The sequence below is a fragment of the Homo sapiens genome, chromosome 18 (genome assembly GCF_000001405.40).
Source record: "Homo sapiens chromosome 18, GRCh38.p14 Primary Assembly".
Lineage (NCBI taxonomy): Eukaryota > Metazoa > Chordata > Mammalia > Primates > Hominidae > Homo > Homo sapiens.
Window position 1 is genome coordinate 31610084 of NC_000018.10, and position 121896 is coordinate 31731979.

General features: G+C 39.8%; 1 protein-coding gene and 4 pseudogenes across 10 annotated transcripts, besides 10 other annotated features; 2 read left to right on the top strand and 3 right to left on the bottom strand.

Moving 5' to 3' along the window:
- Nucleotides 1-12162: 12162 nt before the first annotated feature.
- B4GALT6 (beta-1,4-galactosyltransferase 6) lies at nt 12163-114558 on the bottom strand. 10 transcript variants are annotated; one of them, XM_006722579.5, is made up of 10 exons: nt 74229-74498; nt 66428-66534; nt 56173-56289; nt 47893-48006; nt 35272-35396; nt 28561-28677; nt 20876-21063; nt 16916-17038; nt 16200-16301; nt 12163-15678 (listed from the first exon to the last, which is right to left on the bottom strand). In XM_006722579.5, the coding sequence occupies exons 3-10, from the start codon at nt 56270-56272 to the stop codon at nt 15531-15533; spliced, it is 1017 nt and encodes a 338-aa protein (XP_006722642.1). In that variant the 5' UTR covers nt 56273-56289; nt 66428-66534; nt 74229-74498; the 3' UTR covers nt 12163-15530. The 10 variants fall into 10 exon arrangements, with proteins under 10 accessions (XP_006722642.1, XP_005258444.1, NP_001365038.1 ...); XM_005258387.5 differs by lacking the exons at nt 66428-66534; nt 74229-74498 and adding an exon at nt 114411-114558; NM_001378109.1 differs by lacking the exons at nt 66428-66534; nt 74229-74498 and adding an exon at nt 75647-75960.
- Nucleotides 23404-23643: an enhancer, noted in NCBI's record as "active region_13200". NCBI's record gives its function as "activates an Ori minimal core promoter by ATAC-STARR-seq in GM12878 lymphoblastoid cells {active_cell/tissue: GM12878}" and the evidence as "EXISTENCE:reporter gene assay evidence [ECO:0000049][PMID:35858748]".
- Nucleotides 42167-42266: an enhancer, noted in NCBI's record as "active region_13201". NCBI's record gives its function as "activates an Ori minimal core promoter by ATAC-STARR-seq in GM12878 lymphoblastoid cells {active_cell/tissue: GM12878}" and the evidence as "EXISTENCE:reporter gene assay evidence [ECO:0000049][PMID:35858748]".
- Nucleotides 42277-42346: an enhancer, noted in NCBI's record as "active region_13202". NCBI's record gives its function as "activates an Ori minimal core promoter by ATAC-STARR-seq in GM12878 lymphoblastoid cells {active_cell/tissue: GM12878}" and the evidence as "EXISTENCE:reporter gene assay evidence [ECO:0000049][PMID:35858748]".
- Nucleotides 48661-48790: an enhancer, noted in NCBI's record as "active region_13203". NCBI's record gives its function as "activates an Ori minimal core promoter by ATAC-STARR-seq in GM12878 lymphoblastoid cells {active_cell/tissue: GM12878}" and the evidence as "EXISTENCE:reporter gene assay evidence [ECO:0000049][PMID:35858748]".
- Nucleotides 49291-49450: an enhancer, noted in NCBI's record as "active region_13204". NCBI's record gives its function as "activates an Ori minimal core promoter by ATAC-STARR-seq in GM12878 lymphoblastoid cells {active_cell/tissue: GM12878}" and the evidence as "EXISTENCE:reporter gene assay evidence [ECO:0000049][PMID:35858748]".
- LOC124904361 (uncharacterized) lies at nt 59206-59295 on the bottom strand (annotated as a pseudogene).
- Nucleotides 71189-71398: an enhancer, noted in NCBI's record as "active region_13205". NCBI's record gives its function as "activates an Ori minimal core promoter by ATAC-STARR-seq in GM12878 lymphoblastoid cells {active_cell/tissue: GM12878}" and the evidence as "EXISTENCE:reporter gene assay evidence [ECO:0000049][PMID:35858748]".
- Nucleotides 74595-75634: a silencer, noted in NCBI's record as "silent region_9385". NCBI's record gives its function as "represses an Ori minimal core promoter by ATAC-STARR-seq in GM12878 lymphoblastoid cells {active_cell/tissue: GM12878}" and the evidence as "EXISTENCE:reporter gene assay evidence [ECO:0000049][PMID:35858748]".
- On the top strand, nt 108812-109067 carry RN7SKP44 (RN7SK pseudogene 44; annotated as a pseudogene).
- Nucleotides 113840-115039: an enhancer, noted in NCBI's record as "BRD4-independent group 4 enhancer chr18:29303886-29305085 (GRCh37/hg19 assembly coordinates)". NCBI's record gives its function as "activates an origin of replication core promoter dependent on BRD2, P300/CBP, MED14 and CDK7 cofactors, and independent of BRD4, by STARR-seq in HCT116 cells {active_cell/tissue: HCT116}" and the evidence as "EXISTENCE:reporter gene assay evidence [ECO:0000049][PMID:35650434]".
- On the top strand, nt 114144-115603 carry LRRC37A7P (leucine rich repeat containing 37 member A7, pseudogene; annotated as a pseudogene).
- Nucleotides 114269-114368: an enhancer, noted in NCBI's record as "active region_13206". NCBI's record gives its function as "activates an Ori minimal core promoter by ATAC-STARR-seq in GM12878 lymphoblastoid cells {active_cell/tissue: GM12878}" and the evidence as "EXISTENCE:reporter gene assay evidence [ECO:0000049][PMID:35858748]".
- Nucleotides 114335-114834: an enhancer, noted in NCBI's record as "H3K4me1 hESC enhancer chr18:29304381-29304880 (GRCh37/hg19 assembly coordinates)". NCBI's record gives its function as "activates a minimal SCP1, AML or CMV promoter by ChIP-STARR-seq in primed H9 embryonic stem cells {active_cell/tissue: H9 hESC(primed)}" and the evidence as "EXISTENCE:reporter gene assay evidence [ECO:0000049][PMID:30033119]".
- Nucleotides 115977-116347, bottom strand: LOC390846 (golgi SNAP receptor complex member 2 pseudogene; annotated as a pseudogene).

The window sequence follows — 121896 nt, forward strand, 5'->3', positions numbered from 1 at the left end:
GATTTCTGTTTTTGTCTTATGCTGTCATGGTCTCAGAGCGACCTTGTTTGGTGTTGATGTTCTGTGAGATTACGTCCAAGGGATCAACACAGCTCAGCTAGGAGAGAGCCAGATTAGCTTGTAATAACATTGAGGCCACTTCTCAGATACCAGGATGTTTAAATATTTCCTTCTTTTCCTTGATGTCTATAGGGGTATTTAGAATAGAAAATCAGCAGATGAGTGATGATAGCTTTGTTGTGGGCTGTGAGAGAATTAGAGGAGTCTAGGAAGCCTCAGGCTTCCGTCCTGGCTAACCGTGTGAATGGATGAGAGAGTAACTGAGCTCAGGGATATGGGCAGAAGAACAGATTTGCAGTCACAGATAATGAGTCCAATTTTAGCCACACTGAGCCTGGGGTAATCAGGCCAGTTTCCAATCTCATAGCTTCGAAGCTGGCACTGTATGCACACACACAACCTGAAAACAAAAACCACTAATATTGAGATATCTTCTGAAAACAAAAATCACAAAGCCTAATCACAAATCACAAATACCTCCTGAAACATTTTGATAGCACCTGTCAAACAAGAAAATTTAGAGTATTTATGCCTCCAACCGCATTTTGAGCTACAGCAGAGGCAGCACTTCCTAAGACTGTTTATTTCCCACCCAAACACTTAGTTTTACAGCCAATTCCTTCCTCTGACTTCACACTTCATAGAACACACCCCTCCCTGAGCCCCATTACATCTTCTTACTGCCTTTCAAAATGGAAATAAGCTTAGAATCAATTCCATTTTCCTGGCTCCCCATTCTCTCTGGGTTAGAACTGCCCCAGTTAATTTAAAGCCAAGGCAGATGGTAATTCATCTTTGGCAATCAATGCAAGTGCCGAAGGAGAGGCGGGTCACACGCAGGCTTTCTTAAATCAACACTTGTGTGGAGCTTCCCTCCAGGCTCAGCAGTCACCTACCTGCTGTTGCTGCCATTACTTTCACTCCCCAGGAGGGGGAGGGTGGTGGAACTGGGTATAATGCCTGGTGTGGAAGCGCAGTAACAGGCTTCAGGAGAGAATGCTGAGACTGACCTCAGAGCCTGGGCTGCTGCCTGAAGGACTTGTGCTGAGCTCAATGAACACTACTCTTGGCTTCATTAGGAAAGTGTATTTGGAAAAGATATAGGAATATATTTCTAAGTCTCTGGAGGACAGTGCCTAGCACACAGTCCGTGCTCAATAAATATTTGAGCAGGATGGAGCAGCATTCTTGGAAGGAAGGAATGAGAGGTTTGACTCTAGGTAGGCAAATAGCTCTCATCTAAACCCTTCCTGAGCCCATGGGCTTTATGAGGGTGTTGTTTTTCCTCTTGCTCAGATGTGAGAAATGGCATCACGACCCACCAGTATATGAGAAATTGACCATTTTGTTGGGAAACACTAGAAAACTACCAGCTCTTGTGGGTAACCTTGTTCAAATATCGACTGGCAGTTTCTGCATCTGTGGATTGATTTCAACAACTTAGTTATTCGGAATATTTAAAAATAGAACCAGTCTATTTAAAGTGTCCTTCTGACTAGGGCCAGAATCAAAACAACAAGGGTTGCCTCTTTCAAAACAACAACCAAAACCTGCTAAGAAGGTGTTGATTGAGGGAGTTGAAAGACAGACACCCTCTGCTCTTCTAGGCCTCTTCACAGAGCAGCAGCGAGGGATGGGAGAACTGCCTGGATCCAGGCATTGCTAGGGTAGTTGGGGCCTGCACAGGGAATGGGGGTCCTACATGGGGATTTGGGACCCTCACAGAGAGTCAGCGCCTTGCCTGGGATTCGTCTGTAAAAAGGTAAACACAAAAAAAGGGAAATTCACAAATGCTCCATAATGGACATTATAGCTACAACACCAGCATCCATCCCATTCATTCTTCTCCCACAGAGTAGGAATGAAAATGATCTCAGCCATAGCTCCATGAGGAGGGGAGTGGGAGTGAGGAACTCATTGGTCTAAATCAGTGAAGTCTCATCATCTTTGCCATGCACTTGGTTTAGGGACGGCAGGGATCTAAAATGGCCCAATCACAGGGAAACCCAGGGCTTCTCTTTTATGAATAGATAAAAACGTGGTAAGTCCCCGGGCAAAGGCAGCCCTGGCAGGTGCTGGCAGCCATCCTAGGACTGCGAGGGGAGCCATCCTCGGGAGAGGGGGCAGTTCCAGGAAGGGAGAAAGTCAGTCTTGATGACACTGCTGAGTGGCTGAAGCACTATTTCTGGAATGTTCACCACATTAACTAAAGAGTTTCCTTTTTAAAGTGAGTTTGATTCAATTATTTCGTTATTTATGACCAAGACTGTCTTAACTGATACAGCTATAAAAATATTCATCATCTTCTCTGCGGTAAGATAAAAGGAAATACAAAGAAATCAGTAATGGATCCAAAATAGGCTTTCTCCTCACACATAATGTTAAATTGAAAGAGTCAATCCTATGATATATTGAGAATAAAATTGTCAGAATTTTTTCAACGGTAATTATTTTATTATACTCTTCTTGAAAATAATTTAATGTTAAAGAAATTAAAATTATAGTAACCCATGGTTTTGCCAAAGTAGAATTTTTTTTATTAATAGATTATAAAAAATGTTTAAAGTTGCAATCATAACTGTGAGATTATTTTTTATGCTTTAATGATTTTATCATAACCAATTTCCCATGTTTCTCGTACTCTTTACAATCATTTTCATTTTTTGAAAAAATTACCATCTTGTTTATATACTATAATTAGACCACCCCCGTAATGTGATACATACTTAGTTTCAACTTAGTTTTTTGTATTTGTAATTAGTGCTGCAATTAACAGATTTACGAAGCATAAAGCTCTTTCCTTCTGTTGAATTTGAATTATTAAGTGAATGACCTAACATTTCTAGGAGTATATAACTCCTACACTAAGCAAGGCCTTGGGTATCAAACTACTTGGGAAGAATTCTTGGCTCCATTCTCGCAAATAGTACTATCTTGTTATTGTCTTGTACAGATTACATAAGCTTTCTTTCCTTGTTTGTTTTTTCTTTTTCCATTTGTAAAATGGGAATAATCATAGCACCTACTCCAGAGAGTTACTTTAGAAACCAGTTGTCATAATACATGTCAAGGGACTTAAAACAATGTATGGTACATAATAAGCTCTCAAGAGCTCTATTACTGTTTGGAGTAATATTAGCATATGAACACATTAATATAATAAGTTCTATGGCATTACGGCCTTACCAGTGCTGCTTATTGATAATATTTTGTCATTTTAACAGACATACCATTATATCTCATAATTATCTTAACTTTCATTTAATTATTGAAGGTGGTCATTTCTCCATGTCTTTTATTTTTTGTGTGTATTGTCTATGTCCTTTAATGGACGATTTTATAAAGTATGTCTAATAGTCCAAAGGGACTGGGACTTGTTAATTTGTATAGGTATGTGTATTAGTTTCCTATTGTTACCGTAACAAGTTACCACAAATTCAGTAGCTTAAAGCAACACAAAATGGTCATCTTACACCTCTGGAGGTGTAATTTTAGACTTCTGACCAGAAGTCTAAAATTAAAGTGTTGGCAGGGCTGTGTTCATTCTGGATGCTTTAGGGAGAATCAATATCCCTGCCTTTTCCAGCTTCTAGAGGCAACTTACATTCCTTGGTTTATGACCCCTTCTTATAGGAACCCTTGTAATTATATTGGGTCACCTAAAAAATCCAAGATTATCTCCCCAGTTCATGATCCTTAATTTAATCACATATACAAAATCCCTTTAATCATGTAAGGTAACGTATTCACAGGTTCTGAGAATTCGAATGTGGACAGCTCTGAGGGGCAATTATTCAGCCTACAATGGCATAGATGTATTGATTCATTCAACCTACATTAATTGAGCACCTACTCTGTTCCAGGTGCTGGAGCTATAAAGGTATATGGAGACACACAGCCTGTTGGCAAGGAACACTCTCAGCAATGGAAAGAAGGAATGGAAGGAAGGAAGGAAGGAAAAAAAGAGAGAAAGGGAAGGAAGGGAGGGAGGGAGGGAGGGAGGGAAGGGAGAGAAAGGAGTGAAGGGAGGAAGGGAGCGATGGGAGGGAAGGGAAGGAAGGGAGGAAGGGATTAAAGAAAGAAAAAGAAAGAGAAAGGTGGGGGAGGGAGGGAAAAAGGAAAGAAGGGAGAGAGAGGAAAGAGAAAGGAAGGAGGAAGAGTGGAAGACAGAGAGGAAAGGAGGGAGGGAGGAGGAAAGCATTGCCATGGAAATACTTAAAATGCTATGGTAGCATAATAGAAAAATGTGTTCTAATTCCTGCGGGCCTGGAGGCTTCACAGAGGAGGGGACAATTGTGTTAGTTCTTAAAAACTAAGTAGGAGGCACCAGGCAAATAACTAGGAAAAAGCCATTCCTGGAGCGAAGAAACTGCAGAGGGACTAAGATTTGAAACAAAACGGCAATATTCAGAGAAAGGTGAGCCAATTCGGTTTAGTTAGAGGCTCGGGTATTTCCTAGCGAATGGCAGAAGACTGAAGGGCTGTGCTAAGAAATTAAAGAGCTTGTGTGTCATGGGGAAGCTGGTGAAGGTTAAGAAGGGTGATGATCAGATCTGATCGATGCTTTCTCAAGTGCAGTCTTGTGGCTGGGGGAGACTGAATGAGTGGAGCCGAAGGGCTGTTACAATCGCCCAGTGAAGGGGTGGTAAATTTCCCTTATATTTCTTCTGGTTTTTACTAATATCTAATAAAAAGTAAGGGAAATAAACTAGACGACTTTAAAGTTCCCTTCTTGATCTGTGATTTCATGATTTCTACTCAGTTTGTTCCCCCAGTGAGATTAGTAATTAAGATACTTTAGCTTCTGGGCCTGGAGGGAAAAAGTTACATTTACTCCCAGGAAATGACTTTTAAAAGAAGTTTTTAGATAAGTAGCTACTAAAAATCATTATTAAAAAATTACTCCATCATTTCCCCCAATGAGTCCTAATATGCATTTGGATAGCTTTTATTTCCTTATAAAAATATACTATAAAATTAATGCCATATTCTTTTCACTTAGAAGCAATGAAGCCCTTCAGGCTGCGGACAGAAAGGTCAATGCGTGTGTGTGTTGAAAACTTTAATGCCCCTCAGCCCCCTACATGGCTTCAAAGTGCTCCACTGTGTGGGTAAACAGAGTTTATTCAACCAGTCCTCGCTGGATAAACATTCAGGTGCTTCCAATCTTTTGCTAAACAATGCGTCCATCAACTTGAACATTTGTTGTTTCATATCTATAGAGATGTTTCTTTAGGGTACATGCCTGAAAGAAGATTTCTGGGACAAAAGGTAAATGCTTTAGTAATTTTGTTGGATGTTGCCAACTTTCCCTCCACAGAGGTGGTGACGATACCAGGCAATGTATGACCAGCAATGTATGACAATACCAGACTCTCCACAGCCTCATCAACAGTGTTCATGAAACATTTGGATTTTTGCCAATCTGACAGGTCAGAATTGATACTTGCAAGTAATTCAAATCTGCATCTCTCTTACTGTAAGTGGAGTTGGTCATCTTTCATACAGGACCATTAACCTCTTTTTAAAATAAATTTTTAATTGAGATGATTGTGGATTCACATGCAGTTGTAAGAAATAATAGAGAGAGATCCTGGACACCCTTTACCTAGTCCCCCTCCTCATGGCAACATCTTGCCAAATTATAGTAAGATGTCACAACCACACTATCGACATTGATACAGTCAAGATACAGAATAGATCCTGACCTTTCTTTTTATGACATTTTTATGTGAGTTGAATAAGATGGGGAAATTCCATCTACTCTTCCCAGTAATGACAAAAAAAAAAAAAAAAAAAACCTACACCCTGTACAAAACGCATAAGTAACCTACCAGAAGACTCTGAAAGGTGCAGTGAAGAAGCACACTGACTAGGAACATATGAACTGGAGGAACCCAGCTGTGAGCAACTTGAGTTTCTTCCGGCCTCCTTCACATCCCAGCCTGGGTGCCAGAGACATCTATCACTTAATAGAACAGCCACACCCCAGAAATGCCAATAAGGCAGATTTTTAAAAATCCCCCAAGAAAAACATGCTGTAAGTATAAGGACTTAAAACATGTTCTAAGAACTTAAAAAAGAGCAGCCCCTTTTTAAAATATATACATATTTTAAGTTATAGAATACATGTGCAGAACGTGCAGGTTTGTTACATAGGTATAACTGTGCCATGGTGGTTTGCTGCACCTATCAACCTGTCATCTAGGTTTTAAGCCCTGCATGCATTAGGTATTTGTTCTAATGCTCTCCCTTCCTCTCATCCCCCAACCCCACCCCCCAACAGGCCCAAGTGTGTGTTGTTCCCCTCCCTGTGTCCATGTGTTCTCATTGTTCAACTTCCACTGCAGTGTTTAGTTTTCTGTTCCTCTGTTAGTTTGCTGAGAATGGTTTCCAGCTTCATCCTTGTCCCTGCAAAGGACATGAACTCACTCTGTTTTATGGCTGCGTAGTATTCCATGGTATATATGTGCCACATATTCTTTATCCAATCTATCACTGATGGGCACCTGGGTTGCTTCCAAGTCTTTGCTATTGTGAATAGTGAAGAGCATCCCTTTTATCCATACCTGTCTGCTCTCCAGAGGGGCACCAGCAAAGAAGCTATGCCCCTCGTCTGCCCCAACCAGCACTGCTGTGGACAATCTGTTTCCCATCCTCACTCACACCCTCTCTGCGGTAACCAGACGAGGCCCCTCCCTTACACAGCCTAAGGTAGAACTCTGGAAGCTTTCCTTCTTTTATGGGACTTGTCCAAGACTTTTGCCCAATTTTCCATCAGGTTTACAAGTAGGCTGTAAAATTTTAGAGGAAAAGGGGGTTGGCCCTTTTGAGAAGCCCATGGCAAGCAGCTCCCTTTCTTGGTTATGGGCTGCTTGGAAAAAATTGTATCTAATTTACCCCCATTCCCCCAGCACTAAGCACAATGCTGAGACATGGTGTGTTAATAAATGACAAAAAATTATTGGTGTTAGAGAGAATAAAGACAAGGCTACCCGAGTTGCTAAACAGGCTAAAAGACTGCATAATTACCCTATGCAAAATGACATTCATACCAAGGGCAAGGGAAAAAGAGTATAATAAAAGGGGAATCTAGTTACCATAGTGACCCTGTTCTGCTGAAACAAAAACACTCAACAGGATTTAACGAAGAATTAATAACCATCATGATTGTTCCTGATTCTGACAAAGACGGTGGTGGAAGAGAAGGGAGAAGGAAAAGCAGGCAACAGAGGGGTGGAAAGCGGGGGAGAACTGTGTCAAGAACATCTAATAATCCTTGGAAATTAACTAGATACATTGCTAAAACTACCTCAGATGAAAATTACGCTCCAGAGATAAATTAACACTTTCTCTTTCATAAGCCAAATTAGGTGTTTTCACAGTCTGCTCTGATGTGCTTTCCATGTCATCTAAAATCACACAACCCTGTGAGGAAAGGGACCCTGATTCCTATTTGCTACATTTCTTCTTATGACTATTACTGACAAATTTCAATTGTACACTTTTGCCAGTTTTACTAATTGTTCACATACATGATCACACATAGGGTAATCACTGACTTCATTTTCTAGTTGAATTAAAGAATGCAGTATCATTCTTTAATCTTTCATCAAAATATTAGGGTCATATAACACTGTATATTTTGTGGGAAGGGCGACTTCACTTTTCACGGTTTTTTAAAAAAACAATAAAAATGATCTTGGCAATGAATTGCTATTTTTTCTCTTACATACTAACCTGTATTAACTGACTTAGAAGATACCTTTTAATTTAAAAAAAATATTGAGTATAAAAGAGCCGGGCTCTCTATTCAGATACATTCATAGGTGTGTCACACATTTTGACAATGGACCTTAATAGTCCTAATGAAGGCACTGATCCTACCTAACACAATCAAGTATGAGGTATATGTTTTCTGTTTTCTTTTTTTTTTTTTTTTTTTTTTTGAGACAGAGTCTCGCTCTGTCGCCCAGGCTGGAGTGCAGTGGCGCGATCTTGGCTCAATGCAAGCTCCACCTCCCAGGTTCCCGCCATTCTCCTGCCTCAGCCTCCCAAGTAGCTGGGACTACAGGCGCCTGCCACCACGCCCGGCTAATTTTTTGTATTTTTAGTAGAGACAGGGTTTCACCGTGTTACCTAGGATGGTCTCGATCTCCTGATGAGGTATATGTTTTAATAGAACAGTAATTTAGAATGCCGTTTAGTTCTTCCCTAATTAGATGGCAAAGTGTTCCCCTGACAGACTCACTCATTCATTGAGCACTATGCCAGATGCTAGAAGTACAAAAAAAAATAAGACACTGCTACTCTCAGATAGTTAGCAGTCTTTGGGAGGAAAGAAAATTTGTTAATCAAACACATGCAACAGTATAAGCCATGCTTTTAATAGAGTTTAGGTACTGTAGGCAGAGGTGAAAGGAGTGAGGGGCAAACTGGTTGGCCAGAGAAGGCTTCCAGAGGAGCTTATTGAGTCAAAGAGGTATGTAGGCCAAGGTCGGTGGCTTACACATGTAATCCTAGCACTTTGGGAGGCCGAGGCAGGCAATCACTTGAGCTGAGGAGTTTGAGACCAGCCTGGGCAACATAGTGAAACTCTTTCTCTACAAAAAAAAAAAAAAAAAAAATTAACTGGGTGCGGTGGCATGTGCCTGTAATCCCAGCTACTTAGGAGGCTGAAGCAGGAGAATCGCTTGAACCCAGGAGGAGGAGGTTGCAGTGAGCCAAGATGGTAGCACTGCACTCCAGCCTGGGCAAGAGAGCCAGATCCACCAGATTCTCTGGTGGATAAGATAGGAAAGATTGTGTACAAAGGCAACGGTTAAGAGGCCAATCGGAGCAGCTCATAGGTAGCTAAGGAATGGAAAGAATGGAACAGGAGTGAGAGATGAGATATCCGTCTTGGAGAGGCAAGGAGAATTCAGATCATGAAGAGCCTGGTATGAGAAGCAGAAACACTTGGACCTTATCTGTAGGCGGTGGGAAGCCCCAGGAAGATTTTCAGCAAGGTGGCATTTCAAAAGAGACAATTTCTGTGGCAACATGGAAAATGGAGTCAAAGAAGAAGATATATCCTTGCAGTGAGAAAAGATGGAGTGAGGTAGGTGGATCACTTGAGTCCAGGAGATTGAGTCCAGCTTGGGCAATATGGTGAGACCCTATCTCAAAAAAAAAAAGGTGGGGGGAAGGTTTGGGCAGTTGTTGAAGAAACAAAAGACCCTGGCAGATTGAAGACAGAATTAAAAGGTAATGTTGACTGTGGGGAGGAGAAAAAGGGAGGATGACTCAGATTCATGCCTTGACTTGCTAAGGGGATGGGAATACAGGAAAAGACTAGGTTTTGAAGAGGGATTTGATACATTTACCTAAGGACCTGGTGAATTAAAGTTTCTGTGAACAAACAGGTGGGGATGACCAATAAATTGATAATGAGTCAGATGCTAATAATAATTCCAAGCTGGAGATAAGGGCTTGGGAATTTCCTGTATATATCTAGTGGGTCCATGGATTTAAAGCTCTAGAAGTGTAAGAGATTACCTGCTGCATTTGACTGATTAAAATTTAACAATATCAAAAATTGAGTTCCTTGCACTTACTACTGACATCTCAAATGCTTGAGAGCCACATGTGGCTAGTGACTACTACATCGGACAGCATGGACGTAAAACATCTTCATCATCACAAAACGTTCTGTTGGACACTATTAAAAGTGAGTATTGATAGAAAGGGCGAGTGGAAGGCAGAGGAAGGACCTTCCAAGGAAACTGCAGATATGTGTGAAAAGCCAAACCCAAAAGCCAAGGTTGGAGAGAGAGAGAGCAGGGACTCCGGCACATCGGGGATATTTGACTTCCTCCGGTATGATACTGGGAGAAGCTGAGTTACTAAATGCCGTCCATGAACTACATATTGTAATGTGTGCTTCCCATGCCATCTAAAACCACACAACCCAGTGAGGAAAGGGACCCTGATTCCTATTTGCTACATTTCTTCTTATGACTGACAAATTTTTTTTTTTTTTTGAGATGGAGTCTCGCTCTGTCGCCCAGGCTGGAGTGCAGTGGCGCGATCTCCGCTCACTGCATGCTCCGCCTCCCGGGTTCACGCCATTCTCCTGCCTCAGCCTCCCGAGTAGCTGGGACCACAGGCGCCCGCCACCACGCCCGGGTAATATTTCGTATTTTTAGTAGAGACAGGGTTTCACCGTGTTAGCCAGGATGGTCTCCCATCTCCTGAACTCATGATCCGCCCGCCTCGGCCTCCCAAAGTGCTGGGATTACAGGCGTCAGCCACTGTGCCCAGGCGACAAATTTCAATTGCATACTTTGCGCCTGGCCGACGAATTTCAATTGTACACTTTTGCCAGTTTTACTAATTGTTCACATACATGATCACATGTAGGGTAATCACTGACTTCATTTTCTATTTGAATTAAAGAATGCAGTATCATTCTTTAAATATAAGCCAAGAATGTGCATGAAAGAAAAGCTTGTTAATCTAAAGCTGAAAAACTGACTTAATATGAGCCAAGTTTTTGTTCCCTGTGTCAGGTACTGACACAGTGGCACTCAGTGCTCTACTACAGTTGGCTTATTTTTAATCATTTCAATTATCCTCGGGTAGAACATCATCCTTGACTGAGAGAACAGGAAACTGAGGACAACAGACGTTTGAAAATGTGTTAATGTTTCACAGATAATGGCAGAGGACCCCTGGATTCAAACTCAGATCAGTCTAAGTTATAAGTAAAAATTCTACACTATTTGCTTATAACCCCCACCTTCCACAGAGCCCACCTTATACAAAATCCTTAAGCAAATTTTTAAGGTCTATTGCAGAAGAACAATTATCTCAACATCTCCTTCTGAAGTACATGTTTACAGCTGAGAAATACGTGCTGGAGAAAAGCTGCTCCTGCAAAGATGCTCAATTAGTTAAACAGACAATCAACGTTTGCAAAGGACAGAAATGAGCCCCTCATTTGATAGCATGTGATTCTTCAGGTATTTCTGCTACATCAGTTTTACACAGAGAGGATGTAAACTCCTTGAGGGTAGGTAATGTCTGATACCTCTCAAGATCCTCCAGAGCACATACTTAAACTGATAAAATTGGGAAGACTGTATTAGCAAGGGCATGCAACCAAAATCTGTTAGCGGAATGTGTTGAGAAAGATGCAAGTTTTATTTTTCACACCGTTTTTTTTTCCTTTTCATTGCATAGTTGAGCGGCAAATCACTTTTCTGAAGTCGCTTAAATCAAGAGCAATACAGTACATGCTCCTTAAGAACAGACTTCTCTAAATAAAATTTTGGTCCAGAACATACCCAACCACCTTAAATCTTTGTCTAAAGATAGCACAAAAAGTGTGTGTGTGTACAGTGTGTGTGTGTATATAGAATATCAGGTATATATGATCATATATACACACACATACACACACACACACATATATATATGATCATTAAATGGAGTTACTATGTTTTCACCAGAGGGCACATTAGTACCATAGTGGGGCAGACTAAGCTGACTAAATTTCACGGCTTTAAATGATTATGATTTTAATGATTGGTTTTAGTTATGACATGCAGTGACAATATCCCTATAGATCATATTATACATAGAGTAATTACAACTCATTTCACAACTAGTAAGTTGATAAAACTCATGATCTTACAATCTAGTCTCAAATACAAATCTAGTCCCTAGGTATTTTTGAAATTTGGCTCTTTGCCTTAAAAATCATCGATACCTGAAAAACAAGTAGTAAATTGAGCATAACACACCAGCTTAGTTTATTGAAGTTGTGCAGGAAAAAGAAAATTTATGCTAAAATGAATTCTTAAATATTTATCTTGATATAATAGATTACTAATTGTTGTACTAATGAAAAATACTTAAATACTACTTTTTGAGATAAAAGGAATAAGGTGATCTCCACCTGTATTTAAGCTGTGGTTACCTTATGCTTATATTGCAACCCTATTGTCAACCAAGATATTCATCAATAATTCATTTAAAATTTAGGATAACAAACAAACAAAAATCCCAGGTAACCCAAAAAAGTTCCTGAGAGGAAAATAATTACATCTTCACACAAAGTCTTTAGAACATTATATTTCATAAAAGACAATGATAAAAAAGTACAAACATTTCCATGAGAAGCAAAAAAAGAAGTGGGATACAAGAAATTACTAGCATTTATTTCAGTGCATTTATGTAGAAGCCTTTCATCTAAATAAATAAAATAATCTTAAGTACACTTCCTCTTTCTGATAAACAATACTATAACCATTTTAGTTCTCTCAACCGGCATACTTGCAAATACAAGACAATAAATCTACAACAGTATGTATTTGAAAAACACATAAAGAAATATATCAAAGACAAGCAAAGGCCAAATAAAATGACAAAATCTGCTTTCACTTGTAGGAAGCCTCCAGAAAGAGAATATTGTATTGGACATTTTTCCATTTTGTTTTAAAATATCAGTATCTTGGCTGGCAAAAGGGTATATAAGGAAATTTTTAATACATAACTGTATCTACTTAATATTATAAAGTTTTCTTACTGAATAACTTTTCACAAAAACAAAAACTTAAATGTAGATTTAAAAAATACTCATAAAACCCTAGTTTTAGCAAAGAATTAACTATCTCCACTGTGAATTATATATAGTTCCAGCAAATGTGTACTCTTCTCCTTTTCTTCTCTACAGACAGGCCCATTAGTCATTACTTCTTTCTGTAGTTGAAAAGCACCATGTAATTTTCCCAGTTAGTGCCATAGGGACCTCCTATTAGCCCTAGGTCCACATATACGGGTTTCTTGACTTTGAGACTAGGAAATACAACAGATAAGTTATCAGAAGATGTCTTCATAATTTCAGAAAGATCTCAATTTGCTTGACTTCATTTGTTTAGAAATGAAGTAATAATACTCCTTCCATAGACATACCTAGCATTGCACTGGATATGGAATAGGCAATCAATACATGCTCATTAATAAATCCTCCAAACATCCTATAATTTGCATTTGCAATGTATTTGTTAATCTTTATGTAATAATTAATACAATGAAGATAAACGGGCACAGCTCTGTCACTCTCACAGAAACATATTAAGTTCACTGTTTATAGGCAAAAATAATTTTAGGTCTACACTAAAAAAGCAAAACAAACAAACAAAAAGCAAACGAGGTGGTTTTCACAGGATGACAAACTATATTTCAAAACTGAAAAAAAGCAAAATGTTTATATCTCACTCCTGAAACAAAAATTAACATCAGACTTAAGAAAATAAGGCAGATACTAGTAGTACTAAGTTTTCTTGAAACTGTAAAATATATATAAAAATGAAAAGATACCGAATGTGGACAGCTCCACATTGATCAACAAATGTTAACATTCTCAATCTCTTTCATTGACTTTAAAAACTATGTAATAGAAACAGAAAATGAACTAATACACAAATGAAGTACAAATATCATAATTTTCAGAAGGTTTGATTTTTCGAGTACCATAAAAAAACTGAAATATAAATATTTTGGAAATAGTTCTAAGAAATAAATATGAAAATATTTTGTTTGGTATCATAACACAGAAGCTATCCATTTTCTCAAAGTGTAAGGATTCAATTATTTTATGATTTAGTTTGTGGTCATTTGTGTTATCAATATTGCCATAAAAATGACACTTCAAAATAAAACTTACAATCTGAGATAAATAACCATAGTTCTGTTTTAGGTAAACAATCCTTGAGGCAAATATTATCCAAACGTTTCTCATATATAGATTTCTATTGCTCATCATTGTTGTTGAACATTCACTTTATAGATATTTAATTTTTTGTTTAAAATTTGTGAAAATATCAAGATATTTTAAACAATCTTTATAATTGCTAATTTTCAAAAAAGAATACTGTTCGGCTTTACTGTGGAAAAATTCATCCAAAATTAAGATATGTACTTGATATCAGGTAGTAAGACCTTTTTTCAGAGAACAGTCATATGAAGATAACTGGACAAAGCCCTGACACTCATGCAAACATGTAAGATATTACATATAGAAGACATTATGGCATCAGTGCACCAAATAACTCATCACGTATTTTAAGACAATGCTATTAAATTATGCTTTTAGATACTACATATAGAAGACATTATAATATCAGCGCACTGAATACTGATCATGTATTTTAAGATAATTCTATTAAATTATACTTTTAGAAAGAAAATTTTAGTAATTAACACCAGAGATATAATCTCTTAAAAGTGAAAAAAACAAAATATAGTTTGAATGAAACTAACATTCAAGGGTCCCCTCCAAAAGTGAAATTCTATGTCTGAAAACTAAACTTAAAATTTGTTTTTATCTACTAAGTATTTATCTTTATAAAAATAGAATATTTAATTCTTATCTAATAGTATAATTCATTTGTATATTATAAGTACTATTGGGTTTTCTTCCATAGATCATTCTTTTAAAAAAACTGACTTGATTTCTTTTTAAATGAAGATACTTTTTTTTGGCTCTTCTGAACTGGAAATAATAAAAGTGCTGTTCACCGTGAATTTAAAAAAAATACACAGTATAAACACACAACCTTGGAAACATTTTTTGAGGCACAAAATCCCTGACACACCAGAGGTACATGGAAAGACATTTAACATAAAGAGATCCTTTATATCATGTCACATCACAACTTTTAAGATTTTTCTTGGTAATACTCATGCAATATGCATAAACAATATGGTTGTGATTTCTAGCAAAATCAGATGAGATTGCAAGCAAGGAAAAACATAGGTAATCCCGGTAGGAAGAAAAGCTATTTAAGTCCTTCCTTCTTTTCCTTTAAAGCCTAAGAAAGCTGTGACTTCTTCCACACAAAAGGCTGAGGTCTAAAGCTCAAAACTAGTATAACAGTTTACTGTATTAGTTGGCTGTCAATTATTGACAGTTCCTTCATTTCACACAAGGGTTAACCTTTGTTTAGTGATGTAAATTTAGTGAGTTTTTTTCATGCAAATAAAAAATGTCTATAAAAGTCCAATAAAGGTATAACCGATTACATGCAAAACTGCAACACATCTAATTTTTAAACAATTTGCACACATTAATTTATATCACATATATACAAAATATGTTTAAACGGAAATAAAAGCATTCTCTTGAATTAAATTATAGATTTTAGTATAAAAATTTTCTCTTCGGAGGGAGCTCTCTTAACTTCCGATCTTAAGTAGTGGCTTCCCGTTTCTGCGGTGCTCGCCACAGGGGTGTGTCTCAGAGCAGGGAGGACGGGTGAGAGAAGGGTGACTGTATATAGTCCCACTCTGTAAACACTGTGGACTGCTGGCTCTTCTCAGAGAAAAGGGCACTGTGACACAGCCAATCACTGACCTCCACTAAGAGCGCGCTCCAAGTTTATGATCCAGCATTGTGGTCTACCTTGCCACGACAGCCACTTCTTTTAATAGTCTTCGATTGGAGCTAACTCTGGCATGAGGTTTACAGATATGTTTGTATACAACCTATCAACCAGTATTTTTGGCCTATATATTAAATTGTTCAGTCCATCGATGTACTGACGCTCCTTGGAATACCTTAGTAATTTATACCTATAGTTTTAGAGGAAAAAACAAAAAAGCAACAAAACATGTTCAAAAAGGAAAACTGATAAGGACTGTGTTCAAGGTCATCTTATAATTAAAGCACTTAATGCCCTTTACAATTTCTGGTTCTTGTGCATAATTTAAGAATCTCTAAACCATTATTCTAAATTAGCAATTTTACTACTCAAGAAATGCCACCTGAAAAAATTATTTTGCACTTTTACAATTAGACATCTTTAATAAATAAAACATTATGCTTTATGTTACGTAAATACTTTTACATAAATAGTTAACCGGGCTCTTTAACGTAAATATGTGTATTTATTAATGTATATATACGTATATCTCTTAAAAACAAGCATCAAAAATGCTTCCTTTTGTAAAGATTCCCTTCAGCAAAAAATACTTCCCTTCCATTATGAAAATTCCCTTCAGCAGCTTTTTTGGGGTTCAATGCATTTTTATTTACCTTTCATTTATTCAACAGCTTTGGAAACCTTGGTATCTGAAGATGACATTCAACTTACCGTCCTAAAAACTGGACTTCACCTCTATGGTGATGAGGAATTGACTTGTATTTTCCTAAGTCTCCCTCTGGTCTGGTTACATTATATCCAGCATAGTGAACTCTACAATGCCATATATGGAAATGAAAATATAGAGAAATAAAATATGAAAATGGGTTATGTGAGTTCAATTTTAAAACACAAAAGAATGCTCTAATCCAGGGTTCCCCAACCCCTGGGCCACAAACCAGTATAGGTCCATGGCCTGTTAAAAACTGGGCCGCACAGCAGGAGGTGAGCGATCATTACTGCTTGAGCTCCACCTCCTGTCGGATCAGCGAATGGCATTAGATTTTCAGAGGAACACAAACCCTATTGTAAACTGCACATGTGAGGGATCTAGGTTGTATGCTCCTTATGAGAATCTAATGCCTGATGATCTGAGGTGGAATGGTTTCCTCCCGAAACCATCCTCCTGGGTCCTTGGAAAAATTATCTTCCAGGAGACTGGTCCCTGGTGCCAAAAAAGTTGGGGACCGCTGCTCTAATTATATGCTGCCAATAATTTCAGAAAGCAGACTTAATGAAAAAAAAAGAGAAATATAAAACAGGGTTTAGAAACCTCAAACATATCCCATCCCAAAGAATGTTCTTGGAATGGATAAGTACTACAATTTACCTAATATAAATAAGATTTATAAAAATTCTATTAGTGAACAATTTGTACCTCAACATACCTGTTCCAAAGGTCATCATCTTCTCCTCCCCATCCCCAGAAGGCATTAGGAAAACCATTGATCTTTCTAAATTGTTCCACTGTCAGCCCACTTACACCACCAAAAAATTCTTTATATGGAAGACTAGAAAAGAAAGACACAGTATTCTAAAAATAAAATCATAATAATTTCCCATGTGAAATGAAGGTTTCAGCCTTTTATGTGCTTTGCAAAATATGCCCTTATATTCTATATAGACAATTATGTTAGAAAATGTAAAGTACACCAAGACATAAAACATTTTTATATTCTAGTGAAACAAGTACATGTACATGTGTTATGTTAAATGTAAAGCACTTATGGAAACCTAAATTTAATATTTAGTATACAAATAAGACTCAAAATAAAATCTGTAAGGCTCAAAACCCAGTGCCCCCAAATTGTATATTTTCACAGCAAAAGTAAACATGATTAAATATATTTATAATGGTCAATGCATGTCAGATGTTCCTAAACTAGTAACACTGAAAAAATTAACTGAATTATAAACGCATTATTTATTATATAGAGCAGGATAAATATCAATTACAAAAGACAATTCTAGCATTTAATTGTCTAGCTACCTACTTTTATAATGATCTTATCTGTTGGAATTATACTCTCAAAATATTCATGGATATTTACAAATATATTCATTTTCAATGCATTGATATTTACAGAAATAACTATTTTTGTTTGGATTTTATTTTCCTTACCCTTTCCTAACTCATACTCCAAGGAATGTGTCAAACGATGCAATGTTTTTAAACTTTTCTAAACTATATTTTTACTTAGCTAAACTGTGTGTTTAGGTATAGATTGGCTTTCTGACATTTAGGCAGCATCCCTAGACCTGCAATCCTGAATATATTCCCATGGACTGAAACACGCCCCTGGGGAGCAGATGCCAGAGCAGAGAAAACGTGACCATGCACAGCACCCAAAAATCAAGCTGAGGGAAACCTGGCTGCAACCACAGCAAAGCTGTCTCAGAGGAGGGAACTTTTTGTTAGACACTCGCCTCACATTCTGAGAAGGACGTGCTGTTTGCCAGCTGGGGTCTTGTGTGGCACACAGACCAGGGAAGACTGGTTCTTTCATGGAAGCCTAGGGTTGTAGGAGAAAGCAGTCTTGCCCTCATCCTAGGTCAAAGGTACTCCAAGATGGTAACAGCAACACTGATCCTAAAGACAACCATACTCTCCTGAGACCTCTCAAGGCTCACACTTGGGAGCTTAGTGTTCTGGTATTACAGTAAGACTAGCTGGGGGTTCCACAGGGCCAATAAGCATTCTTGGCACCGTGTACTTCCCACATCAGATGGATTATTCTTGCCCAGGCTAGTAGTTTAGGAAAAACCTGAGATCGTCAGATAGGGAAACATGAATAAATGTGTCTGTGTGCTTATTGACATGTATAAATCAGCAAGCCTATCAATTCCATTTATTGCTCTAAGTGGAAATAATCAATTGTGCTATATGAATAATGGAAAGTTATTAGGTAAAATGAAGGTATAACAGATAAACTAAAGAAGAGAAAACAAAACCCAACAAGTCAAACTCTTGCAGTGTTTATCTTACACTGTAAAAGTGGGAGAGACACTACACCTGAGAGTCTGAGTTCTCTGGTCAGCAGTAGTGTGGCCATCACTGTGGGGCAGGGACGCTTCACCAGGCTTCATCCCACAGCTGAAGTCTATGCACTGCCCAGACCAGGCCTTGATCTACTGCCATTCTCCTAGAGCTACATTCTAATTTCTCTACAAACGTCCAAGATGCCTAACCAATCCAGGGACTAGTCTAGATGGATATGAATACAGCTGACGCTTGAACAACACAGGTTTGAGCTGCACAAGTCCACTGATATACAATTTCTTTTTCAATAAAAGTTACATAGAATGTGCCTCTCCTGCCTCCTTTTCCATCTTCAATTCTTTCACCTTGCCACCCTTGAGACCCCAAGACCAATCCCTCCTCTTCCTTAGCCTACTCCACGTGAGGACGATGAGGATGAAGACCTTCAGGATGATCCACTTCCACTTAATGGACAGTAAATATATTTTCCCTCCCTTATGATTTTCTTAATAACATCTTTTCTCTAGCTTACTTTATGGTAAGAATATGGTATACAATACATATAACATACAAAATATGTGTTACTCAATTGTTTATATTATTGGTAAGGCTTTTGGCTAACAGTAGGCTATTAGTAGTTAAGCTTTTGGGGAGTCAAAAGTTATACTAGATTTTCAACTGCATTCCGGTGGCTGGGGGAGGTGGTCACCACTGTAACCCCTGCATTACTCAAGGGTCAACTGTATTTTATTAGAAATTGATATTTTCAAGTTAACAACAAATTATTTAGACAACAAATTCATTTAGAATTTAACAATAAATTAATTTAGAATTCTTAGTTTATATGCCCTTTATGATTTTTTTTTTTTTTTTTTTTTTTTTTTTTTTTTTTTGTGAAAATCGGTTACCCTGGATCTAATGTGATTCTAGCAAACTGACTGAAATCAAGTTTCCAGAAGTGGTAAGAACCAGATTGTTGCCGGGCACGGTGGCTCATGCCTGTAATCCCAGCACTTTGGGAGGCCGAGGCGGGTGGATCACAAGGTCAGGAGATCAAGACTATCTTGGCTAACACAGTGAAACCCCGTCTCTACTAAAAATACAAAAAAATTAGCCAGGCGTGGTGGCAGGCGCCTGTAGTCCCAGCTACTCGGGAAGCTGAGGCAGGAGAATGGCGTGAACCCGGGAGGCAGAGCTTGCAGTGAGCCGAGATCGCACCACTGCACTCCAGCATGGGCGACAAAGCGAGACTCTGTCTCAAAAAAAAAAAAAAAAGAAAAAGAGAACCAGATTGTGAACCTTGATGGCCTTCTTCAAGGTAACCCCATACTCAAAGTTCAGATACAGAGGTAATAAAGAAAAAGGTTTTCTAATGATAACAATGACCAGCAAAAAAAAAGGAAGGAGGAGGAGAAGGATGAGGTGGAGAAGGAGAAGCAGGAAGGAAGGAAGGAAGAGGAAGAAGGGGGGAGGGGGAAGAAGGGGAGCGGAAGCGGGGAGGGGGAAGGAGGGGAGCGGGAGTGGGGAGGAGGAGTGGGGAGGAGGAAGAGGAAGAAGAAGAAAGAAACAAGCATTCTTTTCCTGCTTGTGTCAGACTTTTTGCTTCTCTGTACTCTAGATTAGCACCAGGCAAAACTGTGACACAGGCAACATCTTCCTGCCCTAAGCAACAAACAGATTTTCTCTCTACTCCCATTAGGCCAATGAAAACTGTGATCCTTTTCCCATATTAGACTTGCATTCTTTCATGTCCTTTTAAGTTACTATCTCAGCTCTGATAACTGTTCATTTTAAATTATCTCCAATTAGAGAAGGAAAAGATTTGGGTTTTTTTTTTTTATTATTAAAGGGCAGGTCAAGAATGCACACCTTAGGAAGAAGATAAACAGCAGAAGAGAGGGCTTTGTGGCCCTCCAAACCATCACTGGGGGAGAGCAGGCAGGAGTCAAGATGAGTTATGCACCTACCACACAGCAGGCACAGAGCACATGTGATCTCACAGCAGCTCTATGGATGGAATCTATTATCCCAGTGAACAAGGAATACACCTTCAGAGATGCAAGTGACTAACCTATAAGTCCTGGAACTGTAAGTGTGAGAACCCAAGTTTAAATCTGTGTGTGCTTGACCACAGAAACCAGGCTCTCTTTCCCACCACACCACATTCAAACCTCTGTGTAAGGAAGCACCCAGGGGAACGAAAAGCCACTCTGTGTCCTGGCTCCCCAGGAGGACACGATGGAGTTAAAGATGATATTCTTGGGGTTCTTGAGTTCTCTCAGATTTAGGGACATAACGCTGCTACCATTTCAATGCTATGACTGTGCAATTATATCGTACAATATCAGGAATAGTGCACACTACTTACATATACATGTATTTATCCAGCTTTGCAGCAAAATGACGTGGCATTTCTCCACATCCGTAATAGTTCCGGTCATTTTCAGGTAGATGATCCACATCGTGGAAGATTACACAGTCCCAGACACTGTCTTTCATGGCCTCTTTGAAGCCCACATTGAAAAGCATCGCACGGTTAAAAGGTTGTGTGCCAGTCTTCATGGAGCAGACCGAGAGAAAAAAATAGAAATGTACTCACACTTCATCATCTTTTTTTTTTTTTTTCTTTTTTTTGGTATTTTTAGTAGAGATGGGGTTTCACCATGTTGGCCAGGCTGGTCTCGAACTACTGACCTCGTGATCCACCCACCTCAGCCTCCCAAGGTGCTGGGATTGCAGGTGTGAGCCACCGCGCCCGGCCCCCATCTGACTTTTTTCTATTATTTTTCAAACTTGTTGCATCATGATCAAATGATTACAATAATTAGACCCAAATGAAATAGACAAATAATAAATATACTTCAGGATTTTCAAATACACTGTTTAAATTTACTTACTATATTATTTTATAATTTAATAACATAGAAGAAAACAGTATCTAGTCCATTGGTACATCAGCACATTTAAATAATTTGTATTTCTGCTCTACTTCAAATACATCAGGATATAGATTACTTGTGGCGAGAAAAAAAAAGTCATTAAAAATAATATAAGTTTTATTTTGTTAGTGGAGCTTTCCATATGCTGTCAAGACTAAGAGAAGAGGAAACTGGAAGTGACTCAACAGTGACCCTTCTCTAAAGTACCAATACCAAGGAGGTCTAACTTTCTATTATTAATGCTTATAATAAATACCAAGAACATTTTAGACAAAAAACAATTGGAACTTACTACACAAAGCCCAACTTCCTTTATTACAACCATTTTCCTTTATTATTACAGAAAATACATTAAAGTACATGGGCAATAGTTTCTATTATTGCTTATGATAAAGATTAAGGGCATTTTTAAGGGACAAAAAATACAATTTTATTACACAGAACCCAACTCCCTATATTATAACCATTTTCCTTTATTTATCAGTGAACATATATTAAGGTGCACTGGCAATAAAAAACCTTCATTCTGCATATAAAGAAAATTAAAGAGCATTTACCAGTGTTTTAGCAACATTTAACAAAACCATTTCTAAAATATATTAAAAAAAGGATTACGATAGAAGTAAATGAGACACACATTGTAGTCATCATCAGAGCACTGCCTCAAGAGTGAAAAATTACTAATTTTTAGTCCTAGGCCTTGCACTAACTTGAGGTAATAGAAGTCATTTTATTTTTTACAGCCTCTTTTTTCACCAGTGAAATAAAATAAAAAGAAAAGGGAGTTAAATTATAATGTTATGACTAGTACATCAACATCAGCTTTAACAAACTACTTTTAAGGTTTTAAAAATTGTTTTTATTAAATGTTTTATTAAATGTGGACATAATACTCAAAGGCTTATAAAAGAAATAAGAAGTTCCATATCTAATCCATCTCCATCCAAGAGCAATACATTTCAACTCTTCCCATTTATTCCGGTATTTATCTACATATTTTGAGGAAATGAGAGTTCTGATATTTCTTGCTTCTTTCACTTTAAGACACTGTCTCTTGACTTCTTATCATGGTAGTGGAGGAGTTAAACCACCACACCTCCTGCCCCTACCTCTATTCTCCCAATATAGTTTTATCATAATTTTTGGTTAAATCAAGACTTTACATTATTAGGACTATGTAAATATTTAATATTTCTTCAGTGCTGAGTGAACTGTTTTCTTTTGCAAACTGGGAATAACTACAGTTTTCTATATAACTATTATATTATTACTTTGTACTGAAGGCCCAAGAAATATGCCCTACACCTATTAATAATTGATGTAATCATTCAAACACATCAAATCATCTATCAATTCTTTCTCCATCTCTCAAGCCCAACTCTCCCTTGCCCTCTCCAGACCATGTGTGCATATCACCTGGGTCGTCTTCATTCCCTAAATCACCTACGCCTTTTCCTTGGCTTTCTCAATTTCCTGAGGCACATTCTTCAAGAGCTTGCTAAGTAAAGACCCATGGAGAATACACTTTTAGCCAATTAAGGACTGAAAATGCCATTAGTCTACTCTCACATTTGTCAATTTGGCTGGGTAAAAAATTCCAGGAAAAAAAAATTTCCCAGTATTGCTGAGAATGTTCATAGGTTTCTGATTCATAATCATTGGTCATTTTTCCTAGAATTCCCAGTATCCCTCATCCTTTGCCTATGAAAGCCCTGAGATCCTGGCAGGAAGAGACACAAGCAGGTGGACGTCGAGAGGAACACACCAGCGATAAAGTTGCTCCTCTACTTAAGAACCTCCAGAAGGCAGTGGGGGGTTTTAAGCGGAGGAGAGACTTACATTAGGTCAGCATACATTAATATAAAACTACCACCTATCACATACATTTAAATGTGAAATATGAGGTAACAATACCAAAAGTGGTACAAGCTGGCATGGAGAACTGGTCTTCAAGTGTTATCAGACCTTCTTTCGGTTTCTAAAACATCACTTTATCCAGTGTCATCTGAAGGTTTTATGTAGAAGAGTGACTTAATCTACCTAACACAGGATAATCCAAGCCCTCACCCTGCACTTCCTTATTTGCTTCTCTGATTTCCTCCCCAGAATGTTCCTCAGCCGGCTGCTCTGGCAACATCGACCTCTTTGCTCAAACACACCAAGTATTCTCCTGCCTTCTCCAGAGTGCACAGCCTCTACAACAGCATGGCGTGCTCCTTTACATCATTCCAGGATGCTCTGATCTCACCTCCCCAGAGAGGCCTTCCCCAAATGCTCTGCAGAAAAGAGCACCACTACCTGCCCTTACCACTCTCTACCCTGAGTGCCATGGAGACACTGCAGAATGATTTACTACTGCCGGTCCTTCTGGGCCAGCAAAAGAAGGGGACTTGTCTGGTTTGTTCACTGCCACATCCCTTTTGTTGAATAAATGAAACCGGGCTGCAGGGACCTGATAAAGTGACAGGCTGGCCTTTTCTTTTGGAGACCTTCAAATATCAGATCTGGACTCTTTTTCCTGGAGATAATTCATTTCTCTAGCGAAGACACCACTATGCCCTGCCACAGCTGGAGGGGTGGGGAGATTCACACCTGGCTGTTGGCTTCAAAAGGCCAGACGGGGAAAGGCCTGGGGTCCCTAGGGTCAGCATGCAGATTTACTCAACCCCCCGGTTTTATGCCCTACCACACAGGTGCGTCAGCACTCTCAGCAGCTTCCTGCTACACTTTTTCCACAGGATAAACTGGAAAAAGTTTCTACAAGATACAACAGAGTAATGACCTGGCAGTACAAGTAAAGATGAGCAACTGGGAATGTGGCTGTTTTGTAGTCAAACTTTTAAACAATCTCCTTACTTTAGTGCAGTGCTTCAGCCTACCTTCTGTGACAGCACTGAGACAGAGGTGTGTCCAGCAAATTGACTCTAGTCTTGTCACATCACCCTCTACAAGCATGTGGGTTTGCACATCCTCTGTTCTGCTAGGCATCAGCACTCCATCTGCTTCCTGACTTAACCGAAACGTGTGAAAATCTCTCACCCACGACTTTCTGTCCTTGAGGTTTAATAACTTTTCAAAAGTTTTCTTCTTTCACTCTCATTTTAGGAGTTTGGAAAGAAGCAGTGAACCCATGTCCATCCTCTATATTTAACTAGAATTCCTGAGCTGCTCTTCAACTGCTTAGCACTCCCTGGGTACCTGTCTAGCAGAAAAATTACTTTTCTATTTCAAATATGGTGAAGATGTTTCTAGCTCAAAATCTCACTCTATCAAATACACAGTCCTGAATTAATATTGATCAAGCCTGAGATTAAGACTTAAAAGGTTTGAAAATAAAAACGCAGACCTTAGTTGCCTTGCAAAGATTGTTTCATCACATACACCAAATAACTGGTGCTGAATTCTCAGGACCATATGCCTTTAAAAACAGAGACAGGCTGCAGTGACTCATGCCTGTAGTCCCAGCACTTTGGGAGGCCGAGGAGGGTGGATCACAAGGTCAGGAGATCGAGACCATCCTGGCCAACCCTGTCTCTACTAAAAATACAAAAATTAGCTGGGTGTGGTGGCACATGCCTGTAATCCCAGTTACTCGGGAGGCTGAGGCACGAGAATCACTTGAACCCAGGAGGCAGAGGTTGCAGTGAGCCGAGATCACGCCACTGCACTCCAGCCTGGCGACAGAGCGAGACTCCATCACAAAACAAACAAACAAACAAAAAAAAAAAAAACCAGAGACAGCTCTCTCACCTCTCCACACATTATGGGGAATTGAAGTTTACACAAAGGAAACTAGCACTTTCCTAGATCAGTAAAACTGATCTAGAAATCTACAACTACAGCTCCATGAAAGTAGATGAGAATTTCCACTTGTTAGGTAAAACAAGTCAGATTTCACAGTACAGATTGTTACATTAAAAAGTACATAAGGCACAAAACTTAAAGAATGATTTATACACACAGAAGTATGGTATGTTATATTAAATACCAAGCATTTCCACGGAGAAAAAGCAGAGGTAAAAAGCTGAGAGTGAGAAACAAAACAAAAAACAAAACAAAACAAAAAGGCAGATTTAGAATAAAGGAACTGGAGAAACTATAACCATTTTAGGAATAAAAATTTGAGTATTTTCCAAAAATAAGCCAGGCATGATGGTGGGTGCCTGTAATTCCAGCTACTCGAGAGGCTGAGACAGGAGAATCGCTTGAACCTGGGAGGCAGAAGTTGCAGTGAGCTGAGATCGTGCTATCGCACTCCAGCCTGGGCGACAGAGGCAGACTCTGTCTCAAAAAAAAACTTTTTTGAGTATTTTCTACCAAAAGAGAGAAGATAAAAGTATCTAATAATACAAGCCAGGTAACTTTGTCTATCATTTATACTGTTACTTACCTATTCAAAACTAAGGAAATAAAGCCTAGCAGACCTTTTAGTAGAAACTGACAAGCAGAGTCAATGGAACACAGAGACCAGAAAAAGACCTGCATACATATGACGTGTATATATTAAGTGATTTTCAACAAAGATGCTAAAGCAATTCAATGGCGAAAACAGTCTTTGCAACAAGTGGTGATGAAACAACTAAACGAAACTTCACTCTTAGCTCATATCATATCTAAAGATTAACTCAATGATTAGCCTAAGTGTAAGAGCTAAAACTATTAAGTTTCTGGAAGAAAGAGAAAATCATACAGAACAATTTCTCAAATATAATACAAAAAGCCCAAGCTATAAAAACAAAAATCAATACATTGGACTTCATCAAAATTTAAAACTTTTCAAAAAACAGTCAAAAGAATAAAAAGGCAAGCCATAGACTATATTTGCAAAACTTATGTCTTACAAAAGACTTGTATTTAAAATACATAAATAATTCTTACAACTCAGTAAAAACAAAGACAACCCAATTAAAATATGAGAAAAAGATCTGAACAGAAACTTCACCATAGAAGGTATGTGGGAAGCAAATAAGTGCATGAAAAGATCATCAACATTAATCATCAGGGAAATAAGATACTACCACAGACCCACTAAATGGCTAAAATTAAAAAGACAAACCATACCAAGTGCTGGCAATGATGTAAAGCAATTGGAAAGGTCAGTATACATTAACAGAAAATTACCATCTATCACATACACTTAAATATGAGGTGACAATACCAAAAGTGATACAAGCTGCTATGGAGAACTGGTCTTTAAGTGTTATCAGATCTTTTTTAGGTTTCCAAAACATCACTCTATCCATGTTTAGAAATAATGTAGAAAATTAAATTCTTTTTTTCAATTTATTTTTATTTTTATTTTTATTTTTTGAGATACAGTCTCGCTCTGCCGCCCAGGCTGAAGCGCAGTGGCGCAATCTTGGCTCACTGCAACCTCCATCTCCCAGGTTCAAGCACTTCCCTGCCTCAGCTTCCCAAGTAGCTGGGATTACAGGTGCCTGCCACCATGCCCGGCTAATTTTTGTATTTTTAGTAGAGACGAGGTTTCACCATCTTGGCCAGGCTGGTCTTGAACTCCTGACCATGTGATCCACCCACATCAGCCTCCCAAAGTGCTGGGATTACAGGTGTGAGCCACCATGCCAGGCCAAATTCTTTATATTTACACTTTATAGCCTTTAAACAAAGACTACAAAAAGTAAGTCAAGGTCATTTCAACTCTATTTAAATTAACTATGTTAAAGAATTATGATTTATTCAGCTTTGATAGCATCTGTTCAGAAACAAAACGAATAAGCTTTTTTGACAATATTTTAAAATTCCATTCTCCACCTGGTTCTCTCTTCTAAAAGAATCATAGAATCTCAAATTTGGAAGGGATCTTGGGCATCACATAGTTTAGTCTTCCATGCAATGTATGCTTTTTTTTTTTTTTTTTGACCTGTCAGTTCAATGGATGCATATTTACTTACCAACTGTAGAGCTGGGTCTATATCCTACAACAAAAACAGTCAAGGTTCCTCTACCAAGAAAGATGACTTTGAAAATGAAAAACTGAAAACAGGACAGAAAATGTTTAATGTATACTACTTTTTGTTTTTAGGTTTACTAACTGGCTGTCATTCAGGTGTCTCTGATTACCTAATAAAGTTAATCCAATATTGATTTTCAGGGATAGCCAGCAACTACCCCACAGTACAAAGAAATCCTCAATCGAGAATTAACTATGCTTTGCTGTTGTGTTAAAAAAAGAAAAAAACTTTCCTTCCTTTTCTGTAGTTAAATTCATGGGTCATAAACTGAAATGTTTTTTCAAATTAAACACTGCGAATATAACCAAGGTAACTGTACGGTGCTTTGGTATAATTTAGAAAAGAACTTTGAGTTGTACCAGTTATGAGTCCAGATGTCTGTACATGAGTCTAAATGCTGCCAAGTAGCCTAAATTAGAAAATAAACAGTTTCTCAATTAAATGAAACTTTACAGAGGTTTTCAAAAATAAACATCATAAGCCTAATGAAAACATAAAAAGTAATAATACTATAAGCCAAAGACACATTTAATCCTGTAAGGTAAATATAAGCTGTACAGTTATTTTAAAAACCATAGATTGACAATCCTATATTTAGAATATCATTAAAATATAACGAGGCTGTCATACTAAAGTGAAACATGATTGCTGATTAAGTCATTTGACCAAATTACAATTATTATAAAAGAAATATATGGGCCCAATCCAAAATGTAATTTCACCCAAGTATAAAACTAAGAATTTGGCCGGGCACAGTGGCTCATACCTGTAATCCTAGCACTTTAGGAGGCCGAGGGGGGTGGATCACGAGATCAGGAGATCAAGACCATCCTGGCTAACACGGTGAAACCCTGTATCTACTAAAAATATAAAAAATTAGCCGGGCGTGGTGGCGGGTGCCTGTAGTCCCAGCTACTTGGGAGGCTGAGGCAGGAGAATGGCGTGAACCTGGGGGGCGGAGCTTGCAGTGAGCCGAGATCGCGCCACTGCATTCCAGCCTGGGCAACACAGCAAGACTCTGTCTCAAAAAAACTAAACTAAGAATCAGACTTACCTTATTAATCCTAAATATGTTTAATCTAACCATATCTAAGAGTTTAGATTCTAGTATACTTAGTGACCACTATGAAAAGTATTCTCACCTGTTCAATGACATAAAACGCAAATTCCAGCCGCTGCTTCTGGAGCATTGGAATCAGATGTAAGAAAAAAATTGGAAGATGTTCATGGCGATTACGGAAAGGAATGAGAACTGCCACCTTTAAAACAAAATAGTCATGTATGTAAATAAATATATCTACCACATCCTAGAGGTAAGGATAAAAATCAATCCTTGAAAACTTCTGATGGTTTTAAAGCCACGTCCTTATGAATTTTCTCATCAGAGATACAACAGCAAGCAAACACGCAAAAAGCCCTTGCTGCATGCTGCTATGGTCTTATAAAGCTGAGAGGTAGAAGGGGCTCTGAAGCGTTTTCTAAAGATTGTGGCCTTTAACCTATGAACATCATGAGAAATTGAGAGTGATAAATCAGATGTGGTGACTACAAAGACTACTTTGGTGGCAATATGGAGGGCAGACTGGAGAAGACCAAAAATTGACTCAGGGAGCTAGTTAGGCAATTAGTACAGTCGTTGAGAAAACAGGTAATGGTAGCTTAAACTAACAGGAGGATAAAGGAGAAGAGAAGTACATGGGTTTTCAACACATCTAAGAGGTAAGCTAGCAGGGTTTGGCTATCAATTGGGCATGAAAAGTAAGGGAGGGGAATGTATCATAAGAGTAACGTCTCGGTTTTAGAGTAGATCCTAAATAATAACTTCCTGGATTTTGAATTGAATTTAAAAGACATTTCACTTGAATATCTACTATCTTACACATGGTTTCTCTGTCCTAGAGATATTTTCAGAAATATAATAGAAACCAAAATCTTCACACTCCAGCCATAGCATACAAAAAACCTCAATCATACATGATATTGCCCCAAAATACACATGAAGTTTGATAATTAATATATTTTTCATTTAGTCAAAATGCAGAATTAAGTTTTTGATACATTTTAAAATTTATTTCAGTGGTAGGATAATATTCAGTTTAAAATGAAACTGGTAACAAACCATAACAAGAAAAGATGATGTAAGCAGCACAGACATTTGTCTTTATCAACCAGAGAAATTTGTTCTCATATAAAAAGTAAAAGAAAAAACATGTACATGGAAATGAAAATAGTTTCTTAGTACGTTAATCTTTCTTCTAATATGAAATAAAAAATCTAATGGAACTCTCAAACCCAACACTTAAAAACACCATTTATATAAAATGTTTTAGTGTAATACAAGAATAAATGAATGATCATCAATCATCACTAATTCAAATCCTCTATTTCTTGGATACAAACTTTGTCATACAATCTAGATCTCCTTATAATTTAGATTTTGCCCTTGAAAAACCTAAAGTGTTTTCAAAATTACTTTTCTCAGCAACTTCCTAGCTGAGCTAGCTTTATTATTATTGTGAATTTTCTAATAAAATTGAAATTAAAGCAAGTTTTCTACAGATCATAAATTCCAAAATCATTAGATTTTCAAAAAAACACAACAGTGAAAGTATATCTAACCAAAATACCTCTGTGTTACTCTATAATCTGGATTTTTTAAATATACAATCTAAACTGGTTGTAACAGAATATTGTGAAAGAATATTAAATCCATGATTTACTAAAATTTTACCTATACCAAATAAAGTTTATTAATAAATGAATAAATGGAAATAATTGAGAATACTTAAGTTTTGCACCTAATCCTTTTAAAATCAGGACATGATATTAGATATCATCAAACGAAAATAATATTTAACCATGTATTTTACGTTACCAGGATCATAGATGGCAGAAATTTTTAAATTATTCAAAAAGTTTCATTTATAAAGAGAACAAAAAATGATTTAGTAAAATTGAAGATGTCTAAACTATGAACTCCCCCATTCATTTTCCCTTAATGCTGATGGGATAGCAAAAACAAGAGACAATGGCTGCTATGAGGCTGATGTTTTCATGATAATAATTAATCACAGCATATCTATCTGGCAAATGGTAGGAACTAAAGAGGTCTGGTGCCCCTGCCAGCCCAACTTTGGGTCCCATTCCTTTTTGGTTTCCCCATAACGTCTCTCTTGGCTCAGAAGCCTGAGGACCATGAGGCTACCCCAGCAATACCGACCCAACATCCAAGACCTCCTTCCTGCCCCCGCACAATGGCTGCCAACTGTACTGGAACTATATACTGAGGGGCACTTACTGCTGGGCTTCAGCGCCAATGGCTGGCATATTCAAGGAATTCCCGAATCAAAACAACTGTGAAGCTAGCTCAGGGGTTTACTTTTAGGATGGAAAAGTGCTATGAAAAGTAAAAGGAGCAAAAGAGGTTAGATGGTGAGTACATATCCCACCACTAACCTTATCTAAAGCATATCCATGTGATAACATGTAGCTTAGTAAGTCAAGCCTGCCCTTCTTGATTTTGAATTTGGCCACGAGTTGGCCACCTATGACATAATGTCAATGAGCTGTAAAAGCAGTTAAGGCCAATTACAGATATTTGAGGGAAGAAATTATTAAATGGCTGCAGAGTCCCAATTAAAGACAGTGCATATTAATTAAAGACAATTAGACTGAGTGATGAGCTGAACATATAAGGATAAATAAAAAGTAAAGTTCTAGCTCCTAATACAATAATCTCTTCAATGAAGTATTTAAATATCAAGTGTTTTTTCTTTTAATCTCATAAGGAAACTGAGACGGTAATAAAAGAAATTACCAGTGTCTTGGCAAATTCAAATAAGCTAACCTAATGTGCTAACAGCAAATAGATGTCCAAATTTTAATGAGAGGGTTATTAAATATTGTGAATATGTGATAAATCTAAGGCAAAGCTTTTATTAAAATAAAGCTAAACAATATCTTAAAAGTTCATCTGGCACATCAGTTCTTGTGTTTGTGGAAGAATGTCCTCCATAGTTTACAATTTTTTTGTCTAGAAAAGATCTCAGTGTTCTGTGATCATTTATTTTAAGGCTTAATAGCCTGTTTCAGGACATTCTTCTATGTGCCCTAATTTGCTGTTTGAGCCACTCTCTTGCTGATACACCTCCAGTGGAGACCGAGAATATCTGGTCATTATCTTCTGATAAAACAACACTTCATCCTCCTGAATCTCTCCTCACCACCTCTTGATCAAGCAAAATTATTCCATTCAGTTTGCTCCTACTTTAAAACCACAAATCTTGCTGAACATATGCACCATTTTTTCCCTTGCTTATTTTCTCCTATATACACCATGAGGAGAACATCAAGAAAAATGTGTATCACATCAATTTCTCCCACCAAGTTTCTGTCCTGCTTTCAAATTTTCAGCACACCACCAGCTACACTGTCCCTAAATGACATGGCTTTAGGCTTGGTAACCTTAAGGTGAATCTAGTTATCTGCCACTGAGTAAGCAGAAGCTAGTAAGCCCTCATTCTCCTTCAGTGTTTTTAGTTTCATCTTCCTATTCCTCCTCATTTCCAGTACCTCCAGGAGCAGTTCTCAAACTGGAGGCACTTGGTTAAAAATGCAAGTTCTTGTTCCTTCCCACCAATAGAATCAGAATGTTTGAGGACTGAGTTCAAGAATCTGCATTTTTTTTCTTTTAGAGATGGGGGTCTCATTCTATAGCCCAGGCTGGAGTACAGTGGTGTGATCACACCTCACTGCAGCCTCAAACTCCTGGGCTCAAGTGATCCTTCTGCCACAGTCTTTCAAAGCACTGGGATTACGGGTTTGAACTACCACACCTGGCCAAAAATCAGCATTTTCACCATATGCCTCAAGTAGTTCTGAAACAGGGAGGCCAAGACTCATCTTTGAGGTACATTGGACTATAAATGAAACTCCAGGCCTCTGGGTAGACAAGAGCATCAAGCAGCTGCCTGGTTCTTTAAGCCTGGAAGTTATAGACCAAAGTTGTTCATCAAGCCCTCCATCTGAAATCTGAATGGAAAGTCAATGTCACAGGTACACTTCACTTTTAATGACCTGCATAGCATTCTCATGTTCTTCTTTAGATACAAGCTTGCCCCAGAAGGTGTCCAACCTGCGCAGATCTTCTACTTAAACCTGCAGCATTCAAGAATACCTAGGAATTGCTGAAATTACTAGTGGTTTTTTGTTTGTTTGTGTTGCCCAGTCTGGAGCGCAGTGGGCGCGATCTTGGCTCACTGCAACCTCTGCCTCCCGGGTTCAAGCAATTCTCCTGCCTCAGCCTCCCGAGTAGCTGGGATTACAAGCCTGCACCACCACGCCCGGCTAATTTTTTTATTTTTAGTAGAGACGGGGTCTCAACAGGTTGGCCAGCCAAAATTACTAGTTTTGAAAGATCTCAGTTCTAATTAATTTGCCATCAACTAACTGCATTGGTATTTTTCTCATTTAAAAAAGGGGCCTCAAATATTAAGAATCAAGTTGATGACAGATGTTTAACATAAATCTAGTTATTTCTTATTTCCCTCTCTCTCCACTGTTCCAATATGAGAATGGAACATTATCAGTAAGCAGGCAGGGACGGGTAGGGGGAGAAACCATTTAACTAAATATTTAGTGAGATGATAGTTATATAATATTTATATGAGTACAGCTCACTTCTGAATCATCTCCAAAATTCCTTTCATACCTTTAGTTGTGTAATTCTGAACTAGAGACTACATTCTGAGAAGGATTTGCTAAAAGTTGAAATAAAAGCAGCATTATCATATAGTTCCTAAATAAAATAATTTATTTTGAGACAGCTTGCTCCTTCACCCAGGCTAGAGCGCAGTGGTGCGATCTCGGCTCACTGCAGCTTCCACATCCCAGGTTCAAGCAAATCTCACGCCTCAGCCTCCGGAGTAGCTGGGATTACAGGCATGTTCCACCATGCCCGGCTAATTTTTGTATTTTTAGTAGGGATGAGGTTTCATCATGTTGGCCAGGCTGGTCTCAAACTCCTGGCCTCAAGTGATCTGCCCACCTCAGCCTCCCAAAGTGCTGGGATTACAGGTATGAACCTTAGATCCCTGAATTAGTTTGTTCCCAGGAACTCTTTTCCATACTGTTACCTACTGAATCATATGTAGTTTACAGTCAGTCTACTAATATCTTTAAGTAGGAAATACTCATGTGATACACCTGTCTCCTGGAAAATGAGAAGAAAACAAACAAAAAATTTAAAATCCATCTGGTATAGATCACTAGAAACAGGAGAAAAATACTTCATTTTTCCTATCCTAAACTGTTCTACTAGTATGCTACCCAGAGCACACCTGAGGGGTGTGCTACATTCTGTACAAACAACTATCTGAGCATGAACCTCCATGCTATCCCACAGCCTCGGTGACTGAGTATGCTTCTTTTTCTATTAGCATTCAATATACACACTCAGCACCCAAGTGTTAAAAATAATTTATGTGCCCAGGCTATTTTTAAAAGGTGGAATGTATGTAAATTGGGCCGCATTTCATATAGCTACAAATGTGAGGAAAATCAATCAAGAAATATGAAGAGATTCATTTGTTAAATGAATCTGATCTGGGAAATAGTGTAAGGTAATTATAAAATTAAATGTTTTGCTAAAATTGGTACTGGAATCCATTTAAGCAGCTTCACAACTTGTTCAAGGCAATAAGAAAGCTGACCATTTATTGAATCATTTGTAACAAGGCCAAAAAGGCTTTTATTTGCCTTATAGAGTCAATTCAACAAAACTGTGTTTAGTGCTTACCTTACACAAGACAATGTGCTCTGTGTTGGGAATACAGATACAAATAATACACATCTTCAAACACGAAGAGTTCATGGTAGATGAAGTCAGAGGGTCTTTTTCATGAGTTTAACAGCATATGATTTTCCTTCCTACTAGTGGTTTTTTTTGGGGGTGGGGGGAGGTGAAAATACAAATATTCTAGAAGTATACTAATGTTTTAAAAGATAAACTGTTTCCAGATCAAGGTTATATCACAATCCTTTAGGAAATAACACTTGATTTATCAGTTGTAGTTTTCATTGGAATTACATAAATGTTATTTCTTACTCAAACGTAGTAACATTAGATGAATATGCACTTGTTAACCAATTTCACAGCTTTGAGGGCAAGTCTGGTTTAAATTATGGCTTTCAATTTTTTTAAAGCAGCAGAGGCAAACCCACCCCCTTACAGTTTTTCAAACAAAACACTGAATAGAATTCTGACATATCAAAAAGACTGAAAGAAAGCTTGGGCTGTGCCTTCTGAAGCCAAGAAGAGCCCAAAGTCCAACTTTTCAAGTCCCACAGTGATCTCTGAGCAGCCTCTTTATAATCTTGGATTCTGAGAAACAGAGCTTGAAGACCCCAATGCCAGAACAAACTGAAAATCGGGATATTAATATCCTCCCAGTGAGTTCTCACAATTCAGAAACTGGTGAGGCTATGCTTGCAGGTGTCAGTAATCATTAGGGACAGCTGCAGGAGGCAGGGAACTCACAGCCTCTCTTCCAAACAGAACAGAACAACAAAAAAATCTATTTTCCAAGCCAAACTCAAGTCACGTATTTATTACCAGGAACTCAAAGAGAATGAACCGAGCATCTATTTTGTATCTACACAGGTGCATTTACAGTCTTCACACATAACACTTAAATCACATTTGAATTATAAATAGTAAACATTAAAGACAAAACTTTTGATGTTTTAAATTTATCAAGACTTAAAGACATTTGTCTCTGTATTCTGAATCAAGCACATTCTTTCCTCAAATGCTCAGTAACAATCAAATTGCTTATGAAAAGAATTTACCTCACCTTCCATCTGGGTTTACAGTCTTTTGGCCTCCAATGACCCCCTGGCTCAATATCTAAATCCTTGGAGAAGAGTTGATGAATTTCATCAAAACTGACTTCGCTTACATTGACATTGAGGAATCCTCCTACAAATTAAAAATGTAAAGAATTGTTTTAATATTTTTTGCCTCAAAGATCTAGTAGAACAAATAATAATCAGCAGGGTGATGGCATATCTTAGTTGCCAGGACAATACAGTTTACTCCTGTTACCACCACAAAATTATGAATAGCGCTCCCTTTCACTTTTAGTTTCAATGATAATATATATGGTCACCCTTCTATGTTTGGTAAATCGGCCAAAGAAAATCAAATTCTTTTTAAAAACCGTTTTGCTTTTGGGTAATATATTGAATAATTTAGTATTATTTGGAAAATGTTTGCATGTCATTATAACTTAACACTGCAATTTAACAACTATTCAAATATTTTAATACCATTTTTAATTTTAACATTTTCAACACAGGGGACACAATGGCACAGTACTTAACAATGAAATAAGCAGTCAGATTGACTGGGAACTGATTCCTAGCTTCTGTCTATTGGGAAAATGATTTAACCTCTCTGTGCCTCAGCCTCCTCCTCTGTAAAAAGGACAGTGATGTCTGCCTCCCAAGGTGGTTGTATCCATTCCAAGAAATCATCTGTGTGAAGGATCATATGCCGTGTCAGGCATTAGGTACAACCAACAAATGTTAGCTACTATTACTGTTACCTACTGACATTTCTTAAGAGAGGGAATTTGCAAACATAATTCAAAGTACTGATTCTGAGCACTTACCATATATCAGGCCCCTTGGCATACAAAACTGAAAAACCACTTCTGAGGTATTCCTGGTCTAACAGGCACTCATTCTCCAAATTAACAAATATATGACATTACTGGAGGTGTTCTTACTAGTAGCTTTTCTAATGTATACCATTGAAACAGGAATGAATCTTGAATGGAAAACCACTTCCGTTAACCCCAAAAGAGAACTAAGAATCAAGAAGCCTCTTTATCTCCCCCTGAATTAAAATAGCTGCATGATCACTAACATCCCTTCAAAGCAATGCTATCTTCAATGACTTCACTGTTAGAACAGGATGTAAAAGGCTATTGAAACTACAGATCATCTTTTAGCAGTTTTAATGTCATCCGTTAACTTCCAAATAGGTACAAATTGCTCTGGAGCGCCCTCCAGCCAAATTCTTCTCTCTGACCTCATCTCATAAAATACAAACCAACAAATGTTGAGGTTTCCCATTTCGAGTCTTCTGAGTTTCATGTGGCCACAATTTCATATAAAAACACTCAGTTCCTCTCTAGAGAGCCTCTTTGCTCCTGCTATTCTATATTTTAGGAGTTTTCACAATGGCCTCTCTTCCTGTCCCCACTTCATCCTAACCAGGCAGAGCTGTCTGTAGCCTCCACGCAGGCATGCTAGAGTATTTTACATCGAAATACCTGCTTCCCAGAATAAGTTAGAAAAAGAATTGCAATCTTCTAATGCCTGCCTGTTCTACTGACAACATAAGCAGTCTTTTATAACCAAACACTCAGCCTTCAGCGTGACAAGATACACAAACTAGCTAATCTTAGAAAGGTCAGATTCATCTAAAAGAAAGAGAAACCTATGAACTTGCAGAGAAAGAGTAAGTAAAATGTAAGATTGATCAGTAAACATAAGTACAGACTATCATGACTCAGCTGACAAAGAACAGAATCTAACATTGTAATCAAATAAAATTTACACAAATAAATCTGATACATTTAATAGTATGCATGATTGCTAAAATGATAGTAATTAGGCTAAATAATAAGCAGTTCATATAAGTAACTGAAGCTGGTATTCTTTCTGCACTGTTAAACCACATTTTTTGTCTTTTTTCCAGCTTTATTGCTTCAACAGCTGTAATCATCATTATTGTCAGCAGTTTTCTCCAGCATCATTTGCAGTTTAATTTCCATCTCCAACGCATATGTGCTGGCAAGAGACAGGCTTTATTTCTTTCCCTCAATAGAGAGGGCTTCCTCTGTCCATCACTATCCCCATGCCTGAGGTATCCTAAGTTCACACTCCTCGGGGTTGTGCACCTCCCCCACCCCATCCACACCCCTCAGAGTCCATCAGGAGCTTTCCTATGTGCTTGTTGCCCTTTGCTCTGAAATCCTAGTAATTTGCTCATTGAAGGCTAAAGATTGACCTGGTGGCATGCTACCCATGATAAGAGCAACATCGCTATACTGGGGAGTGTAGGGGACAGGCCTCCCAGGACAAGTATTGCCACCACTGGGAACAGCGAAAGTGTGATCAGAGAGAGGAAGAACAAACATTCATCATTGTGGGGAGTGGTATTAGGGAGAAGATCCTGTACATAGGAAGGGAAGGGAAAAGGTCATGTTATAAAAAGAGTGGCCAGGAAGAAGTATGCTGCAGATAAACTAATGATGGTGTGGTTTCCAAACCGTCCTTGGGAAGGACCTCTCTCAGGGATCCTGTGGTTGGAGAAGGGAGGACTCAGGCTCCCCCAACACAGCCACTTTCATCTCTTTCGCGTACTCTTTTGTCCCCTTTAGGTTTCACTCAAGAAAGCCTTCCACTGCTTTAAAAACAAAACAAAAGGCATCGGAAAACCACCTGCTATGAATGAAGCTAGAGAGGGAATGTCCTTCTTGTAAAGAAGGACACCATCAACTGGGCCAGTCCCCTTTATTTCACTCGCTGAGATTTCAAGGGCAACTGAAGAGATCCACTGAACTCCATGGAGAGCCAATCTTCACTCTCCTCTGTGGTGAATCTGAGATTGGTTGTTGTTGTTCTTAATCCCAGATGTAATAGTATAAATCTAAGATTTTTAACTGGCACAAGTGGTTTCTTTCCCAGTTAGAGATTTAAAGATCAGAAAATAAATATGTTGACTGAAATCCATTTACCCAGCAGTGTAATCACAATCAGCAAATGTAAATAATATAATTTACCAAATACTGAATTTCACTATTTTGAAGGTGGCGCTGGGGTTAGAAAGGAAAGAGCAGGAGAACTGAGTGTCTGAAGAGTGGAGGGGCTGCCAAGTACCTAGAAGGTCAAGGTGAAGGACAGGGAACTCAAGTCAGCTGGAAGCTACCTTCCAGTCGTGTGTGCCAAACTGCTTCTATCATGTGTGAGGGTAACTTAGTTGCACCATTGGTTATGTAGGACATTTACTATATCCTAATGCTGAATTTGCAAGATATGCAGCAATGCTGCCCATCTGGGAAAGCCAGGCATGCATGGGCCCAAACAACAGGCTTATTGTGCTATGGATGATAATGTATCACATGACATGATTTAGGATTTTACTTTTTCTATTAAAATATAATTCTTAAAATAACAAATATTCAAAACCTATGAATTACCTACGTTTATATTTTTCTAACATTTCAAGTAAAATTTAAGGCATATAATCTCCAGAGAGTTGTTTGTTCTATAAATCAATAGTTTTAAATAACTATTTCATTTTGCTTGGAGCCTATATCTATTTTTTGGTATCTAAAACCTAATTCTGGATATGTTGGCTTTTGTCTGTTTTACCCTCAGGGTTTTAAATGTTCACAGCTCAAAGAGCTGATGACAGTGTCAGAGAAAGACCTGAATTTCCCCTAGAAATGTCCCTTAGGGTAAATTCCTCTCCAAAGCTAGAAAAGCATTTTTATGACAAGATGGGACATTCCCTCCCACACTCTGTGCTGCCTCCTAAGCACAGCTCTGAGGCTGAACAGTTATGAGTCATCCAGCCATTGGTCACCTCCTGTCCTTTCTGAAGCCAACACTAGATACTGCCTATTTCAAATGCTTTACTTAAGCTTCTCGACTTATAAAATTTGACAACCTCTGCTTAACAAACGATTTATTACTCAAGTTTTCTTGAAGCAACCAAACCTGAGCATTCTAAACATAAGACAGAGCATTAGTCACACATCCCCACTGCCAAGGGCAATGCCTGGACACAGAATGAATGAATGAATGAATGAGTAGGAAGATTCCTGTCTCATCCCTGCTTCCACCTACCTGCATTTCTACTCCCTGGCTCCATCAGGTGCTAAAATATTTCTTTAAGACATTTATGCAAAACTGTGCATACAACAAAGTCCTAATATCCAGAATCTATAAGGAATTTAAACAATTCAACAAGCAAAAAACAACCCCATTAAAAAATGAGCAAAAAAAAAAAAAAAAAAATGAGCAAAAGATACTAACTTCTTAAAAGGAAACATTCAAGTAGCCAACAAACAAAAAAAAATGCTCCAAATCACAAATCATCAGAGAAATGCATATTAAAACCACGATAAGACAGCATCAAATACCAATAGGAAAAGCCATTATTGAAAAGTGAAAAAACAACAGATGCTGGCGAGGCTTGGGAAGAAAAGGAGATGCTTATACACTGTTGGTGAGAATGTAAGTTAGTTCAGCCACTGTGGAAAGCAGTTTGGAGATTTCTCAAAAAACATAAAACAGAACTACCATTTGATCCAGCAATCCTATTACTGTGTAAATATCCAAAAGAAAATAAATCATTCTACCAAAAAGGCACATGCACTATTATGTTCATTGCAGCAATATTCACAATAGTGAATTCACAGTGACACCCAGCTCTGTGTCCAGACCCTGAACCACAGTCACCTAGAAATGACTGGCTTTCAACTCTGACACTGCACCCTCTCATTAAAGCCTCTTTCTCTTTCACCTTCTCCCACTCCCCTCCCATGAAGTCCCTCTTCAATTCCATGAAGACTTGAAGTCCTCTCTGCTATATCCACACTGGCCTCTGTATAAAGTGGTTTGCTAATTTTGATGTGTGCCTAAGAATTACCAGCTGTGCTTGTTTAAAATGCAGCTGACTGGCCACATTGTCAAAGTTTCTGTGTCAGTTGAAGCTCATGGGTCACGTTTATGGCCACTGGCTTTAACTGAACACATTTCAACGGCTTGAACTACCCACCATTGGGTCCTGCCTTTCAAAGGAAAAAGCTAGAACCCACTCTCCAAACCCCTCTAACAGGTAGGAGTGGTCATATGACCAAATGCACCCGAAGTGGTGGCAAAAGCTTCTAGCTTTACAGGAACCAAGAAGTGGCACTTCTGGTCTCCAGACCTGAGCAATGCTGGTAGGAGGTTTAAGCCCTGACAAGTGGCAGCAGGAGATGCTTCAAAGCGGTCTGAGCCTTGTTCTGGCTGCTCAATTTCTCAACCTAATTCTCTAGCCACCCAGGTTGTCTCTGGGCTCTCTAATATATTTTCATGAATTCTTTTTTCTCTTAAATCAGATAAAGTATATTCTGTGGTTTGCAACCAAGAACCCTGACTTTTGCAGTCTAGGGTTTAGCTCAGAGGCTTCATTTTTAACAGGTATCCCAGCTGCATTTTTTTTGAGACGGAGTCTCGCTCTGTCACCCAGGCTGGAGTGCAGTGGCGCCATCTCGGCTCACTACAAGCTCCGCCTCCCGGGTTCACACCATTCTCCTGCCTCACCCCCGAGTAGCTGGGACTACAGGCTCCTGCCATCATACCCGGCTAATTTTTTGTATTTTTAGTAGAGACGGGGTTTCACCGTGTTAGACAGGATGGTCTCAATCTCCTGAGCTTGTGATCCACCCACCTCGGCCTCCCAAAGTGCTGGGATTACAGGCGTGAGCCACCGCGCCCAGCCCCCAGCTGCATTTTTAACAAGTGTAGATCATCTGAATCACACTTAAGAGAAATGCAGCTCTATGACCTTCACCCGATCACAGCACCTACACACTGACAAACACCTTATCTACCACCCCCTCAACCTGCCACACCTGAGCTACAGGTCCCATCCTTGCAGCGACAATTATCCATGCTCCAATTCTTTACCTAATAAACAGCACTAAAGAAAGCACGTAAGCATATAGATTAATCCCATCATTTGGGTGGCAATACCTAACATATTGCCTCAAGCATAGTAAGGTTTCAGCAAAAACAAGTGTCACTTTTTTTTTGTATTGTGACTCCACCAGGGTGGGGTGGGGGGCTCTCTAGGATAACCTGTTAGTCACCTTCTAATTTATGATTAGTTGACTTCACTTTTCATTCCCTATGACAACTTTTTAAATACTTACTCCTCCCTTTCAAGCTGCTCAATCCTTCCTGGCCATCCCCTCAGGGACACACGGCCTCCTGCTTTACTAGGAAAACAGACACAGCAGGCACGAGCACCCTACCTCTCCACCTCATCTCCAAATAAACCGCGGGCTTCCTCAGGGGAGGAGGCATTCCTGAGGCTTTCCATGCTCACTCTTCAACCTGAGGCATTGTCTCCATTCACTTTCTAACCTGGCTCTATGGAGACCTCCCTTGTGCTTCTCCCTCATCCTTCCCAGTTCTCTTCTCTTCATCTTTTTCTTTTTTTGAGATGGAGTCTCCCTCTGTTTCCCAGGCTGAAGTGCAGTGGCGAGATCTCAGCTCACTGCCAGCTCCACCTCCTGGGTTCACGCCATTCTCCTGCCTCAGCCTCCCCAGTAGCTGGGACTTCAGGCGCCCGCCACCACGCCCAGCTAATTTTTTTTATTTTTGGTAGAGACGGGGTTTCACTGTGTTAGCCAGGATGGTCTCGATCTCCTGACCTCATTATCTGCCCGCCTCGGCCTCTCAAAGTGCTGGGATTACAGGCGTGAGCCACGGCGCCCGGCCTCTTCTCTCCATCCTTTCTTTCCATGATGCCTACAACATGCTCAAGTCCATCTCTTCCTAAAGAGCTCTTCCCTTACCTCCACCTCCTCCAGATCCTTTACCCCAATCTCCTTCCCTTTGCCACCAAACTTCTCTCATTTCACCTACAGTCTACATACACTTCTGACGCACTTCTCAAGAGTCTACTTTGCTTCTCTCCCAATCATTTTACTGAATTCGTGCTTGCTGTGTTCTCCATTCGTTTTCTGCACCAAATTCAGTGGCCCTTTCACAGTTCCTCACTCTCCCTGCTGTCTGGAGGTGTGTGACAAGACACAGCAGTCTTGTCTCTCTGGGATGTGTTCCTGCCTCGCCCCCCAGACACCACCCTCTGGCTTCTCTAGGTTCCTGTCTCCCCTTCTTCTGTTAACCGCCACTCACCTCACAAGTACGGATTTTCTCAGGGACCCACTCTCAGCCTTCTTCCCCTCTCACTTCCTCTGATGTTCAGTCCGGATCTCTTACTAAAGGCAGACCCCAAGTTAACCCTCTTGAACTTCAAACAAAACGGCCCAAACGGAACCCACTAACTTCCCCATCCTCCAAATGCGACGGTTACTCTGTATCACACTTCAGTTCATGGTCACCAAGTCAGAAACCTGGAAATTAACCCTCACCCCTCAACTGGTCGCCACATCTGGCCAATGGCACCCTGTAGGTTCTTTTTTGTGCCTTCTCCTCTCTCCAACGCCACAGCCTTGGCACTTGCCCTTGTTGTTGCCCGTCGGCTTCCTGCAGCAAGCTCCTCATTGGTCTCCTGCTGATCCCAGTATTTCTCCATTCTCACCCATTGTTCAGCTTCTCATGTGAATAATCTTCCTAAAATACAATCCTAGTCCATCATTCACCTGCCTAAAGCCTTCGATGGTTCTCCATTTCCCTAAAGCAGTGGTGTTTTTTGTTTATTTTTGCTTTTTTTTTTTTTGCCCCTAGACCCTTTGAAAATCATGCACTGTCACCTGAGAGAAATGCATACAGGCTCATAAATCAACTGTCTGCATGTAAGCTCACAGGCTCTTCTCCCTCTGAAGCTCACCTCATGGATGCCTAGGAATGATGGAACCCACAAGGCCCTCAGATTCCTCAGTCCTTTACACAAGACCCTTCTAGCCAGCTTCATTTCCCATACACGCCACTTAACACACCCTCTCTGGGCAGAGCCGACCACTCTCCAGTCCGGGAATACACAGAGCCTCCCTTGTGGTGATGCTGTTCTCTCTCAGCTATCTTGTAAGACCCAGTTCTGATGACACCTCTCTCTGACATCGTCCTTTCCCTTCCAAAATAAACTGCTGTCTCCCTTTTGTCACATTCATAACCTTTTTTCTTTTTTTTTTTTTTTTTTTTTTTTTGAGACAAAGTCTCGCTCTGTTGCCTGGGCTGGAGTGCAGTGGTGCGATCTCGGCTCACTGCAACCTCCGCCTCCAAGGTTCAAGCGATACTCCACCTCAGCCTCCCAAGTAGCTGGGACTACAGGCACGCACCACTGCACTTGGCTAATTTTTGTGTGTGTGTTTTTGGTAGAGACAGGTTTCACCATGTTGGCCAGGCTGGTCTTGAACTCCTGACCTCAAGTAACCCACCTGCCTCAGCCTCCCAAACTGCTAGGAAACAGGCATGAGCCACCACGCCCGGCCTCATAATCTTTTCATAGCATGCCTTTCTCCAAGTGTGTTACCTGCTCCAAGCTGCCACACACATGACCACGTTCAGTCTTGTCTCTCCCGTACCTGCTTCTATGAACAACACAGGGACCGCTGCACAGCGGCTGTTCATCAATGACTTGTTGACTCTAAAATGGCTCCCATCTCATTTTTTTTTTTTACAATAAACATATGCATGACAGTTTGTTACATTAGCATTATTTGAGCTTTGCTGACGTTTGTTTGCTTATCTTTTCCTTCTTTGCTGATTTTCATTTGAATTATTTAAATCCATCTCAAGAAGTCCTTGGAGCTTTTGTTATATTCATAAGGTTAGCAACTATAGAAACTATCAGGGTTAAACCATAAAGGGAACTATTCCACAAATAGTAAGAACAGAATATATAAAGGTCACTGCAAACGTATTCTATTTGAATAAGAATTAAAAGATAGGAAAACTAAAGGTAAGTCTATTTTCAGTCTAATGCAGAGTATGCAATTGACATTTTCCATTTCTACCTCACCCATAAAAATTAAAATCAAAACATCCACACTAAGCACTTATTAATTTTTAGCCTTAGACAAGGTGAAACTTCTATTTTACTTTGTTAGCACAAAGAATCTTACATAAATGCAATAAAGCTGAATGTGGATTTGCCCTTTGGAAAATCTATAAATACTAACAAACAAGAAAGAAGTATTCACTCATACTCTTCATATAAAATATACATATTAAAATAGGCTTTATAGTGTAATTGGCCACTATTGAATATGAAACACTGCTGAAATGTATGAAACACATTTTATCTGTATTCTAGTTTGAAAAATTCACTTTATCTTTACAGAAATCCAGTGCCAGTGTTTCCATTGCTATACTAAGTAAAAATCAAAGAAGTTTACAACAGAATAATCAAATACACCAGTGTTAAGCCTTAACTTCACTTTTAGTGACTATAAGTAAATATTACTTGTACTTGAATGGTTTTCATCTAAGTAGATCTAATTCTTACACAAATCCCTTCTAATTATTATTTGGGAAAGAATCATATTCAATTATTTTGTGTAACTATTATAAGATTTTATACTTATGTATTTTATTGCATTGTTCTCTATTATCAATGAAAACTATCTTTTTAAGTAAAAAAATGTAAGGATACATAGCTAATAATAAAACTTCTAAACTCCACACATTTCTCCTAGGTGTCTCATTTCCTTGACCATTGTAAAGTCTGGCTCTATTATTCAAAGAAGGAGGGAGAAGGAAAGGGAGAATCAAATTAATACCTATCAAACTTTAAGCACTGTGTGCTTCATTCTATCCTTACCACACTCTGCAGATGGTATTGGAATCCCAGGTTTTACAGGTAGGTAAACTAAGCCTCCACTTTGCGGAGGTCACAGGACAAGTGAAGTGCTCTGTCGGGCAGCTCGTGCAAGGCTCTCTTGGCAGAAGCCTCGTTATGTTGGCTGTACCCATGGCTCCTTTCTAAAGCCTTATCTGTATGTGGCTGTATTTTCTACCAAATCACCTTGCCACCATGGCCACCACGGCCACCACTAATTGGGCACAAAATTGGGACAGGACCCAAAGTTGGCAGCCCATGAGAGGGACTGCTGTGAAAAGATGGCTGGCCACACTAGTGTGATCCTCTCTTATAAAAGAATGCAAGGATCCCAGGGAAGCAGAGAGAAGGGGCAGTAGTGCTGAGACCCCTCCCCACCCCCAGTGAAAAGGCAGTGCACAGCAGCCACGCACGACGCAATCTCTCAGGCACCACAAGAGATGGTACAATGGGCTGTGGGGCGGGAGGAGAGGAGTACCAGAATGATGAAGTGGCAGACAGATGCTTTGAAATAGAGTTTAATTAGTACTCATAAAGCACTAATTAAAGAAAATGGCAACTAAACCAAGAACAGAAAGATTTCCTGAAACTATAAACCTTGAATATGAAAATTATGAAGATGAAATTATTGTAATCAATATTTCAACAGAACATTACCCAGTGGTTTCAGTATTACACAGACAAAAGTATTCATTTTTAGGAAAACAAGGCTGCAATAACAAAGTAATGACAACCACAAAAATCACTGAGTTCCATTCTTTATTATGGTACAGCAAAGAGACAGCAAGATTAGAATCACCTGAGAATTTTTTTTTTCTTAAATACCAGGGACCAGGCCCACTACTCTAGATCAGTGGGTCTCAATACGTGGCCCAAGGCTCAGCGGCAACAGCATCACCTTGCGGGATTTGTTAGAAATGCAGATTCTCAGGCCCGCTCCAGACCTGCTGAGTCTGAAACTCTTGAGAGCTGGACCAGCAATGGGGCTTGACAAGATGATCTGGGTGATTCTGATGTACCCCCAAGACTGAAAGCCATGGCCTTAGATGATATTAGAAGGTCAATCTTTCTTTTTATTATTGATATATAATATCTATCAACAATAAGCTAAAACAAGTCCTACAAATATGATAGGCAAAGGCTAATTTCCTCAATTAAAAAAGCTCGTGTCAAGAATAAAAAACACAGATACAAAATACATCAGAATATGGATAAATAAGCAATTCAAAAAGATGTTTATTTAAATCTTTATATCAAATCCAAGATACAAACCTATATGTACAAAGTAGGCTTAAAAATCATGGGGCAGGGGTAGAAGATACACACACAAAAAAAAGCTAAAATAATAGCCGTGTGGCTTCTGAGTGTTGACAGTACAGTATAGTGTTTTTTTTAAAATAATGATAATGTATTATCTTCATAATTAAAAATATATATATTTAAAGTACAGTAGCTTTATCACTACCACATATTACACACAAAGGTTAAAAACAAAATAGTAAAATCATTAGAAGGAAATAAAGGTATTTATCTGTATGGCCTCTGGGTAAGAAAAGGTTTAAGACCAAAAAAAAGCAAAACACCTAAGTAAAGTTATTAAAAAATTTGAAAAGGTCATAATTTTAAACTTCCATAAAATAAAAGACAAAACAAGAAGCCTGGGAATGTGAAAAGATACTTACAAAACACATAGCAGACAACAGGCCACTGCCAGAATATAAAGAATTTCTACAGATCAATACCAACACACAATAACCAACCAGGAACTGATAAAGCCCATGATGCAGCAAGTCACAGGAGAGAAAATTTAAAAACACAAACATAGGAAAACTTACTCAAACCCACCAGGAATGAGGGAAGTGAAAATCGAAACAACGAGAAACCATTTATCTTTCAGATTAGCAAGAATTTAAAAGTCCATCAATATCAAAGTGGTACATTCATGCTTTGCTGTTAGGGATATAAATTGGTATAGCTGCTTTTGAGAGCAATTGACAAAATCTGGAAAACCTGAGCCAACCTACCCAGCAATTCCACCACTAGCCATCAACCCTCAAGTACACATGCATATACGCACAGGAAAACTCACACTCTGTTGTTCTTTATACCAAAATATATATATATATTTTTTTTGCTATTTTGTGATAGCAAAAATGTTGAAACCACCTAAATGTTCATCAGTGGGGAAACAGGTAAATGAGATGTGATACATTTATACAAAGACGTACCACACAGTAATAGTTAAGGGAAAAAAATTAGATCTATATGTAACAACATGGGTAGTTCTCAAAAAAGTATGTAAAAAAGCAAGTTACAAGAATGAAATGTACTTTATAGACCAATTTACATAATTTCTCCTTTGAAACAATATCTATTTTCTATACAGACATCTATCTATGTAGAAAACAATTTTCATAACCGGAAAGAATACTCAGCAAACTCTCAGTAGAGGTGAGGTTACTTCTGAGGAAGGAATGGGGAGCCAGCACTGGGGATGGTGGTCAAAAAGGACTGGCTTAATCAGGAACATTATAACATATTCAAAAGGAGACTACACATTAATTGCTCTCTTAAGCACTGTTTTAAAAGAACTTGGACATAGGTAAGCCGAAGTATTAGTTTTTAAAACTGGTTGGGAACAATATGGGTATTTGTCATTTTCCCCCTTTGTATTTTTCTTCAGCTTTTCAATCATCCCCCTTCAAAATGCGCTTTGCCAAAAAATAAATAAATAAATAAAAGTTCAAATAACATGCTGCATAATATAAACATTTGCACCCAGGTGCACATGACCTGCTCCTGCTGCACTCAAATCATGTGGTTTTTATGACTGTATTGTAACACAAGTAAACAGTTAAGTCAAAATTAGATGACGACTTACGCATATAAGGCAGCTTTTCTGGACAGGGGAGGTATGGTGAGTATGTGAAGTTTTCCGGGAGATACGTTGTTGTTTGAACAAGATAATCACTTGAATTATTGCCTTCGGGATAATCTTGGAAAGAGAGAAAAGAGTTACAAAAAAAAAAAAAAGGCCTTTTGCTTTCTCCCTGGAATGAAATACGTCACTATCACTGGGAGAAAACTACAATATACAATCTACAGAAGTACTTAAAATCAATTATCTTTAAGGAACTAGAGAACAGCAAACTGCTGCGGGGAACAGACCTCTCAGCATGATTTCCCAAGAGACATCTAGAGAGCAGCACACCCTTATCCTTGCACACAGACATGGCAGTCCCACTTGCAACCATGTGAGAACACCTGCTCCCGTCCCTCCCCTGGCTGAGCCCGATCTACAGGGAGTGTGAAAGTACACCAGGGAATCCCCTCCACTATGGCACAGCCAGGGGTGTTCCAAACCGCTGCGTGCTGCTACTAGCATCCACAGAGCAGAGGGGTGGGAGTAATGTTTTCTTACCACCTCACACTGTAGAAACTGAGATTTACCCACTCAACTTACTTTTGTAATACAGCTCATTCTAAACCTTTAAGTTAGTCATTCCCAGCCTGTGGGCTGCAGCCCCGGGGGAGCCCTGGAGCTATTATTACATTAGGTCCATTATCTTTAGAGTCAGCAAATTAAACTGCATACAGGGCACCAAAGTCAAATGCCTGAGTTCAAATCCTTGCTCCAACACACTGTAGCTGTGTGATACAGGGCAGGACACGATGTAGCTTGCCATCTATGCCTACTTCATACTGTCATTTTTAAACTTCAATAAGACAAAATGTGTAAGGTGCTGAGAACAATCCCTGGCCCATAGAAATAGCTAATAACTGTAGCTATGAGCGATTAGAGATGAGCACCTGACCCACGAGACAGTCACAGGCTCAGGATTTTTGAATGTGGAACCAGAGAGATCACATTTCAGTCCCTTTCTGGAGCAAAGTTCTGAGACGCAAATCTAGAAACCATGACACACAGGTTTCCTGCTATGTAGGGAAGCTGGCCTAAGAGAATGACATCAACATGCAATGAGTGAAATGAGAGACGGAAACAGCTCATTAAACTACCGTCTGTCTCCTGGATCACAAACAATGTACTACAGAAAGTGAAACTCTAGCAGACACTTTAGGAAAATGTGAAGATATTCTTTGAATGTTGAGTAATCTGCTCCAATGAGAGACAATGTAGAAGCTAAACCCTCTGACCATAGGGAAATGAGAGAATCCTGCGAATTAGATAGGAAGTATGTGAGAGGAGCCAAAGAAAACTAAGCACCTCCATTGCACACCTTTACCTAACATCAATATTCAGTCATTGTCACAATGGAGTTGGTGGGGATGCTGCCTAGGAGTCAGGACAGTACTTCAGGGCAGAGACTCACGCCACCTGCAAGACTGCTGAATGAAAGAGGCCCTGCCACGGCTGCTAAGCAGAGGGTGTTGGGACGGGCAAAGGTTCCAGGCTGGGTATCAAGGAGGAAACAGAAGCCACAAGAGAAGGTCCAATTCCAAAGAAGTGCTTGGAAACCCCAGTTACAAATTTCACAGGGCATCAGTAAGGTGTTAAGGTAAATGCATTCCCAGAAAACCCCAACATAGTAGAGATCAATGATGGTACAACTGCTAAGGCCTATCCTACCAGGAAGTGGGAAAGCCCCAATGAGACAATCCTCCCCACTCTCCCTGGGCGAGTGCTGGAAAGTGTCTGACAAGGAAAATCTTCCAAATAACAAGGGGAGGAGAAATTCAGTGAACATTAATTGTTTTGTATGCCCAGTGACACCCCAAGACCACAGACACTACACTGGTAGCCCATGCTCAATGTATTCCCCATATGTCTAAAAGATTTAAAGATACCAAGCAAAAGCAAGTGTAAGGAAGTCCAATAAAGTTCTGATTCTTTTCCTTTTTTTTTTTTTTTTTTTTTGAGACAGGATCTTGCTGTGTCACATAGGCTGGAGTGCAGTGGCATGATAATAGCTCACTGCAGCATTGACTTCCTGGGCTCAAGTGATCCTCCTAGCTCAGCCTCCCAACTATTAATAGCTGGAACTACAATCATGCACCACCACACCCAGCTAATTTTGTATTTTTTGTAGAGACAGGGTCTTGCCAGGCTGGTCTCCAACTCCTCGGCTCAAGCAATCCTCCCACCTCAACCTCCCAAAGTGCTGGGATTACAGGCGTGAGCCACCATGCCTGGCCTGATTCTTTAAATATATATATCTACATATATACCAAAATTCTTGTTTTTTTCTTTTTGTTTTTGTTTTTAAAAAAAGGGCTTCTCTCTCTATGGGGACTCCTACCTTGCTAGTGGTAGCAGCAAGTGCAATAAGCATGAATTGGGTTTCTGTCACTCCCACCAAAACTGCTTAAGATTACTATTGTTATGAGTTTTGTGACAGTGTCTAGTCAAGTTCATTGATTTACACCTTAGAGTTACTTATTTATCTTCAATATTCCTGGAAAGGAAGATAAGGCATTCTTATTTGAGGGAGACAGTAACAGTAAGAAAAGAAAAAAAAAAGAATTCTTAAAAATAAGTTTGCCAAAATTTAAAAAATCAAATCAAAGCATTGTAGTAAAGTCAGAGCAATCTCCCAGAAAGATAGAAAGGAAAGAAAAAGAATTGAAAAACGAGAGAGAAATAATACATAATAGGAGTTCCAAAAAGAAAGGAAAATAATAGGAAGACAAATTATCAAAGAAATAATATAAAAATATTTTGGAGAAATGAAGGGTAAGATATTCCATACTGATAGGACTGCTCCCAGCAAGAGAAGAAAAACAAAGCTCCAAGATGCTCTTTGTAAAATTTAAAAATACAAAAAGATCCCAAAAGTCTCCAGAAAAAACTGGTCCATGAACAGTAACTGCCATCAGGATGGTCAACAGACTTCTCAAAAGCAGCACTGGAAGAGAGAAGACAATGGCATGGGAATTTTGGAAACCCCCCCTTAGCGTGGTCAACTCATGTGCCTAAGGGAAAATCAGCGATAGATTAAGACGGCTCTGCAAATTGGGGGGAAAAAGAGTTAACAAGTAACATCAACAAAAATAAACAGATCTACAAAACGAACAATCACAACTAGACTCAGGAAAACAAACCATTATCTACATTCTCTTAACAACATCAACAATACCGATTTGAATTTAAATTGTGACATAATTATATTGGGGATAAGGATAGGAAAAATTGGGGTGAGACTATAATACTAAATGTCTTTCTTCCATAACAAGAGTAGTTTAAATTGATAAATCAAGAGACAGCAGGATAGAAACATAAAGATAAATACAGAATAAATTGTTAGTTCTCTGAGGATTGGGACTCAGGGAGGAGTGAGCTAGGAGACTGTTATTACATTATACCCTTTTCTACTATTAAAATATAAAAAGTTCTACTTAAAAATGCAAGAATATGAATAAATGAGCAGTTAAAACAATAAATATTGAATGGCAAGTTCTTCATTAATTAGCTAGTGTGCGCTCTCGCTCTCTCTCACACACACACACACAGAGTTCATATTATAGCTTTTGTTGCACATACCACCAGAAAAAAAGATGGGCTAGCTATATAGAGATGATAATTTTTCTGAATCTCTTCAATTTTTACTAAGGACATACTATACACTACACATTCACAGGAATGAGACAATAAATAAGGTTGTCCTTGGATGTACAACTATGATATAACAATATTTTAAAATACAAAAGAAAAAAAAGTAAGTTTGTCCCTGGGGGTCATCTGCCTTGAGACGTTACAAGGCTCATTTTCTTATAATCCTGAGGCAGAAAAATATCTACATTTTCATTCAATCCTTTTGTTAATGTCATGCATTAACTTTAAATAAGAGTATTTCCTTACTCTGCATAATTTATTAATTTCATCATTAATGCTTGGGCTCCTTCTCTTAGCCACATGCTATGATTCTCTGAACCCACATCCAACTCACAGAAGTGCTCGGCTCTCTAGACATTTCTGCAAAACAAACTATTAACTCCTTCTGGGGAGTCAGATGGCAACAGGAGGGCCAGAGAGAATTGTTCTACTTTTTATTTTAGTGCTAGAATGACTGAATCACAAGAGTAAACATTCCATCACTTTTATCAGTTTTTAAAGAACCACATTTAAGTGCCTTCAAGTTACGCAATATCATTATATTCACTTCATTGAATACAAAGTTTTAGAGCTAAACATCTGCTATTCTTGGCCACCTCCTAAGGAGCTCAACTCACTGCCAGACTTAGAGAAACACCTCCACACTCCTTCAGTACTCTGTCCGGTGGTATTTGTGTCTTCCCAATGTATTATGTGTATATAGTCTATCCGCCACCCCGGCCATTATTCTGAATATCTCTTTTAATTGAAATCAAATTATCTTTGATTTCTAGCACCTAATAATAGTACCTACAACATAGTAGGAACATACTATAAATAAACACCTCACAAATGATAATACAGCCAATAATGATTTAAGCTTTTGGAGATTTTACTGTAATAAACCCACAAAATTGGCTGGGCGTAGTGGCTCATGCCTGTAATCCCAGCACTTTGGGAGGCCAAAAGGGTGGACCACAAGGTCAGGAGATCAAGACCATCCTGGCTAACACGGTGAAACCCCGTCTCTACTAAAAATACAAAAAATTAGCCAGGCATGGTGGCGGGCGCCTGTAGTCCCACCTACTTGGGAGGTGGAGGCAGGAGAATGGCCTGAACCCAGGAGGCGGAGCTTGCAGTGAGCTGAGATCATACCACTGCACTTCAGCCTGGGCGACAGAGCGAGACTCTGTCTCAAAAAAAAACAAAAACAAAAAAACCCACAAAATCATTATTCCTACAAAAGTTGTTAGGTGAGCAATGTCCATCATGTATAACCACTGCTTTCAAAGTCAGGAAGCATTTTAAAAGGTTATGTATGACAGATGCATTTGGGAACCACCACAACTGCTATAAAAGGTAGACATTATTTCATCTAATGAATGGATAAAAATAAAATGAGCTCTGGGCCCCCTGCTTTCTTCCTCCCTTCCAGAAACACAACCAAAGAAAAGGCAAACAAAGAATGAAAACTGCCAGATGGATCCCCTACTAATTCTCACTGGACCTTATCACTTAAAGGAAAAGGAGGACAGCACCAAAGAACACCTTTTAATGGCTTTATTTTGCTGCGAAACAGCAGCTTAAAACAGGTGTTAGAAACCGATGAGAGTCCTAGTCTGTTTCCCACTAACTTGTCTTGTCAGTCTGGCAGTGTCTGGGGGCCTCAATTCATGTACCCATCAAATGAGGAGGCATGCTGGGTTATTTCCAACAAACCTATCCACTCTAACATTGCATGGCCCTTATCTGCTTCAGTAATTAGATGAATTCACTGAATACGTCTTGTTTTCATAATTTGGCTCTGTGGGCTACATGGCACCATCTGATTATGAGAGTATATAATTTATTTACAAAAATAGTATACATCTATTTATATTTGATGCCACAGAAAGTCAGGTATAGGATTAAAAACCCCTTTTGGAAATCAAATGTGCTTATAACTATCACAATCTATTTATCATTTAGTGTTAAATTATAAATGAGCCACTGCATATTAATCAATTCCCCTCTAGAGCTCAGTTAGCTTTTTGTACACCTTATAGGCCATTATCTTCTTTTTTGGATATTGTATCTATAGAAGTCTATGTAGAAATAACCAGTTGCATTATAAATAACTATTCATGTTTCCATCTCTCCCAGAGGCCTAGAGATCCTCATATTAAAGGAGACTGTTTTTCTTAATATTGTGTCTCCAATATCTGGTTAAATATACTAACTATAATAATTATTCGTAAATGTTGGCTAAATGAACATGGCGGAGCCTCATTGCTGACTCAAACTCCATTCTTCCCTTTCCCCGTAGGTAACAGAATGCCAGTTTCACTAGAGTTCCAGCATACTCTGGTCAAGACTATATTTCCCAGTGTTATCGCATGTGGCCATGCAATTAAGTTCTAGCCAATTAAATGTATGAAGAAATACTGTGTGGGACCTCTGGGAAGGCTCCAGAAAAGAGGTACCTTATTTGTTCTTCTTTGTTCTCGCTTTCCTCCTTCCTACTGACCCAAGTTCAAACAGCAGCCATCTTAGACTATGAGTTAACCATGGAGCCACATGACAGATGGCAGAAAATGAAAAGTGTGTGATGACTTACTTTAAGGAGCCTCCATAACAGCCACAGATATCCAACTTGCAGAGTTCTTTCACATGAGAACAGAAAGCCTCATGTGTTTAAACCACCACAGGCAGGTCTCTGTTACATCCAAACCTAATCCCTAATGTATACAATGACTGTTTCCTGAGAACAGTTTTACCATTAGTAAAGGAACCCTATGAAAAGTTTTCAAAGTTTCATAAAAGTAAGCAAACTTTAATCTAAGTATGCATTGGTTCTTTGGTCTTTATTGAAACTATGACTTGGTGAGAGGAGGAAAGGATTTTCCTTTTTTTTTTTTTTTGGTTGCAGGATACTATGGGGAAAGATTGTCTTGCCCATGTAATCATTCCTCCTAATCAAGCTCAACATCCACACATATACCTTATTCATACCCCAGGGAAAACAAGCTGATATGCACAAATTTTTAGCACTCACACAAATACACCAATTTAAAGATGTCTATTTCCTTTCAGTTGAACAAACTTTCAGTGAACATTTTTACAATCAACTTATTCAACCAGCACAAATCCTACAGAAGCTTTTAAAATGTTTAAACTTCTAAAATTGACCTACTATTCAGAAGACTCATTCATGCTAAAGAATAGTTAATGAGACTTTTACTGTAGAATTAAAACATCAACTATGCTGAGGCAGTTCTTCTAAAAAAATTCCTTCAAGGTTAAAAAATTAAAATAAAACAAGAGTGTTTTGATTTGTGGCATCATAAACATATTAGGCAAATGACTAGAATGGATTTTATAGAAGCACATGTGATATTAAATTGAGATCAATATGTCACAGTCTTGAATTTTTAGAAGGGTCTAAAACTATCACCCACCTTGACATACATTTAAGAAAGAACATCTACAGCTGAAAGACAGACTTTCTCTTAGTAGAATGTGTAGGTTTACAGTGACACAAGGAAGAATTACTAACACAAATTAAATCTTTATTTTTAACTGTTCAAAATGAGACCATAAAGGGTACAACAACTGACAACCCCACTGAATCCTTTAAAGTAACACCTAATAATACCCTGGCAGACACTGTGGCAACCCTGCCATAAACGAGCATTCACATTCTTCCACAATAGTGAAATCTATTTACATCAATTCTACCATCATTAAATTATTGGTTCAGCCTATTAGATTTTAACCTCCTGGAATTCTAATGGAGCTTCTACTTCCAGGTAACATTTTAAAAAGACAAGAGTAGGCCGGGCACAGTGGCTCATGCCTGTAATCCCAGCACTTTCGGAGGCTGAAGCGGGCGTATCACGAGGTCAAGAGATTGAGACCATCTTGGCTAACATGGTGAAACCCCGTCTCTATCAAAAATTTAAAAAAAAATTAGCCGGGCGTGGTGATGGGCGCCTGTAATCCCAGCTACTTGGGAGACTGAGGCGTGAGAATGGCGTGAACCTGGTAGATGGAGCTTGCAGTGAGCCAAGATTGCGCCACTGCACTCCAGCCTGGGCAACAGAGCGAGACTCTGTCTAAAAAAATAAATAAGTAAAATAAAAAGGAGTAGCTACCAATTTCCAATTTTATAAAATTTCTCCTTTAGCTCCTTAAAAAGGCCATAACACTATTAACAATCTTCTATAATTAAAAACAACTATTTTCTAGACCTAGTTGGAAGAACAACTTAGGAACTAGAATGAACATAAAGAGAGATGGTAGTATGGCTTACTAAGATGAATAAATTATTCTCTGGTTAATTTCTCTTAAATACAACATACGAATTGAAAAAGTAGAAGCTGCTTTCTATATTTTGTTTACAAGAATTAACTTAAGTGTCTGTACAAAACCTCATCACTTTTGTGACCACACGTTCATACATCCTAAAATAGGTAACAGTCTTGATTTGCACAGTAAAATAATCTACCAGGACGCTTAGGGGAAGATACCTTCTTCATCTTTAACAGGAAGTTACCTGAAGGCAAAACAGACTGTAAAAGATTTGGTTTACTGCTTTGTAACTACAAGGGGTTAAGCAGGAAGTAGTCTTACCTGTACCGTTGAGCGTACTGTTTTTATTTGTGTACAGCCTGATCATATGACCTATTGTTTTCACATTTTCTCTCAACATTATACCTCGAGCTTGTACCATAAAGAGATATGTGTTGGCTATAAAAGAAAAATAGAGAAAGAATGTCATAACACAGTAAGCTTTTTTTTATTTAATAAAATAATATTCAGAATTGGGGAAGTGCCCAATAAACATAAACTGACTCAATCAGCACGTCCAAACGCAAAACAGAAATATAAAATATTGCCTACTATAAAAACTGACAAAAACAAACTGATTTTTTAAGAATAAAAACAAAAAAAAAGTTGAAATACCCACCTATCAAATAGAATGAAACTAACTGAACAAACTAAAATATTATAATGAACCCCCACATCTGTGATTTTCTACTATAAAATATACTTAGAAATTTCAAAAAGGCATTTTATTACAGATGCTCAATCCTACAGTTACAAAATTCAGTTTCTCTAATTATATATTAATTTCCTACCAAAAACTTCACAAAAGCTAGGATTCCTTATAAATCCCATAATATCTAGTAGGAATAAAGATCTTGCAATGGTCCTGAAAATTCTTGATGTGTTTGCGGGGAGGGGTGATCTAGGATCAGTATCTGTTTGGGTCATTTCTAAGAGTTAATTAAACTTTTACACTCCCTTTCAATCACAAATCTTTCTACCAGGATGGTAAAAGCAAATAAAATCAAAATCAATGTGTATTTTTAAAGCAGCTCAATTTAATTATTCACAATAAGTGCTTCAAAAATAGGACCCAAATTTCTTCTGCTGGGAGAAACTGGTAAATTGACAAAGCTTTATCGCAAAAATCCCTAACTTTTGAGATGTCCAGACTCCCCAGAGGCACAGAACTAAGTCAGAAACTCCTTTCCTGGTCCCAATTCTGTTAGTGCTGTGCATAACTTTGTACAGCTCCTTGGATCTCAGTTTCCTCGTTTTCACAAGGCAGGTGTGCAAGTAGTGCATTCTTCTTTAAAGTCTCTAAACACAAAGCTAAAAAATCATAAACTCCATTCAGATGAGAGGCAGAGGCTCACTATCATGGCAAAAACCAAGAAACTGCAAGCCTCAGTGAATGACTCAATTTTAAGATAAGCTGTCTCTGAATACAGTAATGACACTCTCCAAAGATGAATGCTGAATGAAAAAAATTAGGAATGCTGACTAATTTTCTAAGTGCTGCTCCAGTTTCTCAAGATGGAATAGAGGGATGAGAGAAATTTAATGTTTACTACCTTCTTTCCCACTTTTTATGTAAATGTGAACTTGCTCAAAGTACATATGAAGAGAGCATAAATTAAACTACTAGAAAAGCAGAGTAAAATAAAACTTTTCTTTCACCTCCAGAAAAAAGAGACAAACAGAAATCCAGGTTTCACATAAGCTTTACAGATACCTTTTTTAAAAGCATGTCTACAGGCTTTCTAGAAAGTAGTCTTATAATTAGATTTAACTTGCCTACACCTGAATTTACTATACTAGTTTACAAATACAACACATTTTGACTACATTTTTGTACTTAAGTGGACTTTAAAAGAATGAAGACTCACGCCTGTAATTCCTGGGAGGCCGAGGCGGTTGGATCATGAGGTCAACAGATCGAGACCATCCTGGCCAACATGGTGAAACCCCATCTCTACTAAAAATACAAAAAAATCAGCTGGACATGGTGGTGCAAGCCTGTAACCCCAGCTACTCAGGAGGCTGAGGCAGGAGAATGGCTTGAACCCTGGAGACAGAGGTTGCAGTGAGCCGAGACTGCGCCACTGCACTCCAGCCTGGGCGAGGGAGCAAGACTCCATCTCAAAAAAAAAAAAAAAGAATGAAGAACACAGTCATAAAAAAGAACAAAATCATATGCTTTGCAACAACATGGATGCAGCTGCAGGCCATTATCCTAGCGAATTAACACAGGCACAGAAAACCAAATACCGCATGTTCTCACTTGTAAGTGGGAGCTAGACACTGGGTACTCATGAACAAAAGATGGCCAGCAACAGAAACTGGGGACTACTACAAGAGGGAGGGACAAAGCGGGGCAGAAGTTTAAAACTACCTATTGGGTACTATGCTCACTACCTAGGTGGCAGGATCAATCATACTCCAAACCTCTGCATCATGCAATATACCCATGTAACAAAGTTGCACATGTATGCCCTGAATCTAAAATAAAAGTTGAAATTATTTAAAATAAATAGACCATATGGGGGAAAAACTTATTCACACAATTTAAATATATATTCATAAGTAAGGTTTGTGGGTTTTTTGCCATCTATGTTTTTGTTCTTAATGTTAGTTTCATAAAATAGACTGTACACATTGCTGTCATTTTCTTAACTCTGCAACAACTGATATAGTGTGGCAGATATTAAGCCCTTAAAAGTTTGAATTGACTTCTCATAAAAAGTCATCTAAAAGTTGTAATCTGGCCGGGCGTGGTGGCTCATGCCTGTAATCCCAGCATTTTGGAAGGCCAATACAGGCGATCTCTTGAGGTCAGGAGTTTGAGACCAGCCTGGCCAACATGGTGAAATGCCGTCTCTACTAAAAAAATACAAAAAAAAAAAAAACTAGCCAGGCGTGGTGGCGCACGCCTGTAACCCCAGCTACTCGGGAGGCTGAGGCAGGAGAATCACTTGAACCCAGGAGGCAGAGGTTACAGTGAGCCGAGCCAGGACTGCGCCACTGCACTCTAGCCTGGGTGACAGAGTGAGACCCTGTGTCAAAAAAAAAAAAAAAAAAGTTGTAATCAGACACCTGTTCCAATTCCTCTCTGTCCATGTATCAGTTTGTTGATTTGTTGAATGCCTGCCCTCTGCCAGAAATTGTATTAGGTGTATTTCAGTTTCTATTTATTCTTGATACAATTTGGAGTATTTTGTCCCAGAGATTCAAAGTTTCATTGAGATATTCAAATTAGGTAAAGCTGTGCATAACTTACGTAATTTTCGAATCTCTTCTACTTTTGATTTTTAATTGTTTTCTCCCCTTTTGTATTTAAATTTGAAAATAAACATGTCATCCTTGTGCAGGGGCCATGTTAATCTCTGTATTGTTCCCATTTTTGTATATTTGCTGCCAGAGCAAGCACTCCCTTTTATTTTTATAAGACTTGTCATATTTGTGTATTCCATTGCTTATACTTAAATAATCTGTCTTGAATATCTCAATTCTTTTTTCCTCTATTTTTAAATGTATTAGTTCCTGATCTTATTCTTGTATAGACTTTTTTCTAATTTCTTAATCCATATTAATTTTTTCATAATGAAAGTATCTACAGCAACAAATTCATCTTTGGTAACTACAAAAACATGGAAGAAAAGAGACGAAGAGAAAAAAGAAAACTAAAAGAACAGCCAACCAAAAATGCAGGAAAATGTTCAATAGAAGACAAGCTAACATTAACAACTCCGCCTAAGTGAAGACCCAAAGTTCAACTGAAATTATCTGGGTGGGGCAGCATCACATAGATTACTAATGACACCTGGTTTGCAGCACCTTGGATTATTTAATCCTAAAGTTACATATGAAATTTGTTGTCAGTAATATAAACATCTTATATTTGTGCTACACCAAACTGTGAAAAGAAAACCTGCCACAAAGTACTAGAACTCAGCCTAAGGCAAAAAACTTGTACTTCCAGGACTGACCCTGGCCTAAGAAATGAGATGCTAAGTAGAAGCATTATATGCATTATTATGTTTCCTGGAAACAACTTTTTAAATTATACAACTTGTAGGTAACAAAACTGTTAAAAATGATGATCTTTTTTTTTTTTTTGAGACAGGGTCTCACTCTGTCATCCAGGTTGGAGTGCGGTAGCTCCACCTTGGCTCTCCGTAACCTCCACCTCCTGGGCTCAAGCGATCCTCCCACCTCAGTCTCACAAGTAGCTGGAACTGCAGGCACCTGCCACTATGCCCACCTAATTTTTTGTATTTTTTGTAGAGACAGGGTTTCTCCATGTTGCCCAGGCTGGTCTCGAACTCCTGAGCTCAGGCAATCCGCCCGCCTCAGCCTCTCAAAGTGGTGGGATCACAGGCGTGAGCCACCGCACCAGGCCTTTAAAATGATTTTTTATGGTACCTCTAACAAAGGTGAATTATTTACCAAAAGAGTGCATTTACTATTCATTAGATGAAGACCAAAATTAAGAAAAGCAACACACCAATTTCTCCAAATAGAAAATCTATTCCTTTATTCCAAATCATTTACAGCTAATTGAGTTACATTCCTCAGGTTAATGGTCCTCATGGGTTTAATCCCTAAAGACCAAAACCCATTAGGGAATGAAGCTGTGTTTAAACAGAAAGTGGCTGTTAACCGGAAGAAAGTGCTATGTCACAGGGTTGCAAGACACACTAAACCAGCATGAGAATGGTTCCAATTGTCTGCTTTCCAAACATAAAACTATGTTAACCCAAATCCAAAACTTGCTTATTAGTAGTAGTATAAAATGTAATGTCTTTTTTTTATTATTATACTTTAAGTTCTGGGGTACATGTGCAGAATGTGCAGGTTACATAGGTTTACACATGCCATGGTGGTTTGCTGCACCCATCAACCCGTCACCTACATTAGGTATTTCTCCTAATGTTATCCCTCCCCTAGTCCCCCAACCCCCGAGAGGCCCCAGTGTGTGATGTTCCCCACCCTGTGTCCATGTGTTCTCATTGTTCAACTCCCACTTATGAGAACACGTAGTGTTTGGTTTTTCTGATCTTGTGATAGTTTGCTGAGAATGATCGTTTCCAGCTTCATCCATGTCCCTGCAAAGGACGTGAACTCATCCTTTTTTATGGCTGCATAATTCCATGGTGTGTATGTGCCACATTTTCTTAATCCAGTCTATCACTGATAGACATTTGGGTTGGTTCCAAGTCTTTGCTATTGTGAACAGTGTCACAATAAACATACGTGTGCATGTGTCTTTATCATAGAATGATTTATAATCCTTTGGGTATATGCCCAGTAATGAGATTGCTGGGTCACACGGTATTTCCAGTTCTAGATCCTTGAGGAATTGCCACACTGTCTTCCACAATGGTTGAACTAATTTACCCTCCCACCAACAGTGTAAAAGTGTTCCTATTTTTCCACAACAGCTCCAGCATCTGTTGTTTCCTGACTTTTTAATGATCACCACTGTAACTGGCATGAGATGGTATCTCACTGTGGTTTTGATTTGCATTTCTCTAATGACCAGTGATGATGAGCATTTTTTCATATGTCTGTTGGCTGCATAAATATCTTCTTTTGAGAAGTGTCTGTTCATATCCTTCGCCTATTTTTTGATGGGGTTTTTTTCTTGTAAATTCAAGTTCTTTGTAGATTCTGGATATTAGCCCTTTGTCCGATGGATAGATTGCAAAAAATAAAATGTAATTTCTTATTGGCAAGACTTTAGGTAGAGAAAATCCTTGTCTAAAATATCTATTCCAATTTATAAGAAACCCTCATTTCATAAAACTAATAGGGAAACCTACCACTGCTTAATTAAAACCATGCTGTGTGTTCTCTAATTTCATTCATTTTCTATTTGACTCTGCATTGTGAGACATAAATCTAACTTCTTTACCAGTTCTGCTTCCCAGAGGGTAACAACATCAGAAAAAAATTTAAAAAATAGAAAGAATAAAACCTATCTTCAACAGTTTATGAAAGCTTTTGGGCCAGGCATTCTATCCTGAGTTTATGAGGCAAACTTGTCTAATTCTTCACTTAAGAAAATTAAGGGACACATCTGCTATAAAACTGTGCCTCCCAGCCCCTTTCCACATCCAGCTTTGCTCACTAACAGTGCTGTAAGGATTCAAGATAAGAAGAACATGCCTGCCTGCAGGGATCTAGAACTGTTTCCTGGGCTTTGCAGGACACCAACGCAGCATCCCTGTGATCCTGATATCTCTGTTCCTAGCTGCTATGACATGCTGCCACAGTTCCCAGGTCTCTTAACAAAAGTCTAGTGAATAAATGATTTTGAGAGGGAGATGATGATCTTGGTCAGGCAATCTGGGATGCAGTTATAAATGTAGGACTGAAGCTACAAGAGGGCTAGAAATACCATTTGGGGAGACATTCAATAAATGTAAAACCTGGAACTATCGTGATAAATTCCCAGAGGAAAAATTATCCAAAAAGGAGATAAGAAGGTGAAGATCTGATGTATGAAGACAGACCACAAATAGGCAGCACAAAGATAAAAGATCCCAAAGTGAATTAATCTCAGCTTGAACACAGTGAAAATGCTAATGGACTAAAGAAGAGGGAGAGGTAAACCACGTGAAATGCTGCAGATGCTAAGGAGAAGGACTTAAAAACAACAGCTTAAAAAAATTCAGCATACTCTCTTTGTCAAGCATACTTTACATATACTAACCTATGTAATCCTCACAAGCAATTCTATAAGGCAGGTACTATTATTATCCCCATTTTTCAGATAAAGAAATTGAAGCATGGAGTTGCATAACTTGCCACAGGTCACAGAGTTGTTAGTAAGTGGTGGAGCCAGAATTCAAATCCCAGCAGTGTGGCCCCAGCAAGCTAGCCCTTGACCATCACACCATTTAGCCTCTTTAAAAAGCCTACAGGAGATCACTGTAAGCCTTTAAGACAGCAGCTTCAGGAAGCAGTGGAAACCAAAGGAAAATAGTAAAGATTTCAGTGGATACTGACAAAGTGAAAGCAGCAAGTTTCAGAAAAGGAAAATAAGTGATTAGCAAGGTCAAGGGAAGGTTTTCTGGAAGAGCAGGGCCCTGAGCATGTCAGCAGCCTGAGTGGAAAAAAACTAGAAGAAAGGGTGAATAATTTCAGGCACTAAAAGAAGCAAGAGGAAGGAGAAAAAACCATTCTGTTGGTGGGAAAGTTTAAGCAGAGGCTGAAGTGCACAGGGGCAGTGCACACCCAGGGAATGACAATCTGCCCTGAGTGGAGATGGGTAGTAACGGAAGTTAGGAAGGGTCAAGCAGATGGAGAGTTTAAAAAAAAACAAAGGAGAGTGAAAGGACGAGAAGTCATTGTGAGGATGAGACATAACTGTTAACAGAGGTGAGAAAGTTCCAGAAGCAGAAGGTTAAGAAGGCGTGGTCTGGAGAGGTGCAAGGGAGAGCAGGCCACAGCTATGCTGACACCCAGGGCATGCCCAGGCGGAGTGAGGGCAGAAGACAAGAGCTAGACATCCTGGTGGTCAGCAACGAGGATGGACACGGGGGACAAAGTGGAAGGCAACATTCAGAATTGAGCACTGACTGCCGAAATCGTCCAGGGATATAGAATCTTGGCAGGCATAGGTTTCTGAAGAGCAGAAGATGAACTAACATTTACTAAGTGCTGAGTTTGGTCAGGCACTGAGCTGAAGTCCACATATAAATATATGTTAAGTACACATACACAATTATATTTCCTTTAATTCTTACAACCACCTGGAGTTGGCTGACTGGAAATCCCCAAAAAGATATGCCCACACCCTAATTCCCAGAACCTGTGAATGTGACACTCAGAAAGGGGTCTTTCCAGATGCAATTAAGCTAAGGATTCTGAGATGAGGAGATCATCCTGGATTACCCAGGTGGACCCTAAATCTAATGGCAAGTACTCTTCTAAGAGAAAGGTAGAGATTTCACACACTCTCACAGACACACACACACAGACACACACACACACACGAAGGCAATGTGAAGACAGAGGCAGTGATGTGGCCACCAGGCACCTGAAGCTGGAAGTCGCAGAAGGATTTTCCCCAGAGCCTCCAGAGGGACTGTCCTGCCAACACCTTAATTTCAGACTTCTGGCCTCCATAATTCTGAGAAAATAAACTTGATGTTTTAAGCCAACATGTGGTAATGTGTTATGGCAGCCTTAGGAAAATAACATACCACCCCACGACAGGTACAACTTTCTCCATTAGAAGATGAGAAAACAAACTCAAAAGAAAGTTAACATAAGTAGAATTAAAAACTCAGGATTCAAGCACAAGCCGGAGTGACTCTGAGGGGAAGGGATTTGGAAGAAATGTTGGTTCAAGGCCACAGAGGAGAGGGAGAGACAAGGAAAAAGAAATCTTCATTGTAAAAAGTTATGAGGGAAGTGAACATATGAGAGATAAACCAGATTTCCTTTAATACAAAGAGGAGGAGAAAGCCAGAAGAGATCCTTAAAAGTTACAGAAGAGAAAATGATTTCCCATATTATCTACGGAACACTGGAAATAATATGGACAAAAGTGAAAATCTTAATGCACCACTCAATAATAACTACAGATATGTGAATCAGGTATCTCTTTCTAAGAATTTCTAAGAATTTATGATAATCTTCTAAGTATCTGTTTCTGATGCTGAAAATTTTTCTTCTTTCCACATCTAGCCTCTTGTTCAATAAATCCCCAAGAATTACTCATCCATGTGGGTAAAGGAAAATATGTTATCTTCAATAACAATGGTGTAAACCCCAAAGTTAGGCCAGATTATATATGAAATATTATTCATACTACACCTAGGACTAAGGAAGGTATTACTTGGATTAAAAACAAAAAATAACAAATGTCAAGGATGTGCCAGGCTGTTTAAAAAAAAAAAAATTCTTTTATGTCAAAGTACTATTTGACCATGGTGACAATAATTCAAAACCATGTATGAACTCAAGGAAATCTGCAGTGCAAATTATTACTAACATATAATATCCTTACCTCTACTTTTCAAGTTATAAGCTGACAGAGTCTGCAAGAATTCTGTGTTCAGAGCCCCACTTTATCAAACAACAAATACAATGATCACATACAGGAGATCTATTTCAGATCTTAGCTAACAACTCAAGCTTTGCAGATGCAAATACTAAAAACTGACAAGAAATTCTTTGTAAAAGGTGTCTTTACAATTTCCACTCTGCAGTTTAACAATTTTAAGTTATTTCTGGAGAATCTTTGTGTTTGAATACTGATCAAGGTTAAACATTTTTAAATGAAAACTGACTTTTCCAATGATCTTACTAAAAATGTTCAGGGTGGAAACATGTTTATCCACATGTTTATTGAGTGTCTGCCGTTTACCAAGCAATGCCAAAAGTTAAGGGGCCATCTGGCTTCCTCTGTAAAGAACCAAGATCCTGCAAAGGCACAAACTGTCTAAAACATCAGAAGGACTTTTCCAACAACCAGATCATTAGTTCAGCCTACTTTAACCCTAGTTGATAATTCAAAAAGTAGACTCTGAACCTAGTGATATGAAAACACTATCTAACAAAAGATAACTATCAGCCTTGTCATCTGCTAATGCACTGTGTAATTCACTTAAAATAATAACTATATAGCTTTTTTAAAGCATGACAGGAACCCTAAGAGAGTTATGAACCACACTGGGGAAAGTGGAATCAGGAGGAAATGAAGAAATCAAGGAAGGAAGAATGCAGGAAATTAAACAGATCTTAAAAATCTAATCAGGAAACTAACTTAATGACATTACAGACTAAAAGACCAAGCCATAAATAAGCAGGCCCAGGAAACATTATAAAATTGTTGAAAATTAGTGATGTCAGAGTATATAAGTGTACAGTATATAAGAAGTCTATCAAAATGAAGTAAAATGTGAACTATTTGAATATGTTTTATAATCACCTCCAATTTACTTGTGTTTTCACAATTAAAATACCTTTCAGAATTCCAACTTAGTATTCATGAAAGGAAAATGAGCCTAAAATGAGAATCAGAGAAGGGAACTGGGTAGGAAATGAATTTCAAAGACTTCCAAAGCATATTTTCAAATCAGTAAACAAGGCACCTTTTAATTCTCTACCTTTGGTCTCTTGATTCAAATGAAAATAATGTCCAATTTCTCTTCCTATGAGTCAAACTGAAAATTGCACTATAATTAGAAGTCATAATTTCTGAGCAATTAACTTAATTATCAGGAAGGCAATACACGTAACAAGATTTCAGTAAAATCATATTAACACTTGCCTCAAATATATAAAAACAGGCCATAGTATTCAATCAAGATATCATGTCATAGTAACAAACTTCATATAGCTACTTAAATATACCACTGTAAAGATATTATAAAAATGACTTTTCTAGCCAAATGCTAGGAAATGCTTTGAAATTACTTCCACTGAGTAACCTATAATGCTATCCAGTTTAATAAGTTTTATTGATCTTAAGTAAATTACAATGTCTCTAATAATTAAAAACACTAAATAACAAATTTAGGATGACCTAGGACCCAATCACCTAGTCACTGCAGACTCATAAAGGAACACATGATCCTGGTTGGTATGAATAATGTATCCGTCCATTTCTCTTCTGAAGGAAAAGATTCTTCACCATGACAGCCATCTCTATTGCCAGTAAAACATGATGTTATAAACAAGTTAATCAGGTTTTCAGTAAGTAAGATTAGTTCTATGAAATATCAAATGATGTAAGATAATCAATTTAGAAAAGTATGTAGCACTATTTTTTCCCCACCATTTGGGGTATTTTTCAGAAACATCGCTCCCAGTGTGCAGAAACATCTGGGTACGTGTTAAAAATTAATCAGAATCAGAATCTCCCATAAGACCTGGGAAATAAGCTTATTAAAGCATATCACCTTAAATAAACCTTAAGCACATTCATATTTGAAAACTATTTCTTGTAGTAATTCTCCACACATAACATTTGTAACAAGTAAAACAGTAGACCCTTCCTTCCAAATCAGTTTAACTTATATTAAATATATCTTCTTTTACATAGCTTTTGAATATACCACAATTCATTTGGACATAAGAGTATCTGTGTTTCATCCTTAATGAACACATAACACAACAATTTGGTGAAGCCAAAGACTTTCACTAATTCAAGTAATTAAACATAAAAACAAAGATGCAAGCAAAAAGCCATACTACACTTCTGGAGGAAAAAAAATAAAACATTAAGATTTGAAATTACTAAGTATATTTTCCTAAACATTTTGCTGTGCTTCACAGCCAAAAATATAATTACTGACATAAACATCCTTTAAGCTAACTCTCCTATTTCAACTGAGAAGGGGGTATTGCTGTATCTTAAACCAAACTCAGCTAAATTTTGCTAAAACCAAAAACAATTATGTCCACAGGCAGTCTAACCATGAAACATAGCAAATCAAACTGGCCTAATACAGGATGTAAATGCTGAAGAAAAACAGAATTGAGTGCCACCTGAAAGTTTCCAGTGGGCCCAAGATATGAGGTAAAAATATCTCATTATAACTGGAGTAAATGCTTAATTTTCCAAAGGCATGTTAAAGGCATTATGGGTATCCTCAGAAAACCTACTCTCAATCTTCACTTGAATCGATCTTCAACCTGAATCACTGTATTACTTGTATATTATTCTCTTTATTATCCTGACAAAAGGCAGAATTTGAATGAAAACATCTTTTAAATATTAAATCACCGTGTCCTTCAGGAATTAAAAAGAAAACACGAAACAGATTCAGAGGGACAAGGGGAAAGGAGAAAAGAGGAAGGGAAAGAGGTGGGGACAGCCAGCTTAGGCTGGCAAACCGCAGGCTCAGGCAGTGGTGACAAAAGCCAGCTTGGTCCAAGGCGGCCAAGAAAATGGACTAGAAAAAGAATGTTGCAAACATACAGGTCTGAGGAGCTCCCAATGGCGACCTAGGAAACCCAAGCTCTAGAAAAATCACTCCTCACACATGTCTCACCTCAGCCTCCCCTCCTACCTCCACATTTCTACTTAAGACAAACATGAAAGGCAGGCTTGAAAGGGAAAAGGAGTCACAAAAGACAGTGTGGGTGGCGGACAGGTAGAGGAGCAGGTCTGCCCTTTTGCAAGGTAAGCCAGGGTGCTGCGGAGTCTAAGCACACAGTATAAACACAGCACTGAGTAACAGTGTTTAAGGGAATCCAAGAGGTCTGTCCAGTATCCCAAACAAAGCACCCTCTCCAGGGTAATCACAGCTTTAAGAGGCGGTCATCTACCCTCACCTCACAATGTGTAAGGAAAGGAGCACTTATAAGGCCACTTATTTCACTGATTGCAGGTCAGTTAGAAGACTGGTCTTTTTTTTTCCTCTCTCTCTCTTTTCAATAAGCCTCAACTCTGCCTCATTGTAATTACCCTCACTGCTAACTTAGGCTATCCAAAAAATTTCATCGCTCGTCTATACAGTATTCCTTCAAACTGAAGAAAAGAGAGCTTGTATTTCCCCAAAATCTTCCATTGTCCAGGGCAAAAATAATTAGTTCCTTCAACTCGGGCACAGTAGAATGAGTCAGGAATCCTAAGGTGTACATTTCAGCTCTTCCAACAATGATGTGTGACACTTTCGGCAAGTGGCCATCTTCCAGAGCCTGTCCTTCCTTCTCTCATTTCACAGACAAGGCTAGCCCTACTGGCAAGGGGTCAGGGGTGTGGCAGGGAAGACATGGATCTCCAAATATGGACAACGCGGTGGGCTCTCTTTGGGATTTTGCTCTTGGGGCTGCTCTGCTCATAGCTCTGGCTCCAGAAACCAATGCTTCTATGCCCAAGTTTCCCCTGGCCTTGGGCCCTTGGACAGGGGGGCAAACGCAAGGGCTCTGAGGGTGAGAGGAAAAGCCACAGCTAGAACCATCAGAGATGAGGCCCAGAAGGACAAGTGCCCTGAGAAGCCCTGCAGGACAACCTGTGAGAAACAGGCTTTCCACAGGACGGGTTAGGAAATTAACTACTGTGTACCACACTGCCTCAAAAGGAAAATGCATTTTAGTCCCAACCAAATTACACGTAGTGTTTGGAATACCTATTACACACAGACACTACAAACCTAGGTGAGAAGTTTCTCTTCTGAAAGTAATCACAGACATGGCTATTTTTATCTTTAATAAACATTAAAGGCAGTAATGATAAGCACTGCTGCAGAAAAAAACACACCTCTGCCTCACTCTGCCACATTGTTTAACAGACTTCAAATGTATTTGTAAAAGGAAGGCTAAGGTGAAAAATAGCAGTTAGCATTGCCAGATTTCAATGAATCAAGTTTCCCTTCAATATTGCCTAATTTCCCACAAGGCCATGGGATTTGGATTAGTTTACACTGAAGAGATATAGCTGAGTCACATATGCTACTTAGGAATGGCAATCTGACTGTGGAAACAATCTCTAACTCATCTCTCATCTCTTGAGTGTGGAATGGACCCAATGACTCTTGTAACAAAGCTAGGGAGTGAGAAGGAGGGTAGCAAATCCCATCGGATACTTTCAAACTATACTTGGTCTTCCTCTGTATTCCAATTTAACCCGTGATTCCATGTTTCAGAGGAAGTCACACAGTGAGTCACTTCCAGTTGAAGGAGTGAGTTTTATTACTCAGATGTGTTGGAGGATAAATAAATACCATTCACCTACATGATGAAGACAATCAAATCTCTCTCCTGGGCAGCACGCCCTTACTTTCATCTGCCTACCTACTAATTCTTCCTGGATATCACACAGGGATCCCAACTCAATTTCTCTAAAAGCAAAATAGCCCCCCAAAGACGTGACTTTCTATACTCCCTATTAATAGCTACCTGAATGTCTAAGCTAGAATCCAAACCTCATGTTAAAGCTCTTCCTGTTTCTTCAAACCTACTATTCCCATCCATTCAACTCTGCCCTGATGAACTACCAACCTCGACAGTTCTAATCTTCTATTGGCCATTGCCCCCTATAACCCATCCTTCATGCTAGAAGGGTCACTCTAAGACAATGGACTGCATCGCTTTCAAGACTTCTGACATTTCCTGTTACTCACAGGACAAAAAAAGCATGGGACATGTGGCCAGTAAGGGAGGCCCAGAAAAAAGAGATGCCCAATACCATGGCCCTCCATGATATTCGGATACCAAATCCGAACTCCTGAAATGGGCCATGCAGATCAGAGCACTGGGTGAATAAAACTGAAAGACCTTTGAAACAAAGCAGACTATTAACAGCTCCAAAGAACACAGCCAGGCCCACTTGCCAGGGCCAGGAGGCTAAAGGGCTATGATAAGAAAGCTGCAGGGTTAACTAGCTACCTTCTGTGCTAGCCCAGGAAGAACCCCAGCCAAAATGCCAGAGGGACTCTGAGGAAAGGACCTAAGATACCTCTCCCACAACATACATGCTTGCACATAGACCCCACACTTTGACTACCCATCGCCATCAGCTCCACCATTTCCAGCAGGGCACACACCCCAGGGAGGCCCAAATAACAAAGCACTCAGCCAGATAATTCCTCCAAGGGCCCAGAGGAAGTCAGACCAAAGTGGCCCAACCAGATTTCACCTCTACCCAGAGAGCAAAACAGCCCGTCAGTGTGTCTAGGAAAGGTCAGGGCTTCTGGTGAGTCAAATGGACAGTGAAATCCCCACTCCCAGGGAAGTTATGTAATCTCCTCCCATTATATAGCCCCACTGATTACAGGCACTATCAATTTATTTTGTAATCACAGAAGCTTTGATAAAGCTGTATGAACAAAGACCAGTCTCTCTCTGCCAGGAATTTTAGAGACCTCAAGCATCTGAACACCATGGCTGGACACTGGAGCCCCAGAGACCTTTCAAAACCTGGCCCATGTGCCACTCCAAGCCCTAAGCAGTAGCTGGATGGAGCTACTCCCATTTTCTAGAAGCTTTGCTCATGCTGTTCCCTCTGACTAGGATCCCTTTGCTCAGTCCAGATAAATCTCATCCATTACATTTCAACCACTTTCTCCTCTGGAAATCCTTAACCAGCCCTCACTTCCCACCACATGCCTTCCAAGGATTTACTACAGCAGTTTTATGGGGCTCAGCCCATTGTACTATGACGGAAGAAAATGAGCCTTAGTCATCTATCTTCCATACCTCAATGTCCAGCCTCTCTTGGGTGCACAACTCCTATTGTTGAATGAACTTGTAAGTCAGCTCATCTTTGATATGACAGCAAGAAAATGACTACGTTATATTGGAAGTTATATTAATAAAGGTTTCCTATTAAATGCAATTCTGTTCTCAATCCAGCCAAGTCAAAACCTTGGAGAGAAACTGCACTCATCTTTGCAATCATGCACAAAGGTAGACACAGAATAAGAAATAATTTATGGCTCTGGCCTCTAGGGGTGGGCTACAGCAATCTGTCCATGGACTTCCTATGGTGTGGTGATGGGGCAGGTGTCTGCCATCCAGTTTCCCTGAGTACTAAGGTTTATAATGTAAAGACTATCCCTGTGTTTCCTGTATGCATTAGACACTTCAAGAAAAATGGTTCCTTGAAAATAATGAGCTTTGAGTTCTATGGAACTCACTGTAGTTGACCCAAATAGTCCAGAAATAGACTATTTCAGAGGAACATCTGAAAACACTGGAAACTAAACAGATTACGCTGCCTACAACTGTGTGATGTATCTGCTCAAGATGGCAAAGAAGAGGAACTAAAATGACAGAAGATCTACCTGGGAAGAAAGCCCATGACATACACAGGGCTCAGGACAGAAAACAAGTAGGGAAAGAGAATTAAAGTTTACCAAACAGGTTGATATGGTAGGATTAATAGGAATTTCTTAACAGAGGAGATTTGAAACGCTTTTTAGGGCACATAAAAAGTACTTACAACATACATTTTAGTCATAAACACATTTTGCCCCAAGATGTAATTCAGGCTAAAATATGAATTATTTTCTTGAAGTTATTATTTCAAGAAAAATCCACATACATCGAATAAAAACTAGTTATAAGAACCTAATTACTTCTGGATATGTCTCATAAATAAGAAATCTGAAGCACTTGTGCAATTGATTGATTGCTGCAGTATGGACTCAACAAGCCACATTTTTCATGGAACATCATTTTTACTTGAAAGAACAACTGAAAAACTATGGTTAAACTTGTGCATCTGACCTACATTTTCTCGAAAATGAGCAAAGTGAGCCTGACACTTCAAGAAAAACTGACAGTATTTGTTGCCAATGATAAAATTCAAACTTTCAAGCGAAAATCTGAATTTTGGAAAACTGCTTCCCAATACTTAAAGATACAAAAGATTAAAAAGGAGGCTTTTTTTGGCTAAATGGTACAGGGTTTTGGAAACAGATTCAGCTTGACAATTTCACAGCATTTTGTAAGTTTTTGGTTTGCACTCTTCTAACTGGTTTTAATAACTTATTATCATTTATAAGACCTACAAAAACAGAGTAGGTTAAGCCACATCAATCTAATTGCCTACAAGACACGTGCCAACATTTTTACATTATATCAGTGACCGTTCTATGGCAAACATTAAGCATTCAAATAAGGAAAATTTATTAGTGTTTCACACAAGTTGAATTAAGAATCTACAAATAATATACTGACGCACTAACTTTAAAAAAAAAGGGATGACTAGAATTCTGATTTCCTTTGGTTAGCTTTTTGAGTAATATAACTTTAACATGTTACTCATAATACTAAGAAAGTGGGAAAATTGTTATGTAAGTGTGAAAAAAACTTTCTCCAAAATCTTTCAAAGTTAAATTCCTAGTAAAAAAACATACCCCAAAGATGTCCAAACTTTTAAAGAGTTACATGAGAAAGTAAAAATTGCTATAGAATGAAGAGTTAATTTATAAGACTCCAAAATGGCAAAAAATAAAGAAAGCTCTTGTTGAGTATCTAGATAATATCAAATCCACTAAGCTACCACTGTCATTTGTACTATAGGCTTCAAGGGGTAGGTTTTTGTGAGGTTTTTTGTTTTTTCTGGCCTAAAGGAAAACTGCAATAATGTTAAAATATTCTTCAAACTTTACCCTAAAACTTCTATTTTGGGATACGTCAACGTTTCACAATGCATTTCTTCTTAAACATCATCATCTGAGTTTATACACCTCACTGAATCCAAAAATTAATTATTAAAGAAAAAGTCTCATAGTAATTTTAAGAAATGAAGCAGTCTGGATTAGGTTTCCATCTTCCTTCCCTGCTGCAATTCACTGCAATAATCTACTACACTCAAGACAATGCCCTGATCATTCCATCTGAAAATTCTGCAGGTGTTTTCACTCTGTAAGGGGCATTACATTTTTAGCTAACTCGGAACAAAGAGCACTGGCTCAAACGACCACAGTGTGTAAGGAGAAATGAGAGGAGATGCTCACTGTTACTAAGTAATTGAACATTAAATACGTAATAGCCAGGAAAAACTCAGAAAAGTTTTGGAAATATGACATATTTTAATATGCATGTGAAGTTCATAATTCTCATTCACTAGAATTAACGCCGCATTGGCTCCTTTTCAACAAATGGGGGACGAGGAATTCGGATATTTAATAAAGAAGTTAATTCAAGCAGTTTTACAAAAGTGTATTTTGCACCAAAGGCCAAAAAATGATAAACCGGTTAACATTTTAAACTACAAGTTCCCTTAGATAACGGTTATTTTAATCACTATTTTCTCAGAAGTCATCCTAACAGGTAGCAAAGGCAACGTACCCTTGAAAATAACACCCAAGCAGACTAAAATAATGGAGCATTGTTTTTACAAGACAACTCATCGCCTTAAAATTCCCCAAGTATGGCACAAAAAGAATGGGGTCCACTGACCCCATTCTAAAAAAGCGACCTAGGACCCTAGAAAACACACATTGTTGGACTCAATCACATTCCCTGCTGCTGGCTCCTCCATATTTTTACAACCAGTTATTATACCCGAGAGTGTTTGAATAAAACTACGATTAAGCACTCAGTTTAGGCTTAAAGACTTAACATTAAATGGATAAAGCTGTCATGAACACTCAAGAAAGCGACTAGGGCATCCCGGGCCATCACACTAATTTTGCTACGTCTATTTAATGCAATCTTTTACGTTATTAACAAACATGCATTAACAAAATGCATGCATTAACAAAACTCACATACCAAAGCCATGCCCTGAAGCAGTTTGACACGTCTGAAATAACATTTAAAACAAAACGCTTTTCTGCGGGCCCCTGTTTGAACAGCTTCCAAATCCCAGAAGTAACATCGGATAACAGCCTGCGCTGGCTGTGGTGTGACCAGGGGAAGCGAGGGTGTGTCTCGGTGCTTACCGATGCCTGGGGCCACATAGATGAAGTACAGACAGGACGAAGAGAGGGAGAAGAAGAAGATGAAGGCGAGGAGAGAGCGATTGGAAACCCGCATCATCCGCCTGAGCACAGACATCTTCCTCTTCCCTGCCAGCAGCCCAGGCTGCGCTCTCAGGCCGGACTCGGGGCCACTGTCCAGGCCCTAAACTTCCATAAATGTGCTGAGAACCCCGAGACTGCAGCGGGGTCCGCGCGGGGAGGCTCTGGGGAGAGGGCCCGAGCGGAAAAGAGGAAATGGGAGGGAGCGGACGGAATGAATGGGAGGCCAGAGAGTCGGGGGAGGGGAGGCGCGGAGGCCGAGGGACAAGAGGTGGAGGGGGGAGAGGGGACTGGGGGCTAGGGGCCCGGGGACGGCAGGACGGAAGAAAGCCGGGGAAGGGCGAGGAGGAGCGTTTTCTCCGCCAAGCAGCGGCGGGAGGAGGGGCTGCAGGTGGGAGGAGGCGCAGGCTGCGCGCCGCGGCGCCCCTGCGGAGAGGGGCAGCTAACTGCAGCACGCCCGGCTCCGCTGCCCGCGCCCGGCGGGGTCCCGCCGCGAAGCCCCGTGCTTAAGGTCCGGGCCGCCCGCGTCCGCTCGGCAGGCCCTGCGCCGCCTCCTACTCCGGGCCGCGGCGTCTCCTGCCTGCGCGGGGCTAGCGTGGGCGCCGGGGCCGCAACCAGCGCGCGCCACGCGCGGGGGCCCGCGGGGGCCCTCGGGGCCGAGGAGCTGGGCGCTCGCCTGCACCGAGCCGCCTCCTCATGCCGCGCCGGGCCCCGGCGCCCCGCGGCCGCCGCGGGAGCTGAGCACAGGCCAGGGCGGCGTCCCGGCCAGCGACGAACGCGCTCCGACTCCGGCCGCCGCCAGCTGCCTGCCTGGCCGCAAGGGCGGCAGCGGCATTACCGCCGCGCGCCCGGGGTGAGGCGCCCCCGCCGGGCCCGCGGACACCAGGCGAAGAGCAACCGGGCGACGCGCGCTGCGGGCAGAGCCGGGGAGCCGGAAGAGCAGAGGCCGAGCGCCGTCGGAGCCGCGTCTGGTTGGAGAAAGAGGCGGACGTGAAGGGGCGGGGGAGCCGCGGAGGAAAACCGGGACCGGCGGGAACGTCTCGAGACCCCTGCGCGCTTCGCGCGCTCGCTCGGAACTCGGCAGGCGGCGCTGCGCCGGGCCCCGAGGAAACCTGGAGGTCCCCGCCCTCCCCGCGCCCGAAACACCGCGCGTCCTGATAGGCCCGCGCCCAGCAGCCCCCTCCCCGCGCCCGCCGCACCGGGGCCCCACCGCCTCCTGCGTCACCGCCGCCCCCGCCCGCCCGGGGACCCCGCGGTGACCGCGCTGCTGGGGGTTGAGGGACGCGTTGCGAGCCCCGGATACATTGTACCCTGGGGGTACATAATGAAGGATGCTGTACCTGAAAGGAAAAGGGCATCTCCAAAAGGGGACTTCGCGGGTGGAATTTCCTTCCAAAATCCTCGAGGAACAAGGTGTATTTCCGACCTGGATTAATGAATCCCCCCTCCTATCCCGCACTTCCTGTGGAAACAGTGTCAGGATGTGGCGCGGACCTATGTGCGTCCCTTATACCAGGACTTGCCTTCAACGCTGAAGGTGAACCCTGGGTCATCCTCGCTGTATTCAGGCGGCGCTGCAAAGGCTTCTGGGCAGCCAATAGGCCCTTGAGCGCCTCAGCCCCATCTTGCTTCAGTAGGCAAACGGACGGGTGTCTTCATCCACCTCCTAGGCCGTGGTCTACCCTTCGTTCAAATGTTTCTTCCTGCTAGCTGACTGTCCAGGTCCTTAGCTGTATCACATTGTTCAAATGTGTGTGCGCAGGTGTTTCTTTTTCAACTAATCATGCAGGAAGTGGCGGGATGCCTTACTGCCATTATTTGCTGAGTATTTCCAGATGGAACTGTAGTTGATAGCCAATAAATTTGGTACGTTTTTATCGGGATGCGCATGCCATAGATCGTCCCTGAGATAATGCTTTGCAATGTGGAACCTGAAACACCTATGTATAAGCCCAAGCCTTTCATTAATATTAACTGTGAGACCCCTGGAAGCTACTACTTTGTGTGAGCCTGTTTTCTCCGCCCTCAAACAGTGGATATAATACCCCCTTGCAAGGCTGTGAGATTAAATGGATAACTGTGCATAATGCTAAGCATGGTGTCTGGGACGTAAGAGGTTCCTTATATCCCATTAGTTCACTAGGTGGGATCACCAAGTTGAAATTCATTTTTTAATATTTTGCTTGTTGGAGTACTCACAACTCAACTTCTCTGGCTAATTTGATGTTTAATTTGAAAGGTAATGACACTATTTTGTAACATTTTTAGATGCTTAAGGGAAATTTGAAATGCAAAGTGGAACAACATTAAAAGGAAACTCATTTGTAAAATAAAGAAAAACAAAATCTATGCAAGCCAAAGAAGTCATGAATGCTGAGGAAGCAAAAATTGTGATTTTCCCCTCTCCAATCCCACTGTTCATTTATCTTTATTTGCATCAGTTAGACTGGTTGTTTACAAAGCTAATACCACCATACCACTAGTCAAAAGAGAGTTCCATACCTTTGCTGACCTAGTGGTAGACCATTCTTCTCAGGCAAGGTTGGCTTTTTCAAAGGAAAGTTTACTATAAACTGAGAGAGAAGTAGTAACATTATAGAATTTGATGATTCATCTATAAGAAATCTGAAGACTGTACAGATGAACCTAGCTGGCATAGATGACTGCCATCGGTTTCTCCCCTAATTTTAACCCTATCTCTTGATTTCTCTTGTTCGGCAAGTGTCCCCCACGGTACTTGTTAAGACTGATTAGCTCTCCCCAGGAGTAGACTTTTATCTGTTGTACCAGAAAACAAGCCTAGTCGGTGCAGCCATTGTTGTGAGGATTAAATTAAATGAATTAATGCCTGTAAAGAGCATGGGAGAGGCTGGTACATGGTAAGCACCATTCGAGTATTTGTAAAATATATTTTTAGAAATCTCTCCTTGCAGTCACTCTCTGTCCACAGTAACAAATGATGGTTGTCTCTTTCTGCTTAAACACCAAATTTCCTAGTGGGTCACCCATTAAGTCTGTCTCTCATAGTCTGAGGGATGCCTCAGGGTCTCAGCTCATGTTTAAAACAGAGATAGATTAAATACTCAGTGCACAGGAAATGCTAACTGAGCCTTTCCAAACCCACAATATCAACTGATATTTCCTCAGGAGCCAAGTAAGCCCCATAACAGAGGAATGACCTTGCAGAAATCTAAAAGTCTATTTTTTAATGCCATTAAAAAGATCTTAATCCTGTAATAGTGAGACATAACTTACAACAGTAAGACAGAAATAAATTTTATTTAATGGCTTTGTTCTAAGTTTATTACCACCAAGTATTCCTTTTATTATTTTCTGTCCACTAGGGACACCGTGCTCTTAAATATTTGGGTATCAAACTGAATAAATTAAATCATAATTAATGGTTTTCTAGTTGTATTAATAAGAAGTATACACAGATTGCAACTGAAAAAAGAAAAATGTACTTGTTAATGAGATGGATGATATTTTACTTAGTCTGTGCTGACTGAGTGAGGATGAACAATATACACTGTGTTTTGAATTTGCTTGTGAGCATGGTAAAATAAAAATATCTAATTTTTTTCAGTGAATTGGGGGGAAGAAATGAAAGAAAATAGTGTATAGAATCTCTTTTATGGTAGCTAAAGATTCAGATCTTCATGTTACAATCACTGATTAAAAATAGTAATTATATCTGTTTAAATGCATAGTCTCAGCATCTGAGACTCAGCTAAAGAAAATTATTGGGTTGATGAATTATGCTTAGACAATTGAATTTGTATTTATATAATTGTAGATCATATAAAAGACATTGGCATGATTCATAAAATGGAATATTTATATACATATAATTGAGTGTATATATATATACATATATATATATACACACACACATATGTAATTCCAAAATGTTGTGGTACAGATACTTCTCAAAAATTTGTATTGTGAATATGATCAGATCTCTGGTGAGAAAAAAGATATTGGTCCCTGTATCTTATTTAGATTATATAAAAGAAATTTTAAATGTCTTACATTTCAGAACAAATATGATCACTTTAAAGCCAAATTTTAATAATTCTATATATATGAAATAATATAGAACTGTATGATAATTCTGTATTGTAGTTAAAATTTTAAAAGAAAACCACTGTAGTGGTAGCAGCCCTACTTCAGCATTTGACCCAAATTTCTTACTAATCTCAAAGTGCCTGAACTCTTTGATCTTAGATCCAAGATCATTCTTTCACATCATGCAAATGTCCTAGCATTTTCAAGCATTCCAACCACTTTGATATCATTTTCACAACATCCCTTTGGGGTTGGTATGGCAAGTATTATTATGTCCTTCTGAGATGAGGAAGCCAAAGCTCGGGAGGTAAAATACCGGGCCTGAGGTCACACAGTATAAAGGTAGCAGAGCTGGGAAGAAAGCCCAGATGTTATCAGCCTACTTCAGTGCCCTTACTACAAACCACACCAGCTCTTATCTTCACACACATTATTTTGCCTATCAGGGTAAGTGTTTTCTTCATGTATTTTTTTCATTTTTTAGAAATAAATATATGTAATCCATCTTCCAAACTTTCTTTACCAATTTTGCCTTAAACATCTGTGCCAAGAAACTATATAAAGTGTACTACATGGTACACTGACAGGGGAAAAACTGGTACATAAAGTGAAGGCCCGACTACTATCTAGTCCTTGCTTGTCATCAGTTGGTAAGTCAAAACGAGAAAATTAATGGATGGTGTTAGCTTTATTCATTCTTTTTCTCAGCTTAATGCTAGGTTTATTCAGTAGATTGCTGGTTTTGCCTTACAGGGAACCTGAGCTGCCAAACAATAGCCACTGACTGGACTCAAGGCCAGCAAATCCTAGGCCGACTGGAAAAAGAAGCCAGCCCAACAGAAATGAGAATTTGTTCAGAAAACTATGGGGGTGGAAGGTGGGAGGGCAGACAAGGAGAAGCAAAGATGAAAGATTGATAGAGTCCAGTCACAGAACATGGTGCCCAGTGCCTTCCATGGTAAGGGATGATACTTAAGCATTCACCAGGGTAAATAGAAGAGGCTGGGCCGGGCGCAATGGTTCATGCCTGTAATCCCAGCACTTTGGGAGACCAAGGCGGGTGGATCACGAGATCAGGAGTTCAAGACCAGCCTGGCCAATATGGTGAAACCCCATCTCTACCAGAAATATAAAAAATTAGCTGGGCATGGTGGCGCACACCTGTAGTCCCAGCTACTAGGGAGGCTGAGGCAGGAGAATTGCTTGAACCCGGGAGACGGAGGTTGCAGTGAGCCGAGATCACACCACCGCACTCCATCCTGAGCGACAGAGCAAGAAAAAAAGAAAAAAAGAGGCCACCTTCACCAGCTTGAGGCTTAAGCTGTGTGGGTCCCAGGCAGCCCCCTGAAGGTTGAGGGAAATCAGTCTTGGCACCTATGTAACCCAGACACACAGGGCACCTTAGGTATTGTGCATACCAGCTGGGCAACTCAACCCTAGAGAGAAAGTTCGTAAACTTGGCTACTGAACAGACAAAACAATATCCACAATACTAGATCTTCCTTGAATTCTACGCAGTGTTACTCCTGAGAATCTCGAGAGATAGCTTTCTTGTGGACACGTGCATCTTTATTAAAAGGATAAAAGAACTATTACTTGACACAGTTCAAAAGAATTAACTTATTATGGCCAAAATAGCCTACCTTCAGTCATTTAATGTTTTGGGAGTTTTTTGTTTGTCTGTTTTATTGAGACAGACTCTCGCTCTGTTGTCCAGGCTGGAGTGCAGTGGCATGATCTCTTGGCACACTGCAATTTACGCCTCCTGGGTTCAAGCAATCCTCCTGCCTCAGCCTCCCGAGTAGCTGGGATTACAGGTGCCCACCACCATGCCTGTCAAATTTTTTATTTTTAGTAGAGACAGGTTTTCACCATGTTGGCCAAGCTGCTCTCAAACTCCTGACCTCAGGTGATCCGCCTGCCTCAGCCTCCCAAAGTGCAGGGATTACAGGTGTAAGCCACCATGCCCAACCCCTGCAGTCATTTAATATTTTGTTGTTTTTGTTTTGTTTTGTTTTGTTTTGCTTTTGAGACAGAATTTCACTCTTGTCGCACAGGCTGGAGTACAATGTCACTATCTTGGCTCACTCTAACCTCCGCCTCCTGGGTTCAAGCGCTTCTGCTGGCCTCAGCCTCCCAAGTAGCTGGGATTACAGGCACCCACCACCACACCCAGTTAATTTTTGTATTTTTAGTAGAGACGGGGTTTCACCATGTTGGTCAGGCTGGTCTCAAACTCCTGACCTTAGGTGATCTGCCTGCCTTGGCCTCCCAAAGTGCTAGGATTACAGGTGTGAGCCACCATGCCCAGCCCCCAGTCATTTAATGTTTTAAAAAGTCATTTTCTTACTACATAGCCATAAAAAAGAATGAGCTCATGTCCTTTTCAGGGTCATGGATGAAGCTGGAAGCCATCATTCTCAGCAAACTAACACAGGAACAGAAAACCAAACACCGCATGTTCTCACTCAAAGTGGGAGGTGAACAGTGAGAACACAGGGAGGGGAACACCACACACCGGAGCCTGTCAGTGGGGTGGGGGGCAAGGGGAGGGAGAGCATTAGGACAAATACCTAATGCATATGGGGCTTAAAACCTAGATGACGGGTTGATAGGTACAGCAAACCACCATGGCACATGAATACCTATGTATACCTGCATGTTCTACACATGTATCCCAGAACTTAAAGTAAAATCTTTTAAAAAGTCATTTTCTGAACATGATTCTATTTTGATGATATGTGTTACTATCCTAGAACCTAGTACAAAAACAGGGCAATAAATAATTATTGGATCAGTGGATTAACATAGTCTTAACCTCTTACATAATTTTACATATATATATATATATATATATATATATATATATATATATATATATATATATATTGCTCTGGGTTTTGTGTAATGGAATACAAGTTAGTTCACCTTAACTCATCCAGAGCATATTATCAAAAGAGCCATCTTCATAGGCGAATGACTCACAAAAGCAAAAGATAAAATATATAGATGAAAGATAGTATACTATGAAAGTACCCTTTTATCATATCAAGAATCTTATACCTGTAGCCAACAGAAGCAATTCAAGAAATGTAATTATGATACAGAGTATAGTTTTTAATGAAGAATATTTCTAGACCATTTTCTATTCATTTATTATCATATTTAATGTCATAAGGCTCATAAGATTTTCTCAGTCTGTTCTTTTAATGACTAAATCATTCTGGGGGGAAAATAGTTTCTAAGCTTTAATGGGTTAATAATGAATTAAGATATAGGATTCAGGTAAATTTGATAAAGGATTTCAGTATTTCTGTGTCTGAAATGTTTCTGTGTCTGAAACAGGAATTCTGGACTAGCAACGTCCTCTCTTAAGCTAAAATCCACAAGTTTATGGTCACAGGAATGATTTAAGTTACTGTAAAAAATAAGAAGTTTAGGTATATCAGAGCTATTCAAAAGAGAGAAAGAAACTGACCTTTTCAGTCAGCAAAGTATTAATAATACCAATTTGCCATGACCAATAAGGAACAACTAGAAATGGAAGCACCTGGCAACATTAAGCAAATTATTAACATAATTCAACATATTAGGTCAAAGAAAAAAATACAGTATCTTTTCTTTTTTAGAATAATTGTATAATATTCTAAATATCTATTATCCTATTATTTGTTAATGAACATTGCTTTTCAATTTGAGTCAACAATAAATTGAACTACCGTAAACATATGCACATGTGCATGCATTTCTGTTGGTTATATATTTAGTAGTCAAAATTGTAGATTTTATGATGTGTGACTACTCAGATTTAAGAGATGCTGGCAAACACTTTCCCAAACTGGTTTTACCAATTTATGCTCCCACCAGCAGCATTTAAAAGTTCAAGTTGCTCGCATTCTCTTCAGTACTTCCTATAGTCAACCCGATTTTACTGTTACCATTTCAGGTAGAATGTAGTGATGTCTCATTTTGGTTTTGATTTGCACCTTTCTAAGAGCTAATGGGATTGAGCAATTTTCATACACTTTTGGCTTACAATGTCTTTTATAGAGGCTAGGAAGCATTTGATATGATTAAACAATTTCTGATATTAAAACTTCATAAAATAGGGATAAAAGGATGTGTTCTTATTTTGTAAAGAGCTATCTTAAACAAGTTACATCAACATGATTAATGTAGAATCATCTCCATTCAAATAACAAAAAAAGACATGATTGGTAAGAATTAGCTAACGCATATGGATGAGAAAATTAAGAGGTAAAAGTAAGGGAAAGAAAGTTATAAAAATTATTGTTATTTGTAGTTTATGCTCTTACCCCCAAAAATAATTCACTAGAAAACTCATTAGAACTAACAGAAGAGATTGATACAGAATCAATCAAGAAACATATGCACACTTACCCAGTTTAGCGTGGGGATATATTCCTAGATGTTAGGGCTCTAACTGAACTTACTTATATGGGGTCCTGTAGTTTCTATGGAGATGTAATATAGGTATTGTACTTAAGTGATTGCTTCATCCTCAGTTTTTAGCAATGTTTAGAATGTCCTTCAAAATGTCAAAGACTTCTACCAATCTCCTAATTTTCTTTATTCTCTGCTTCCTCAAATATTTCCTTAAAAGCATCACAAGTTGGCAGAAAACGTGTGTCCTCAGCTACCTCCTGATTCTCTGCCTTGTTTGTACCTTAACTTTGGAAGTCAATGCATATAAAAATGATTTACTAGAACTCAAGACTGGAAGGAGAGGCTGAGGCAGAGAACACGAGAACACAACACACATTGTGGAACCACTCAGCTCAGGATGGTTTGGCCTTTGTTTATTGCTTGTGTACACCAGTACACAAGTACACCGGTACATCACTGGTGGAACATATGATGGCACTCAGTGCATGGAGAAAAGTCCTATTAACAGAATGTCATAGATGAATATGTAAATAGCTGTTACACATATGGCATATTCTACTTTTTAAAATATCATAAAGACAAACAGCAAATGGGAGATATAATATACCTAATTATATTACAAAATTAATAAAATATTATAGCTTACTTTATGCAAATGTTAACATGAGATCATATAATAATAACCAAAAGATCCTAAGTGCAGTAGCAACAAAATATACATAATACTATAAATAAACTGAAAAGGAAATATACAAAACTAATGTGAAGAAAGAACTCAACAAAGTGAAGACAAAAAAGAAGGCTTGAAAATGTAAAGGGCTGGCTGGGTACAGTGACTTATGCTTGTAATCCTAGCACTTTGGGAGGCTGAGGTGGGAGGATTGCTTGAGCCCAGGAGTTCAAGACCAGCCTGGGCAATATAGTGGGACTCCATCTCTATAAAAAATGCAAAAATTGCCCAGGCATGGCAGTACACGCCTGTAGTCCCAGCTACTCAGGAGGCTGAGGTGGGAGGGTCACTTGAGCCTGGGAGGTTGAGGCTGCAGTGAGCCATGATCATGCCACTCCAGCCTGGGAGACAGAGTGAGGCTCTATCTTAAAAAAAGAAAATACATAAATAAGTAATGAAAAGGATAGGAAATTCAATACTATAAAGATGTTAATTCTTCCTAAATGTAACCATGAATGTTGGAGAGTAACCAAGCTAGAGAATTATAATCACTTATCTTAAAATAGGTCAAGGCAAGACAGTAAGCATGCCTCCATGGCAAGAGACAATACCCTTACCATAACAATATTTACAATCACGACCAATTATGTTTCCAATATTCTTCACCTGACTAGGCATGAATAATATGCCTGAGAAAGAAGATTAATCTATCTATAAATAAATGAAGTCTTTCCTTCAGGAAGATGTAAACAGGAAGAGCTTCCAGACTAGTCTGCTAGAGTCTGAAACAGAGATCAGTACATATAAAAAAGACTTGCCTTTGTAGGTGGAAGTACTACTGCTTGCATTAAGCACAACACTTCTTTCCTTACCCAGAACACAAATGTGTCCCAAGCAAGACTGAATATCTTTAAACACACCAACCTCTTCAGGACAATGGAGCACTAGATAAAGAACAATCGCTCAGAGTCTCTCTAAACTCTGCAGTTAGTTGAAACAGCCAGTATACCAAGGAGAGGCCATGAAGTGACTTCAGTCAAAGGCCTTTGCTATAAAGAACGAAAAGTGCCTGTAGGACTTTTGTTCACAGGATATTTGCAGCAACTGGCCATTATTACTGAGTTATAATTGACTTAGGTTGTAGTCCTGATATAAGTTGTCTTAAAATAACTTCTTTCAATAGAAATGTTCCCTGTTTTTGCTATATGATAGAAAATTTTCAACTGAAATATCACTTTACCAACATGAAATTTCAAAAAAAAGTGTGTAACTGTGAAACCAAGAGCACAAAACAACTCAAATTTTATCCATCTACATTTCACATACTAGTTATCCCAGACCCTATTTGTCTTTAAACTGTTAATGGTAGAATAATTTTAGAAATATGAATTGCATAGTGATTAATACATAGATATTTCATTTTAAACATTCTTGATTGAGTTCCTGACCCCTGTCTATAAAATGACATTAAAATATTCTAGGAGACTTCATCGTATAATAATTCTTAAGAATCATGCTATACTACGGAGAAGGAATATTAATGCCATGAAGTACAAATCATTAAAATAAAGCAGGACTGACTTTTTTCCTATCTTTGAGAAAAAAAATTTCCCACTGCCACAGAGAAAATAGGCTAGAACAAAAGTATTACACGGGTAGCAGGAGGAAAACTTGTTAAAGGAGGGACTGGCAGAAGGTGGTTTCCAGTTTAAACTAATGAAATAAAAATAGTTCTGCCACTTCTCCTCCCTGAAATTAAAAAAAAAAAAAAATCTTCAAAGATGCCAGAAAATGCCTAAAATCCTGAATAATTATGTATGAAGAAAGCCTGGGAATATTGTCCCCACAGTCAGGGAGAATGCCAGATGAAGATTCCTGCTCAGTACACTTGGGACACAGCAGAATTCTTTGTAGTGGAACCCCCGAGAGGCAAAACAGCCACTGCCTCCTGTAGGAGAGGCCATATCTAGGCTGCCTGGACCTCTCTGACCTCTTTTGACCATGCGGGAAGGGAAGAAGTTTTCAACCAACAATGCATAGACACAACATTTCTGTAAGAAGCAAGCTACTGATGTGCAATGAGAGGCAAAACCTTGGATCATCTTACAGCCCTGAGCTGCCAATTTTTGTAATCTGAAGAGTAGTGAAAGCTAAGGCAAAGGTAAACACACTAGAAAACTATGTCATATGGAGATTCATGGAAAAAATAGTGCAACTTCTTCCAACCAGGTTAGAATCATGCCACAAGGCAAAATGTCAGTGAGAAAACTTTCACAGGCAACATCTTGTAATCCAGCTGCTCCTCAGGTACACTCCCTGGCCCATACCTCCAAATAGACCAGGAATAACTCCATTCGAAGCAGAAATAACCAAGAAAGAGCCAGGATAAGACACAAAAAGAAGAGGAAGAAAAAGAACATGACATATGAAAGGTAGATAGCCAAATGCCAGAAAGATTATATCAAGAATGAGATTGAAATCGATTTTTTTAAAACTTCAAATGAATTTTACACACACACAGACACACAATCCCTGGGAAACATGGAGAGAGAGTTAGAAGGGTTCACAAAAGCTGATGCAAAGAGAAGAACAATATCATCACAAAAATCATGGGCACATGGAGAGCAGACATAAAAAGGTAACAGATGTTGCTGAAAACACAATTAGATGTGAGATAGCAGGCTTGAGATAATTGAGCAAAGTAAAATGATAGAGAAAAAATAAATATGGAAGACAGGTAACATGATCCATCATACGCGTATTTGGCATTGCTGAAGAAGAAAACAAATGCAATAGAAAAAAGTTCAAAAATACAATTAAACTAAAAAGAAGGAGGCCCTCCATTCCATTTAGATTCTCTTGGCTTATTTTATTCCTATCAAGTCTTGCCTTTGATTTATCAAGTTTTACTTCATTGCCTTTTCTTCTTTTTCACTTTTCTACATTCTATTATTTTATTGATAATCTTCAAATTTTTAATGTGTAAATTTTTATTATTTTTAAGTAGTTCTAAAATTATTGGTGTCTGTTTCTCAACCAAAGATATAGAACAATTTAGCTTCTCTCCAAATAGTCTCCATTCCATATAACATGCCATGCCTACTATTTCATTTCAATTTGTTTTAAACACCATCAAATTGCTTTCAGGAGTAATAGGTAGATTTTTCTAAGAGGTTTTACCCATTTCTCTTCTCTCTATGGCATTTTAGATCTGTTGCTTCATGTGGGCTTATTTTCTTCCTTCCTGCAGTATAGCCTTTATAGTTCTAATAGTAAAGGTCTGTGGATATTAAACCCTGAGTCATTTAACGCAGAAATGTGTCTTTATTTTGCCCTCACTACTAATGATTGTGTAGTTGAGTCCAAGCTCGTACCACTCACAGCACAATAGCCAATTAGTTGAGAGACAAAGTGTTGTGGCAAGGCAAGTGACTTTAAGAGAGCCAGCTAGGCCAGGCGCGGTGGCTCACACCTGTAATCCCAACAAACACTTAAGGAAGCTGAGGCAAGTGGATCACTTGACGCCAGGAGTTAGAGACCATCCTGGGCAGCATGGCAAAATCCCATCTCTACTAAAAAATACAAAAATTAGCTGGGCATGGTGGTGTGCACCTGCAGTCCCAACTACTCAGAAGGCTGAGGTGGGAGGATCACCTGAGCTTGGTAGGTAGAGGATGGCTGAGATTGTGCCCCTGCATTCCAGACTGGGCAATGGAGTGAGACCCTGTCTCCCCCACCCTGAAAAAAAGAGAGAGAGAGAGAGACAGAGAGCCAGCAAATGGAGAAGATGGCAGGCAGACTAATGTCCTAAAGAACCATCATGAGTTAATAGAAATTTCAGACTTCTTTAATGTTAGAGGAAGGGGGAAGAGGGAGGGGGTTGAGGTACAGAGGTGACCAGTGATCACAGACATCTGGGTGGCAGCGAGGGTCGGGGGTGGGTTGAGAAACTCTGTCCTTTGTCCTTGCTCCTAGAAGTCTTTAACATAACATTGTTACTTATTGTTACTTGTGTGTACACTCTCGTTATCTCTCCGGGTTAGTTTAGGGGGAACTATTATCATCCTTGCTTTAAAGTTAAACTACAAACTAAATTCCTCCCATAGTTAGCTTGGCCTATGTGCAGAAGAAAGAAAAAGCAGTTAACCTAAAAATATCACATGGATGAGGGGGCTAGGAACAAAATGGAGTTAGTCACGCTAAGCCTCCTTTTCACTGTTATACATTGTTAGCTTGGTATAGAAATGTAGGTTGATGGGTTTTTTTCCCCAACCTTTGAAGATATTATTTATTTGTCTTATGGTATCTATGGCTGCTATTTGTCTAATTATCATTCGTTTGTAGATAATTTTCTATCACTATTACAGTTTTTTTTCTGATGTTCTGTGGTTTCAATATCTTGTTTCTCAATAATGTGTTTTCATTTATCCTGGTAGAAACTCAGTGTTATGATGTCTTTCTTAAAGTCTGGAAAGTTCTCAGCCATTAGTCCTCTGACTATTGCTTTCCCCTCATTCTCTCTATAGGCTCCTTCAGGGATTCTATTTGGCATATGTTGGATCTTCCCATTCTCTGCCTGTCTTTTGCCTTCTCTTTTAATTTTCCATCTCTTCATCTCTATATGCTTCATTCTGTGTTAGATTCTCAGCTGTATATTTAATTCAATTATTGCCTTACTTTTCTCTTCTTGTTTTTGACCTTTTGACCTTGTTTTGACCTATCAAGAGGAGGCTTCCCTCTTAAATACTCAGTCTACCATCTTACAAGAAGTTGAAATCTTAAATCAACAGGCTCAAAGAACACAACATTGGCCAGTCACAGTGGCTCACATCTGTAATCACAGCACTTCACTTTGGGAGGCCGAGCAGGCAGATCACTTGAGGTCAGGAGTTCAAGACCAGCCTGGACAGCATAGTGAAACCCTGTCTCTACTAAAAATACAAAACAATTAGCCAGGCATGGTGGTGCACACCAGTAATCCCAGCTACAGGAAGGCTGAGGAAGGAGAATCTCTTGAACCCAGAAGTTGGAGATTGCAGTGAGCCAAGATCGTGCCACTGCACTCCAGCCTGGGCAACAAAGCAAGACTCTATCTCAAAAGAAAAAAAAAAAAGGAAAAAACACAACATGTACCAATAAAAAATTAATATAGATTGATGACCACTAACCAGTATACTCAGTAAATAGCAGAAAGGAAAGCATCTTAAGGGCATCCAAGCAAAAAAAGGTCAGCTCATTAAAAAGAAAAAGTAAGGCCGGGCACAGTGACTCATGCCTGTAAAGCCCAGCACTTTGGGAGGCCAAGGTGGGTGGATCACCTGAGGTCAGGAGTTTGAGACCAGCCTGGCCAACATGGCGAAACCCTGTCTCTATTAAAATACAAAAATTAGCCAGGTGTGGTGCACGCCTGTGGTGTCAGCTACTTGGGAGGCTGAGGCACAAGAATCACTTGAACCAGGGAAGTGGAGGTTGCAGTGAGCTGAAATGGCACCACTGCAGCCTGGGTGACAGAGCCAGCCTGGGTGACAGAGCAAGACTCTGTCTCAAAAAAAAAAAAAAAGAAAGAAAGAAAAAGGAATTCTTTTCTGGCTTTAACGGCTCAGACTTCTCTACAGGAACATTGAATTCTACAATAATTTTCAGAAGTAGTCATCAGGGAAAGAAAACATCATGTAAAAATTTTATACCCACACATATCGTTGCTTAGAATAAAGGCAATAGACAGATATTTCTTTCTTTCTTTTTTTTTTTTTTTTGAGACAGATTCTTGTCCTGTTGCCCAGGCTGGAGTGCAATGGTATGATCTTCGTTCACTGCAACCTCCACCTCCTGGGTTCAAGCGATTCTCCTGCCTCAGCCTCCCAAGTAGCTGGGATTACAGGTGCACGCCACCACGCCTGGCTAATTTTTTGTATCTTTAGTAGAGACAGGGTTTCACCATGTTGGCTAGGCTGGTCTCAAACTCCTGACCTCAGGTGATCTGCCTGCCTCGGCCTCCCAAAGTGCTGGGATTACAGGCGTGAGCCACCACGCCCGGCCTAGACAGATACTTTCAAACATCAAAGAAATCAGGAAATACACTTCCCATGAGTCTCTTCCTGGAAAAAAAAAAAAAAAAAAAAAACCTGCTATACGAGAACTGTGGCTCTCAAAGTGCTAAAGGAAGAAACAGTGGTGACGAGAATAATGGTGACCATTGAATCAATAGAAATTTAGAACGAACAAAGACTGAACAATGAGGTTATTGTACATAAAGTGTAATAACTCAGCTCACTAAAATAGGGAGGAGGAAGCAAAGAGAAGATAGACAGTAGTTATGTAAGTTTATTGGTTTCCCCATCTATCATAGAAGGAAGAAAAGGAATTGTTTAAAGCTGATTAGTCAAGTAATAGAGATCTAATATGTTTGAAAATAAAGAGGAAATTACAAAATAATTATTTTAACCCAGCAAAATCAGATAGTGGGAAAGAAGAAGGATCAAAAACAGGCAAAACTAATCTATGAATTATTTTTGGCAGGTTACTAACTGGGAGAGAGCAAGAAAGCATCTCCCAGGATCCTGGTGGTCACACATAAAGAATCATCAATCTCTACTCATAAGAGGTGTGTCCTTTACTGTATGTATATTATAACTCAATACATGTTTTTAATTCAAAGAAGTTAAGTTCTTAAAAACTGTTCAGCAAAACTAAAGAAATGAAAAAAATAGAATAGTAGAAGAAATATAATTTATTCTCCTTAATCTAAGAAAGCCACATAGACAAGAATAAGATATAGAGGAAGCAAATGATATAATCAAGCATGTAGATCTAACTAAAATATATGTGAAACTTCATACTCTGTGAAAGAGAATATACTTTTGCTTCAAGTGCTTATGGGACATTTATAAAATTGACTATTTGTGTGTGTGTGTGTGTGTGTGTGTGTGTGTGTGAGAGAGAGACAGAGTCTCGCTCTGTCGCCCAGGCTGGAGTGCAGTGGCACAATCTCAGCTCACTGCAAGCTCTATCTCCCAGGTTCGCGCCATTCTCCTGCCTCAGCCTCTCAAGTAGCTGGGACTACAGGTGCCTGCCTCCACACCTGGCTAATTTTTTGTATTTTTAATAGAGATGGGGTTTCACCGTGTTAGCCAGGATAGTCTCGATCTTCTGATCTCGTGATCTGCATGCCTCGGCCTCCCAAAGTGCTGGGATTGCAGGTGTGAGCCACCGCGCCCGGCCAAAATTGACCATATTTTAGTTAGACTACAAGGATGACCTTTGGTGTCATAAGGTCAGTGCTGCCTGTATCAACCTGGATCTCAGAGTGACGATGTGGAGCAAAGACCCACCCCACACCCATTTGCAGCAATCAATCCACATTGATATAGAGTCTGAGGGAGAAATGGACCTTCATTTTATGAAGCAACTGATATTTCAGGAATAATTTATATCATGGCATAGCAAAGCCTATGACAACTAATAAATTAGATTAACAAAAACAATGGAACAAAATAGAAATTCAGAATTAGACCCAAATAAACATAGAAATTCAGTATATATTGATATGGTTTGGATCTGTGTTCCTGCCCACATCTCATGTTGAATCGTAATCCCCAATGTTGGAGGTGGAGCCTAGTGAGAGGTGATTGAATTATGGGGACAGAGTTCTCATGAGTGATTTAACACCATCTCCTTGGTGCTGTTCTTGTGGTGGTGAGTGAGTAAATTATCACAAGATCTGGTTGTTGTAAAGTGTGTAGCACCTCCCTTCCTCTCTCTTGCTCCTGCTCTGGCCATGTAAGACATTCCTGCTTCTCCTGCACCTTCCATCATGGTTGTAAATCTCCTGAGGCCTCCCTAGAAACAGAAGCTGCTATGCTTCTGCACAGCCTGCAGAACCCTGAGCCAATTAAACTTCTTTTCTTTATAAATTACCTAGTCTCAGCTATTTCTTTATAGCAGTGTAAGAACAGGCTAATACATATATAAAAGTGGCATTTTTTTCAAGTCATGGGGAAACATAATAATAGTCATAGAGAAGGAACAATGCTAACATCTGGAAGAAACTAGACCTGCTTAATTTCTTATACCAAAAATGTCCACAGTTCAATGTTTTAAACGTAAAAATGTAAAAAGTAAAATGGTTAAAATACTAGGAGAAAGTGTGAATCTTTCTATTGTCTCAGGATGGGGAAGGTCTTGCTAACAAAGAAAATAAATGATTGACAAATGTTACTATACAAAATTTAAATTTTCTTTATTGGAAGTGTTTCAAAAGTTAAGTTATAAATCAATGCAATATGAAAATAAATATTTGAAATGCATAAGAGAGACAAAGGATTAATTTCCTTAATATTTAAAAAAGCACTTACGTAAGAAGAACATATTACATAATATTTTAAAAAGCACTTACATAAGAAGAATATATTACATAATATTTTAAAAAGCACTTACATAAGAAGAATATATTACATAATATTTTAAAAAGCACTTACATAAGAGAAATAGGGAAGGAGTCTCTCAGGGAAAAAATCATTTTAACTACATGGAAAGTTGTTGTACATCTTAAATTTTGAATATGCAAATTAAAATGGCAATAAGATACTTTCTTGCACCTATTGGTTTGGCAAATAATACGCTATAATGGCAAGACACTGTCAATGGTAGTATAGACTAATACAGACCTCTAAGTGGCACACTTGTCAGTACTTATTAATGTTTCAAATACAAATACTCTTTGGTGTAGCAATTATTATTTTTAAAAATTATCCTGCAGTTAACACTTATATATATGTGCAAAGATACAAGCACAGGGATCTATGTTTGCAGTAAAGTTATACATAGGGTGACTGGAAACAACCTAATTGCCACCAATAAGGGACAGAATAAAGAAATTACATCAGTGCAACTGGAAATTATGCTTATAAAGGCCTCAGGTTGATTCCATGTAAGTTGATACAGCCTGACAGCTAAGCTCCAGAAAATCATACATCTGATGCTCCCATTTGTATCTTTGGGATCCCTGTAGGCAGCAAATAGCACAGTCATGCTAGATAATCTGAGTTTTAACAGGAGACTGTTTATAAGTTCTGGGTGGGGTGCGGAGAAACCTCTAGAGATAGGATGAGGCACTGTAACCACAAAAAGGCCTAAACAGGTGAAGGAAAGGCACAAATACCATAAATGGAAGAAGAGAGTAGCTGGAGAGAGCCACAGTGGTATCTCAGGAAGGCAGGCCAAGGCCCCACTTCTCTTCTCTTCGCTCATCTTCCAACATGAAGCCCAAGGTGCGGGAGCCTGAGGATGTATCCAAGGGGAGCTCTAAGTGAGGAAGGAAAGGTCAAGAGTGGATATGGAGGGGAAATGGGAGGTATGCAGCACAATACTTTTCAAAACATGGGGATATAGACACACTTAGGTTCCCAAGAAACTGCCACGAAGAGATGCCTTTGAGTAAGAACCATGAGAATTAGGGCCTTTGCAGTATGGGATGGAAGGAAATCACACTTTCTCTGCATTCTCTTTTTTACTGTTGCAAGTTTTTAAATCTTTTGCATGCATTATTCTTTTGATAAAAAAAATAGCTGGTGGCAGAATTTCTTTTAGAAGGGAAACTCTTTGGTTTAACAAAGCATCTTGATAGTCATCTTAGCTGAAGAAAGGGAGGTCTGAAAAGCAAAGGAGCAAGGAAAAGAGGGGGAAAAAACAATTCTTTCTTCATAAGAATGGGCAGAAAGTGGGGAAAAGTGAAAAATTTGAGGAGAGATACAAGGGCTCAGAAAATGTGGGGTAGCTGGGGTCTGAGGAGAAAAAAAAATACAAGAATGACACAGATTTCTAAGTACAAGATTTTTCAGTTTTATATTATGCCTATCCTTCAGAAAAGCCAACCACATCTACTGCCTTGTTTATAGTATGTGGTCAGTTAGGGTCAGTGGGAGAAATTAAAGGAATAGGGACTCTGCTTCCTGTTTGGATTGTTTTAGGACTGAGAATCAAAAAGAGCTACTGTTAGATCAATGAGAAAGAGAAATTTCATCCTCAACCAGAAATTGGGACAGAACCTGACTTGAGAAAACATAAGCCCCTAGAAAGCCTTCAGCAGTATAGGAGAGATGCAGATTTTCACCATATTTGAGGTCGGAGGTTAAGCCAGTATTAGGAAAAGAATGAGCCTAATAGCTGATGCTTTGAGCATGTCTGGGGAGCTGTGTGATACATAGAGAATTAAAGCAGAACCAAACAAATGCATTCAAGGACAAATCTGTCTCAGGTGTTCCCACAGATGTCTAAGAATCCATATGGAGAAATATGTAAAGCTCTGAGCTCAAGTATTTTGCATTGGTTCTTTTGCATATGTATCAGCAGGGGTGAGAGGTTTAAATATTATTCGGAAAGTTAATAGTCAGTGCTTTATGATTCAGAAGAGGCTAACCATCAGACTGTCTTTGATCACAATAAAATCAGGATTTTAATCCTTTTTTGTTATCTCCATTTTCCACAAAAATAACATTAATGACAACAGCAAAAACTTAATGTGAAAAATTGGTCTTAAAAGTTTTGCAACAAATATAAAAACATCAAGTACATATAATAATAATAATAATTTTATAATTAGTTACTAATCTGAAGAGGACTTCAGGATATCTAGAAATAATATAATTGGTTAGGCAAAACCAATATCTTTTTATGAAAGAACATGAGATTTTTTTTTTTTTTTGAGACAGAGTGTCACTCTGTCACCCAGGCTGGTGTGATCTCAGCTTACTGCAACCTCCACCTCCCAGGTTCAAGCGATTCTCCTGCCTCAGCCTCCTAAGTAGCTGGGATTACAGAAATGCGCCACCATGCCCAACTAATTTATTTTTGTATTTTTAGTAGAGATGGGGTCTTACCAGGCTGGTCTCGAATTCCTGACCTCAGGTGATCCTCCTGCCTCAGCCTCCCAAAGTGCTGGGATTACAGGTGTGAGCCACCACACCTGGCTGCAATCTTTCTTATATCAAAGGTCTGCATCTATTTTTACTACAACTTTTGTCATACCATATTCCAAATATATAAAATCTCTGACAAACACTCAGGTATTTGGACTTGTTTTTCTAAGAGTAATGATGGGTTGCATTTTTAGAAGATACAATATGTAGGGTTTTGCTCTCTCCTCACCAACAATACATACTTGTGAATTAACCAGTTGGTTTAAGGATACTAGCAATGGCCATGGAAGAGTTTTTTTCATATTAAAGTTAAACCACCTATAATAGGCTCAAGTGTGCAATACATACAATAACCAACTAGAGTAAGTGGCTCAGAGTCTTAGGAAAATGAAAAGACTCACGTGGTTAATAATTAATTTACAGTTTGAGAGATATATGTAGAGAAATGTACATAGGCATACAAAGTTAAATCTTTTTTGAGGTAACTAGATTAATATTCTATCTACCTACCAAAAGAATTTGACGTAACTTGTAATTTAAAAAAATCACAGACACAATATAATGCCAAATCAGGCAAACAAGACAAATAAGACAAAAGTCAGGTAATAAATATGAAACTAGACAGATACAGTTATTCTGTTTTTATAGATAGGAACATAGACTAGAGATGACCTACTCAAATTCATGTCTTTTTACTGCCATATATGTTTATGTGATTTAACATATTTAAATCTGATTTATTTGCTTAACATTACCAAGTGAAAGAGGATAATACACGTACTTATACAATAGGGTATGTTAAAAGTTATCATCTAAAACTTGAATATAAGGCAAGGAGAGTACCACATGTGCTTTCAAAGTCCTGCTAGGGCATTTTTTAACAAACTCACTCATGGATTACTTAATTAACTAGGGCAACTTTCCTTTGACTTTCATTTATTTATTTATTCATTTTGAGATGGAGTTTCAATCTTGTCGCCCAGGCTGGAGTGCAATGGTGTAATCTCGGCTCACTGCAACCTCCACCTCCTGGGTCCAAGCGATTCTCCTGTCTCAGCCTCCCAAGTAGCTGGGATTACAGGCACCCACCACCACGCCCAGCTAATTTTTGTATTTTTAGTAGAGTCAGGGCTTCGCCACATTGGCCAGGCTGTTCTCGAACGCTGACCTCAGGTGATCCATCCGCCTTGGCCTCCCAAAGTGCTGGGATTACAGGCATGAGCCACCACACTCAGCCCCTTTGACTTTTGTGTGGACCTTTTTGTATGATTTGTACAAAAATTAAGAGCTTAGACTCTGTGGAATTTTATGGTAACTTGTATTAACAGATAGATTCAGTGGAGCTACAAGTAATTTCTGTAAGGTAGAAAAGATAACCTCAAATGTTATGGTTTTTTATTGCCCTATAGAACAATCTTATTCAACGTTTTTCTGAAATGCCTATACACACCCAGTTCCTCAAAATACTCTTTAAACCAGTTTGTCATTTTGCTGATTCCCTCATTAATGAGTTAATAAATCTTTAACATGTGCTTCTTCTACATTGGAATGAGAATCATGCTTTTAGCTTTTTGGAAATTATATTTAGACAGGTAGTTATGCTGGTTAAATGAGATAACATGCCTAGAACATAGTAAATGTTCAATAAATGTTAGATTTTAAGTTTCATGCCCTAATCCCTCCAACATTATAAGAAAAAAATACAGCTCTGTTTACAGAGGGAATAAATACACATATGTATATGTATAAATGTGTTTGATGTACATGTACATAGATATATTCATAATACATACAGGCAAGAGGAGTATATATAATATATATTACATATGTGTGTATATAATATATAGATGTATTTATATTTATCAAACATTTACTATGAAGAACATCATATAACTTTTTGGCTGAGTGCAGTCCTCATGCCTGTAATCCCAGCACTTTGGGAGGCCGAGGCAGGCAGATCACTTGAGGTCAGGAGTTCGAGATCAGCCTGGCCAACATGGAGAAACCCTGCCTCTACTAAAAATACAAAAATTAGCTGGGCGTGGTGGTGGGCACCTGTAATCCCAGCTACTGGGGTGGCTGAGGCAGGAGAATCACTTGAACCCAGGAGGTGGAGGCTGTAGTGAGCTGAGATGGCGCCACTGCACTCCTCCAGCCTGGGCCACAGAGTGAGACTCCATTTCAAAAAAGAAAAGAAAAAAAAGAACATCATGTAACTTCTAAAGACTCTCTTCATTTCCATAATTTTATGGTTAATGTTTTATAGCAAAATGTAACATTAATAACCAGTAACAATGTATTCCAGCCTGATTTTTGTTTAAGATCCCCAGCTGAAAGAGCTTAAATAGACTAAATCAGAAACAGCAATAGCAGTGTCATAAAGATAATTTCCTAAGAACTGTGCTATTTCATCAGAGAAACTTACTGAGTGCTCTGCAAGAATTCTAAGACATTAACCATGTTAATATACCTAAATTGCAGGAGTTGCTTATCTATAAATACCTATCTTGAATGGACATTTGTCTGCCCCTGATATGTATGGGGGTGGGAGGTGTAAACGCCAGAAGGAAACGACACAGAGAAACATACATTACCTATACTACTCTGTCCTTTTTCTCTCTTCATAAGAGGGACCACACAGCAGAGTGTCTGGGAAACTATTTACCTTGCAAATAAAAGTATGGTCAACTTTTTCCAAACTTTTTACTCAGGGACTCAAAATTATTAACCATGCCCTATCTGTGAGAAATGGTAAATTTATTTTAAAATTTCTTTTCTTTCTTTTTTTTTTTTTTTTTAACATTTAATGACTTCTAGGAAAACTGAACCTATTCTCCATCTCCAATAAAATATTCACTCACATTCCAAGGTACTCCAGTGTTAATATGTAGTAATATATTTCAGGAGTGCCTGTGACCCAAACAGTGTATCTGTCTTGAAAGATGATCATTTTATTCTTTCTCTTAGGAAAGCTAGTCAACTGATCTCATTACGAGTTGTAGCTTTTGCCACAAAAAAAGGTGGGCAGTGAATTTTGTTTTCTTTCCTGTTCTACATGAAGAGGTTAATTTACAAGGTAAGTTAAACATGTGCTATCTGTAATTTAGAATGGTCAAAAAGAGTCAGCTCAAGGAGAAGATGAATAAAACATTTTTACAGTGGTAAATTATTTAAATAGTGTTAATTAATTTAATCTTCCCTGACATTGTCATTTAAGGACAGAAGCTCCTAGGCAGTTTCTTATTTTAAAAATTTCCCCCCCACATTATGCATGGTTCATAATAGACTCAGTATAAAAATTCAAAAATGGAACTATATTGAGCAGAAAGTGGAAGTCCCTAATACCACTGTAGAACAATGGTTCTATATTCTTTCTGATATTATACATATATACATACATATTCACAATATGCTATAATTGCATGTATATGTTATGTGATATATATTACAAAATAAATGAAATCATCTTAAATCTATTATTCTTTCACCTGACCTTTTCACTCAACATATTATGGACATTTACCAGTGTCAATTCATATAGATCTACATTATCTTTTTGATGGCTGCATAGTATTCCTTTGCATGAATCTATCATGAGTTGATGCATTAATTAGCAGACTTCAGTATGCATTATGATCACCTATGAAATTTGGTCATTCTCCTCTTGCCAGTTTCCAGCTTCTACAGAAGGTTTGGCATGAGGCTCATTCATATTTTTAGGAGTGTTTGGAGGAGACTCTGAAACACACCAAATTTTGAGAACTACCTATTTAATGAATTTGTTGTTGACAGGCATTTCATTTCTTTCTAATTTTTAAAAACACAGCACTATAGCTGGGTGCGGTGGCTCATGCCTATAATCCCAGCACTTTGGGAGGCCAAGGCGGGCAGATCACTTGAGGCCAGGAGTTCAAGACCAGCTTAGCCAACATGGTGAAACACCACCTCTACTAAAAATACAAAAATTGGCCAGGTGTGGTGGCGGACGCCTCTAGTCCCAGCTACTTGGGAGGCTGAGGCAGGATAATTGCTTGAACCCGGGAGGCAGAGGTTGCAGTGAGCTGAGATCGTGCCATTTCACTCCAGCCTGGGAGACAGAGTGAGACTCGTCTCAATAAAAAATAAAAATAAAAATTAAAATTAAAATTAAAAAAACCACTAGAATAATATTGACACCTGAAAATAGAAAAAGTAGAAAGCTGGAAGGGGAAATTATATTTTTCTCTCTTCCCTTTATTTTTTTCCACCTTTCTTCCTGTTTCCCTCCCAGAGTCTGAACTTCCCACTTCTCCTTCCATAGAAGGAAAAATAAGAAAAGATTAGATAGATCTGGGGAGAAAATTAGAAAAATGCAAAATGGTGATGGCAATGGGGGAGAGAGGCCATCCTCAGGTTTTCGAATAAATGAATGAAAAAGGATGAAGCCAGGTTTCTCATTCTAGGTGCGCCATTAGGAAACAGGAATGCCAATTTTCATTTTGTCAGTGCTTCTGTCTATGTACTTAACTTTCACAATTGTTGCAAATTTAATTGTAAGCAATAGAGGTGAATGGAGCAAGCACTAGACTTTAGTGCTGTCTCTTTCACTCTCTAGCTGTGTGACCTTTGATATGTCAACCTCTCTGTGCATCAGTTTCCTTGTCTGTAAAATGTGTGAGCTAGATTAATCTACAGTCCCTTTCAGGTCTATCATTCTTTAATTCCATGAAAGAACATTTTGTTTCATTTCGTAACCAACCCCATTTCAGAAAAAGAACTTTTAAAAATTCAAATTTATGTATTTTTTTTTTATTTTTTAGAGATGTGATCTCACTATGTTGCCCAGGCTGGTCTCAAACTCCTGACCTCAAGCAATCCTTCCTCTTCAGCCTCCCAGGTAGCTGGGATTACAGGCATGCACCACCATACCTGACACCTGACTAAAGCTAATTTAAAAACCCATGGACAATAGAGTATGTGACAATGAACATTCTGCAATTCATACATATATATATATATATATATATATGGTATATTCTCTTGGCACTCTGTGTTTCAGAATAACATATGGTATCCAATGTACCTTGGATGAGAAGGGTTACAGTAGGATCAATAGGATATATATGTGTGTGTGTGTGTGTGTGTGTGTGTGTGTGTGTGTGTGTGTGTGTGTGTATATATATATCCTTCTATGTAATCCTGCATTGATTGCATGAAGGTCTTAATACTTCAGTGGAAATCAATCTGCAAAGACTAATAAGTGGGAAAATGATGCTCTAAGATACCGACAATTTAAAACAAGTTCCAGACAAATAGGAAATTTAGGCTCAAACTCAAAGACTGTAGTCAGGGACTTCTCAACTTTCAGAAATAAGAAGTGTGGCCAGGTGTGGTGGCTCACGCCTGGAATCCCAGCACTTTGAGAAGCCAAGGCAGGCCGATCATCTGAGGTCAGGAGTTCAAGACCAGCCTGGACAACATGGTGAAAAACCCATCTCTACTATAAATACAAAAAATTAGCTGGGTTTGGTGGTGCACGCCTGTAATCCCAGCTACTCAGGAGGCTGAAACAGGAGAATTGCTTGAACCCGGGAGGCAGAGGTTGCAGTGAGCTGAGATCATGCCATTGCACTCCAGCCTAGATGACAGAGAGAGACTTTATCTCAAAAAAAAAAAAAAGAAAAGAAAAAAATAAGAAATGTGTTCATGATAACTATGCTTTTCTGATTCAGACAATTGTCTGGTAACAATAAAACCAAGTCACACAAGTATAAAATGAAGTCCTGCCAAGGCTAAAATAGACACCAAGTAAGTGACAAATACTTGAATAACAATGAAGCATAAATTGATATAAATAAGAAATTCAGTGATCACATGATATCGGCTAGATTTCTGCCTAATATCTTACCATGACTCCTCTTATGTGGGTTAAATGGTGGCCTCCCAAAAAAATATGTTTACCGGAACTTGTGGACATTACTCAATTTGCAAAAAAATGTCTTTAGAGATGTAATCTGCAATTTAGAGTAGCCCTAAATCCAATGGCAACTATCCTTACATCAGAGGAGAAGGCAACGCGAAGACAGAGGCAGAGATTGGATGATGCACTACAAGCCAAGCAGTGCCAAGGACTGCCAACAGCCACAAGAAACGAGGAGAGAAGCCTGGACTAGGCACTCCCTCGTAGCCACCAGAGGAAACCAACCTGCAGACACCTTGATTTTGGACTTCTGGAATTCTGGTCTCCAGAACTATGAGAGAATAAATTTCTGTTTTAAACCATCCAGTTTGTGGTAATTTGCCCTGGCAGCCCCAGAAAAACTAACGCACCTTTTTAAAAATATAGTTTCCAAAAATACTAATCTACTCAGTTTCCTGAATACACCACACACACACACACACACACACACACACACACACTATAATCCTCAAATCTTTTAAGGATTAGGTGATCTTGGCCTAAATCCTACTTCTATGACCTGTGACGGCCAAAACCCTCCTCCATGTGTCCTGTAAATTTCCACGCATACTTCCTCATGTTTGGGGCTGCCACATTGAGTTGTACAGACTCCCTGGCTAGAAGACCTTCTGTAATGCACAGCCTGCAATCTACAGGCACTCTGCCCTCAAAGCTATGCACCCTGCCATGAGGCTGCAATGCATGTTTTTCACACAAAGGTGTCACTCTGTCCCAAAGAGGTATCTCTTAAAAATTTGTACAAAAATGGCATGTCACGAGCAGTGGTTCTCCCTGTCTGCTCTCTTGCCACTGATCCTTGCCACAGCTCTCCCAGGACTGGTATCCACAAATCATTCTTTTATTTTAAATTTTTAAATTTTTATTTTAGGTTCAGGGTACATTGCAGGTTGATTATACAGGTAAATTCATGCCACAGGGGTTTGTGGTACAGATTATTTTATCACCCAAGTACTAACTTCGTACCCAATAGTTATATTTTCTGCTCCTCTCCCTCCTCCCACCCTCCATCCTCAAGTAGACCCAGTGTCTCTTGCTGTCCCCCTCTTTGTGTTCATGTGTTCTCATCATTTAGCTCCCACTTGTAAGTGAGAACATGCAGTATTTGATTTTCTGTTCCTGCGTTAGTTTGCTAAGGATAATGCACAAACAATTTTTAAACCTAGTGAGATTACCAGAGGTTGCACAGAAATTGCATCATATACCATACAATTTCATCATCAAGTTTAGTTTTTCGTTCATGTTCTCTCCTTTCCAATGTCCTGAAATTCTTATACATGACTTTCCTACTGATATAAGCCATACTATCAACTCTATCTGTGCACCAAATTCTGGAGAATAAAATTTTCCCCATCTTCTTTCACTATTTTAAGTCTCAGGGCCTTTGAACATGCAGGCTCCTTATCCCTTTTTCAGAAATAAACTCTTGTCTATTTATCTTTCAAACACTATTGCAAAATGAAAGAAATTGAATTATTAAAAAGTAAAGACCACAAATTCACCAGTCATTGTCTATCTCCCACAGACAGGCCTCTGTTCTCTCCTGCCTCTCCCCAACTGGATGATAGCTCTATAAGAGCACAGCCCTGACTACTTGCTCCTCCCACCCTGCATTTAATCACACACTCAAATGTTTGTTTTCTAAGCACTTTTCTCATAATCAGATATCCTAAGAGGATTGTAGTCAAATGACTATAATCAAGTTTAAATTCCTATCATTTTCCAAAAATCAATAACATTAAAAGTCTGACAAATTCTGCTGGCTACCACTCTTTCTAGTGACTTAGACACAGGCTATAATGGAGTCTTTTTCTTTTTTGCATGAGATGTCTGCAGTAGTTCGGAGTTGCCCTTGTTTTTTGCACTTCTACTGGGACGTTATTTTTTTTTTTTTTTTTTTTTTTTTTTTTTTTGTAGACAGGGTCTCACTCTGTCACCCAGGCTGGAGTGCAGTGGCGTGATCTTGGCTCATTGCAACCTACACTTCCTGGGTTCAAGTGATTCTCCTGCCTCAGCCTCCCAAGTAGCTGGGATTACAGGTGCCCACCACCACGCCCAGATAATTTTTGTATTTTTAGTAGAGAGGGGGTTTCACTTTGTTGGCCAGGCTGGTCTCGAACTCCTGACCTCAAGTAATCTGCCTGCCTGATCCACCTGCCTCAGCCTCCCAAAGTGTTGGGATTACAGGCGTGAGCCACCGCACCTGTCCAGTCACTTGGACATCTTTCCTTTTGCCTTGCTCACATAGTATCTTTTAGCAAGAACACTTTGATTTCTTCCTTCCTAATCCTTTGGTTGTGCTCACATTTACATCCACTGCCCTATTTTTCAGGGCTTTTGGTGGTGTTATGCTCCTTCTGAATTTGATTTCTTTTTCATTTCTGGTTCCTTTCCAATTCCAAATTAAGAATGCCGCTAAGCAGCGAACATCATCTTGACAAGCTCAAAATGCAGTTACATTTTTGCATGGTTTATTAGATTGTGACCCATGAGATTAACCCAGAAATCATATAAAAACAATATTTTATTTTATTCCTTCTTTATAGGCTGCAGCAGTTTATTTTTGATGTATTAACAAAAAAGTCTGTTTTCCTTGCACTGTTTGGTTCTTACCAGTTTCTTTCCAAAAGTAACATTCTTATCTAAATATAAAAATTATAAGTGGGCCAGGCACAATGGCCCATGCTTGTAATCCCAGCACTTTGGGAGTCTGAGGCGGGTGGATTACTTGAGCCTGGGAGTTCAAGACCAGCCTGGACAACATGGTGAAACCCTGTCTGTACAAAAACACGAAAATTAGCCAATCATGGTGGCACATGCCTTTAGTCCCAGCTACTCAGGAGGCCAACGTGGGAGGATGGCTTGAGAACAGGAAGTAGAGGCTGCAGTGAGCCAGGATCATGCTGCTGCACTCCAGCCCGGGCAATAGCGTGAGATTCCATCTTTAAATATATACAAAAATAAGTTACTTTCTAAATTTTATTACTGAGCACGGACCTTAAGCAGTTTATACACCTCATTTCATTAGGGCTTCATAATAGCAATACAAGGTCCCTACCATTACAGGTTTGATGCTGCAGATGGAGAAATTGAGTTTCTGAGAGGTGAAGGGACTTGCCCAAACTTGTCCATTTAGAATGTGATGGATCCAGCATGCAAGCCTGCTAAGACAGTTTGAAGCCTCTGCCTTCCTGTACTTGGCCTTTTTTTAGTTAGTCTGGGAGAGGCACCTTCTAATTGATATCTATCTCAGACACCTCCTAAGGTCCAAATTCCTAAAGCAAAGTTAGGAGTTTAATCTTTTTCATAAAGATGAAACCGAATTTTTTTCAAGCAAGGATTCCCCAAACCAAATGCCTGTGGCAGCCAGGCAGGTAAAATACATGGGAAAGCAGGCAGAGTGCAAAGCAAAACAAAAGCAAAATAACCGCTGACAAGCTCGAGTTAATTGGTGCGTCACAGCATCGTTGGCCCGGCGTTGCCAGGTAGCCTATTATTTTCAAAAGAAAACAGAAATTCAAGTTTTCATTTGAAATCTCTCAATTATTAAATGTCAGCATCTAAATCAGATTTGTTTGTTTTTCCAACAGTGCAAACTAAATATGTCTATGAAGCCCACAAATTGCCAGCCAGTGAGTGGCTCTAGTATGGACTTGACCTTGGCCCATAAAGCACATGTCCAATATGGTAGCCATAGGCCACATGCAACTATTTAAATTTACATTTTAATTAAGTGTAAATAAAATTAAAAATTCAATTCTTCAGTTGCACTAGCCACATTTCTGGTGTTCAGTAGTCACACGTGATGTGTGGCAACTATAATGGACGATACAAAACATTTCCATCATTGCACAAAGTTCTATCAGACAGCACTGAACTGGAGCAACAAAAAAATCAGAGCTGCTTTTTTGTCCTCCATCATGATCACCAGCTTGCACTAGAACGCTAAAGTTACTGCTCCCCCAGGACCACTCCAGACCCTTCTCTTTCATCTGAACAGACAGAGGTTGCACAGACAATCCCACCTACTCCCCTGGGGCCTGACATGAAGCCAGGTGGGGATGCACAGATGGGCAAGCCTGGGAAGAAGGCAAAGTGTGTCTTTAGCATTTCCCAGTCCCTGCTTTGGGACTCTGGGACTTACAGTCAGGCCACCACCCTCCCCTCTCTACAGAGACCAGAGCCTAATAATCTCTTTGCCCACTCTGGAAAACTTATGTCTAGGTCATTCAACTACAGTAAAGCGCAAATAATGGATATGTACCTGAAGTTTCTACCCCTGCCTTGGAAGTTGATATTTACAATGTAGAAAATTCTAAGAGTAAGATGTCAGGCCTAGGGGAGATGGTGAAGCAGGGTTTTATATTCTCATAGCAGAAGACCACGATCATCTCCCTGAAGCATCTGAAATCTTACCTTGTAGGCTGTCAGCTCATTTCCCTGGCTCTATGGCAGGCCCTACTCAGGATCTGGGTCAGTAGTCTCAAAAGCAGGTTGCTCATGAGGATCACCTCCATAGGCTTGCCAGCTTTAACAAGTGAAAATACAAGATTCCCAGTTAAATCTGAGCTTGAGTTTCAGATAAACAATGAATTTGTTTATTATAAGTATGTCCAGTATGCTATGCAATGTGTATTTTATCGGAAATTTTACACCTATGGCCCTTTTTATAAAGATACTTTCTTGCTGGACCCACAGATTCTCAAGCTCACTCAGGTTTAGGAAGCCTGATCATATTTAACTCAACTGCCTCTGGGAAGTGTTTCATTTCTTAGTCAATTTCTGTCTCCTTAGAACTGTCTTTTTATTTTATTATTTATTCATTCATTTGTTTTTAGCGACAGGGTCTCACTCTGTCACCCAGGCTGGAGTGCTGTGGCATGATCACAGCTCACTGGAGCCTCAAACTCCTGGGCTCAAATGATCCTCCTGCCTCAGCTTTCCAAGTAGCTGGGACTACAGGCATGTACCAGCACACCTGGCTGATTTGTTTAAACTTTTTTGTAGAGATGGGGTCTCACTATATTGCCCAGTCTGGTCTTGATCTCCTGGCCTCAAGCAATTCTCCAGCCTCAGCCTCCCAGAGTGCTGGATTACAGGCATGAGCCACAGCGCCTGGTCTGGAACTGTCTTTTTTTTTTTTTTTTTTTTTTTTTTTTTTGAGATGGAGTTTCGCTCTTGTTGCCCAAGCTGGAGTGCAATAGCACGATCTCAGCTCACTGCAACCTCCACCTCCTGGATTCAAGCAATTCTCCTGCCTTATCCTCCTGAGTAGCTGGGATTACAGGCATGTGACACCACACCTGGCTAATTTTTTTTTTTTAGTAGAAAACAGTTTCACCATGTTAGCCAGGCTGGTCTTGAACTCCTGACCTCAGGTGGTCTGCCCACCTCAGCCTCCCAAAGTGCTGGGATTACAGGTGTGAGCTGCTATGCCCGGCCAGGAACTGTCTTTTTTAATGGAATCACAGTTTCCTGTAGTGGAACATCAAGCTACTCATGACTATTACCTTCATTATGTCATCTGATCATCTCAACAACCTGGTAGAGTAAAACAGGCAAAAAGTATCCTTACCTTGTCAATGAGAAAACTGAGGCTTAGATACTTAAAATTTTCAGGTAAAACTCTAATAAATGGCATACCTAGGACCCAAACTCAGGTCTTCTGGGTTCCCATTTCAATATTTATTGAACTATTCAGTGCTGTGAGTGAAAGGGGATGGCAATGATGAGGGAGAGAAAAAGAGAAGAGAATTTTTTGTTAAAAGTATGGCTACCTCACCAATTACAACCCTTTTGATTCACACCTTTCCAGCCCACCAATCAATTCTAAAGCAGAAGGAGAAGACTAGGGATCCAGAATTCAAAAAGTCCCACATCTCCAGGGATCAAGGAGTCTGAGAGAAAGTTCAAACTGGATAATGCAATCAAAATAATCTGGAAATTGGCTTCTGGACTGGTTATGGCAGTGACAACAGAGAATGTCTGAAAGAACTGTTGTTAAACTATGTAATGAGATACTATACCTGTAATTTACCTCCACCACCTAGTTCATACCCTGGAATTTTCTTACAGTAACGTAATGAGTAAGCTCTGTGCCTCATCTAACTCCACGTGCTACACTGCAGTGAACAGGGTCAGAGAAAGGTAACCACTATAAAAGGAGTGGAAGTAGAGAGAAACCATAGACGTAGGTTCTAAGGTCCAGAGGGCAGATAACTAACTAGCCTGCCCCACTTGAATGCCTGGGGGTGGTGGCAGAAGTTGACCTACCCTGGAACTCATCTCCATAAGCTCTTTGCTGTTGAGAGCAATCTCTTGGAGGTACCCCAAGTCATCACACATCCACAATTACATGGGGCATTAATGTGCTAACAGAAAAGATTCATTCAACTTTAAGAAATAAAATTAGTAGGCCGGGTGCCACTCACGCCTGTAATCCCAGCACTTTGGGAGGCCGAGGCAGGTGGATCACTTGAGGTCAGGAGTTAGAGACCAGCCCGGCCAACATGGTGAAACCCCACCTCCACTAAAATCACAAAAATTAGCCGAGCGTGTGGTGGGCGCCTGTAATCCCAGCTACTTGGGAAGCTGAGGCAGGAGAATCGCTTGAATCTGGGGGTGGGGCGGAGGTTGCAGTGAGCGGATATCGTGCCACTACACTCCAGCCTGGACGACAGAGTGAGACTCTATCTCAAAAAAAGAAAGAAAGAAAGAAAGAAATGTTTATAGCAGTTTTATTCAAAATAAGCAAAAAATGGAAATAATCCAAATGTTCAACATAGAAGAATGGATAAATTATGATATTTATATACAAAAGAATACTACTTAATCAATTATACCTTAATGAAGCTGTTAAAAAATAAAGAATAAACAAAAGAATACTATTTAGCAATAAACTCAAGAAATTAAAATAGCAGTTGTCTCTTTGAATGAAAGGTACCTTATGGAATTGACTGAAAAGAGGCACAAGGGGAGTTTCTGGGTGCTGCAAATGTCTATATTTTGATTTGGGTGATGGCGACTTGAGTATGTATACTTGTGAAAACTTATCAAATTGCATTTTCTGCATATAAAACATATACCTCAATAAAGGAAATAAATGGCTAGTTAAAAAATAATAAAATTACAATATATTCATACAATGAAATAAATTATGATGTAGATCTATATTTATTGACATAGAAAGATGCCTATATTATTAAATATAAAAGCAGAATCCAAAACAGAATGGAGAATACCATTTTTGTAAAAAAATATGATATTGGCGGGATGTGGTGGCTCACACCTGTAATCCCAGCACTTTGGGAGGCCGAGGCAGGCGGATCACCGGAGTTCAGGAGTTCGAGACCAGCCTGACCAACATGGAGAAACCCCGTCTCTACTAAATACACAAAATTAGCCGAGCGTGGTGGCACATGCCTGTAATCCCAGCTACTCGGGAGGCTGAGGCAGGAGAATCACTTGAACCCGGGAGGCGGAGGTTGTGGTGAGCCGAGATCGTGCCATTGCACTCCAGCTAGGGCAAAAAGAGCGAAACTCCGTCTCAAAAAAAAAAAAAAAAGATATTATATATTGATATGGGTATGCACAGGAAAAGGGAGTCATGCATAAATAAAGCTGCCGAGATATTAAAACTGGTTACTAACATTTTATGATGAGTTTTAACTACTTCAAACAGAAATCATTAAGATAGTTCCACATTTTTTAAAAGCACAACATTAAAGCATTGCAACAACATCAAAATAAGACCAAGGTCTAAATTTGTGTTTCTCAACAGAGGTGATTTGTCCCCCAGGGGACATTTGGCAATGTCTGGAGATATTTTTGGTTGTCTCAACTAGGAGGGAGTGATAGCAACATTTAGGGTAGAGGCCAGGGATGCTGCTGAACATCTTACAATGCACAGGACAGCTCCAACAACAGCCATCTGTACTAAAATGTTTATAGTGCCAAGGTTAAGAAACCCAGGTCTATCTAAATGGATGCAAGATAGGGCCTGTTTATAAGACAGTGTTGACTTATTTCTTTTATTTCAAACAGTTCAGAAGTTGCCTGTCATTCAGAATCTCCATAAATCCCAGTGGCAACCAGCCTTCTCCTGCACCTAACACAACGCTCTCCACATATCTGGAGGGCTGGTGCTTGGAGAATCAGTTGTGCAGAGTCACTAAGAGCCAGCCCCGACTTCCATATCAGAAAAGAATATTTATAGAGGCAGAAACCTCTGAACTGGCCATGAAGAGCCAAAAGGGAGGGTGTGATATTCCACCCCCTGCCTCCTCTCCACTCCTGAGAGAAGAAGCCGCTACCAGGAAGGGCACTGATTCCTGGAATGACCAACTCCATCACATTAACCTCCTTATGGGCCCTCATAACCAACTGCTTCCTAGAAAAGAGATTGACATGTTGGGTTTTTGATAGCATAAGTAGCATTTTTTGAATCCTCAGCAAGAAGCTACCAAGATAGATAAAAGTTTTTTGGGGAATGTGAGGGTTATCTGGCTGTGACATATGTCACCCCATTAATGGCCAGGATTGATTTGGCTGACCTGGCTGGCTAGGTGGGTGTCCTCTTCCTCCCTCACCCCTACATGTGCGTCCCTCCTGAAGCTGCATGCTCGTTCCAAGAGGATGACCATCCCCAATAGAGGAGGACCGGTCTTTGGTCAAGGGTATACAAATAGCTGCACTCCCCTGCTAGAACCTCCAAACAAGCTCTCAAGGTAAGAGTTTTTTGGAGAGATAAATAGTTTTCTGCATTCTTTAAATTCCAATCGGTATATCAAGATTTAGACCTTGCTGACTTCACCATTAAGCCAGGAATAGGGAGAACTCAGGCTATGCTGTAAGGGAGACCTCTGCCATGTGGGAAGGGTAGAGCTGACATACTCCATTCCCAGAGCAGGGGGCAAGGAGAAAAGAGATGGGGGAGCAAAAAGAGGCAACTCATCTGGCAACCTGCTCCAGACCAAATTCCCGGAGGGGAAAAATCAATGGACACATCTAGGCAAATATGAAGGAAGCTTGGGGCTAGTTGTTTTCTTCACCCTGTAAAACCTAAGGGAGCTGAGAGCCTCCAGAAAAAGATCATGCCCTGTCTGATGGTATAACCACCCAATCTGTTCACCTTGCCCGCTGCCTAGACAGAGCCAATTTACCAAGACAGGGGGATTTCAATAGAGAAAGAGTAATTCATGCAGAGCCAGCTGTGCAGGAGACCAGAGTTTTATTATTACTGAAATTAGTCTCCCTGAGCATTCTGGGATTAGAGTTTTTAAAGATAATTTGGCGAGTAGGGGTAGGGTAAGTGGGGAGTGCCGTTTGATCAGGTAGGAGATGGAATCATAGCGGATCAAAGTGAGTTTCTCTTGCCGTCCTCTGCTCCTGGATAGATGTGGCAGAACTGGTCGAGCCAGATTACCAGTCTGGGTGGTGTCAGCTGATCCATCAAGTGCAGGGTCTGCAAAATATCTCAAGCACTGATCTTTGGTTTTACAGTAGTGATGTTATCTCCAGGAGCAATGTGGGGAGGTTCAGACTCTTGGAGCCAGAGGCTGCATGACTCCTAAACTGTAATTTCTAAACTTGTAGCTAATTTGTCAGTCCTGCAAAGGCAGACTGGTCCCCAGGCAAGAAGGGGGTCTTTTCAGAAAAGGGCTGTTATTAATTTTGTTTTAAAGTCAAACCATGAACTGAATTTCTTCTTAAAGTTAGTTTGGCCTATGCCCAGGAATGAACAAGGACAGCTTAAAGGTTAGAAGCAAGATGGAGTTGCTTAGGTCTAATTTCTTTCACTGTCATAATTTCTTCAGTTGTAATTTTGCAAAGGTGGTTTCAATAAGAAGAAAGACAGGTGGATGAACCTGAAATACCGCTCCTAGTCCCTCACTTCTGAGCAGAGTGTGCTGTGGATCCAGACACTGGTGTGTTCCCTGGGAAGGGGCAAAGAGGTGCTGAGATTACCAGCAGGCTCCCTGAGGCCTGGGCTGGAGAGATGTCAAGGACTGCAAAATTGTGGGCAAATGGCAGGACTTCAGCTATGGGTGCCATCGTGATATCCAACACCACAAGGTACAACTAATCAGTAGCGCTTCAAAGGACACCAGACCTGGAGCAGGAACCAGGGAGTTCCCAAAAGGACTGACGCCCACCCATGTGGAGTAGAGGTCCCTCAATTCCCTGTCCCCAAGAGGCCCCTTGAACGGGGGAAAGAAATTTGAAGATGGAACATTGACCTGAATGAGACTGTGTGGATTGAAATGGAATGAAATAATGTGAATTGGCACGTGTGTCACCCTGCTCACCTTGGCATGTGTGTCACCCTGCTCACCACCCGTGCCATAGGGTCCTCATGACCAGAGTTAGGCCTGTCAAGCTAAATAACAAACAGAAAGAGACCCTTCAAAGATAATAAGCTTATTTGGGTGTGCACAGAAGATTTGCAAATCTGGGATATGCAGGCTTTGGAGACCGTAGGCACATCCAAAGTGGCTGAGGCAGGGGGAAGTGTTTAAAGGCAAAAGGGAGAAGTATACATCATTTGTTTTCAAACAGAGAATGTTGGTTACAGGGGATCATCACAGGAGTTGACACTGGTTCATTCGTGGAGACAGTGTGTCAGGCAAGTGTTCTTGTGCATTCTGCTTGCTGTCCTTGTGACTCATGTAGCAAGCTGCACTTTAGGAAGTTCTTGGCAGAAGTTCTTGTTACAGGCGTATGTGCATGAGAGTCCTTCAGAAAGTCTTTGTAACAGCGTATGTCCACCGGGGCCTGTCGGGGGGTGGGGGGCTGGGTGGGGGATAGCATTAGGAGAAATACCTAATATAAATGACGAGTTGATGGGTGAAGCAAGCCAACATGGCACATGTATACCTATGCATCAAACCTGCACGTTGTGCACATGTACCCTAGAACTTAAAGTATAAAAAAAAACCAACAAAAGTGGATGTCAGCAACTTCATGTTAAACATCTGTGTTACATTTCCATAGTAGAATGCCTAACATATACATTATAAACCATCATGAATCAAAACTGTAAAAAATAAAAACTTACAAAAAAAATAATGTGTGTCAACTTGACTAGGCAAGGGTGTGCAGTTGTCTGGTTAAACACTAGTCTAGGCATTGCCATGAAGATATTTTGTAGATGTGGTTAACATCTTTAAGCAGTTGACGCTAAGTAAAGCAGGCTACCCTTGATAATGTCGATAGGTCTTATCCAATCAGTTAAAGGTCTTAAGAACAAAGACGAAGGTTTCCCAGAGTAGAAGGAATTTACCTCCAGGCTGAAACATAGGTGTCTTTCCTGAGTTCCAGCCTGCTAGCCTGCCCTACAAATTTCAGACTCAAGACTACAACAATAACTCTTGCCTGAGTTTCTAACTTGGCATCCTGCCTTACAGATTTCAGATTTATCATCCCTCACAATTGTGTAAGCCAATTCTCTTTCTTTCTCTCTCTCTCTCTCTCTCTGTGTGTGTATGTGTGTGTGTGTGTATGTGTGTATGTGGGTTCTGTTTCTCTGGAGAGCCCTGATTGATACACTTGGCAGTATCTATCAAGTTGCAAACTCACATACCCTTCGAACTAGGAATTCTACACTAGGAATTCCACCCTCAGATGTACTCATGCATAAGTGAAATTATGCATACACAAGATTCTGTAGTACTGAAGAAATAATTAAATGCCCTTTACTGAAGTATTTAAAAATTATGGTATACACATAGCTAGAATAATTTGCAACCATAAACAAAAAAAAGCTTCCTGTATTCTTTTATAGAATCTCATCCAAGATAATATTAAGTGAAACCAAGATACAGAATTGAGTATATGGATACTACCATTCATATAGAAGGAGGAAGGAGCAAGGGTATTGTATACACAACACACACACACATACACACGTATTCTCTGGAAGAATACATAAGGAATTGGTAATATTGGGTAATATTGATTCTGGAGAATAAGAATATATTTTTGTAACTTTAGAGCTTGGTACCATATATCATGAAAACAAATCAATTGTGAGTGGAATTAAAAGGCACACCACATAACATTTATAAGGAAAGGATGCAGAATCCTGGGTGGCTGCTCACATTACAATGAGTCTTCCTCAGTAGTGCTCTCAGGTTTGTGATTGTTCTGCCCCCTAGAGGCGGCTTTGAGAAGTGCTTGAGATGAACGTCTCTGTGACTCCCTCATCAGCAGGCTCAGCTTAGCCTAGGAGCACAGGCCTGAAGTGGGTGCTCACAGGATGGTTTTCCTCTGCCTACTTGCCTTCATTTCATCTGGCAACAGTGGTTCCGGTAATGTTGGCAGTCAGTGGCTATCACGGTGGGAAGAATCAGAACTTGAATAAACCACAGCGCTACTATGATCCCGTTCTTAGTGGCAGAATCACACACAATAAAAGAGAATTTGAGGTCTTCAATCACTAATGAAATACCAAGACCTCTTTATTACTCAATTTGGGTCAAAAAATATCAGCTAGAAAAGGAAGTTGGGAATGATTATTCACGTTTATGAGTGTAGCCTCTGACATATAAATGAATTACATACTAATCATGAGGTTGGATTTTAAATCTTGGCATACTCAAAATGTACAGAAAAGACATGTTTTCACTGCAGGCTGCAGCTGAATAATGAAATATGAAAACTACATTTTTGAACTATTTAATTTTTTGAAATTTAAACATATAATTTAGCAATATAGCATACATATTTCCACCATCACACAATGTTAATGTTTTTCTTATTGGCTTCTAATTTCTTTTTTAATTATTGTTTTATAATAGATCCCTTTTATTGAAAGCTCACTGTTTGCAAAGCAGTCTACATTCATTATCCCATGAAATCCTCAAACAACCCTAAAAGGTAGGTGTCAGTACCACCGCACTTTGTGATTGTACCAGACAATCAGTAATAAGATAGGTAAGAATGGCTATGGGGGAAGTCAGCTGGGTTCTAGTTATAGTCGCATTTCAGAAAATTATTTAACATGCTGACTTTAACAACCTAAGCGTCTTCTCCCTGTGTGCACACAGGGTAGACCTCTGAAGAGTGGCGCTGTAGCTTCTAGGGTAAAGGCTGTGTTAAGTCAAGGCAGGATGACAGTTCAGCTTCCTCCCAGGCTAGTGCAAAGAGCTATTCACTAGGATTAAAGGCCTTCTCTCTCCCAGACTGAATTGCTCACCCCCCAAAACCCCTCCTACAGAAAATTTGGAGTCCTCGTTTATTCCCCGGCAGCCCCTGCCTAATAGGGTGGTGAATTAATTACCAAACATGCAACAAAGGATATCAAAGGTTTGGCGAAAATGGCAACATTTTGGAATAAATGACCGTAATGTGTGCTCTGCCTGCCACCCTAACTGGCGCACATTTTGCAGGTCAGTTGCTTTCCCTATGGCCAAGAGGAGGAAAAGCATCTCTCGGATTTCAGCTTGGAGGAGGAAGAGTTCAGGCTGCCAGAACTGGACTGGCACTTCTGAATATCCCGAGGCAAGGTCCCATAACTTCCTTGGGAAGCTCTGCCGCACCTCCAACCCACCCCACCCCACCCCACCCCACCAGGCTGCTGGAGTCTTGGGACCGCAGACCCCGCGGCCCAAATTCTTCCTCGCAGAGGGGAGGGGAGGGGTGTTCCGGCCGGGCAGGGCGGAAGGGAGGTTTGGGCTGGATTGTGGGATAAGATTGCCCTGGTGACGCGGAGCGGATCTGGACCCGAGCCTAATAAAGGCTGCGTAAATAAAGGTGTAGTTAATAAAGGACGGGATGGGGCGCGCGGTTGCCAGGGGCGCCAGCGTCTCGGGGCTGCCCTAATGGCTCCTGCTCAGTGCGCGGCGCCAGCGCTTGTCTTGTCCCGGCTGCGTCTCTGGGCCCCACGGGCCCCTCCTCACATGGCAACTATTGTGGCTACTAGTCCAGGCGGCTTAGCCTCTGGAGTGGGTCCAGGACCCGCTCCAGCTGACCTCTGACTCCCTGGGGCCAACTTAGCCCTGGTCTTCCCGCTCCTCCGATCTCCCACGCGAATCGCCGCCATGAGCTAACTCCCCACCCCCGGGCAGACCCGGGAGAGCTTTGATTACCTGGGGTCTTCTGCTTCCTCCCAGACGTCAGCTCCGCTTCAGGAATCGACTGAGACTTTGGCTCAGAGTTTGGTTCCATTCTTGGACACGGATTCAGCTGGAGAGCTGCCCCGGGGCCAGAGCAGTTCGCTGCTGCACACTGGGATCTGAATGACAAGCTGACTCGGCACAGAAGTCTCCCAGAGGTGGTTGCAATGCTAGACTGGGATCAGAACCAGGCCCTAGCTCGGCCTCTTTGCCTCAAAAGTAAGTTTCTAACTGTAGATCTAGATCAGGCTGCAGATCATCAGGCATATGAAATACTTGTTCCACCTCTAGATAGAAATCAAAAGCAAGGAACTTTACTGTTTCGCCCAAGAACCGGAAGAAAGATCTAGCTCAGCATCAAAGGCTTGCCAAGGTTGTTGTTGGAACTCCATACCGATTTGTATCAAAACCTCAGCGTCAGAAACAAACTCTGCAGAATGGGTATTTAGATTCAAGTATGGATATACTGTATCTGGGCAGCCTGCCTCCAGAACTCCAGGTGAGCTCAGATGAGCCTCCAGGGCCTCCTGAGCAAGCTGGACTTTCTCAGTTCCATCTAGAGCCTGAAACTCAAAATCCAGAAACCACTGAAGAGATCCAGTCCTCTACTCCAGCAAGAAGCTGCAGCGCAGCTTCCACAGCTCCCTGAGGTGGTAGAACTTTCTTCAACCAAAGCTGGAGGCCCCAGCTCTGCCTTCACAGTCCCTTGAGGGGGTCCACTCTTCAACAGAGCAGAAGGCTCCAGCACAGCAGCTACCTGCCTTTGAAGAGATCCTAGCCCCACTATTGATACATCATGAGGTAAATGTTCCATTGAAAAGTTGGAGTGAAGTTCAGCACTCACACTTGCCCAGTGTCACAATCAAACCTGTGGACGTGGAGCTTACGGTAACTCCAGAGCCAGGTAAGAAACTTACAACAAGCCAGGAACAGGCCCCAGCTCAGCCTCCAGAACACTCCAAAGAGGTGGGCTCTTCCTCAACCCAATTATAGCCCCCAGCTCAGACTCCAGACCCCCCTAAGGAGGTAGAACCTTCTCCAGTCCAGCAGAGTTCCCAGATGAGCCACCAGAGCCCCCTAAGGAGGTTGAACCATCTGCAACCCAGCAGGAAGCCTCAGGTCATCCTCCGAAGTCCACTGAAGAGGTCAGTCCTCCACTGCAGCAGGAGATACCAGCTCAGCCATCAGAGCCACCTGAGAAGGTCAAACCATCTCCAGTCATAAAGCAGCCCCCAACTCAGCTTTTAGAGCCACATTCAAAGTAATTAACTGGTATTATCTGTCCAAGAGATTGGATGGATAGGAAGTTAAACTTCTGGGAGATGCCTCATTATTTGTACCAGTGGCTCCACATTATTTCTTGATTAATTGTGCAGACTGAGAAGCTGACAGCTAGTTTTTCCAATTCAAGAGTCATCATGGGGATGTTCTCAATTGTTGTTAGTGGGACTTGTGTTGTTTCCATGTCGAGATATTGTAATGCCGGTAATTTAAACAGATAATAATCTCCAATAGTTGTCAGAGGATTGTGATTGAGAATTGTTAGTGGTGAAGGTTCGAGATAGAAGCTCTTCTTGCTGTCCCTCCTGCTGCTCCCTTGCATAGCACCAGTGCTGGAAGTTTCTGAGAGCAGTCTGCAGGTGCTGAACATCATACTTAAACTGGTCAACCCGAAGTTTGGCATTCTGCCTTTTATTAGGGGGCTCCTTGCTGGACAAAATCTCCCGATGTTCTAGATGGCTGAATATCTGGTCTGTGCTTGCTTGGATTTCACCTTCTACTAAGTGCACAGACTGCTTGTCTGCCGTCTCCAGGTGTCCCATGTGAGAATGTATCTCATGGACCTGCTTGTGCGTTTGCTGGTTCAGGGGCTCCATGTCACCGGCCCAGCTGGCCCCAACTCCAGCTCTGGCTTCCTTGGAATATGTCCTCGCAGCCCTGCTTCTAATTTATTTTTTTTAATTAAGATGCATTGGTTTTTTGCTGATCAAAAATTCTGACATATGGCCGGGCGTGGTGGCTCACGCCTGTAATCCCAGCACTTTGGGAGGCCGAGATGGGCGGATCACGAGGTCAGGAGATTGAGACCATCCTGGCTAACACGGTGAAACCCCATCTCTACTAAAAATACAAAAAATCAGCCGGGCATGTTGGCGGGCGTCTGTAGTCCCAGCTACTCGGGAGGCTGAGGCAGGAGAATGGCGTGAACCCGGGAGGCGGAGGTTGCAGTGAGCGAGATCGCACCACTGCACTCCAGCCTGGGCGACAGAGCGAGACTCCGTCTCAAAAAAAAAAAAAAAAAAAATTCTGACATATTACTGACAATTTCAAAAACAGGAAAAGTCTGACAGTATTAGTAGGGTTGACTAAAACAATATGAAATTGACTAAAATAAGTGGACTGTTTTGCAATTAAAAAATTTTAAGTCAATGCAAATATTTATAACTTTTAAGTCTCCTCTAAAAGATAACCAAAGAGCTTATTTAATCCTGTTTTAAATGATGTTAAATTCTTTGCAGATTATTACATAGGATATATTTTAGTAATGATTTAAAGGAGGAAGAAGCAGCCTATTTTATGTTCATTGTAAGTGTTTCTAATAATCATCATTGAATGGTATTAAGTAGCCAGGAGCAGAGATATTGGGGTTATGGTGCTCTGTAAATCAAGTTAATGACATGCCCTTTGATTTTCCAGAACATAAACTCTCATTGCTAATACCCTTCCCTCTGACCATTGTTGTTCATCAAAGTTCTTTCCTAGATGTTGTGTCCTCTACAAACTGTCAGTGATGGTTGTTGCATTCCCCTGGTTCAGTGGTCACTTGCATGCTGGTGACACTGGACTCCAGGCTTGCTGGAGCTTCCAATATGGGTATCCCTGGGAGTATCAAACTCAATGTGTCTCTGCACTCCAGCCTCGGCTACAGGCTGGAATTTTGTCTCTAAAAAACAGAACAAAACAACAAACTCCATGTGTCTAAAAGTGAAATCACTGTCATTCCCCCAAAATTGTTCCTTCATTCACTATCACCCACTTAGTCAACCAGGCACTGGGTTCTATGCTATTCTCCTTCCTTGCCTTCATGTCAAATTCTTCAATCCTGTCCAATTTTTCTACCTAAAATGTCAAATTATCCTGTCCTAGATCGGACCCTAGACACCTCTTACCTGCACTATTTCAATCATTTCCTGATTTCTTAACTCTTCTTCCTGTCTCCAGTCTTTCCTCCCTCTGCATTCATCCACAACGTAACCAGAAGGATGGATCCAAAACGCAGTTCTGGAGACAAACTATCACTTCTGGTCACACAACTTGGTATATGAAAAAGCATGAAGCCAAATAACCCTACTATATCTTCTGATTTATTAAATATACGTGTATTTCAATATATGGAGAAGTTTGTAACATATAAGCAGAAGTTTCTAAGACAGTTTTCTACATACCATTACCTGATGCATAAATGTCTCTCACCCGGACAGAGATGTCTTATTCAGGAGTTCACCTCCACATTGAACAACTCCAGACACACTGAATTCTGAGGGGTGCCCCTCTAATAAGAACAGTTCCCCTTAGAATTGGCAGCAGAGCAGTACTGCCCGGAGGCCCCCTCTCTTCTGTGCCAGAATTGCGCCTTTGCATCATGTTTACTTTCCTTTTCCTTCCACTGCTGAGAACAGTGGGGCTCTCTGCCCGCTCATGATATTCTGGGGACTCTTGTGTGATTCCCTACTACCACTTAGGTCACCAGGATCCACCAGGACCCTCTTTAACTGCACAGGGCTCCCTCGGATGCCACAAGAACTCTAGGAACCTCACTGCTGCTGTGGAGACCCTATAAAAACAGCAGAACCAGAGTGGGCTGTATAAGGAGCTGTGATTTGGCCCCACTTAGTGGAACCCAGAATTAATTTCCTCCCAGAAATAATGCGGTCATTCTGGTTATGGTTTGTACTACTGCTACTACCATCATTAAATTCAGAGGTGCTGGCGGGGCGCAATGGCTCACATCTATAATCCCAGCACTTTGGGAGGCTGAGGCAGGTGGATCACCCAACGTCAGGAGTTCGAGACCAGCCTGGCCAACATGGTGAAACCCTGTCTCTACTAAAAAATACAAAAATTAGCCGGGCATGGTGGTGCATGCCTGTAGTCCCAGCTACTCGGGAGGCTGAGGCAGGAGAATTGCTTGAACCCAAAAGGCAGAGGTTGCAGTGAGCCAAGATCGTGCCATTGCATTCCAGCCTGGGCGACAAGAGTAAGACTCCATCTCAAATAAATAAATAAATAAATAAATTCAGAGGTGCTAAATAGGACTTTGGGTTCATTCTAAAAAATTAAACTACTACAGAAGCACTATGGGCTGTAGGAAAATGTGCGCTGAACTGACTTACCAGGGACCATTTGGAGTGTAGTCGACCAATATTTGAGCCCAAATAAATGAATCTTAGAATCAGGTTAATGTTAACTTGATTTTTTTAAAAGTCCACTGGAGGCACTATAATACATGAACTATAATATCCATCTTTTTTTGCATTATTCATTTTATTTTACTTTATTTCTTAAGTTCAGGGGTACAAGTTCAGGTGTGTTACATAGGTAAACTTGTGTCATGGGGGTTTGCTGTACAGATTATTTCATCACCCAGGTATTAAGCCTAGTACCCATTGGTTGTTTTTCCTGTTCCTCTCCCTCCTTTCACCCTCCTACCTCCAATAGGCCCTACCCATCTATGTGACCATGAGTTCTTATCATTTAATTCCCACTTCTAAGTGAGAACATGTGGTATTTGGTTTTCTGTTCCTGCATTAGTTTGCTAAGGATAATGGCCTCCAGCTCCATTCATGTCCCTGCAAAGGACATGATCTTGTTCTTTTTTATGGCTGCATAGTATTCCATGGTGTATATGTACCACATTTTCTTTGTCCAGTCTATCACTGATGGACATTTAGGTTGATTCCGTGTCTTTGCTATATAATATCCATCCTTACCAGTACATGTATTCTCAGATGTTTTCTCTAGCACTGTAAAGCAATGGACATGGCTTGCTTGTGTAGGTCATCGTATTCATGTCATAGGGCACACCCTGAGATGGAATTTCCAATATTTTGAGGGAGTAGCATAAATAAAGCTGACTATCTGAAGTCATTTTGTAATGTTATTCCTCTTGCACCTTTACTCCAGCCTCACTGGCTTTCTTGCCATTGCTCAGACACACCAAGGTCATGCCCAGCTTAGTGTATTCCTATTGTTTGGCATGCACATCTCAAGATTTTGCTTGACTCTCCCATAGCTGCTTTTGTTCTGTTTGCAGAAAAACCACAGCTGAGTGCCCAATTTAAAATAGCCTCCTCCTGCCCAACTCATCTAATCCCTTTGTTCTGCTATATTTTTCTTTAAAACATATATTTATTGTAAATATATAGGTTATTTGTTTTCTGCTCCTTCAACTGTTATGTAAGACCTATGAGGATAAAGAATTTCTCCACCTCCTTCACTGCTGAAAGTGTCCAGCATGGCATATAGTAGACATGCCATGTATATATATTTTGAAGGAATGAATGAATAAATTAGTCAGTCTTAATATTTCATCTTCTCTCTTTTCTCGGTCAGAATTGTTACAATTCATCTCTTCCAAGTGCAGTGCAGTGCAAAGAACAGTGCAGTGGTTAGAACAGACCTCTAAATTTGGCTAGAATTCTGGCCTCAGCACTTACTAGCTTTATGGTTTTGGACAAACTATCTCACCTCTCTAAGTCTCCATTCCTCTTCTATTGTATAGAGATAACCAAAGAATTTTCCTCCCAGGATGTGATCATTTTTAAATGAATTCATACATATAAAGCTCCCAACGTGGTGCCTGCATATTGTTTAAGTATTATTAAACTCATGGTTTCATTGGTTCTAGTGTATCTTCGTGTGTGTGTGTGTGTGTGTGTGTGCGTGCGCACTCACACACACAGTAGTTTGCTCCTTAAATAATACATTTCTACCTATCTTTTAAAATATACTTGTTAGTATGTTGGGGTGGTTGTTAATATTCTAGATTCTATATTCATAGGTAGCCATTTGCTTTACATTTTCAGCTTCATCCTCTGAATGCTAGTCTTGCTCAAATGTCTCATTATTTTCCATTTATTGCCTATTTTAATAAATAAAAGATCAGACATTTTCCCAAGTGTGGTTGGTAGAATATCAGTTGCTTTTTTTAAAAGAGGGGGAAAAAAACATTCCTAGGGCCTCACTATTGAACAAGAGCCTCCTGGGGTGGGGTTCAGGAGCATGCATTTTAAACAATGTCTAGAGGAGTCTTATATGCCCTAGAATTTAAGGAGCACCAAAGGAGGCTTCTGGGTATTGGCTGCTGGTGCAGATTTGCTCAGCTTCTGTAGGTTAGTGCACTACCGAATGAAGCCCTACTCTCTCCTCCTCCTCATGCCATCTTTCCTCTGCAGAGGGCTGCCTGCAAGAGTTATCTGTGCTGTTTGCACGAGGTGAGCCCAGAGGACCATGCCACAACCTGCTTCACTATATGTTGGCCTTGATTGGTGTTCCTGAAGTCTTTTGGGCATTTCTCTTCCACTGCTCCCTTGGTTTAGAGGAGGAAAAACTGGCTCCTTTGATTAAAGGAGAAGAAAAAATTGTTTGGCTGAGGAGCTCCTTTTACTTCCAACACTGTTTGGTGGATAAATCTACCCTCCTACCCTCCAGCTCTGTCAGTCTTGGCATCTTCCATGAAGAAAAAAACTCCGGGGAATTTCCTATCTTTGCCAAAGCTGTGCGTCTAGCCCTTGTGCCTCTTAGGTGAGAGGAATTAGCAGGAGACCTCAGTATTACCCCCACTTGCCTCCTACCACCCAGCAATGTACTCAACATCTGTCCGGCTGTCAGTTGACTGCTGAAGTCTTTCATTTTTGTTCAAATTGTGCTTTACTCCTTGTGGTTTATTGTCTACTCTTCAGCACTTTGTTGGCTTCATCCCAGGTATAATTTTCTCCTTTGTTATTGCTTCTTTGGAGAATTTTCAGTGACTATAGGGAAAATATTTATTTGATCTCTGTTAACACTACCATCTTTCTCCAGACAGCAGTTTTTAGAAGATAAATCTCCTGATGGAATCATTTCATTGCTGTTTATTTATTCTTATCTCAAAGAACTAGTTACTGACCAAAAGAGGAAAGAGCTATGCAGCCTCCATTGCAGTCTCCAGAGACCTTAGGAGTCTCTGGAAGGAGTTGTTGCTGCCTGGAGGGAGCAGGAGGCCTCAGGTCAGAAGGCATGCTGCAGACCACCCGTGAGTGATTCACGTCCAAAAAAGTTCCTATCTCCAACCCTGAAACCTGAAACTGAAGGGCTTTTGCCTGCAAAGACCATCTGAGAGCAGCCCTGCTGGTTAGTGAAAGGTTTTGGGACAGGCAGATTTAGAGCTGTTAGTAAATTTGGGAGAGTCTTAGACTCC

Coding starts and splice junctions, on each gene's coding strand:
- B4GALT6 (NM_004775.5), bottom strand. CDS start 74,343: ATGTCTGTGCTCAGGCGGATGATGCGGGTTTCCAATCGCTCTCTCCTC. Junction 28,678..35,271: donor ACTGTAAACCCAGATGGAAG/GTGAGGTAAATT, acceptor TTTGTTTTAAAG/GTGGCAGTTCTCATTCCTTT. Junction 15,679..16,199: donor GAAGTCCAGTTTTTAGGACG/GTAAGTTGAATG, acceptor CTAAAACTATAG/GTATAAATTACTAAGGTATT.